The following is a 124,539-nucleotide window of genomic DNA, read 5'->3' on the forward strand; positions in this document are numbered from 1 at the left end:
GTATAGGAGTTAAGGCTAACAGTACCGGAACTGTTGGAATTGCTGCTATTACAGCAGAGCTTACAAGAATTCCCTTAGTAATATTGAGAGCCATATCAATTCGACCCATTAATTTATAACTTCGTCGATATGCAGCACTTGTTCTTTCTATGTAATCAGCCAATTGTTCAACGCTTTCAACAACTGAGATGTGCATTTTTACTGTATATGTAAGGGGGGATAAAAAATAATTGTAGTAATATAGAAATACAATATGGCAGAAGGAGGAGAAGATATACCACTCCAGGATTTCGATGAATCATATTTTAATGATGACGATGTTACTGCTGAAACATCTTTTACCGATGATACTTTTGCAAACCCAGATCCTTCAGTGGATAGCCCACAGTCGGATATTTTAATTAAACAGAGAAGAGAACTTACAAAAAATATGGCTGAAGGACTCTTAAACAAATATAGGATTACTAATCCGTATGCACGAACCGAATTGATTTTAAATGCTGAGATTAAAGGTGGTGATCTGTATTATAAAAAAATCAGAGTTACAACAGATAAAGGAAGTAGATTTTTAGAGAAATCCACATTAAAAAAGAAGGCAGGAGGTTCTGAATTCGTAAATAAAGTATACAATTGGAGTGGAGTCGAATATCACTCTAGCGCAGAGCCCGAAAATGTGAGTCATACATCGCATTCTAAAGATGTGATAGATGATAAAATACCGGCTGAGAATATGACGCCAGAAGACATGGGTGTATACAAAGATGAACTGACAGAGTTACGGCAAGATGCTTCTGGTAATGCAGATAAAATACAAGCTTTTGAAATAAAATCGAACAATGGAACAATCTAAACCCGAATATAGAGCTTTTGTTGATGAATTAAAGATGGCAAATATGCGTCTTGATGAGCTTTACAGTGAAAGAGATAAAATTATGTCAGAGCAGACAGAACTTACACCTGAACTCAGAACAAGACTAGCTAAAATTAATAATCGATTGAAGTACAACATGATATGATCAGTGGGGCACGTGAAAGACTGGCGTCGACTAGGTCTCTTCGTGATGTAATTTCCGATCCAGAATTATCACTGAGACTGAAGCTGACAGAGTTATTTAAACGAAATGGTATAACAATCGCTGCAATACTGACTGCCCTTGGAATGACAATATCAACAATTGCCCTGGCTGTAACTAGAGGAGGAGGAGGAGGAGCGGGAGCAGGGGGAGGAGGAGCAAACGCAGGAGGTTCAGGTCCGCCCAAAGTATATACAAAAGCGAAGAAATTGTAAAGCAATTTGGCGAATGGTTAAAAACATTGGCCGCAAAAAGTGCTGCTGCAATACCAGGTTTAATCGGCTCCCTCGTCAGTTTTCTATTAAAAACAGCAGGATCGGTTGTCGGATTTGTCGGAGAACAGCTATGGATATTTTTAACTGGTTTAACATTAGTCATTATAAATAAAATTATGTATTAATATATGACACCCCTACGGCATCAACATGTTTGGTGAAAAGAATATTGCAAAGTTTCTTTCTAAAAATAAAGACCTGTTTGGTTTCTCTGTCGAATTGGAATGGTGCAAACTCCGGCGGGTAAATCGACATATCCTTCGAGCAAATCCAGGTGTCCGACTCAAAGATGATAATCTTTATCATAACATATTAGCTTTCGTGAAGGAATGTCAAAAGACTAACTTCTTTAAGCGACTAGAATTCATAGCTGTATTCCAGGATACTGAGGATGACCAAGAGGCTCATCATCTCCAAGAATATTGGGTTCTTCGATTGATTCGCGACACAGGCAATCGATTTATCTTTCAGGCAGACGGAAATATTTATGTAAAGATGTGATTTTTCTTCTAAGTTATTATATACACGAAGTGAAACTTCTTTATAACATGTAATTTCTTTTTTTCTTCTACTATATACATTACACGAAAAATGGGGTACGATAGAACATTATCACCGACTTTCACCAACCGAATACCGAATGGAACGAAGTCAGAAAGAACTCATCACGTGATTGCTCATAATCCAAGTGAGGCAGATCCAGGCCAGACACTTATCATACGATGTCCAAGTTAGAAAGCGGAGTACTCTTAGTTCCAGATACTTTCGACCTGGTTTTGATCTCGAAGTAATGGGAGATGAATATAACCGAGTAGTACAAAATGTTGCAAAAAATTTGGTGGAGCGTATGAAACTCACATTTGAGGGTCAGACACTTTTCGATTTGAATAAATATAACCTTATTGAATGTTATCGCGATCTCTTCAAACATAAAAAGGAGAGAACGAACATGACACTGTACGGAATTCAGAACGAAAATCTAAGAAAATTAAGAAGCGGTTCGACCGATGGAGATCAAAACGTCGTGGCGATAAGTTACTTTTCGACACATATAAAACAAAATATGCTATTCGTCTCACTCACCCCCTAATAACAGGTCATGGAGTTGCATATCCAAAAGCGTTAGGGAGTCATATTGAATGGGAAATTACGTTGGCACCCGCCCCCCAATTACTTGTCAGTAATCAGTTTGTTACAACCATTATAAATTAAAAAACATTCAAATGGAATACGAGACAATTTCTGACCTCAATCTCGCGAGGTCAACTGCTGGTTATTACAACGGTGGAAAAAGTTACCTTTACGAGCATATACATTATTTTAGAACAATCCCATTCAAAGAATCGGACACGGTTATCAATGAAAATATAAATGTACCACGACGTAGCATTAGAGGTATCGCTATACTCTTCACTAAAAATCAGAATCAGACAGAACTGAACAGTGAACTTTTCTTTAACCCATCCATTGAATCTGTGTCTGTATCAATCGAAGGCATTGCAAATAAAGTGTACGCTCAGAAGATGATACCAAGACAATTTGGCGAGAGGTGCGACGGTATTTTGCTGAAGATAAAGATTGGTGTGAAATTGATATAGATGAGGCCGATTATTTGAAGAATAAATTCTGTCTGTTTATCGATCTGCGTAGTTTTAAAGATATTGAGTTTCATGGAAATGGTTTAAAAGTAATGAACACAAAGGACGGAATTCAACTTGAGATCCTGAAGAAAGATGCCTCGTGGGGTGGCGATGACGCTCACAATGATAATATATTTGCCCACATTTATGTTATCAGTGATGCCCTGGTCTCTATTGAAAATAGTAGATTAATGTCTTTACAATATTAACCATGACCCGTCGTCCGTCCTATCGGCCATGTTTCTGCCAGCCATTCGCCCGTGTCTGGATTATATAACTGCACACGTTTGATATCATTTGGCGCCATCATGATTTTACTACGCTTTTCACTACGGATTTCTCCAGCCTTTTTCCGTACAAACTGTACAAACTGTGCCGGCTCCGGCTTCTTCCCAGTTTCAAATAGATCTTTATAATCTTCAAAGTTAAATGTTTTCTAACACAAACATCTTTCACCCCTTTATTTTTTTCGTCTCCGAAGTTGGAGTTCGAAAAGCATACACTTTCGAGCGTATGCCGACAAAATCAAGAATAGGTTCACCATTCAACTCATCTTTAAATTTACCTATCACTTTTTTATTAATCTTCGGAAAGTTGGGGCGGGGCCGCTCATCCCACTAGTATCATATATAGACTTCTCACCATTCTTTTCAACATCTTCTCGGACTATATCATTGAAAGTTACGTCCGGATCCGGGATCGGCACACTGTAAACAAAACTGTCAGTATCCATGTAGGCTAATCGTATTCCAGGGAACTGGGCCCGAAAGTAATTGTAATGCGTCTCATACATAAGCAGCTTAGAAAGTTCCAGTACTGCGGCGCCGATGAAAACTGGTTTTACATATTTATGCTCATCCGTTTTCAGTTCCAGTAGGGCACTGTCGCAGGAATCACCATCCTCTTCGGAAGTTATGAAAGTTATATGTTTCATCTTTGGATTATACTTCTGAATCTTTTTACGTCCACTATCCGTGCCGTTCCAGTCCGAAACAAATTTAAAGTCTCTGTACTTTCGAACATCTTCTATTGTCTTACCGAACATTGCATTATTCATCAGCTTATAGAAATTCTTTTCAAAATCTGTCCTCCCCTTTGTCCTCATTTTAGTGTTAAAGTCAATATATTTCGCGAGACATGGAGCTTCATCGAAAGCAAGCACCCGATAAATCTTTTTCAATCTCATTCCCATCCGAAGATAGAATTCCAGCAACTTGTAGTGTAAGACGTATCTCTCTCTATCCATCACACTTGTAATCAGTCGACCGCCCTGCCTCGGAAATTCATAGTGATGCGGCGCTAATGGCAAATCGCTGTGTTCTTCATGTAATTCGGGGGATATTCTAAGTCTACTTCTAGAAAACTTGGTGGAAAGGTGGAACCAGGTCCCCACCCTCCGGAACCAGCTCCGCCGGCGGCCCATTCCTCCCACTCTTCCATCGTCATCCAATGAAGTCCGCCCGTAGGCATTGCCTGACTCATTGCCCAGCCGTAGAGATTGTTTGCATCGAGATATTTTATTTCGGTCACCGGCTTCTCTGGATCGTAATTCGCGCCAGCGTAAGCAGGATGATTTGTCTGTAAATAATGAATATTACACTGGCTGATACCACCTCTAATTCCCCGTTGTACGAAAGTCATCTGCTCAGCATCTTGAATGAGTTTAAATTTATTACCCGTGTAAAGTAACATAGCATCCCATGTCAAGCCAGGCGCTGACATATAGTGGGCTGGATCTAACTTGTACGCTTCTAAACATGTGTCACGGAAATTTTCAAATATATTTGCAAGAAGTAGAACGTCAGTCTCACAATAGAATTCCATATAATCACGAATCGTCTTACATCCAACTTCGTCCCATACTCTTAATGCATGTTCGTAATCAGACTCCGAAATCCCCTCTTCCGTCAATTCGCTATAAAATTCCTCCCTCTCCGGGAGCTCACCTCTCCCAGTCTGTCAACCGAGTCTAAATATTCGTAGGGGAAGAAACCTTTCGCCCTTTGAATGTCCGGGTACGAAAGTGGCGCCGCCGTCCACCCATCCTCCGGCACAGTTTTTGCCAACTTCGCCAATGACCCCATCATCAGCTGAGCACTGTCCATAAACTTTATAGAAAAGAAACGTCTCTTTATCTCCCTCTTCCCTCCGGCAACAACAATTGAGGCGTGAAAAATAAATGTTTTCGAGAGACCCATAATTCCTCCATTGCTCGTCTTAGCTATGATTTTAGGCTCTGGTCCGGAACCCCATCATCTCCTTCGGTAACGATTTCATGTAATCTTTCAAAATAAAAGAACCATCGTATCCCTTGAGGTTGTGAAAGTAGATAGGAATGGTTCTCGACGGCCGGCATCCTTCGCAATAGAAGGTCGCCTCCTCCTTCACTACTCGGTATCCTGCCGGCTCTCCACATGCAATACAGACTGGATCACATCCGTCGCGCCGGTAATTAGAAGGATCCCTCATCGTATTATTTTCCAATAATACGATTTCGAATAATACTCGGCCCGTTCTTTCATATCCTTTAGAAAGTCTGTAACACAGGAGAGACCTGTGAATGTTCTTTTACCATAAACAGTGGGTCGGCCCGGGCCTCGTTCCGAAGGTCCCCCCACCCCGTTCCACCATAACATACGAAAGACAAATTGGAATGTGTCGGCCGGTCCCCTTCTCAATAATTGCCTCAGTATCTGCATAGACGACGTAGGGAGAAGGAACCTTCTTCCGATGTCCTTCAAATTGACACACTTCCTTAGGAAAATCTGGCTGGGCAGTGTCTGTTCCACAGTATACCTGATGTTTTTCTAATTCTTCTGTTGACTTAAAACCTCTTTTACAAACCATACAAATACACTTCCGTCTGCGCTCATTCTTTCGATTAGTACGAGAATTACGAAGGCGATTTTCCGCAGTAATTGGTACGAAGTGAGAACGGCCGCCGTCTTCGCCAACTATCAGTAAGATATTTGCTATTTGATTCCTATCGGCTTCACCTTCGGAATGGGCACTATATAACACAGTTATGTCGGACGGGGGAGCGGGATCATTTTCGTAGATCTGAAATACTTGAAGTTTGATGCCTGGATTTGCTGCTCGAAGCGCTTGAATACAGTCAGATCGGCGGGCGTAGGAAAGGGAATACCTTCCCAACAGTAGTCAGCCATAAATGGGGCGTACGTATTCCATTTTCTCCTTACCTGACCACATTTCTTTTCACGAAACTCGGGGTCGGCCAACTTTAAACTTGCTACGATGGCGTATTGAAAACAGTTCTCGCTGCCGAAGGTAGCACCAGATCGCTAACACAATGCTTATTTTTTAACCATCCGGGAAGTTGAATCCCAGCCCCCGGGCCAGCCCCGAGTAAAACTTCTACTAGAATTACTTCAAAATTAAGTATCTCCTCGAGAACGAGACCAGAACCCTCAACATTTTCAATTGTATCAAGCATACGATCGTAGCGATCTATTAATTGTTGCCCCACATCCGATCCCGATCCTCTTACATCTTTTGTGTATGTATCATTTAATTTAACATACAATGTACGCGGTTGTGTATTACCAGTTTTCGGATCCGATAATTTGACTTCCATTTCGGTATAAACAGAGTACATCTTTCGTTCCGAATGGACCATACCTTCAATATCCACCAGTCTCCCCGATATCCTTGACTCGCTTGACTTCAGGAAATTCTTTTCGTAAAACTGCTCCCTTGAATGCTGTATGTAATCGGCGGGCCATAATAATCTTTATGATATATACTATCCTAAAATTTTTTAAAATGAAAAATAATTATTCTATGATAGGTCATCAAATCCACTATAATATTTTTGGCAGCATTTATTTGTTTATATATCTCGCCTAATCTTTCTAAGTCGACTAGTTCTTCCGCATCTTGAATTTCTGGTTTATTAGGCGCAGCACAAAATATTAATCTCTCAACAGTGAAAGAAAGAGCACGCTTACTTAAGCGCGGTTTAAATGCTAAGAATTCTATCTTACTACCTTTTCGGATATTACGAGGTACAATAGCAGGATTTTCTCGGACTGGTAGTACGGGCTCACTGTTTTAAAACCGCAGTCAATTTCTTGAACCATATCAATACATGTAGCGAAATCGTGAGCCCCTCTCCCTCTCCCTCTTTTAAACTGAAATTTAAAATACGCCACTGGCTGGCTCGCTCCCCGCTTCTGATACACTTTAGATGGATTGTAAAATCGGTAGTATTCTTGGAGTGAGCGGCCAGGCTTGCAGCATAACTTTTAGCAGTGCTTGCATCGAAACTTTCACCTAGGGTACGGAATATTATTAAATCAGTAAACTTTTGAAGACTCGGTTGCCAACGGACACACACCCATCACATGTAGCTGGATCTTTAGAACATATTTAGGTCCGATGTTGAAAACTACTTCTAGCTCACTGTCTACGTATATGAAAGGATCTACATATTCACCAAATACTAATTTGCCTCCATCATCAATTTTGATGTTTTCTCCGGTTTCAAGTATTTTTATTGCATCTGAAATAGAAAGGATTGTCATTGTCTTATCGTATATATCTTAATAAAAAAAAAATTTAAAAAAAATTTCTATGATATAGTATCCCAAAAATGTCATACATATTCATAAATGGACCAACTGGAAGTGGTAAGAGTTACGATGCAGTAAATTTGGATCCGTATCACGTACCAGAATTTGACACTAGTTTTTCCAGCAACATTGCCGACTTTATAATGGGCGTGTCACCCACGTTTCGATTGCCGATTTCAGAACCAGTTTATAGAACATACGCTTAGTTTACAATGTCAGGCTGGGAGGAGGAGGGAGGTTTTCCTCCCTTCAGAACAATACATTTTTGTGACTCTTCCATAATTCAACATCTGACTTTTTCTCGAATCCGGGGCGTTTCCGTGGCACGGAAGAAAAAAAGATTGTTTCTAGAGCATTTGACCATTTACCCAGTTTCATTATCATATTCAAAGATATGCCTTGGGATTATTGCAGGCGGAATGTGTTGACTCGAGCCAGGTCGTACGAAATAGGCGCCTTAGAAGAACTAGAAGAGATTCACAATAAGTTCAAACAGACTTTCTTAGAAATTTGCCACGACTACAGACTTCCATGTTTGGTAATTCGGAACGCTCTTACCCCCTCGTTCTCAAGAATATACTTAATCCAACAATTGATACCGAGACAGTCGGGCCAGTAGAATATCCACGAGCTTTTGACTTTGGAATTGCATGGAGCGGCGGCAGCCAGGGATTTTTATAGACGGTTTCAAGGAGGAGGAACTTGAAAAAGCGTACTTCCCACCTGGTCAAGAACAACTAGAACAACCTCGAGTCTCACTAAAGAACCTACACAAACTTCTTAACGCTTGTGAATCTGTGTGTGCTTATAATGCTTCGTTTGACCTACGAGCACTTGACATTATGAAAAGGGGGGACTTTGAAGTTACTTGTCTATGGCTCATGTCAGTTGTGTACATTATACTTCAACCAGAACTTATAGATAAAGCTGAAAAAGGGGGACTCGAAAGAACGGACTGTGGTAACATGAGAAGTCGTTTTGAAGATCTTGCAAACTTAATATGTTCAGGAACCGAGTTACCACCTCATCCACATACGGCCGAAAAAGATGCAATAAGTGAACATTACTTACGACAGTACATGATAAATACTTGGCCAGGTGGGGTGGAAGTGGGGTGGTAAACTGACACTTTCGGCTTTCAAGAAATTAAGACTTTTTCCATGGTACTTATTGAATAACTTCGTAAATACTTACGTTAGTACTTACGTAGTACTTGACAAGTACCATGGACAGGAACTTACGAAGTACTTACGTAGTACCAGCACAGGAACTTACGAAGTTCTAATAACATTTTCCTCCGGCTCCCAACTATTGAAACTTTCTGGATAACTTTCCATTTTATCAGATAATATTTCTTTCCTCTAATTTTTTTCGTCTTCAAAATTCGTTCTACTCTGTACAGCTCGTTCCGAAAGGGCGCTCTGAAGTTCATCAGAATAGAAAGTGCCGAGTATTTCCTCTCCATTCAGATCTTTTATTTTGTAAACTGGTGGTGTTCCCAAGCCAGCTGCGTACACAACTTTTGAAACCACGAAAATCTCCTCTGTCCAATTTGGTAAATATCCTTTCTTAAAAGTGGTCTTGTATTTTGTAATTCGGACCGTTCTCCCGGCTTGAATTCAGGGTTGGCTCCCCCGGCTGCCAACTCAGGACCGAATAGTGTATAAAATGCCTGCCAATCGTTCTCCTCTGTTACGTCCCTGGGTTTCATTTTGATACTTCCGTGAACGGTGTTATTGTAATTCTCAAGAAGGTGGGGTAGAATAGAAAGCCATTCATGTGTCTGTCTGTATGTAAGTATTTCCACATCATCGTCTTGAGGGTCCGATTAAAACGTTCAACGACGCTAGCTTTTTTGTCACTGTAGGTGTGAAACCAATGAATGCCTGACTCCTGGAGCCACCCCTGCATTTTTCGGTTAGTAAATTCCCGCCCCTCATCTGTCTGAAGTTTGTCGGGCCTTCTCCCGGATTTCTTAATCACGTCTTGTAGCGCCTCTAACGTATCATCAGCCGTTTTTGACTGTATCGGCCTGGCCCATGCATATTTACTGAGCACATCGATTACTGTTAGCATGTATCGAATGTTACGGTTCTCTTTTGCGAACGGGGGAGGGAATTCCACGAGGTCAGCCTTGCCAAAACTCGTCCTATCGATGTTACAAAAACGCGCCGGCCCCTTCGGAATGCGCCACGAGTACGAGGTACCGGTTTATGTAGATTATAAGTTAGCTGAGTTTTTAACCACTCCTGCACCTCTTTCTTAGTAACGTGGAGTCCGCTGGCCCGTGCTGCGTCATACAATTTTTGTACACCTCCAAAACCAGTTTTCGGGTTGTAATATAATTCTCTAAGAGTACCTTCGGCTTCAGCTTCCATAATTGCTATATTATACGAATAATTTTATGTCGTACGGTTGCCGTAAACGAAATACTAGTTTACTGAATGGCCTACTTTTCAATTGCTTGATTAGGCCCACGGCTTCCGTTCTGACACCTCCATTCCATATTCTTTTATAATAGTTTTGTTGTCTATCTTGTTCGGTGTGTAAAATAGTACTAACATCTGTATGTTTTCCCTGAATGGTTTACTAATACTAGTATATTGTTGAGTCAGAACCCAGACAGATAATCCGTCATGTCTTGCGCTGAAACCAAGTTGGACTAAAACGTTACTGCGCTTCTTCATATCTTTGGACGAGGCGCAGTCGTCGAGGATTATTAAAGTGTTCGTGCCGGCCCATTCTTTATGCACGTAGGTTAATGTATCATCCACTGCATCGAGTCCGACTGGAAATATAAACACATTATCATCGGTGAAAATGAATCTTCTATTATACGCTTTATTATTCATGAATGTTGGGCAAATGAATATCACATATTCGAATTTCCTTAAGTACGGACCGGTGAGGAGGTCCAACATAAATTCTGTTTTGCCAGAATATGTCGGTCCAGTTATAATCATGTTGAATGGTGGGGTTACGTATATTGACATTTCCTCTGGATCTATATACTGTAAATTAATGAATCTCTTCTAGTTCTTTTAAGTTACTGGTTCGAGTTAGATGAAACCCAGTCACATCGACAGCATCTGAATGAACTATATAGTTAGTGACTTTATTCCAGTACCTACAATAGTAATGAATATTGCTAAAGATAACAAACCAATTTTACCATATTCGTGAATAGGGTCTGCAGATGCTGCCCGTTCCGGGGAGGGGAGGGGAGGCCCCCGAGTCGTGTCATTGTGAGGTGACTCTCCGGGCTCGTCCTGCCACTTCACAGGATCCCCCCCTCCTCCCCTCCTTCCATCTCATGTACAGCACTTTCTCGAACTTCCGTGTTTATATCACCATTCACCCCGAAGGACATAGATTCTGTTGCGTATTGCAATTCATTATTATAACCCGAGATTGCCGGCCCGAAAGGATGACCATCTCAGACGGTAAGAGAAGTAAATTGGGGAAACGGCCATATCAAGTTTGACACCAGTATTCATTATTGTGTCTTGATATCGCCTATAACTAATTACTTTGTCGGTATTACGAATTTCATCTTCGAGGAGAACGCCGAATTCTTTTCGGACTTGCTCTGCACTGCCAGTATCGCCCACAATGGTACTGCGAATATTTGCTTGTGCGCCGAGTATGCAATATACGTAGGCTTCAAGGCTTTCATTGAGGCGAGCGAGACCGGCCTTTGTTAGTCCCGAGTCTCCTGTCAGAGGAATGAAACTATTGTATTGTCCCTCCGATCCATCATTTCGGAAGAAATAATAGTGTGGTCTATCTTTGTCAGACAATTTATGTTTTTTCTTTCCAAAAATGGTATGTGTATAGAAAACGCCTCCGTCGGCGGAGAGGAAAAAGTCATGACCGTTGTATATCGCTTTTGGCTGTCGAACAGGCCCACGATTAGTGTAATATTCATATCCATAACCAAGACCTTTATTTTGACCTTTTCGATAACGAAAGTCGGACTTCGTTGGACTTATATTTCCAAATTCTGTACATAGAAGTTCATATTGGACGAGATTGTATGGATTGTCGCCCGCTTTGAAGGTGGGGGTATCGTCTGGAAGTGCAACGCCCATTTCGTGAAGGATCCGACGTATTGTAAAATATACATGGAAACGGCAGAATGATCGTATTTGCGGAGGAAATTTCTTATCAAAGAGATGGGCGAATGATATACCACAACCAGTAGTGCTGCACCATACGGCGAAATTCAGTTGCTGGTCCCAGTATTTCATGTGCGGGCTGCCCAGCCAGACATTACTTTCTTTCGCTGATCGATGAGTGATTACGTTATCTTTGAACACATCCCGAGGATGAAAAGTAAATTTATCTGTCGGCGTTACATATATTTCTAAGTCCATGAGAATAGGTTTTATTCCCCCGTCCGGTTTGGAAGGAATATCAGCATGCTGTACTGTCGGTACGCTCGTCTTATTCAATTGAAAAGCAACTGGAATAAGTCTGTACTCATTATTCGTGTTTCTATATACATATAGATTTAAATGGAGGAGAATTTTCCCGGAATCCCTGTCGGAACGTTAGGGGTACTAACATTCCAGACTATGTTAATACTTTATTTCGGATTCAGGTTTAAACGAATTTTTTATTTTTTACTAAGAATAGATAACATACTGCAAACAATGGAGAATTTAATAAAGTCATCGGCAGCGGCAAATATGACAGCGCATTCCGAAGGGGCTTCGGCACCTTCGGCGCCTTCGGACAATAATCAATCCATAATAGAGACAAAACGTGAAAAATACTCTGTGTCATCGCAAGTGGTCAAAGTAATTATTTTTTGGTAAGGAGATTTCAGTTGCTGACGTAGAAAAATGGAAAGATGAAACGGTGGTTAAAGCCTTCAAAATGTACGAAGCGAAATACAGTTCTCTTATAAGTGATACCATCACTCAAAGTTTCATAGATCTAGGAGCCCGTGCAATCAGTCAGGTAGTTCCAATCGATGATCGAGATAACTATGCCACTGATCTTAAAAAGGATTTTATTCTAAACAGTGAAATAAAACGATTATCAGGACGGATAGGGTACACGTGGGGGCCCCTGATTGCTCTAATTTCCACCGGTTTAATTACGGGTAAACATTAAATTTTAAAAAATCGGGTTTAATATAGTACCTGAAATAAATGGATTCAACTTCACGACTCAGCAAACGGCTCCGCCAGGGACGACCTTACCAGGGACGATCCTAACACCAACACCGGCACCTCCGACACAGCGCAACATAGAGAAAATGACGTTACCGACGAAGCATCCAGGAGAGTTGCTGCGGGCAAGAAATTAGCGGAATGGAACAGGCAAAACAGGGAGAAGAAACTAAAAGCAATGGAGGGGAGGGGGGGATAGCGATGCGGTAGCGACTGAAGCAGACCTACCGCCTACAATGAAAGAACAGTGTGATAATAATTCACGCTGGTATAATAATGTTATCTTGTTTTAGGAATTGTGGGAGTTTCATTGACTGCATTAGGGCTATATTGGGGGCGTGCTCGACATACCCCCTGTCCCGTTAATCGATCGAGTCCAGATCGGAAAGATCCTCCCCAAAATAAGAAAGCGGAAAAAACAGAGCCAGTAGCGGCTCCCTCCAGAACAGTTCCGACGGGAGGGGAGGGGGAGGGGGAGGGAGAGGTTTCCAGCTCCTCTACATTGTATGAGATGGATTAACTCCCCATATTTTTTATTTTATTTTTTATTTTATATACTAGTCAGCAATCATGGATATTAAAACAGTTGTAAACACAATGTACGATGGTATTGTAATCGCAGGACTTGCGATGGGATATCTTATGATCTCCAGCAAATTTCTGAAAATAGAGGTTGGCGATCCAAGTCGTCCAAATTTGACTCGATTGGCAAAATTAGGCGGTGCGACTGCTGCCGCGGTAGCAACCAAAGATCTCCTTGAACAGAAAAATATTATTCCTGCAGAACCTTATACTTCGTAATAATAATATTCATCGAACATTTATACTTAGTAATATATACAGCGCACAACAATGATCATTTGGATTGAAAGCAAAACAGGTGAACCTGTTACTGTTAATTTTTACCCTTGTATTGACACGACACAGTTTACGAAGATAAGACTGCTAGAGTGCGGACTATATAATTCATGGCATAACATAACATCGACGAATAATGTAATAAAATATCAAGAAGGTGACCAACCGAAGAAGACTAAATCAATACGTCCAGGTAACTACAATATCGATACGTTAAACAAAGCAATCGGGTTGAAGCAAAAAATTAATTTTGAAAAACATCTGCCGACAACCATGTTTATCTAACTTTGGCTAAAGATATTAAAGTCTATTTCAATGCCACAGGTAGCTTCGCCAACGTCGTCGGCTTTTCAGATAAACCTGAGAACAACCCAGTTATAAAAAGTACTATGAGTCCGAAGAAAGTGGATTTCTTAACAGTCACTAAATATATAGTTCATTCAGATGTAGTCGATGTTACTGGAAATTATGTTTCATTTGGTTCGGGTGCCTCCGGAGGATACATACAGGGGAAAGTATCGAACTGTTTACAAATACTTCCCATCCGGGATACGAGAGAAATAAGTGAAAAGGTTACTTACGATTTTAAAAACGGAGCAATTTCTATGCCATTGAGAAAAGGGGGAGATTACATGAATTCAATTCGTATCTGGATAACGGATCAGGATGGGAACATGATCGATTTCAATAACTGGCCAATTAGCTTTTGTATTGAATTATTGTAGTCCCGAAGCGGGGCCGGTGTAACCCTATCGGAAGATAAACCATCCCACGACTAATCCTCCAGCAATATAGATCATCTCATATTTCTTTTGCTCAGGGCTGGGTTGATAATAATCTGAGAATTGAACTGGACTTGACGTAGAGTTGCTTTGCACCGCTTCTGCTTCTTCCAGGATTTCTGCATCTGTATCTCTTAATTCTGCCGCAGCATGCGCATCCTTTGCTTGATTTTCTCTTTCCCAGTCAGCCTGTAGTAATCTTTTTTCTGACCAGACGTTGCGATCATGTTCAAATTTTTCTAATGCTTTATCATGTCGAACTTTCTCTTCAATAAGAGCCTCACCATTCCCAGAAAGCTTTTGTCCGATAATATTTCCTCCTGTGAATGCCGTTGCATTTAATACAGCACCGAGAACTGTCATTCCTATTGCTGAAGCCATGGTTGTGTATATTACAAGGTATTATTTTAATTTTCACTGTATATAACATAATTATGTCTGATCCAAGTGGCTTCGGTCTAGGTACAATTCGTATGCAAAATCTTGAGCTTGAAGATCTGAGTGATGTTAAAGTTAACAATAATACTAAGATGGCTGCTAATCATAATAGGATTACGTCCTTCGTTATAAAGACCGCGAAAAATATTTCGTTTTAGCCAATGCCGCGGCGCAACCCCACGAACATGCTGTAGAATTTTCCGAACTTAAAGACATTGATGAAACTGTAATTGACGCCACAAAGGCTTCGAATGATCCTACTCCTTTTGCTCTGACGTGGATGGGGATAGTCAGAAATTCATGCCTTATAATGTGCCGCGTAACATCTTAGATATATTGGATAGTGAAATTGCAGGAGGTGTTGCTGAACCACCAGGAACTCCGAATGTGATTTATTTTGATAGCAATGTAAACAAATATAAATTGTTAGATTTTCGTAGTTGGCTTACTCCTACAAATCCATACATTGCACTTCTTGGTATACCAATTCATCTTAAAATTAGTCCTCTTAATACAATAATGAAGGCAGATAATACATTAAGAAGGTGGATAAACGAGGGGAGAATTATTGCTCGTATACAGCTAGCGGAGTTCCAGTTAGATTATTTTGGGACACAACTTTAAAGAAACTGGGTCTTGAAAAGTGTGGGTGATGAGACAGCTGAATTGAATTTACAGACAGTAAATCAACAGATGACTGATAATATGAAAATACTTCAACATGGTACAGTTCTCATTAGATGTGTAAAGTTAGCTACTGGAGATGAATTTGACGATTTGGTTGGATATTATGCTATGAAAACAGATAACAGAACAACTTGTGATATTATCATAAGTATTGATAAAGATCGGGGAGGGGAAATGAGTATTGAATGTTTTGTTGGTGGGAATAGAATAGAGAACGACTTAGGAACTACATTTGTACGTAAAGATAAAAGAGTGAACACTTTAGATATCAGTACCATTCATCTGAAACGACTCATTTTGTTTGAAGTAATGGTCTTTCGTCATATTTTAAGTTCAGAGGAAATTACTAAAATTTTATCTATCGGGTGAACAAGTTCGCACCGATAGGAACTTCGTGTTCAACATCAGCTAGACTCCGCGACCGGCCGGCCGGACTGACAACGGGGCTCCTTTATATAGGCTAGTTTGATGGTGATGACTCACACGGAATTTCCCGTACATGTATAAACATGCTCAGAAGGGAATTTCCCTGCTTAGTTCAGGACAATGCACTGCTGCGCGTGAGTGAGTTCGTATATAGGTCAGGGTTATACTTTAGTTACATGGATGGTTAATTTTTCCTTCGCTTCATGTAGATAAATGAATAAAATGGGGTGTAAAATTCTTACTTCATCCCAGTTGCCCACGTTTACTTTACTACTGTCGGCCATTTTTACCTCCCATTTGCCATACAGATATGGCAGTTGGGAGGTTATATGGTTGAAAAAAGTCTGTATGTGAGATGTCTGTCTGTATGTATGTATGTATGTATGGATGTCTGTCCGTCCAACGCAAAAACTCACGAACCGCTGGACGTATTAACTTGATTTTTTGTGTAGTGATGCCATATATGGTGTAGATGTGCCATTGTTAAAATGAACTTTTTAGTTCTATAGATATGCAAATGAGGTAGAAAAACACCGAAAATGGTCAAAAATCAGTAACTCAAGAACTACTCATCTGATCATTGTCATATTTGGGTTGTAGGTACCTTAGGCCCAACTCATTTAAACATATCGATTTGATGTCAATATTTGATGCTGTCTATTTTTAATGAATTTTTTGCCATTTTAGTAAAAAATAAATCTTTTTCTCTGAAACTAATGGTCGGATCTCTTTAAAATTTCGCGTGCAGGTGCCTTGTGATAACTCAAAATAGAATTCATCAAAATTATGGCAAAATTTGAATATTTGTATTTTTGGGCAATTTTTGCCATTTTTGGTTTCAAAACTCTTCTTTGAAACTGTGTATGCCATTATTTTCTAATTGGGTGTGCAGGTTCCCAGGAGTGACCCGAAGATGACTCTGTGAACTCAAGCTGAAATTTGCAAATTTTTCTGTCAGATGCGTAAAAGTCATTATGAGATGGAGCATTTCATATTGCTGGGGCATAAGATTAATTTGGACTTGCAATGGAATTTTCTTAGTCAACCTGTAAGAATGCAATGTCATGTGTGTACTAGTACTTAGTATCTCTGTAAAATGGGAGGACAGTGTCATTGACACTATTTTTCATGAATTTGATATGAGATACTACTTATTATATATTGTTTGACTTGTTGAACGATACTGAATGAATGGGTGACCGTGCATATATTCGACCCCGGTTTTAAACACGATACATGTAACCATCGTAAAAAGAATTTAATGGTCATGACCGTTAATTCATTTTCGCTATGGTTTCATTTAATTTGCCCAAAACCGAAGTCGAATATAGGCATGGTCACCCATTCATTCAGTATCTTTCAACAAGTCAAACAATATAAGTAGTATCTCGTATCAAACAAAATTCATGAAAAATGGGCCGACTTTGTCCCTTTAACTGCAATATTGTAGCCCTGGTGCAGGGCGGGGTTTCTGTCATGCAGCTCGCGCTATGCTCCAACCTTCTATTTTTTACATCCATGCTCCAACCAGGGGCATAGCTAGCCCTCCGTACCGTGCTGTGTGTACCCGGCGTTATACGGCCTCATAGCGCCGGCAACACACAGCACAATACGCAGGGCTATAGGCTAAGGCATAGCGCGAGCCGCTCGACAGAAGCTGCTTCCTTAGTTGCGCTTCGCTGTATGACCTGGGGTAGTCACAGGAGACATTTAAGTTTTTCAGTTTATTGATTTCTATTTTCACAGATCACCGTTCGAACGCCTGTGTTTACACGGGCCAGAGAGCGTGTCCGAACTACCGGCCGCTATGTATAGAACCACACGTAACCATGAATGAATTGTTACAGATTTTCAGACAGAAAGTTTAATCATTTCTGAGCTAATGTGAATGAAGTGAATCTGAAAACTTTTCAGTGTTGTACATTTTCTTCCCCTTCTCTTTCTTTCTGAGCCAATGTCATTATTGTGAACACGGCTAATAAATAAATAAATATATAAATACCCGTGGGTACGTCCATAATTAGAAACAGCGGCTGCCATTTGTTGAATTACATGCGACTGTGGGGAGTACACCCGTGGAGACTACATGATAATCAGTGCATGGGTGGAGACTATTACTCTCAAACGAAACGGCACGCGACCAGTTTAAAAAAGTAACGTCTCATCACGGTCTCATATTACTTGCACAAGACCTGGCACGCGACCACTTTTTTATAGTGTATGTCCCAAGAGACTGTTACTTATGTACCGGTAGTTCGCAATACTCACTCAACTGTGAATCCAGCCGTCACTTTTTTGGTTAACATATAATGGACCACCGCCGATGAAAGTTTTGCTCAAAAATTCGGCGTATCCATGTTAAGTATGTCTTCGTATGCTAAAAGTGAATGTGCCTCGGGGACAGCATTCTCGGGAGCCAGAGCATAATTTCCGCTCCGCAGTGACCCACGCAAAAATCAAGTACCTCTAAGCTGTTGCCGTAAAGAGGCATGTTCTGTACGACGATGCGGGGACAGATATTCGGACTCTCAAAAATTACACTGCTTTTCTGATATGACACTTGTGGGGGTTCATTTTAATGCTATTGGTGTTAGAAAACTTTTAAGAGTCTTAGTTTATCAATTCAAAGAATAGATTTTTTTACTTTATCAATATAGTTAACGCAGGGACGGCTTCAATTTTTGAATTTCAAATATCGGTAAATTTTGAGTAAGGCCTATTTTCTCCAGTACCATATATTGTACCGTGGCCCCGATTTTTTTTTGGTTTTGAAAAAGAATGGTTGAAAGATTCCCTGGGAAAAGTTTGAGCTAACGTTCACGTGACGTTTGTTGTTTCCTTTGTAAATATGGGCAGGTCATTGTGTCGGTACAGGGGGCCTCTATTGTCTATAATATTTTCTATAATAAACCGAACTAATACTTGTGAATAACGTTACGACCATCTATAAAGCTTTTTTACCGCAGTATTAGAGTTAAAAAGTTGTCTATTCCTTCAGAAAGGTTTACACGGAATAAATAAGCCCCTTTACAGTAGACCAGCGTTCTGTGCCCATGATGCTTTGCAAAACGCGCGGCTTTGAGGGGACCACTTTGAGGGTATTACCGATTCTTTAACACAGGTCTGCTATAGCAAAAATCATTTTCGCGTGTTATCCGACTACTTCTCTCAAAATAGTAAACTAATTAGTCATTTTGTATATGTCAATCTATTTGAAAGCTGTTGAATTTAACAGTTCGCCAATTATTTACAGTTTAATGGAATTCTGGAAGAAATTTGTGTCGTTCTAATTCATTTACACATGCGGATATTGATCACAATAATCGGCTGTTGCTTTCGACAAGGAATTTCACGCAAAAGTATACAAAAATATTACTGCCGTCAAATTGAATGTGGAGGCTGCACTGAACATGCAAAAGATTACGTACAAAAAGTGATGGTACCTTTAATATCTACAGAATCTGACGAAATCAATTGGACAAAATGTTTAGCTTGAAGACCGCCGCTCATCTGATATTTGGCGGTCGGGCGAGTGCTCATGTAAACAAACACGTAAAACTTGATGCGACACAGAGGCAATCATTGGACCGGAGGAGAAAACACCACCAGTCCGACGTTAGTTGAAGGAGACATGTCCTGAGGGTGTCTCGTGTAAGGTTTTCATTACAACCTCACAAAGCTAATTTTGCAAAATCAGGAATGCTTGCTATATTCGCACTGAACACAGATGTAAACAAACGCGAATCCCACAAACATTTTCCACATTTCCGTAAAATTGTTGAGCAGTTGGCAAACATGTTGCATCAAACAACGACAAATACATTGACATATAACATATTACTGCGTAGCTCACATTTCCTCGCAGAATAAGTCTGAAAACACGCGAAAAATGAATACGCTCAAAGTGGTACCCTCAAAGCTGCGAGTTTCGCAAAGCATCATGGGTATAGAACGCTTGTCCGCAAACTTTAAAGGGGCTTATTGCATTAATGCCCATGTAAACAATGAACAACAGTGACCACATTACGTCTCCGATCAGGCCCAGAGGATGTTTTGGGCAACACTTTGGTGCCAGTAATGGCAGTACAGACTTCTTTTTCGTCGTTGCTTGCGAACTAGTCTCGCAAGCCAGACCTCGAACCCTGCATGCGCGAGCGGCGAAGCCGCGAGCTGCGAGTAACCGCAGCGGTTTTTATAATGTTGCTGCTCATTATTTAATGTCATGATTTATTTCCATACTTATTAGTACTTTGTTAGTTTTTCTAATCTGTACAGCTCTTTTATGAATTTCATAGGACCCATGGAAGATTACGGCCCAATTGAGAAACTTTCACTCAATGGTGTCTATAAATAGGTTATCCTTTAATATGAATAAATAAATAAATAAATGAATAAATGTAAACAAGCTACATTTAACAAAACACGCCGCTTTTCATTCAGCGCCAAATTTTGTCTTTCTTTTGGAACCATGGACGTCTCCTTTTATTATTTTTTACGTCCGTGTTTGGAACATGATCGCCCACGGTAAACTCCACTAATATGTGGAGTGCCCATGGATCGGCGTTCCAAAATGTATAGTTAACGCAGATTGCCGTCGGCCCTTGGCAAATTTATTGTCTGAAAATTGACACTAATAAGTGACAAATTGCCGGAAAAAACACACGCCCGCAAACCTTTTCCTCAAGTCATGAAGTTTCTAGTTTCGACTGATCAAGGAGCTGACAGACCGGCTCGCTATTTTAGATGTCTTTGGGCAGAATGACTGATCGGAAAATTCACTTGACCTCAACGTGAGGTCATTGCGGTTACAATCTTTCCACTACGCGAAAACTGATACCCATAAAATGATAGTCGCCACGGCAACCACCACAGAGTACTGGAGGCATGCGCCAAAGTTGAGTCATGACAACACAGCGCGCTAAAAATAGATTACAGCACAGATCCTCCGCACGCACACTCATTCTGTGTGGAGGGACGACGGTGCGGTGCAGCGGTCACGGTGGACCGTGGGGTGATTACAGCCATGCCATGGAGCTTTTTTTCTCCATGTTACAGCTATCTGACGGCACACGTACACAGGAGGGCCACGACACCAGATAAAACAATTTCGCCCGCCAAGGGGTTTCCTTCGCGCAATGACCCTCGACTATGGTACGCCGACCTTGCCTAGTCATGCGGACTGGCAGTAACAGTGCACCTAGCCCTACCAGTTTGGCGAGAGTGTCCGGCTTTGGCTACGCCGCAGCGCAGTTGGTAGGCGGCGTAGCCAAAGGCGGACACTCTAGGGCCGCTCGTAGGGTATAGGGCTACGTACAGTACAGTGCACCCGAAGCTGGAATTTCTAGAAATAAACAATACGGATGGCATTTATTTACTCCACAAATATAGACATGCAGTTTTTGTATGCACTTTTCAACGATTTAAATATACTTCGCATCGGTTTCCAGCTGACCGTGAACATCTCCCTTTGAATTGAGTAGGCCTATATTAAAACCTTTCTCACCTTTTGACATCTTTGCTCGAGTATAATATAGCCGGGACAGTATAAGTAAACAGGCGTACGGCGAATTTAAAAATCCCTGCATTTTATTAAAAAAGTTGTGCAAACGGAAATCATGCGGCAGCTATTGAGACATACAGTGAGCATCGCCCATCAGTGCAGCACAGGGGCTCATAAGTGGCTATATAAGTCAATATTACAGCGTTTTTCTTTCTTTTTCAATGTTAAAAATAAACTAGCTGGAGAGCACAACACTTGTGTAGCTGTCTTTTGTGTAGCTTGTATTGGCATGTATAGTGCGCCCTCAATAGGGAGTGTGATCATATGTAAATGCGACCTTTAGTTCCGTGACCTCTAGCCATGCCTACTTCCCTCTCCATATGGCCGGCCATGCGTACAGACGTAGCTGTGTTTACTGACGTCGCTGTGTTACTGTACTAATTAGTACAGTAAGCATAGCGAGGACAGGAAGTAGGCATGGCTAGAGGTCACGGAACTAAAGGTCGCATTTACATATGATCACACTCCCTATTGAGGGCGCACTATACATGCCAATACAAGCTACACAAAAGACAGCTACACAAGTGTTGTGCTCTTCAGCTAGTTTATTTTTAACATTGAAAAAGAAAGAAAAACGCTGTAATATTGACTTATATAGCCACTTATGAGCCCCTGTGAGTGCAGCGCATGGCTGTGGCCGTTTAGCTCTGCGTGGCAGGGCAGTGTATTAACGGCTATTGGCCTCCCACAGTGGTGAGAGGCCATTAGCCGGTAACACACAGCCCTGCCACGCAGAGCTAGTGGCCGTTCAGCTCTATAGTTACTTATACACGGCGAATTTTAAAACCACTTGTCTGTAATTTAAGGTTCCAAGACAAGAAATTGACCTTTTTAATATCACAATTCTCAGGTGGTTAATAAGGTCAGGACCCCCGTAAATTAAACATTTTCTGAAAGCCCAGATATAGGGGAACATTTTGGTAACCACAGTGTCACCATTGTTTACATAACAATCACGTGACAGGTAATTTACGTAACCTTTCAAAAATTGGTTTTCCCTATGTTTTGTCTCAATACTTCAAAATATCTGTCAGTGACTCAAACTTGCTGGAATACAAGCTGTCACAACGCTCTTCCAAAGTGTGTCTCCGATTTTTTATATCTTGCTTAGTTTTTGTTAAGCACAATTTGAAAGAAATCAACTAGCGTTAAATTCACAGCTCTGTAAGTTTTTCTGGCATAAAAAATGTCTCAAAAGCTACCCGCATGATTTCCGTTGGCACAGTCATATGGAAAATGCATGTTTCAGCATTTAAATTATAGACAAGTGATTTTAAAAGTCGTCGTGCGCCTGTGTGTAAGTAAAAACCTCGGGCACAGCAGTAACTGAGTGTGAGACGAAAGACGGCTTGAAAGGTGACTGAACAGTAACGATTTTGACTTTGTCAAAATTTCCTTTCTCTCCCTTTGGAACTCAATCCTTCCAGACTCCCCGTCTGCATTATTGCAAGTATGAAATCAGACTTAATTCGCCCACTATTCGTTCAGCAACGTCGTCCATTGCCATTGAGTGCCACGAGTAGGTGAATAATCTCTCCATTCCAGTTACCGGTACTGCAGTTTTTATTTTGAATCATTTCAACTCATCATTTTTGATTCGTTTCAAGTAATTTCTCACACGTTTGTACAATATTTTAAATCTACATCATAATTATGAGATAAAGGACCAAAAATATGGTCTCGTATGATCTTATTATTTGCATAATAATAATGTTATTATTGACTCTCGAACTAGAACTCATTTGATATAAGGAAATTGTGTACTGTAGTAAAATGTTAGCTGTATTAAGGTAGTATGCACCTCAAAAGTCAACGCGTTTTGCTCAAATTTTCCTTATAGAATCTTTCAACTATTCTCTGTCAAAATCAAGGATAAAAATTTTGGGCCACCGCGCAAATTTTGGTACTAGAGAAACAAATATCCCACGATTTATGGAGAAAAATAAAGTTTTCGAATTTCGAAAAACTAAGCCAGTGAAAAGTTTTCTTACACCAATACCTTTCTAATGAACCCCCACAAATGGTATATCAGAAAAGAATTGTAAAAGTTTGAGAGTCCAAATATCTGTCCCGAGGCGCGTTGTACCTTAAATAATTAACTAACAACCAATTTGACGTTGATAGTGTCAGTGTAGAAGGGAGTCCATTGCAGACCTGATGAAACGTGTATTTTGTCCCTTTGTTGGCTTCAGGGATAGGTTTTTGGGTGATTTTTGTGAAGCAAAACAAGACAAGTAGTCCTAGGGGGGAGAGAGAGAGAGAGAGAGAGAGAGAGAGAGAGAGAGAGAGAGAGAGAGAGAGAGAGAGAGAGAGAGATTTCTCTCAGAAAATTTCTCAAGGAATTTGATCCGATCCCAAGGTGTTTTGTCTTTTTGCAGTACGTGTAATTGTAATGTGTGATGAAATTCCTTGTCAAGTCACATTCGAATGAAGTATGCCATGTATTGATTTATTCATCAATATTTAGAGGTTATGACGTTCTTAACCATCACTTTCATTAGCAAAGGTTGGGTGCATTTTCAGAAATTGCATCAAACACAAACTTCGTTGGTTTTGCATAGCATAGAATCTCCCTTCCCTTGCTGCTAGGCACTTGCGTGGCCTGGCTCTCTAACTGTTGACAGAAAGACTGTCAAGGCAGTACTGTGACTGAGCATCAAGGTACTGTGCAATGCGACAGCTTAAAGTATATTAAACTTTATTTCTTAGGGTATGTACTACAACTGGTAGACGATATCCGTGGCGGGGTTGACCTTTGACTCGCATAGCGACGCACGCTACCCCGCGCCAACAGATAGCTTCGTGTCCACCACAGCTATACAACTGGGTGAATTTGACATAAATACTGATCACCATTCAGGATTCCAGTGCAGTTAGGTACTTTTGTAAGTACATAATATTGACATAAATACGAACTTTTTACAGACAATATTCATAATCGTACATTTATTTACATCATTTTTACACTATTTAGTAACTAATAATGCCTTATGGCCCTGTGGTTCGCTTGAGGAAAGGCTGAGCATAGTTGGTGCTTCAGTTTATGAGCAGCGCAGCCAGCGGTTGAAATGGGGCAGGGGACCAGAGGCGCATAATATGCGCTTGCGCGCTGTACAAGCAGGATGTAACGCTGTTTCCCAAATCTCTCTCTCATTCTCACCCTGTCTGTTGCTAATCAACAAAGGCAAGGTGCTTTTGGTACCGCCATGGTTCAGCCAACGCTTCAACACTGTAAAATACAGACATATGATGATTCTTGGATGTAAATAGACAAGTTCCTGATGCAGGGCCAACTGAATATCATCAACTTGCATCAGGCAATATTTCGGAAGCTGCAGTGCATGATGCAGAATGCCACTGTTCATCTTTAGGTGAGTAAGCTTGTAACTCAATCAGCGACTTTCTACAGTCTGAGTCGTCTCTTCTTACTTCCATGCTACATTAAAGCTTGACTGTGATGGTGATGCGGACTTTTCGCCACCAAAACTCCGTCGATATGCTTTTATGAGAACCACGGAAGCGCCATTGCAACGTCAAATTACATGTAAGTTCATCAACTTGTACGCGATATGTAAACAATCAAGAAACTATTATAGTCATTCAAAAACGCAGATATTCAAAACATTTATCACCACTGTAAACGTATGTTTGAAGGAGACAAAACCTTATTTTTCTAAATATGTGATTTATAATTATGCTAAAAAGGTTAAACGGCTGTTTAAATGTTATTACATCATTGTTGGTGTATTTTTCTAACCGTAGAGAGCTCAAAAGCGACTTAGATCATAGAGGTTATTATTACCTTCATGATTAGATGGAGCGAAAATGTAGCGTTACTATTACACCTTGCTTAATTTCTCTTTACAAATAGTAAAAAATTACAAACAAAAACTACGAGCCTTAGGGCTTTGAAATTTGGTAAACATGTACCCATTTTGATGCAAATTTCAGTTTGCAAACCGGTTTTATAGGATAACTCTGATACAAATGAGGAAAATAGATATTTTCAACAAATGATCAAAAATTCTACCCTTATAAAATTCTGTGTCCATCACTTTGAATACTAGTAGTTAGTACATTACATAGATATATTCTCAGTGGAATTTGGATTCATATTTGTTCAAATCACAGATGGATAAATGACTGATACTCAAATGAGTAATTATACATGTTAAAAATTCAAACTCATAAACTGACCCAAGGAATTTGAAACTTAGCAGAAATATTCCCGTTTTGATGCCAATTTAAGATAGAATTGAATTGACAACACCACAAAACCTTTGAAATGAAAGCCCGTCAGCCAGTTACAGTTCAGGCCATTATTAATGGATGGGGCAAGTTGGTAATTACCTGCCAATTAGCTGGGCATATACCAATATACCAAGGGAACTTCCTAAGCCAAACTCTGTTTTCGGCAAGATGAGATCTAAACAAATACAGCGGGTAATGAGATTTTATGCTAGCAATGGTGATCTGATACCTGGATGAACCATAATATACTCCACTGTCCGCTTTTAATGTTTCAGTAATTTAGCTGGTCAGAGGGAACTTCGGAAGTGATTTTGTATGTGTGGCTCAGTTCATTGTGTAGTACCCCGGTATGTTGAACACTGTTCTGATTGCCGGCTGGTTTTTTACAGTACAAGTATTCTAAAAAGGTTTTTTGTCAATATGTTACTGGCTGCTATCAAAGGTTTCTTCACCTACTACAAAAAAAATCAGCAATTAGTTGTGCACTTCATGTCAAACTTTTTGATTGTTGCCCTCCAGGATGTTTTGGGCAATGGTATTGAGAGTGAGATGGGCAATGACATGCTGAAGTGCTGTCTGTGGTGCATTTATTCTCTCAGCGATATTTACCATAGTTTCAACTTCATGTAGCTTTGTACGATTATTTTCCTTGTTAAAATATCAACAGCTTTTGTCATCTTGTCTCAAATTTTGATAGAGCTCAAGACAGACTGTAAAGTTGACTTTTTATGAGTTGCTTAGTGCTTTTGAATTAGACTCCTGTCAACCACACAGTAAAAACTGGCTTTTGAAAAATCAATGTACATGGGGTGGTGATCTCAAACTTTTGTACAAAATACCATGTTCTGTAATGATGTTTATTTATTTATTTATTTACTGGCTGGGAACTACGGGCTTTCGCCCAATTACAGTTCCAGCAAAAGAAAAAGAAACTAACAAAGAGCACAACAATGAAACAAAGACAGTAACAACACAGTTAAAAAGACAATCATTGGTAAAAAAATACAGATCTAAAAAGAATAAACATTATTAAATAAAAATCTGCGAAATTGCCCATAGTTACAATTAAAAATATCAAAAGTCTCATTGTTTAAAATACTATTCAAATTTTTCATAGTTCTCTGTAAAAATGCTGAGGAATGAGCAATGACTCTTGATACATTAGGTTTAAAATGTTACTTCATACAGCTTTTTCAAACCTAGTTATGTGTAATATTTATCAAAACGAAGACAAGGCATGATATGATCCAGTCCCCTGTTAACGAACCTACAAGAAAATGGTTCATCCCAGTTATCAGATCACCATTGCTGGCTGTAAAATCTCATTACCCACTGTGTTTGTTTAGATCTCATCTTGGAAATAGGATAGGATAGGAAAACAGAGTTTGGCTTAGAAAGTTCCCTTGGTATATTGGTATATCCCTAGCTAAATTGGTTGGTAATTATTACTTAGTTCACATTGGCAACCCAACTGAAATTTGGGCCAACGCAAAATAATTGTCCTTTTGGGATTAAATTTGGTCTGCGTCCGCACTTATCCACACTTACTTGTACCAGAATTAGGGCCGATGGAAATTTACCTTGCTATGTGACAGCTGAACTGTCAAAGTTCAAAATGGCGCATTTGAATAATGGCACGCTGTTTCAACTATTCATGATTTCCCTGCGTTTTTACGCACAAGACGGGCAAATATAACTACAACTCGCCCTTTTAATCATCGGAGAGACCTTCACTATTTATTGGATGAGCATATAGTATATATAAGACTGCAATGGAGAAATAGCCAGTGCGCGGCATTTTTGACATGCCTCGCTAGTCTATTACGTGCACTGTGGAATCGAATGACATGTTCTCGTTTGCGGAACAAAGGTTGATGGGAAGTTCTGCGTACATGGGATGATACATGTAAAGACTGGATTGAAAACTTTCGATAGGTGTAAACTTTAGTTTCAAACGTCGTTTGTTTTGTGCGAATAGGGTGACTAGTTCAACTTCAATCCATGGCAGAGGCCTGGTCAACTGGGACCAGGGCCGACGCAACGTGTCCACATTGCACCACACACGTGAATTTGCGTCGGCCCTGAACCCCCCTTCTAGCCGGGACCAAACTGCGTCCGCCCTAGGCCGACACAGCATGTCCACATTGTTTTTTTTACGTCGGCCCGGGCCCAGGGACGGTGCTACACCTACGCAAACTGGTCAATCTGAACAGGGTTTACGTTCACTTAAGTTCATTAATTGCCCTAGCCAGATAAGGTTTCTGTGTCTCATTATCTCACTGGGATTGAGAAAAGGAGACAAACTGAAGTTTTTGTGCTTTGTAATTGTATGAATGTCCATAACACTAAGAAAATAGTTCTGGTAGCAAAAATTGACACAAAAAAGTGGAATTTACTGTTACAGAAACGTGTTCAAAGGCATGGCAGTATATTGGGCACTGTGATGGGACCGACTGCATGCAATGAAAGTCACAAGCAAGCTGTGGTTGTCAATTAGCCAAACCCGGAATTCGAATCGACCACGGTACAAACAAAGCCACGTGCGCAAATGCGCATATACGTATGTGTATTTCCATACGCGTTAGTACACATGTGCGCTTGTTTGTACCGGTATCACGTGATTATTTGGGCGTACTGATCAGTAGAACGCATCACGGCTTTTTTATTCCGGAGTAGAACCATTGGTCCGGTCTTTGAATTCAATAAACTTATTTTTCAGGCAAATGAACACTTAAGTTAACTGTCGGTGACAACCAGCCTTTCTGTTTGTACAACATATTGTGTCATATATCATTTTAAAAATCAGGGTCTGAGGAGTCCGAAAATGCTTGACGACATTGTCAAATCCCATGACAAGCTGAGAATTGAAGATTTAGTAAAATTGGTATATTTCTTGAAATATGCATATTTGTAATTGCTAACAGGACACCATCAGCCTGCTTTCCATTAAAAAAAAACTTCTGTTCAATTAATATTGTACCCATTCTACTGTATCCCCAGTTCAAAATATATAAATTGATGATATTTTGCACATTTCTATTAATATTCTGGATATTTGTTGTTAGGACAATGTAAATCTGTCTTTCAGACATCCTATCCTAAAACAAGGCCACGAAATACATTTTCCAGCACACAACATCAGTGTTCATGAGGGAGATGTCATTTTCTTATTTTAGGTTTCTGTTTCCATGGCAACATGCATTGTACCTAAAAGTACTCAGTATTGTATTTTATATATGTTATCCTCGTAAGTTCTCACGCCTTGTTACAACCAATAACGTAGTAACTAACCGATAACGTATCAAACCCGATAACGTAGTAAAAATTTACCGATAACGTAGTAAATCAACCGATAATGTAGTAACGAACCGATAACGTAGTAATTTTTTCTAACCGATAACGTAGTAAAAATTTACCGATAACGTAGTAATTTCTCCTAACCGATAACGTATCAACAAATTTACCGATAACGTATCAATGAACAATAACGGATTAAACCAACTGACAATATAGAGTAGTCAACCAATACCATATCAAAACGACCAATAACGTATCAATTAGTTGATAATATCTGATTAAGCGAATCATGGGGAGCAATAGATCGATCGATTGATAGATAGATAGATAGATAGATAGATAGATAGATAGATAGATAGGTCGATCAATGTATTGATAGATAAATCAATCAATCGATAGATCGACCGATCTATCTATTTATGTTTGATAGATGGTCGATCGATCGATCAATCGATCGATAGATAAATTGATGGGCAGATCGATCGATAGAACGAAGGATCTATCAATTCGATAGAAAGCTATATCAATTAATCGATAGATCGATCGATCAATTCGATTAAATGGTCAATAGATAGGTGAATAGATATACCGGTATCTATTAATCGATTTGTCATCACATTGTCTCTTTCTCAATTTATTTTCCTTCTATTATTTTTTTCCGTTTTGCGTAAATTTTTATAAATATATTTGTTTCTCATCCTAGACATATTGCAAAACTGATGAGGTGACGCGGTTTTTTTCTTCTCATTTCTTTTAAGCTTACACTTCAACCAACAAGAATGCGCAAAAAACATGATAACGGCATAGGAATGCACGCAGAGATAAATGCACAGTAGTGTTGTTTTAGTATTTTTGTATAGCAACAGTTCTGCGGTTTGACTTTTAGTGCAGCAATGCACAGTTTTGTCAGCTTCATATAACACTGACATATGTGTACTGTTTTGAATGGAATGTTAGTGTCAGTTATTTTGTTTACAGTTCTGTGTTATACATATTCCTCATGAGCAGAAAAAAAGGTTGACGTGGCGGGTCTCAATTGACACGCGGGAGGATGAGAAACAAAGTTTTATTTTTCTTGGCCTTAGCGGTTTTTTTTCTATCAGCACTATACTATGTATGACTACTCAATAATTTTGAGATGTCTTCGTTATAAGATGTGAATCCACGTGAATCACAACAGAAAGGATAAAAAGGAAAGAGAAAGCAATACGTTGTCTACAAAATCTGTTGACTCGGCTTGCTTGCAGGAGTAATTTGCAAAATTAATGAATTGTGATTATAAGGAATTCAATTGAGCAATGAGTCCAGATTTACCTGTAATTCAGTCCCAGAATGAGAGTTACATGAGTGTGTACTGGTGCTTTACTGTCTGTTCTGTTTTGTGTCTATGTTTATAACTAATGTATTACGGATTTTTACCCAGTGTTATCAGATTACGGATGGGTATGGTTACGATTATTGTGAAAAGGCTTATTGTCATTTTGATATACTGACGTTGTAAGTAACGAAATTTTACAATCGGTCATATTGAAAACTTTTTCCAAGTCCCCCCAACTTAGAAAGTGTGTCGATAAAGACACTCTCATATGTGTTGTATCTTTAATTCATTCTGCAGGAATACTTATAAATTGGTTAACATTTCCAAAATTGATGAAATTCGATTCGTGATGTTTGAGTAATATCACGAAAACAGTATACTTCAATTTGATACGTTATCGGTAAATTTATTGATACGTTATCGGTTAGGAAAAATTACTACGTTATCGGTAAATTTTTACTACGTTATCGGTTAGGAAAAATTACTACGTTATCGGTTCGTTACTACGTTATCGGTTGATTTACTACGTTATCGGTAAGTTTTTACTACGTTATCGGGTTTGATACGTTATCGGTTAGTTACTACGTTATCGGTTGTAACACGCCTCCTTGACACTGCAAATTTTATATATTTTTTTTTAAAAACAAATTCCAGCACTAACGGACCAAATACTTGTCTGAATCACAGTCAGATTCAAAGCTGCAAAGTGCCAAAAGTGTATGGGGATTTGTGCAAGCTGCTGCAATATCATTTTGCAGTAACTCCGCTTTGCATGAACATGCAGCTGAGCATGTTTGTTGATTTTCAAAACAAGTGCAATCTACATGATACATTTCAGGGGCACATTCGCATATCAAGTCATTTAGAAGTTCTTGAGCTGCTGGAGATTGTGTCGTCATCACTGTAAACAGTTTTCTTGTTACAGATGTCGTGACTGCGCCCCGGACAGCCAATTTGCAATATACCCAGCGATATCATGTGCCACACACACAATTAGCTCATTAATTAGCGAAACATTTGGTCAGATGTGAAGTGTGTTTCTCTTGCTGTTATCAGCACTATCATTTCCTGTGTCAAAAGTTGTGAAATGTAAACACATCTCCTGGTACAAATCATTTTTTTCAGGGGGTGGTTGCTCACGGTAATAACTTCGAAGTGGTAAGAATAACACAAAATTTTACATAAAATACAATACTGCTAATACAGTATTTCTTTTCTACAAATACCGTTTTACGCACACCAACCTGACAAAAATACATATATATACCGGTATTTCATTCTGATATCCATAGACCCTGGAGCGAGAATTTTCTGTTCGGCATCATCCGATAGCCTTCGCGCACTTTATAGATTATTAGAAATCACTAGTTGCAGTAGTTGGAAGCCCGCAAGTCAAGGGCAAATAAAGGAAAACGCTTTCTAACTTACACGCTATCTAAATGTAAACCGAACTAAATTTTATCGAAGTAATCAACAAAATCAATGTTACTTCACATATCGACTACTCAGAACGAAAACTAATTGATCAATTTCTTATTTAGGCATTCCCGTCTACACGAGTACACGCGACAACAACGACCACGTGAACTTCAACTTGTAAATCAATGAACCGGGAATCCACACAGCCTAAAAAATTGCGTGACATCAGCGGGGTTATGTCGGAAACGGCTTCAATTATAGCAGTTTCAGTAAACTGAACTGCAAAGACATCATGTTTACGGAGATACCCTTTGACAAATCGAAAGCACATTTCACAAGTGTTAAACTCGGGGCTGTACGGAGGCTGAAACACTAAAGTAACTTCATGCTCGCCCAACAGTTCCCGTAGGTATGGCTCTGCGATCCGATCATGGTGGAATCCGCAATTATCCATGACAACTGTGTCGCCCGGAGATAAAATCTGATCATCTTGTTCGTCAACGACTTCCAGCGCCTCCTCAAAACAGTGGATCATTTCAAGGCCGTTCGAAGGGCCATCGAGAATATTAAAGTAATCGACGCCCCGTGCACAATGAAGGAGGTTTAGCGTGTAGTTCACGTCTGACGTGTATCGCTGGACTTCAAATGCGGGTTGACCTCTCAGACTGTGTCCATACTGTCTGTTGCCCGATGTCTTTTTGACGCCCGCTTCATCAAAAAATGCACACTGAGGGGATCAAGTTGAGAAATGTCATCGATGTACTGCATTATTTTTCTGATGTTTCTTTCAGTCAACTGTTCAGCCGGATCACTCTGTATTTTCTTGTAGGAATAATTTAAATCTCTGCCGAGGATGTCGTAAATCGTCCTGTGTGCAGGGAGGTTTTCTTCTGTGCAGACATTTTGATTGAGCAGTTCAGATAAAATTTCGGAAACAGTCATTGAAGGCTTACCGAATTTCAAATATTCCACGAAATTCACGACTTCCGGTACGCACTTTGATCGTAGGGCTCCGCGATTCTTCGAAGGATGAACGAATCCAGTCTTAAGAAAGTGAGTTACTATGTCATGCACGGTTGTCTTCGGCATACATAGTTGATGCGCGATCTCTTGAACACTTGTCCCTTTGATCGACAAGTCAATGATCTTCGACCGTTTGTCGATGTCGGTTATTTTTGACATATTTGAAAGTTCCTGGCAATGAGTGACGACCGACCAGTGAAAGTTTTGACTGCACTGAACTTGGCGATGTCTGTGTAAGGGGTAATTTTACGTCACGACTGTGTTTACGTTAAACTGGAAAGGGCACTCAAAATTTCAATTTCGAGGTCTCACTGAGCAGAAACTTAGAAAATGGCGTTAATTAATCACTCACTCTAGGCAACGACAATAAACGAAAATTATAACACTTACGGTACTTTATTTTTAAAATATCACGGTGTCCCATACAACTTTACCTATACAAGACGTCAAAATATGGGATCAAATGTAAGAGGTTTGATGACCATATTCTGGACCGTATCTGTACAGGAAATGGTTTGATCCAGACACGTTTATTTATAGTCTGGATTCATGGGGCGCTTAGTGCGTCGGCATCGTAAACTCATGCCTGCAAAGGTCTACAGCTAAACGCTGAGCGATATCACTGTGTGGCCATCAACATTGCTGGGTATATTGCAAATTGGCTGTCCGGGGCGCAGTCACGGACTCTGTAAATTAGTTGGTAGTAGTATCAAAGGCATAGGTGTGATTGCTTTCTTCATATGATTAGCTGATAATGTACGTGCAGCAAATTACAGGCAAAACTATTATCTCTTGGCGTAAGTTTTCTTGGCGGAACTTTTGCATGTGACTTCTGGCAGTGTAAGGAGTCAAGTGATCTAGTCACTATTTCCATAGAGTAAACCAACAAATTTTGTTCCAGAATTTGTATGTGAATCATTTATATCAAATCTTGTGCCTAATGTTGCTAGCCCTTGGAGTTCATCAGCTTTTCGCTGTAGTATCTTAAAGGCAGAACGCTTGCCATGGCCATAAGAAATAAATCTCCTCTGCTGATATAGATGTTATGTGATGAATGAGTAAAACAACAACATCTGTATCAGATGAGCACATGAGTATACGTCTTGCCCCTCTAGATGCTGCAATGGCATGTAGAACTGTCTGCGTATCTACTTCTTCCTGAGATGATTGACTTTGACTGTACCTTTGGTAATAAAAGTAGTGAAGTTTGGTCCTCCACTTATAATTAGTTTCTGACCAATATTGAGATCTACTCCAGCCGTTTTTATGTAGTCTGCATAGCATTGTGCAAGACTTTCCTTGTTTTCCTGACTAGCAAGAAATGTCTTCCATTTTGTTCGAGCGATTCCAACGAGTATGATATGATGAGCTGGTGCAACACTTGCATTTCTCCTGTCACGTGTTTGGCCTTTGATGCTTTGAGCATCATAGTGGTCAAAGATTATGTGTATTTGTGAATTCTCATCTGAACCTAAAATTCTGCCACTATGTATCCCATAAGTCCTCTCGCCATATCCCTCAAAATAATTCTGTCTACAAGATTGGGACCATATAGTGACTGAATGACAGCATTTCCATCGTAAACTATGGCATCAGCAGCCTCTATGCTTGTCAACCTGTCTCCAGGAACTAGGCTTTCAAGTTTATGCATGAAATCAGACTTCATACAGGACAACATATTTCCATCATCTGAAAACAAACTAAAGGGAGCAGGAGAATTTTCAAATGACATGGCTCTAATGAGTGGCATTTTCTTTCTGGCATTAACAGCAAGTCATCTAAGATACATGACCTCACAATTACATGTAAGAGTGACATTTTTGGCATGAACAGTGACCGTCTTCTTCATTGCTGCCAGTGTTTTGACATTACTGCAAGTCATACAATGATACATGTATAGGCTCTTTGATGGTTTATCACACCCTTCTTGCATGACAAGGCGCTCAGAAACAAATTTCTCAGTCATTGCTTCTCCTTTGTCAAGAGCATTTAATACGCTGTCTTGGATATCTTTAGGTGCTATAACAACGGTAGCAAAGATCAAATGGTCGACAAATGTTCCACCTACCAATTGTTCAATATTTGCCACATCAGTATTCCATCTTTTAATGATCGAATCTTCTATTCTTTACCATTTCTGCATATTTCTTTGTGAAATGTATCAGAGAACTTTGCTGTTATTGGTCTAGCCAAAAACCACCTTGCAAGTGCTGAACCTCTCATTGTTAAACCTATGAAACCTAGCACCCTTTAGTGTTTTTGTTTTCTGTTGTCTCTAAACAATGATTCATCTACTCTCTATCGAAAGAACCATCAGATAACTTTGCCATGAAATGTCCTTCATTAATTGACTCTTGTACACTTTTGAGTATTCTATCCATCATCAGAATAAGTACTACCGGTAACATGTATCTTGTGTAGTTTGTACGGTTTGCACTAAACAACAGTGGTAACAACTGCTTTTTAGCAGTTTGGTAAACATCCTATTCACCATTTCTTGATGCACTTACGTAGAGTTTGAATGGCAGCAATAATCTACACAAAAAGTCGTCCCAAAATTTAAAAGTCGGGGATATATTTCTTCCCTCTTCTGGAAACTCATCCATAAGTTGAAAAACCTTGTCAATTTGAATTATGGGTTCTGCTAAATTTTGAACTACCGGGGGGTATTTCAAAAAGTTGATTAGCTGGCAGGGAATCTTGAAACCCTTTATCCAAGGAAGTCAATAGCTGACAAACGAGTTCTTGCATTGACTGTTTCCTACCATTACACCATGATAAAAAGTTTTTGTAGACCTAGCGCTTAAGGCTTCATCAACAAGTTCGAAGCCATACAAAACACGATCAAAATCTTTACCAGCCAACATTTGATTTAAAACACTTCCAAGAGTAAATACATCAGAGTCACACAATATGTTTTTCAAACCAGCATCCCCATACCGGTAGTTATGTCCAATATCAGCAAAAACAGACATTAATAGGTGCATCCTCCCTTCACTAGGAATGACTCGAAGCTCTCCAGGCTTAGACCAGGCAATCTCTAATGCTATAGTCAATATACCAATATCCAAGAAAGTGGGCGAATACTCGTGACCAACTGCATTAATGTGCTCTTTTGCTCTTAGTGTATATTGTTGTGTAGTCATAAGTTAGTATTGGATTAAAGGAAATTATTGATGAAGGTTCCATTTTCAATGATGACAATTTATCATGATACATAGCCCTTGGTGGAACTGATGAAGTGTCTGTGATATTATTATGAAAAACATTGCATCTAATCATATGGAAAACAGTTTGGGCTAATGTGCAGCTTCTCGGAAGCTGTTATCCAATCGGTTATCTGAATCTTACCTGTTAAAATTGTTCCCAAAGTTGCTGTAAAAAGTGACAATCGACCGATCAGATATATAACCTTGGGGCATGTTGCACAAAAGCAGAATAGCTTCTCTTGAGTATGCATATTTTACATTCAAGCTGTTAAGTTATGGTTTTATCTCGGCTACATCATATCAGGGGGATTAAACCTTGGTTCTGGTCTCTTGGATGGCTTAATATAAATAAGAAGGTTGCCATGGATAAATTGCCAGGTGGCGAGGATTCCATACTAAACAAACAATCCAAGACTTGTACATATTTTCTATGAGTTTCCTACTTCTAAATTCATGATGGAGATGTACTCCTAAAGCAATATGTTTGGGTGATAAGACAGATGTTGAATGGGTAATAATATCACATGCTATGTTAAGGCATATAGGGTCAGGATCAGTAGTAAAGCCATTCATATAACTTTTTTCATCTGTCAGCCATTGGAGGAAAGTCAACAAGAGAGCATCAACAAACTTCCTTTGAGTATCTAAATTCATCTCATTCGATAAATAGTACTCATTATTTAGGCTTTGAATTTTACCTATAGGCTTTCTGAGAATGTCAACTGCCTTGTGAATAACAGTTTCTTCATTGTCCTTAGATCCCTCCACGGATTGGATTATTGTTTCACTAAAATCTTGTGTTGCCGAAATATCAGTGACAACTTGAGACAGCTGTCATGTTTTTAACAGCACATCTCCAGTAGATGATGTTTCTTGAGCAGACAAGATCGGTTAACCCATTTCGGGACATGAAGGCCAAATCGGGACAAGCGCGTTTTAATTGTATTTTCAAAACTATGTGACCTGTATGTAGAACTGTCAATCCCTTTTTCATCAAGCAAATTGCAGTAACGTTTCTCAACATATTCAACAGAAACACCTTGTCATTGAATATGGCTTGCCTGTACTCATCTATCAGTTCAGCCAAGACAAGTTTGTATGAATTTCTCTAGCTAGATTGTAGGCAGCATCAATATTTCTTTTGTTAATTAATGTAAGATGCAAGGCATTGCCTTTTTCTATGATATCTCACTTCAACTGCTACAAGGTCACCATTGCCAACTCCGAGTAATCTTAGCCAGTAATCATTTATGTATCACTGCCTTGTTTTGCTGCTTCAAGTGCAATAGAGTAAATGGACTTGCCAGACTGCTCGGTTAGACTGGACCATTGACCAAGTATTTTTATGTTTATCACTACATGCTTATAAAACATTTCAACTTCCAATGAAAGTCACTATGGCAAGCCTTGGACAGTGTAAAATAGGATGTTTCTTGCCTTCCATCATCATCACTGCCACAACCAACATCAACTACCGCTACATGTATTTTACTGCCATTGCTATCATTACTTGCTACATGTACTTCAATGATGTTCGGTAGTTTGCTAACAGTACATTTAATGAGCAAGGTGCTTGTATAAAAGGAGTGGCAGTTTCTGTGGTATTGTACCATGTATTTTGAAAGCTCCCCTCAGAATGTCTAGCTTGTTTGGCAAAAGTCTTGAGGCAACTGTGTCCTGGCTTGCATAGCATGCTTTGAAAATGGACCCTGATTTACATAAATAGGGCGACACTGCGGGATATTTTGCAATAAATTCCTCGAAACAGAAAATATAATTCTTTACATCTTAATGTTTTGCTCTCTTTGACATGTGATGAAGACTTAACTCTTCCATACTAAATACTTGTATAGCACTCACCACAGGTGCCAAGCAGGTAGCACTGCTATTCTTCAATGATTGGTGGGATAACAGGTCAGACTAAATGGCAATGAATTTAAGTGTGAACTTCCGGATGTGAGTCAACGTATACTTTGTATATCAGTTGGAAAAAATTCTATGCACGGTGATGATATGTTATGACAAATCTATCAAAACATCCACATCAATACACAAAGACCTAAAAATTTGTGTAGATACTGTCATATGGCTATTTCACAATGTTTTGCTACAGGTTTGGTGTGATCTAAGTTTGCTAATCACTAGAGCGAAGTCTTCTTCAAGGAACAAACTAATTTGCAATGAACTGTGGGAGTTCCAAAATATTTACATAATTCTGGAGAGGACACCAGGCACCGTGCTACAACATGACAATAATCACATTTTCAGTGATAATTCAATGAAAATATCATATAAAAAGTAACGTATTATTGAATCTTTGTATTGAAGTGTTTAAACTGTATCCCCTTTAAATTGAAATTGAGAAAGGGGAAATATATTCAAAACCATTGCTTTTGTATGATAAGGAACAATTGTGCTTAAAAACGTTATTCCTGCATATTTCACATCTTTAGAGCTTTGCCTTCAATTTCTGATACATTTTTGCACCTAAAAACACGGATATTTCAATTGTGTTGTCTACACTATTGCCACAATGACATAACGGGGATAATGTTTAAATTAACATGATTTACACTCCTACGGCTGTGTTTGTAACATGATAATTTCCAGAAATAAGAGAGGTTCAAAATATCTTTCTATCGTTTATCAAAACTACATTTTTTTGGTCATAGTGTGTTGGAAATTGCAGTTATACCTTTCTAATTCAGCAGTAAAGCTGATACCAAAATTAGTAGCAGATATGGTTGCCATGGCAACAAGTATGCTGTTAAAACCGATATCCAGCTATAGTATCACATTACAGTAAAGAGGAAATATCATGAAATCAATCGTAAAATATCAAAATTGTCACAAATAATTATCATTTAATAAATCATTGGCACTTTAGATTCGTTTCAAAAGCTGTTTGTTAGCAAATACATTGTTACAAATTTCTCAGCTCGCCATGGGATTTGACAATGTCATCGAGCAGTTTCAGACTCCTGAGATCATAACAGTTAAAATTATATATGACACAAAATGTTGTAGCGCCATGTCAGGTGGCTTGAAATCTAGTGCCCTTTTCACTACGTGTCTGCAGCAGTATATAGAGGATAGTGTTTGCAGCCAGCAGCTTGGATTGTGTAATATAAGCAAGTGATTTATGGCTTGTAGTATGTTATCACAAGTGACACCATTGCAACATTAAACTTACGTGTAAAGACGTGATTATAGGTAAACCCCCGAAAATTTAAAATCCCCTCAAAAATTCCCGTAGAGGTGGACCAGTCCCCCCTTGGTGTAGCATCCTAGATGAAACACTGATGTTCAATCATACAGAAATGAAGAAAACAATTTGATATTTCATCAAAGTTTGTGATCTTTATTGTGATCTTTGTTTGAAAGTTAAATGTGACATGCAATAAAATTACTGTCCATACTCCTAATATATATTACAATGGTGCTTTCAGAATGAAAGGCATCCTGAATATTAACAGGATATCTTTTCAATAAAAGTTTTAAAACAACACTACATCCATTTATTTCATCAGCATGATGTAGGTCAAACAATTACTTATTCGAGTATCACCTCTTTGAAAATTCTGCTGCAATGTTGTACATAGCAAAAGAAGTGAAATTTTGCAGTCACCTGGAGAAGAATTTTTTAAAACTAAATTTTATGAATTCAGATTTACAATTCCATTAAAATACAGCCAAAATATTAAACTACACTACTTCAAAAACCTTTGGATATGGCTCAGCAGTGATTATAAAACTAATAAATAATAAAAACTAATAAAACTATAAAATCATGCTCCACTTAATTCTCAAAAATTGAAATTTCTTTGATATATGTATCAAAGTACAAAAGATCATTCTCAGAGAAATACTGAAATTGTACACTGTTAAGGGAAAGCACTTTGCAATGATGATATCTGATATTTTAAAAGATCATTCTCAGCTGTTTATGAAATTCTCATAATCCTACAAAATAGCAACAGCATATAACCATAGGCAATTCAATTAACATCTTTGTACCGGAATACCTATACCTATATGCATTCAAATTTACACTGTGAAGGCATGCACAACATTGCATTCACAGCTATTTCAATGTATTCTTCAGAATTTTGCTTATTTTCCCACTTATTGCAGACTGTTTAATTTCCTCCATAAATTTGCAGCTGCAAATTTCACGAGATTCAGGGAACACTGCTTCTTGTTGCCACAAAAACATAACTTGGGCAGGGCTGGAAATTACCTTTTTCCTTGGTAGTCCACTTTGGCTACCATTTTCTGAAATTAGTAGCCCAATGACAATGGCTGGTAGCCCATGCATATTTTAGTTGGAGGATATTTTCTCCTTACCCAGACAAGAAAGCTATTTTTCAAGATTGTACCCATGAACTGAATTTTCTAGTCATTTGATGTAAATACTTGCACACCTTAACACAAAGGAAACAGGTACAACGGACAACAATGATACTTAAAATTTTGATGACCTATTGACAACCAGTTTCATTCTCAGAGTGTATGCAAATTTTGATAGTCGTCATGACAACAACCAACACCTCAGCATGTGAGACACATACTGGAGCTGGACTAAAAATAGACCATGGGCTAGGGAGGAGGACTTAAATGTCTGTGTAATTTTGATTGATACATTATGATCAAAATGCAGTCAAAATGCATTTTCATTGGCCATCATTTCCTCTGCCTATCATCTACGTACATCACTTCAGACGTATTATTTAGCTCACCTCAAAGTGACGGACCAAACATGGCATGCCAAGCACTGACTTAATTTCATGTCTCAGGCTTTGGTAGTGGCCGGGCTACCATTTCATGGATTTGGTAGCCCCAGGAAAAGTTTGTAGTCTGTGGACGTTGGACTACCACTCATTTTGAGCCCTGTTGGGTCATATCTTTTGGGAATATATATTTAGCATTTTCTATGGCTTTCAGAATAATTATCAGAACAGGGGTCTTGTGTACGCAGCCAATACAGTAATACATATATTCATGCCTGAATATGAGAGACCATCTGTTGTGGGGTGTTGAATTACAACTGTATTCAAGTAAGCGCAAATGCTTGGCTTCTCTTCCCAACCCCATATTGAACTTCCTGTAGATTTCAGATATGTGCTTTGGTACAACATATCCAATATGCTAGACAGTATTATTGACAATGAGGAAGAGAGAATGTAAATTGAAATACCACCAGCACTTTTGTTTAAGTACAGCGATATCACCCTCACTGAGATGAAACCTTGAACAGAGTCAAGTTATATCATGAAGGAGTATACCAGTGTAAGCATACAAAGCAAAATTGTCCCTTTGTTCTGCGTTAGCATTAGGTGCCCTCTGAGGGTCTTAATCAATAACATGAAGTACCAAAACTTTGCGGGACTTTCCTTGACTGCTTGACTCTGTTTACTCTCATTGTTTTCGGCAAAGTATTTCACAATTTGGCTGTACACTTTACCTGCTCTAACATTACACTTAAGCGCATACAGCAATTTATAGAGATAGGAATTAGTTGGTAGCTTTTCCAGCTAAATTTGCACCATTGTCAACAATATGCTGGTCAGTTTTGGCGACAGCATTCCACAGAAGTCTCTAGGAAAAAAAATGCCATGCATTTTCTTTGAGGTGGAGTTGCTCTACCTTTGCACATGTTATATACTTACCCAGTCTATGAAGTGGGTCACTTTTGAGGGGTCAATGTCCCAGATTTGCATGATATTTTCATCATGTTTGATTTGAAGTTTGCCACGGCTTCAGAATTGTCCACCTACTGGTATTTGCGTATGCCCATGCATTCTGTCCACTTTTTACCAGAACCTGTATCTTCCCCTATAAGGTCTTTGTTGTCTTTGATACCATTGCCAAATGAGCTGAAGTATTCAGCTGCATTTGACAAATCACTGGAAATCACTGCCAAACCTTTCTGATCAAAAGGCAGGAGGGACACCTCAAAACTTACATGTACCTTAAGATCATTTATCATACGGTATACTCTTTTGACTCAATGACCTGTAGCTCTTTTGCTGAGGAGCCACTATACTCTATTAGCACCTGGAAGAAGGAAGTTGTCACAGGGATAGAAATACTTTTTTATTTCTTGTGGCAAAAGTTTGACGCCGGATATAAAATCAGGTGGCAATTATGGAAAATCTGGTGGCAGTTTGTGATCGGTATAATACAACATTTTGTCATTGCCACATACTCACTCTAATTTATAAATTCTTGAAAATATGGTGAGTACACGTCACAAAAAATGAACCCATACTGCAGGCCTCGAAAAAAAATTTTCAAACTTACCAACCGTGGGACACGTGAATTTCATTTTTACTTGCCCGACAGGAAAAATTACTTGCCCTATATTTCTAATAAATGTACCAGTAATTTGTAACAGAAAGCAAGAGTTTGGCCATATGAAGTGAATTCAAAGAGGGAAAAAACAGATTCAAACATGAACTACATTCTTGTTAAAATGAAGGACTATTACCAAATCTGAAATGTCGCAGAAGAAATGTGAGAATACTTTAGTTTTTTCTGTAGATTTGGCCATCTAGAAAACATCTTTGAATTTGGAATTTTTCCACAACCTAATCCAAATTAAAATCTTTGCATAAGAGTAATAAGATTGTGTGATTTACAATGTGCATAGCTGGCTGCTGCTCTTTATTATCAAGCTGAGATCACAAACAACTGCTCTGCTAGTGTTTATCTGCCAATGCATACGCACATGTACATCTGCAACCCTTTTACCTGTTTACATGTGTTTACTCACTGAGCACAGCCGTCTTTCAAAGTTTTATTTTGATAAATGTATTCGTCAAGAGAGCAGATTCAAGTTTCTTTTTCGTTACTCTTCAGTGCAGATTTGTTTTCTGTAAGTGAGAGCCGATCCCTAACAACCAAGGTCACGTAATTTGAAACTGTCCGCATCTCACGCACTACGTAGCTGCAATATGTGGCCTCCTTGGTCGACTGAGCCCGTTTCGACTACGATGTAAACTTGTACTTTTTCATCTGGGTGTTGATTTACGTTGAACAGTAAGCATTGCCAAGATCCATGGCTTCGAATAAGTTTACATCCATTTACCAAGCACAGGGTGCAATTACACTATCGCGTGAAGCCGATCGACTGTCATACGACTCATGCTGCACTTGCACAAAGAGAATGGCAACCAATGTCAAGAGCATACCACTTTACGGCACACATACAAAACAGTGAGTTCACTCCGTGTCGTCGGAGAGAACATGTCGCAAAACTGTATTTTTACGACTTTTTGTGTTTTACAACAGCAAGAACGATATTTTGCGATGTCGGGCGGATTTTCAAGGGTTTTCAGAAAAAACTTTTGAGAGTTGAAGAACTTACAATGATTGTAGGCGTGTACAGACCTAATGAAATACGTTTTCAAGCTTGAATTGTCCAGAGCTTAGTTAATTCTTCCGCTGGTGCATTTGCCCGTCGGACGGGAAGCATATTGATTTTACTTGCCCGAACGCAAAATTCACTAGCCACGGGCGTCGCGCGATAGGAATTTTTGAGCCCTGTACTGGCTAATGAATTGCTAGCTGTGGAAACGCAGCTATCTGTTGGCGGGGTTGCGTGCGTCTTTATGTGGGTCAAAGGTCAACCCCGCCACGGGGTTGACTTTTGACCCACATAAAGACGCACGCAACCCCGCCAACAGATAGCTGCGTTTCCACAGCTAATGAATTGCAAGTATTTATTGTTATTTAATTCATGCAGGCTGCAGTTTGGCTTTGTTTTCAAAATGTCACAACATGCTTTTATCTTGTGCCGTATGACTGCATGCGGCTATCACAGAGGGCAACAACATGTCCAGTGTACAAAAGCTGCTGTCATCGATATGGAGATTAGCCAATCACAAGTTTGGATTCACGCTGTGTTTTCATTCATGCCAAAATGTCGCAATTAGTTTGGGGTTTTTTTGGCAAATGAGTTTTTCCGCCGTCAGAGAACGCGTGTTCCTTCAGACTAGTGTTCCTTCATTCAAGCCGTAGGATCAATGACATGATGACCCAAAATTTAGTGGCAGAAAAATACCACCAGAAAAAAATTTTGGTGGCAGATTGGCAGAGTTTGGTGGCAAATGCCACCATTGCCACCGATTATTTCGATCACTGTTGTCATCAGGACTGGCCAGTCTATCTGTGATCAACATTCGTGAAGCTGATTAGCCAAACTGTTGCTTGTCCATACTTACCAAATGGTGCCCCAGTGGCACCAAGGGCAATTTGAAAACTCCCCTCTGTCTTGCCAAACCAGTTCAAAATATGAAGGTGGTGTTTACTTCGTGTTAAATACAGGTTGGCAACTTTTAAGAGCATCTGCTCTACAGTGTATCCCTTTTCATGCCAACGACCTTTCCTTTATTAATTACAGGTTGAAGGTCACTTATATCAAGATTGTGAATATAACTGACAACTTTATTTAGGGTAGAAATCTTTGTATATTTCCAACCTGCATGAAATTGAAACACTCTGTTAGTGGGTTGTTTTAATTTTAACACTTATAAGTCGGTGTCTTGTCAGTATACTTACCGGTATGTTTTGACAATACCCCATTTTTAGCTCTCATTTGGTATACCAAAGAGAGCTAATCGTATAAGGTGAATCATTTCATTTGCATCTCATTTACATGTTATCTGTGTGTGTGTGTGTATGTATGTATGTATGTATGTATGTATGTATGTATGTATGTATGTTAGTATGTATGTATGTCTGTTAGTCCGTCCAGATCAAAACTCCTGAACCACAGCAGTTACCAGCTTAGTAGTTGGTGTACAGGTGCACCAAAGGGTGGAGATGTGAATTTGTTCAAATGAACATGTCAGTGTCAAAAATGTGCAATGAGGTAAAAAAAAGGGAAAATCCTGCAAACTGCTAAAACTCAGTAACCGTTGGTCAGATTTGGTTGAAACTTTGTATGTAGGTTTCTTTAGGTATTCTAAATTAGGTGTGTACAACTGAGGATGATATTTGCGTGTTTGTATTTTAGGGCAATTTTTTTCAGATTTTAGTAAAAAAAACCTTTTTTTCTGAAATAGCTTGTCCGATTGCTTTGAAAGTTGGTATCCATGTTCCTCGGGATGACCTCAGTCAAGTTTGTAAACATTGTAGTGAATTTCTTGTATTTGTAATTTTTGGGCAATTTTTGCCCATTTTTGGTCAAAAAATATTTTCCTCCAAAAACTACTCATCTGATGCCTTTGGTATTTGGTATGCAGGTTCATAAGGTTGATCAAAATGTGATGTATTCAAATTCTTACGAAATTTGCAATTTTGCATTTTTGGGCAATTTTTTTCATATTTAGTCCCCATGGACGAAGTCCGGCGGGGACTTATAGATTGGGTCCCATGCGTCTGTCCGTCTGTCCGTCCGTCCGTCCGTCCGGAGCCGTTTCTCAGACACTGCTGAACCAATTTTGTTCAAACTTGGCACAAAGGCATAGCACTATGACCTACAGATGCACATCGATTTATTTTGCGATACGATTCAATATGGCCGCAAGGTGGCCATATTTTTGCAATTTTTCATGTCTTTGAACCATAACTCAAACATCCTTGAACCGATTCTGTTCAAACTTGGCACAAAGGCATAACACTATGGCCTACATATTCATGTAGAATTATATTGCGATACAATCCAATATGGGCGTGAGGCGGCCATTTTGTTTGCGATTTTTCATGTCTTTGAATCATAACTCAACATCCTTGAACCGATTCTGTTCAAACTTGGCACAAAGGCATAGCACTATGATCTACAGATGCACATTGATTTATTTTGCGATACAATCCAGTTTGGCCACAAGGTGGCCATATTTTTGCGATTTTTCATGTCTTTGAACCATAACTCAAACATCCTTGAACCGATTCTGTTCAAACTTGGCACAAAGGCATAACACTATGGCCTACATATGCATGTCAAATTATTTTGCAATACAATCCAAAATGGGTGTGAGAAGGCCATTTTGTTTGCGATTTTTCGTGTCTTTCAACCATAATTAGCTCAAACATCCTTGGACTGATTCTGTTCAAACATATGCATGTTGAATTATATTGCAATGCAATCCAATATGGGCATGAGGCGGCCACTTTGTTTGCAAATTTTCATGCTTTTGAAACATAACTCAGACATCCTTGAACAGATTCTGTTCAAACTTGGCACAAATGCATATCACTATGGCCTACATATGCATGTCAAATTATTTTGCAATACGATCCAAAATGGGTGTGAGAAGGCCATTTTGTTTGCGATTTTTCGTGTCTTTCAACCATAATTAGCTCAAACATCCTTGGACTGATTCTGTTCAAACTTGGCATAAAGACATAATACTACCAGGGTATGGCCTACATATGCATGTCACATTATATTGCGATACGATCCAAAATGGGCGTGAGGCGGCCATTTTGTTGCGATTTTTTCATGTCTTTGAACCATAACTCTAATATCCTTGCACCGATTTTGTTCAAACATGGCACAAAGCCAAAGCACTATGGCATACATATGCATGTATCAATTAACCTTGCGATACAAGCCAATATGGCTGCAGAACTGCCATTTTGTTGGAATTTTGCATGTCTTTGAAACTTAATTCAAAGGTCATTGCACCGATTTTGTCCAAACTTGGAACAAAGATCATGCACTATGGCATACATATACATGTCAATGTACTTCTTGACATATATGTTCCAATATGGTTGCCAGATTGTCATTTTCCCCCAATATCGTTGCCAGATGGTCATTTTTGGATTTTTTCATGTCTTTGAGGCTTAATCATATGCAAATATTCCTTATCCAATGTTGTTGAGACTTGGTAAAGTACTATGGCATACATATGCATGTCTACTAATTTTGTGCTATGATCCATATGGTCAAAAGACAGCCATTTGATTTCAATTTTGGTGTGATTTTTTTATGTCTTTGAAACATAAACATAGGTCACTGTCCTTCGATGGACTGATTTTGTTTAAACGTGATATGGCTGCATTCTTGTGCACTTTAATTTGTTTCATTATATGATCCGAAATGGCTGATTACAACAACATACCCGATCCCATACCATTTCTAAAATTCCACCAAACCATGTGTATCCCTTTTCCTGCCAAGTCGGTGAAAATCCGTTTGAAATTCGATGTAGCCAGAATCTAAGCACTAGTGACTGTTATTCTACCAACCCGGTGGAAATCGGGCCCTTTTTGGGTACCCCCTTTCCTGCCAAGTCGACGGCACTACGTTTTGCTATCCCCTGTGCGTTTAGGGGTCATCCGAGGACAGGTTTTCTGACAAGGAACGCCTTTTCTCCTCAAAATGGGTTCGCAGGGAGTCGATAGACAGGGAAAGGTGCAGAAACCTGTCCGCCAGTCCCCCACACCCGAGGGGGGCTGGTTTTTTTTACCGCTTTTTAGCGGACTTGGCAGGATAGCATGGTGACGTTTTCTGGCGGAGTTGGACGTACTTGGCTGCCTGGCACTATAGAGATTGCTGCAGAACTTGACCAACTCGGCAATGCTAATCTAGAAGGCTACCTCTTGCAAACGACTTGGCAGATGGTGCTGATGGTGCGAGACGAAAGTCACTTATTCAGTTGTGCGTGACTGAAAATGAGAACGTAATTTTGACGGGACGGCTCGACTTGTTCCTCCGATGGAACAGATATGAACGACTCGGAAATACCATTACAAACTGGTGTCCGACATACTAAGCTGGGCTTCAGCTCTGCAAGTTCAAGCCAGGCAACGTCCTTCACCGCCTTGGCCGTGCCATTCAATGGACATGGCTTTGGATTTTATATTTATTCCATCGTCCGAAGTATTGGCTCTGGTTTGCAGGCAAACGTATCCTGTTGCCGACGACCTTGGTTGCTACGTACGCTATTTGCGTACCGAGAATTCAGGGTACATGCTACGGGGATACCGCCTGTACTGAGCAGGGACTGCTTTTGTTATGCAAACCAGCTAGCTATACAATGGCTGCCAGGCATGGAGACGTCGATGGCTAGAACAATGGAAGCATATTGCGTTGTACCAGTGCATCGCAAAAGTGAGACTGACAACTTGGGTGTAGTGACTGGTTATCACTGGTTAGCTGCAGCCCAAGCCATGGCGGTACAAACCCGTACCTGACTTAGGACCGCTCGATTAAGTCGGTAATGAACGGTAACACTCGTGAGCCAACTCCCAAACGAGCTGGCGAAACTACGTGGAAACTGTACGTGCCTCAATGGCTCAGCCAAGTCGTTTGTACAACGGCAAAACGTAGTTTTTGTGCTACACTGGCAAGTCGTTGAAGGTACGTATTCAATTGACCCTACCCTGGGGAAAAAGGACAGGTTTGCCGGTGCTGCCGCACCCCCAGCACGACCCCCAGGGTCTTTGACTAACAGACGAGCGAGGTTATGTACGTGCCTAGCAGACGTGCACAATACTGAAGGAGCTTATTTCTGTAAAAGTAAGCATGAAACGGCAATAAAATGACGCACCCCCTGGGGCAAACAAAGCCGCTGACCCCATTTTTTTTCTGCAGTAACCCTTGAGCACCTTCCCCTGTATACGGGCATGTAGAAATTATCGACATCTAACACGTATAAGTACGGCTAAAACTACCCTGAAAATGGGCGGTTTCTGCCAAAATGCCTGGCAGGATAACGTGCAGGAGAGCCAATCTTTTGCAGGCACATATTATGGGGCGGTTTTGTACTGACTTGGCAGGATAACGGACAAGGGCGCTCGGCAGGAAAAGGGTTAAAGTATGTGCCATCATGACACTAGAGGCAGTGAGGGCATCGTTATGTGTGATGTAATCTAAAGTTCCTTCAATGGTCATTACTGGCAGAGATGGGTCAATTATTATGCAAGTCACAGGCCTGATGCACCCATTGCATCAATGTCATTCCACAGCTACCTAGACCACAGCTACCTAGACACAAATGATTGTAACAAAATGGACAAGCGGGGACTGTGTCATCAACGATGACTTGTTGGTCAAAAAATGTATTTCTCAAAAACTGCTCATTTGATATCTTTGATGTTTGGTAAACAGGTTCCTAGGGTCTATCTTAATATGATACATTGAAATCAGGATGAAATCTGCAATTTTGTATTTTTGGGGCAATTTTTGCTATTTTGGTCAAAAAATTTGTTTCACAAAATCTTTTTAATAGCTTTGATATTGAGTGGAAATTTTCCTATGTATGATCTTAATTTAATATGTTTTAATTACATCTTCTTCAATTACATATTTTTGCAGCTATATTTGCCATTTTGGTCTGGCTGACCTGAAGTGGCCTGTCAAGGATTTCCTCCTTCATCAACACGTGTTGCAAAAAGTTATTCTCTACATAACACAAAGGAGCTCTATCAGCTGCCAGGTCGCTTATTTTAAATTTTTAGAGAAACATCTTCAATTTCCTTTTTTTATGAAGCTTCCTAATTTTTTGATGGAAAAAACTTACAGAAATAGTCCACAGTATTGATTCCATAACTTTTTCAGGTTGTGTTGATATGAACAAAATTAATAAATATTTGTGAAAAGATTTTCTGACTTTTGGCGATTTTATACCTACAGGAACTAAGAATACATAATGTGGTGATCTTGTGAGCACTTCATATGGTAAATTGTATTTGGTGTTAGAATGTGGTAAAAGAATTATTAGAAAGCACAGCTGAAGGTGATTTAGCAGGTTTGGTTTCCAACAAATATATTCCAAACTTTTTTCAATGTTTGAACTATCAGGATTATAAATGGCTCTTACACTTCCTGTCATTGTATCTTTTTAAACAAACATTGTTGATACCAAAGGGTGGACCATTTGATATCCTGATGGGGGATCTGGAAGATTTTCAGAAAAAAAATAGATTCCACGCAAATGTCAAAGAAAAACGAATCTGCCAGAAAAGGCTTGACTAAAAAAAAAGGTGGGAGAGTGGAAAAAATACTGTACAGTGGATCAGGTTGAAAATAGTGCTACCTCATCAATCTTCAGGACCCCCCCCCCCCAAAAAAAAGGATATCAACTGGTCCACCCCCATGTCTTTGTGCACACATTTTACAATGCAAGTTGCATTGTTGAAGATTCTAAGTCAGGTCAGGATTGGAAAGGAATAGTCAAGTTCACCACAGTTAAAATTCTTAAGTTGATCTCAGTGCCATCACTCTTGTGACATATTGGTTTTATAAGTTATTCCAAAAGTGGATGCACCAGTTGCACTGGAAGAAAACAATGTTTACTTTCCCCTGTAAGGTTTTTGAGTTAATGTTTGTATGTTTAAATCTCTCTGTGTATCTGGTGTATGACATTGGTTGCATGTTGTTAAGCATTTCAGTCAAGGTTATCTGTTGTTCATGAAAATCAAGAAAAGGTACCGGGTAGCTGCTTGCCTGTACGGTATTTGCCAACACATAACTGTCTTGCTTGTTGATTGTCTTAGACATTATCACATACTAAGTACACTGTAGAAAGAGGACACGAAACTAATCAAATTGATGTATAATATTCACCCTGAGTGCCAATATATATAACTATTACATACAGCTGTTTATTTAAGCAATAACCCACGCCGCAGGAGGGTATACACGAGATTTTGGTACAATGCGCGACATATAGCACGAGCCGATAGGCGAGTGCTATATGGAGCGAATTGTACCAAAATCGAGTGTATACCCGACTGCGAAGGGGGTTATTGCTATTATATTATATCAACTTGTGTGTCTTTGTTGTCTTGTTTGAGTATATTCGTCACTTTAGCCCCAAATGCAGAAAATGGACGTGTTCGAGATCGATCGTTGGAAATTCTGCGCCCGAGACCGAGCATTTTTATGTTGAGATTACGTACACGCTCACAGTATCGTACGATAAATACGAATACGTTCATCAACATTGCATTTTATTCGCATGCAACGCGAAGACTACATTAAAATACCTGCTGCAGACATAGAAAACAGGTCAAGAATTCAAATCAAAAGAAAAAGTAACAATTTTTTCGTAAATTTACATATGAACAATAGTCCTGGGTTTTTTTTGCATACTAAAAATAGATTTGTCTCATTCTGTACCGCTTACGCGTATACGGTATACGTCGACCGTCGCGACATTCAGAGGTGGTACGTACAGTGAAGTTACACTAACAGGATGTATTTTTGATGGATAATTCGGACGTACCAGAAAACATGCAGTTTTGAAATAATCCAGACGTACGAGGACTGCAATTGTGATGAACAGTTGTACAGTGTGTGTTGCCCGATGCAGCGAGAGCTGTACGCTGATATTGTTCGCAGCATTTGATGTCAAATTTTGTCGGAGTCGCCAGGAGTCGTCCCATTGTTATTTTGAACTTCTTGGTCTACATCATTAGGACATCCTGGTTTGTTGCAGCCCAAACTTTGGTAAAGAATATCTGATATACCGTTACTGTGAGGAAGTGTCAATTTATTAGTGTGTGAACGAATACTAGCTTCATTTTAAAGAGCGGTAGGATATATCACGTCTCGATTCCCGCAATATCAAGAAAAGTGCACGGTGCGCTGTCGCCTCAATGCAATAAAATGAATAATTTGTCTACATCACACTCAAATGTGCCACTTCAGAATTGTATTTTATCATCGATCCCAACTTATTTTCACCAAGAGGTGAGTTTTACAGACCCACACTTTATCTGTGTATCAAAATTCGGTATTCTTTCGCTAGGGTCTATGGTTTACCGTAGATGGGTACGTTCAAATGCAGCGAGTGGGAAATTTTCGAAAATGCTGGTTTAGGGGCCCGTTTTAGCACTGCTATCAGTGCTAAAACAGTAATTTAGCATCGGTGGAATGAGCTCTCGTCCAATCAGAATGGCGCATGGTAGCATGATATACCGTATATTTATCACTATCCATGGGCCAAAGCACACTAAGAAGCCAATGTCATCACAGCCAGTCTGTGTATGTCAGTCTGTCTGTATGTCTACCGGTATACATTCACCAGTCTTTCTGTAGACCAAGTTTGTGGAGCTCATAACTGAATAATTTCCATATTAAATGTGGCCAGCTTCGAAATGTTTAGATGGTTATCTATAATCCAATGGAATCTTGTAGGCGTTGATAAAAGAATGAGAAGAAAAACATGATTTTTCATAATCCGCAATTTATATTGATAAGAGAATGATTACTTTATTATTTGGTATGTATGATAGGAAGAACAATGCATGTGATAGTTTGATTGAGAAGCATAAAATTCATATATATGTATTTTTGAAGTTTTTACCAACTTTTTGTCAAAAGTCTTGTTTTCTAGAGTCACATATCAGATACCAGGCATCAAATTTGGATTTTAACTTCTAAGGATCATTTGATTACCATGTATCAAAATATTGATGAAATTTGTATAAGTAAATGTGAGCGAATTGGAAGACAGAAGTTTGCAGTGTAGCTGACAAACTGTTTTACAAAAAATTAGCATGGAGCTATCTATATGTTGTGTTTAAAAGAAGTTTTTGGGTACCATGTTTTGCATGTTTTATTTTTTTTAAATGCCAAATATGATATTCTTGAAGTTGTCCCTGGTCGAATTGCAAAAGATTGCTGCACATTTTACCTGTGTATTTGTGGTCTATACATGTACATGCTCAACTGTAAATTAGTATTTGTTCAAATGAAGTCAGGGTTACTAAAGTGCTACTGAGCAACAAAAGTGAAAAGTTGGTGAATAAACATTGGTCAGATTATCTCGGCAAGGCAGTAACTTACCATATTGTACAAAAAGTGTTGCATGGAAGATGCTATGAGTGAATCTAAAAGAAGTTATGGTGTACAGATCTTGTATACAACCAGTCTTTTGGATTGGAAACGGTAGCCGACTGGTTTTGTGTGAGGCCTAGCAGCTAGGTGATGTTGCCGTGAGTGTGTGGGGGTTCGAATCCCGTATGGGTTATAGTAAAAAATTTATTTCTTTTCAAGATGCAGGACAATATATAAGTGTCATCTGTATAGTCAGTAAACTTTGCTGCTTAATCCAACAAGGTCAGGTTATTAATAACCAACTCTTACAACTGTGGATGTAAATATGACAATTTTATGTGAGAAAATGTTCCAACTTTGATTTCAAAGGATTTTGTTTTTTTTCGTTGTCATATTGTATATTTATGGAATTGCTTGTCTGTGTAAGTAATGGCTTCTACACAAATCACTGGTTTGATGCTTTGAAAGTCCGTTAGAATAGCTTTAACCCTTTGCACCCTGACCCCCTGGTACTCTATGACGTCGGACATTCATGTCCGATCCGGCTTCAAAGGGTTAAAACAGATGTACATACATGTATCTTATGCTTCTGGCTTCTTGCTACATGTTTGTGTTTGGAAATTTCCCTATTTGTCTATGTCTCTGCAATGTTTGTTTAACTTGGTGGCAGTTTGGGGCATACCATTATCATTTAGGTGTGGCAGCTTCATTAACAGTGTAAGGTGAGGAATGCCCATTATTACATCTTACCTTTAATAGTCTTCGATTTTGCAACTGTAGACGGTAGAGAGACCAAATATTGTCTACATTTTATGCATTTTATATCATAAAGGACACGTTTAGTTTGGTATGGTTGATTTTATCACATATTGACGTACTAGGTTGCATGGTATTGTGTAAGTGTATGTAATCAACAGTTGCAAGTTTCCAACCATTCCATACTTCAATGGATGGTGTATCAAAATTTGTTCAAATGCACTTGACTATCAATGTCACAAGCTAAGGTGCATAGAAGCATGTTAAATATCGTGTAAACAGGAGGACACAGAGGGCACTTCGAGAGGGAGGTTTCCAGTTGCATGCCCTCCGAGAAATCATCGAATTTTGGCTAAAGCCTTTGAAATTCTTCCTGCATTTTGGTCTGAGTTTAATTGCAAGTATTGCGTGAGTAAGTTACGCCACCCTACAAAATCATCTAGGTATTTGTGTTCAGCAATGGAGATGACAAATTGGTTGCTTTCAGCAACCCGTGGCGGCAGTGAATACAAGCCATACTGGATCCGCAATGAGTACTGTGACAGCTGTTGTCAGATTCCTAGTCCTTCTGTTGCTTGTCATGTGTGGTGATGTTGAGTCAAATCCGGGCCCACAGAACTCTAACCCTTAAGCAAACCAAACTAACTGACACTGGTATTGTGTGTGGTGGTCACTTATGTCCTGTAATTTGACTATCATTGCCATGTATTACTAGAAGAATTAAGTAAGAAATGATGATCAACAGTGGGTCATGGGCCAAGTCGTCGCGGGGCCGGTACGTTGTGCAGCTGGTTGTGGGACCGGATTCTCTATTATATCCATGTACGTCAACGAGGTGACCTTCTCCCTTATCGAAGCAACAGCACCTCCCATGTCCTGCTCTGGCTTGCCGATCATTGTCTTGAGTGTAATTTTTAGCTCCGCTGTCAGCGACGCGGAGCTTATCAAATAGGTGGATTATCCGTTGTCGTCCGGCGTTGGCGTCCGTCGTCTGTCGTCGTCCGTCAACACCTTCTCCTCTGAAACCACAAGTCCAATTGCTTTAAAATTTTATATGCAGCTCACTTGGGGTGACCTCACTTCAGTTTGTTCAAATCATGGTGAAATTTGCATATTTGTATTTTTGGGCATTTTTTGGTGTTTTTGGTAAAAAAATCTTCTTCTCTGAAACCGCTCGTCCGATTGCTTTGAAATTTGATATGCAGTTTGCTTATGGTGACTTAAATCAGATTTGTACAAATGGTGGTGAAATTTGCATATTTGTATTTTTAAGGCAATTTTTGTCATTTTTGGAAAAAAAATCTTTAAAAATCTTCTTCTTCAAAACTACAGATCAGATAGCTTTTATATTTGGTACATATGTCCCTAGGGATGATCTATTTCAGATTTGTTCAAATTGTGCAGAAATATGCAAATTTGCATTTTTAAGGCAATTTTTGCCATTTTTGGTCAAAAAATGTATTTCTCAAAAAGTACTGGTCTGATAGTTTTGAAATTTGGTATACAGGTTTCTATAGATGAACTAAGTAATATATATTGAATTTCTGATGAAATCTGTATTTTGTATTTTTGGGGCAATTTTTGCCATTTTTGGTCAAAAATTGTGTATTTCCAAAACTACTCATCTGATAGCTTTGAAATTTGGTATAGAGGTTTATACAGATGAACTAAATGATATTTACGGAAATAATGATGAAATTTGCAATTTTGTAATTTTGGGGCAATTTTTGCCATTTTTGGTCAAAAAATGTGTATTTCCAAAACTACTTATCTGATAGCTTTGAAATTTGGTATACAGGTTTCCATAGATGAACTAAATGATATTTATTGAAATAATGATGACATCTGCAATTTTGAATTTTTGGGGCAATTTTTCCCATTTTTGGTCAAAAAATGCGTTTCTCAAAAAGTGCTGGTCTAACAGCTTTGAAATTTGGTATACAGGTTTCTATATATGAACTAAGTGTGATATTTTGAAATTATGATGAAATCTGCAATTTTTATTTTTGGGGGCAATTGTTGCCATTTTTGGTCAGAATTTTTTATTCTCAAAAAACTACTCATCAGATAGCTTTGGTTGACATGTTCTTAGGGATGATCGGATGTGATATATTCAAAGTATGATGAAATCTTCAATTTTGTATTTTTGCAGCTTATTTTAGCCACTTTTTTCTGGCCACTGCATTGAGCTATCAAAGATTTCCACCTTCCTCATCAACATGTGTCAAAAATAGTTATTCTGTACATAAACACAGCGGAGCTATATCGGCCGCTAGGTCGCTTGTTGTGTTTAGGCATTGTGCTTGTTGCTGGTCTACATACCGGGGGTATACATATATACAATGTTGATCATTTTAGTGATGTATTTTTACTGTGCTGTACATAGCATTGTGTACAACCAGCGTGACCGCGCGCGATCAAACCCATTTGTTCACTGTGACTGCGTGCAGTAAACTCAGTGACATAATGTGCAGAGTGTCTCAATGTTCGTAGCCTTACATGAGTTTATAGATAGAAATACACCACTGAAGTTCGTTTATGATGTTAGTATTTTACTATTGCATGATGTTGAGTCTTACAAAGGCGTTAACAAAGTGAGGGACCGCTCCCATATCACTCTTATTGAAGTTAAGAAGACTTATGTTAGCAAACATTTATGTTTATCAACAAAAAAATTGCGCACGCGCAGCGCAACGACTACTGCCCTTTAAGCAATAAAGGACACCCAGCATTGGTATACCATGAGATTTTGACCAGTTCACGACATACCTGGTATATGCAGGAGCTATAGCGAGTGCATATATGAAGTGGACTGATCAAAGTGGACTGGTCAAAATATCGCCAATATACCACGGTTCGTTTCACGTCTTGACCAATCAGATCGCTGTATTTGCACTATCAGTTTACTGGTATGATATAATAAGTGTTATAATTGAATTCTGTGTGCTTGGCAATAGGCTGTTGTAGTGAATTGTTAGGTCTAAACTGCCTTTGAAATTTTGTCAAGCTTCTTGGAAATTTGAACCAGTGCTTCAGTTTATGAAGAAAGCAAAAACTTTTATTGTAAAATTTTGTTGGAAATTCATGTTTAATTACCACTGAGCAGTATTCTCCTGAGGATGTTTTGTACAGTGGCAACCTAATATACATAAAATTTGCATATAATTTAAATATAATTTGCACATACCGGTACTTAATTGAATTCATTTGTTTCAGTATCACATTAATCCTGCAATACCGGTAGTTATTTACAGGATGCTCAACGGAAAGTAGACGATGAGATTAAATGCTACCTTACTCAATTACTAATTTACATCAGACACTTTATTTCTAAAACTACACTAGTACCTCACAATATTGCTTGCGAGCGGCAAGTTCTCAAAGACAAGAATAACAAATACCAGGCCTAAATGATTCCTTAACATAACAGTCGCTTGCCTGCTTCTCTGCCGACATGAGTGCCTTATCTCTTTCCCTGGTTTATTACCGTAATCTTATACCACGATACTAATTACACAGCGACAAAAAGACAACTGTAGTCATGGTAGTTCTTGCTGAAGAAGTAAAGAGTATTTCTCGCGGGGAATCTAGCTCTGCCATAGCGGTGACGGTCTGTGACATTAGCAGTGACACGTGTTTTGTCAATTTGGTACAACTTTTTGATGATAAAAATCTTTACTAAGAGGCCTTTAGGTTACCAAAAATAAATACCATCGACGCGATTGTCGATGGCACCTAAACCTTGTAAGAGTGAATAGTATTTTTTATTTAGGAGGGCGATCTCAAATATATTCGTGAATGCATCTTCCAAAAGTGGAGTATATATACGAAAGTGAAAGCAACAAATTTGTTCGAACTGGGTATTGTCAGTACTCCCTAACTAGCTTATATACAGTGCAGCTTACGCAGTACAAATTAGTCACATGTAAAAACAACTTGCGTGCATGCCTGGCTAGCCTTTCAAAAGTTTATTTTCTAGCTACGTATGTTGCAAAATTGGTTTTGATCATTTTGAGTGAAACAGCTTCTGAACCCTTGACTTGAATGCTAGGCGCTGTCTGATCTTTGACCCAATCGGATCAGCATAATTTATTAGATCTTTTTCGTCAGACACATTAGCAGAGCGTATTGTGATTTTGCAACAAAGTGTTTAGATTGATACTTTTAATAGTTTGACGTTCAGAGGTCGTGAACTTGTTTACAGTGTGTCCACTGTTACAGTATAGTAGTCATTTTGAAAAAAAAATCAATTTGTTTGAACTCGTGACGACTGCTCAGTACTCAACATCGCGTCCGCGTCGGCCGGTCTACCCCGGCGATGACGTTCATTTCAGCAAGAACTACAGTTGTCTTTTTGTCGCTGTGTAATTAGTATCGTGGTATAAGATTACGGCAATAAACCAGTGGAAAGAGATAAGGCACTCATGTCGGCAGAGAAGCAGGCAAGCGACTGTTATGTTAAGGAATCATTTAGGTCTGGTATTTGTTATTCTTGTCTGTGAGAACTTGCCGCTCGCAAGCATATTGTGAGGTACTAGTGTAGTTTTAGAAATAAAGTGTCTGATGTAAATTGGTAATTGAGTAAGGTATCATTTAATCTCATCGTCTACTTTCCGTTGAGCATCCCTATTTATATGTACTCTCACACACCACTACTTCACTGAAACACAAAATATGACGTTGAATTAAAGATTTATTTCCATTCAAATCAAATATCTGTGACATAAAAGTTACATGTGCAATATCATGAAATAAAACAGAGCAGAATAACACTTCTGCTGATGTGCAGCTTGAATAAGCTCTTTCTCTGATTGGTCCATTTTCACTATTCACAGCCACTTAGGGAGTCTATTTGTATTGTTTTCATTATATTGGTAAGATTGAGCTACCCAATTGGGTCAGATCTTATTCAGTGCTGCACATTAGCCCTAACACTTCAATCAATATGCAACCTTCTGTTCTTTGCCCATGTGTCTGATGAAGCTCTGAAATCAAACTTATCAACTGGTGGACGTCCAATACTGATGGCTAAGAGACATCTTAGGATATTCTCAGACATCTTAGGATTTTCTCAGACATCTTTAAGATCTTCTGAGACAGCCTATTTGGAAGAGTGATCTTGATCCTTTATTCAGCTGAATTCCTCATTCACAATCAGCAAGGGGGAAATTTACTACTGTAAAATATGTCTTAGTAGCTAGCATTATCTTTGAGTGAATTTAGTTACAAGTCAATGCCAATTTGCTATTTTCAGATGTGGTTTAAGTTACACTATTCCCAGTATCTATACTGCTTATTGCAATTAAATCCAAAAATGCATACAAAGCATGCAGCTAGTTCTGAATGTTTTTCAGTATTTCAAAAACCTTTGCACACAGCTGAGCCAGAAAATAAAACAAGTGAATATCTCAGTCTTGTTTTCTAATGTACTTGATATCTCTGCTAGTTCTGCAGGATACTTAAACACTGATAGAGTAAGAGCTAAGCAGCAAGGTGATAAAGTCCTGGTGTCAAATCATTGTATTTGGTCACCACTGTCTCAAGCATATCCTTGTAGGTGTATTCTGTCTATTTTCTCATCATAGCAATCTTCAGTAGCGTATTCACTCTTCGTAGTCTCATCATTTCTGCAAAAGCAACATTGATTTTGTCAAAAAGGTATTCTCCAATAACATACACTGGTTTCAACTTTAAAATTGGTATTCTGCCCCGGGGGTGGGGGGGTGGGGTGGGGGTGGGGGTGTACTTGTTCAGAGAAGTGGTAGGGGTGTGCGGCCACAGGTATAAAACCCATGGCCCATTTTAAACCTAAAATCTCATTATTTTAGGGCCCCATTTTAGACCTTTATGACCTTTAACCCAGGTCAAAAGTCATACTCATAGTGTCAAAATTTTTAAAACAGAAAAAGCAACTATTTGCCCCAGCAAAGCCTACCACTGTACCCTGTTTAGGGCTATTACCGGTAGTTGCTGGTCCAGCCATGATTCCAAAAAACATCAGGAAATACTGAAAAATTTTGGTGAAAGAAAATGTCTTTCACCCGCACTAAATTTTGGTCCAGCTTCTACAAATTATTAGTTATCAGCAGTTACAGTCTGACTGGTGTTTTTTTTTGAAATACCGATTAACAACAAACCTCCCTGTTTGTCTGTAAAGCAATACTACTAGTGCTTCATGTGGCCATATGGTCGACCTGTCTGTCATGATCAATACTAGAAGCAGTAGAGCCACTTTGTTTGGGTAATTTCTATTGGCAATAATCTTCCATAAAGAGATTTCTGACCAATCAGTGAAAATGTTTTAAAACAAAGTCAAGAATTACTTCGGCTTAAGCCACAGGGTCTCTTTAATGGTTCCCCTGCTGCAGAAAAAGATATCTATGCTAGAGTGCAGCTCAGAACCCTGCTAGCGAGATGGGAACAGACGGTTGAAATTTGTTCTTGTGTGACACTCAAGAATCAACCCCATTTTAGACCTTGGTTTACAGTGGAATTGATACCCCCATTTTAGACCAAGTTGCTGAAATACCCACCCCATTTGGCGGCACGTATACATATTGGCAAGTAATGGAAGTGAACAGAGAATAGAGAATAATTGTTCTAGACAATGCAATCAAGAATAAGTCCATTCATAATTGATGCTAAATTGGCATGCTTACCTGTGTCCTGAAGTAACCCTTGACCTATTCTGTTGCTGTTATATTGCTCATCTGCCAGTGTATGTATCTAAGTTCTGCATGTGCTGTCCTTGTGTCCTCTGCAGCTGCCATAATAAGCTATTATAATGGTGCTGGTTATGACTCTGACTAGAAGAGTGACATCAACACCCTTTTCCTGTAAAATAAAAAAATAGTGTTATTGTAAGAAATGTATTATTATTGGTGTCCGTGGGGACTTATAGGTTTGGTCATGTCCATGCGTGCGTCCATGCATCCGTCAGTCTGTCCCTCCGTTCACGCAGATATCTCAGAGATGCCTGGAGTGATTTCATTCAAACTTGGTACAAGGATTACTTCATGTGTCATACATATGCACGTCGATTTGTTTTGTGATACGATCCAATATGGACGCTGTGCGGCCGTTTTATGATTTTTTCATGTAAGGAGCCATAACTCAGACACATCTCAACCAACTTTATTCAAAGTAGGTACAAGGACATTGACCTATAACATACATATGCACGTCAATTTGTTTCACGATATGATCCAATATGGCCACATGGCATCCATTTCGTTACAATTTTTTCATGTCCATAGCGATAACTCAGACATGTTTCATCAGATTTAATTCAAAATTGGTACAAGGACATTGACCTACCGTATGTCATAAATATGCATGTCAATTGGTTTCACAATCCGATGCAATATGGCTGGCTTGTGGCCATTTCGTTATGATTTTGTCATGTCCCGAGCCATAATTTGGATATGTAGCAACTGATTTTTTTCAAAGTTGGTACAAGGACATTGACCTATCATGTCATAAATATGCATGTCTATTGGTTTCACAGTCAAATGAAATATAATGGCTGCCTGGTGGCCATTTTGTTACGATTTTTTCATGCACAGACATATTTCCATCAGTATCATTCAAAGTTGGTACAAAGATGTTGACCTATGTCATACATATGCACATCAATTTGTTAAATGGCATGTAGCAGTTTCATGTCATTTATTGAATTTTCGTAATTAGATTGAAATGTCAAGAAATACTGCATCAAATTTCATGAAACTTGGTACAGATGTTAAGCTCACATTGCTTTAACAGTGAAAAAGACATTTATCAGTGTCAAGTTAATTTGTAATTGCATATGTAATGAACTTTCCTAATTAGAGTGATTATCCACAAATACAGCGTTAAATTTGATGAAACTTGGTACAAATTTTGATCTCATACTGTTGTAAATACAAATCAATGACACTTAGTGGTATCATAAATTAATTGCTAGTTTGCATTAACATAATGGATTTTTGTTTTTAGGGTGAATGTCCAAAGTAGTCTCAAACTTTATGAAATATGGTACCGGTGATAATCTGTCAGTGTTAGGATAGGATGCAAAAATGTTTGGTAGCATCCTGTCGATTAAGTACTAATTGATTCAGTTTAATGACCTTTTGTAGTTAGAATGGCAACTTACATTGGTTTTATGTTTTCACCACCATGGAACTCATTTTTGGCCATTAAGCCCCATCTGTATCACAGTATTTTTAATCACAGACCTATTTAATGAAAAGGACTCTTTCCTCTCAGAGGACTTGTAATTAAAGTACCCATTAACAAGTGGGGACTGTGTCATTGTCAATGACTTGTTTAAAAGAAGTAATGATAGGAACCAAAAATAATGTCAATGTATCATTTCTACTGTTAAATCAGTTTACCGGTATTTGTTTATATAAGCACTAAATCACACCCAGCGACGGTATACCACGAGATTTTGACCAGTTCATGACATATATGCGCGAGCGATAGTGAGTGCATACAGTTGTACTGTATATGAAGTGAACTGGTCAAAATCTAGTGGTAGTCGCTGGGTGTGATTTACCATATTGCTTTTATATCATAACAGTATATTGAAATTCTGGCATGGAATGTCAAAAGCAGGTTTTTGCTAAAGCTGAGAGCTTGTGCGTATGCCAGCCGTGGTATATCGCCAATATACCACTGTTCTTTTTGCGTCTCGACCAATCAGATTACTGTATTTGTGCCATAAGCATAGTGATATGATACAAGACCACAGTAAGCAGTGCCGCCAATGTGTTAATGCTTGGGAGAACACTGCTGAGTATATTTGATGAGATTGCTTGTAATATCAAGGTACATGTAGTATTTATGAGACATATGTATGGATTCATTAAGCTGTTGGCCAACTTCTTACTTTGTTCGAATTGACTGTTTCCAACCCAGTGTCGATCATGCCAGTGTGTTGACATACAGTATGGATTTTTTTCATCAGCAGAACTCAGTGTGCAGCATGCAGACTTAGACTGGAGGTACATATTGACTGCAATGGATAACAAATGATTTGCACAGTTTGACTCTGACTGCAAACTACTGTTGGTAAGTACACATTTTTTATAAAAAAAAGTCAGTATTGTGAGTGTTTTAGATGTAGAACAGCACTGAATTGTATTGACATTGAACCAACCAAAAGGGTGAGTCGTAATATAGAACTTCAACAAGATTGGTCACTATCACTTTATAATAACATGAATTTCAGGTCAGATTTTTTAAACCTATTTTACACTTTGTTTTGAAATGAATAATTTGAGTGAAATGTTAATGAAGATAGAATGTGCCTGGAGGTCAGATATTTGAACTCTCAAATTTTTATGTTTCTTCTCTGATCTACAACTTGTTCAATGTAAAGCTCTTGGAGTAAGGAAAATTTTCCCAGTCATAGTTTTTCTAAAATCAAAAATTTTATTTGAAGATAGAAGCATTTCACTGTCACCTTAGAAACAGCTCATTGAGCAAAAAGGTGTAGCTGCAGTTCAGCTGTAATCCAAAGATTTGAAGCTGGTAGACAAGCTAGGTTGACATATTAGTGATAGCTCTGACCACACACAATGCTATAAACTATATGTACATATAATCTGCAAATATTAAAGCCAGAATCTCAATAGCAGGTTTGACTGTATTATCACACTTCAATGTACTAAAAAGAAAATTAATTCCATGACAAATAATCAAAACAGATGGCATGTACTCAGTCAACATATAACCACCACAAGTACAATCAACATCTGACTGCTAGCTATTTTGATTTTCTACGCATGAAAAGAAAAAGAAATTACCAGATAAAATAGTTTGAAATATTATGATTTCTTCTCATTCTGTGGTGAAAAATTAAATATCACAGCTGCAAGTGTCAACGTCTGGTTGTTGAGGGGCTTTAAAGTCAAGATGGTTTTCTGATTTAGCAGGCAGAATTGTTTAAGTCAACCAACAACAAGCTTTGCATGGATTCTCAACTTTGCTATACTTTTTGTTTTTGTCACCTGTGCTGAGTTTAAGGGTTTAACTTTCCCTGCATTTACTGCATGAGTGAATGGAGGAATAGTCAGAGTAGCTTTTCTCTCAGTTAGTTGTTTTTTGATTGTAAAGCCACGGTCTGCCATGATGATATCATCACCCTCTTCCACTAGATCAAAAAATCCACTGTACTCTGTGATATAGCAATCTGAAATAATGCCACCTCATAAACTTGACATAAATATGAAACCACCTGAAGGACTTACTGCTACCAGAAATTTGTAAGAATTGTGGGATTGTACAGGTAGTTGCTCCAAGTACATGCTTGAGCTGCAGGGTTTGTAGGTTTCTTTATAACTATGAACAATCTATTATGGCTCTTGTTTTAGGGTATTTTTTCTCAAAATACTACAGGCACATACATGTACTTGTTCACTTGTCAACACGATCCTAATGATGGTAGGGATTTTGATTTCCAAATATCAGTAATTGTTAGGTAAATTAGTTTTTGTTGTACCAAATTTTGCTCAGTGACCCCTGGGTTTTATTCATGATTTTGTAAGAGACTGGTTTAAAGTTTCATTTTGGAAAGTCTGTGCAAAAGTTTAAGTCTTTCACTGTCAATGTTGGTACTACCTTTAAAGACCCAATATCTGCAACTTTTCACAATATATATTTCATGAGTGTTATCAGCTCCAATGTGCTGAAGGCTTGAAGCATATCACCATGTGTATGTGTACGTGAAGATGTATTCTACCAAGAGATGTAGATTTGTTTAAACATGGCAGTGGGGAATAATGTGAATAACCCCTATGGACATTAATTTCATCTCAACTTGTTAGAGTTTGAATTATCAAAATTGAACTCTGCTCTTCCAAACACACACCGTGTTTCCTCAGGGTAGGTAAAAAACATTCTGAAAAGTAAGAATGGTGTGCAGAATATTTCGCAACTTTCAAAATATATTCTCACCCAAGAGACATGGTGGTTCACTCAATCAGTAAGTTTGTCTTTTAAACATACAGGTAATAAGCTATCCCAGTGTACTCAACATTTTACTGTCTTCCCTTACCGAAAATTATTTCTACTGCAAATTTGCCGTAAGTTTGCCGCAAATATGCAGCAAGCATATAGCTTGCAGGAAGGAGTTGCAGAAGTTTGCAGCTAGCTGTGACCCTCCTGCAAACCCTTAAATCAGTTTTGCAGCAAATTTGCGGTAAACGACTAAGTTGCTGCAAATTTGCGGCAAACAAGTATATTGCTGCAAATATGCAGCAACACATGATTGACATATTGCCCACTATTTCATTTCCAGGGAGTACACGCTACACACTGTGTACAGTTGCACTTCGTGACCAGTCATATGTAAGCAACACAAAATTGATCTTTCATTTATATTTTATGTTCATTTATTTCATATTAACAGACAATCCACTTTTTAAATTATAATAACTGGTAATGCTAGATAATGGACAGCTTCAGTTAAAAGCTGGTGAAAGCATTGCATGGATATAAGAGTGCATCTATAGTATATACTGTAGTGACATAATGTAATAAAAGTAACCTTTGACAATCCGGTTGGGTAAATTATGGTTGGATCGAAAACTGAATTTTTAGGGAAACAAATTTTTAAAACAGGGACTTGTCTGTCTTGCAAGTTACACCCTGTAATGTATTTTCTGCGAATGATACCAAAATGCAATCAGTTTGGAACGAAATGTGCATCTGATGATGGTCTGTAAGGACACGTCGTAGACTTTTGTTACTGCAAATCTGTACCTAATGTTTGGTTTAGGCAAGGACCCGCTACTACCTCCAAGCAGAGTAGTGGCTGTGCTCCAAGCTATATCCCATCAATATAGTATACGGTACGTACGATGCACTGCAGCTTACAGTCTGTGTCCCATCGATGCCGCCAACAAAATCTCGCCTTCTGATAACATAGGTCGAGGTAAAAGGCTTGTGTCCATGTTTTCAGCGTTAGAGTTATATTGTCGAGCACAAATTTGAGGTTAAGGATTACACTCCATCCCGAGTCGCTGTACGAAAATTCAATGCGCTAATTCGCCAATGTCCAACACGTCCTGTGTATCAGCTGCGAGCAGCCGACATGTTTACACTCTCCGGTCACGGTTCATCGAGGTCAGTTCGCGCATTGATATTGATTTTTCGTGCTGAAAGAATTTTTACTCTCTTTTTAGTCTTTCTATGATAAAAATAACCATTGTCATTAAACTAGTAAATTAGATGCTATATTAAGTATGAAATATAACGGATTGGTGCAGATGTAGAGTCATTTCCAGCGTTTAAAAACGGGACTACATTATCAATCGCGTAATGATTTATAGATCGCACTTCCGTTTATCGTCATGAGGCTTGATCGGCGCGAAGTTAGATTTTAGTACCATCGGCCAGTGTCGGCTGCGTAGTTGTGATCAGGGAGTTATCTAGTGGACGATTTCGTGATCTTTCTATGGAATCGCCAGCCAAATGATATCACATAGTTGCAAAAACTTGTATACAGTACCAGGGACAGGTGGAGTTCTAAATTTGTGAACGCGGGCGGCAGTAAAGATGCCGACTATATTTTCTGAGTACGGTATTTACACACAGCACGGAGAGACCTGCAACCGGGAATCGTCCAGCGTCTGCGAGCCGTTCACAATGTAAGTCAATGTACCGTTCGTCTGTACATCGCTATTATGTTCTGTAATCGTTGTATTGCAATGTTTACCTAAAGATAAATTTTCGTTGAGTACTGATTCATACTGAATTCACTTTCGTTTCACAACAGTTACTTACACTTACAGTAAGTGCTGAGATTTTTGCAGATTGTCGCCATCGTGTATGTAAAATTGTAAACAACATAGCATACGGCGAGTTGTCCGCTGTCGGACATTTTAATTAATTTCGATCATGAATATAATGCATTTTCTGCTTCAATTTTTCAACTTGATTATATCTCATTTTCAAATAATTATCGATATCTTTCATGAAATTTACAATGTTTGGTCAAACTGTAAAGACTTACACTCTTCCCTGAACGATTTATATTTTTCAGAATCCATTGCTGGTACACGTACACTAAAGGGGACAAGAAATTCAGAAAACAGAAAGCCAAATCGCAGCCTTTGACAGTAATGTAAATGTTACATGAAACTTCTCAAGTCAAAAGAAAATCTTGACATGATCATGACACTTATTTGGCATGAAATGAACATGGCATATAAAATAAATTGTACCAAAATTGAATTTAACCTTTTTTTCTCTGTCATCTTTTTATTTATTTGCGCTGACCATTGTTTCTAGTGAAACTGGTATTTCAGAGCTTAGTTGGATCACCGTCCCTCCACCCATGGGGTGGGTGGAGGGACGGTGGTTGGATAAAACTCATCTTGTGCTGTCCACAGTCTGCTGTAAGATTTGTCAGATTTTCATTCTCAACCATGTCACTGACATTGGCCATGTCTACACAAGTGATTCTACAACTTCTGTGTACATATCTGAACTGAACTTATATTTTTGGAGAAGATAAAATTTTGAAACTTGTGGTACAATACAAGAAATTTTGCTGTCACTTAATTGTGTTACTTCTTTGGTTTTCAGTATCTCTTGTTTATTATGATGTATTTAGTTTTCTTACTATAACTGAAATTGGTAAAAGTTTATTCCAGAGCAGACTGTTGTGGAATTATACCTTTTGAAGGAAATTTTGTATTGTGTAATTTGCAGCAACTGTGCAGTAACATGCAAAATAATTTGCTGTATTATTTTCAGTAATATTCAAATTAATTTGCCGCAAGTTTGCTGCAAGAATTGTGCTGCAAATTTGCTGCAAAGAGTTTGCAGCAACATTGCGGCAGGGGGTTTGCTGCATATTTGCAGCAAGTTCGCAAGAAACCTAATTTGCATCTGAAAAATGAACCACCCGCATATTTGCGGCAAATAGTTTGCTGCAAATTTACTGCAAAGCTTGCGGCAAATTTGCAGTAACAGTTTGCGGGAGGCCTAAAATTTCGGTAAGGGTTTTTATGAACAGTAATCATAATCGATATACTGCTAAGTTAATTATAGCAAATAACTACACAAATTATTGGAACTTTTTAAGTCTGAACTATTTTCTTAATCCAAAACTACACGTACAAAGAACTTCTTGCACAAAGCAAAAATGACCAAAATGTCCATTTACTTCTGAATTTAAAGTATACCTTTATACAACTACAAGAGAGATATCAAGAAATGACATCAGACTACCGTTATAGTACATCCAATATTGCCAGTGATATACATTCTCTTTCTAAAAACGAATGAAACCAATTTTGATGTCCTTGTTCCCTCACATAAGGGAGCTGTCATTACTTACCATTGGGGGAAGGGGGGGGGGGTGGGGGTGGGGGTCACTCAAAAAATTGAAACCACAAGCAGGTTGCTCAAAATGTTGAGAGAAAGAAGGGGGTTACTCAATTTTTGTGAAAAATAAATTGAAACACCTTTGAGATTGCTCCATTGCACACATGAATTTCTCAAAATATCCTCCCCTTGGGGTGTTCTAACAGTTTTACTAGTAAAAAACAAATTGAAAGCACCTCTTAGATTGCACCAGACTACATCATTGCACACATCAATTTCTCAAATTTTTCACAGGACCTAGTACGCCAAGACTGAAATGTTGTGAATTTATCCTTCATATCACCGAAACATATATTTCAGTTCAATAAGTTCAATAACCATTTTGACATTTAACCATACCGTATTCAGTCGTTTTATTAGAAGTTGGCAGCTGGAGAAATTTGATGGCTGGTGAGGTTGCAAACAAATTTATATTAAATAGATTAAAAAAATACTGACTGACTTATGGTCCTCTAATATCCTTTACAGAAATGTAAGATTTTGCAAATTACACAAAAAGGTCACAAATTTTCCATTCCTGCATATTTTTTGGTCTTCAGTTACTGGCAAATTGAGAACTAGTTTTTTAGCTACTATAGACTATAGTCTATAGAAGCTATTGGGATGGGTATCCGTCCGGCGTCCATCGTCAGTCTGTATGTCTGTATGTATGTATGTATACGTATGTATGTATGTATGTATGTATGTATAGATTGAAACCATGGCCGGGTGGTGGCCGTTGCCTGGCTTGATCTGCATCAACGTTTTATTATGACGTGTACAGTGTGGGCGATGTTCCTCCAGTTATCAAGCCCAGGCTTCACTACATCCTGTTATCAGCTCTTCTCAGTCTACTGCAGCTGCCCCCGACTTGGGACGGGCGGCGGTGGGTTGAGCGCTTTGGTCCCGGGAACCCTCCCTCTCCAGCTGCAGATACTGTCTTGGCATTCAAAAAGGTGTTTAAATTACCATCTACAGGTTGACTTCATATATTTGTTTTGAAGCTAGGAACTGTTGGTGAAGTGTAGCGAACACCAACGTGCCAGATTAATGCCCCTACTTGTTATCTACAGTCTCTTGGAATGGAGACCACAGAGACGGTCCTGCAGGTGGAACCCCTGAAGAAAGTGCAAGTACCATTCAGGGTAACTAATCGACACAGGAACCTAGACTTCAGATTAGTTTACAGTTGGTATCTCCTCATCAAATTCTTCGACAGGAGGCATATATGGCCTTGCAACCAGTTCCAACTACCAAACGTTTTGTTGCTTCTTGCTAGCCATAACGTGTAGGTGGCTCGTAGTGCTGCTCTTGATATGCTGTCTAGTGCTTTCCTTATCTCCTTATTTGTTAGGCCGAGGAATTTGAAACAGGCTCTCAGGGTCTCATTGGTGAATCCTCTGGAACCCACTTCAACAGGAAAGTATTTTAGCTCCCAACCTGCTTCTCGTCCTTCACTGATAAGGTCTTCGTATTTGCACTTCTTTCTCTGGTTGGCTTGGGCCATATTCTCTTCAGCTGGTACTGTCAGCTCGATGACCACAGCTATCTTCTCATTTGGAGAGTATATAGTGATGTCTGGTCTTCTTGATGTGGTCACTATTTCAGGAGGGAATATGACTGGGATCTTGTCTTCATCCCACACCACTTTCCAGTCTTCAGCATTTTGGATTTTGTTTTGGGTCTTGTCGCCCAACCAGGCTACATTTTTGTAATTTTTGCCCTCTTCTGTCTTGAAAACTATACCAGTGCGAATTTTCCCATCTTCCACAGTCTTCACGTTTCTTGCTCGAAGGATGGCTGGTATGAGATGGTGTACAATTTCTCGGAGTACCATGTCGTGTCTCCAGTTGTACCTTCCAGATCTAAGGGAGTACTGGCAGCAATTGAAGATATGCATCATAGTACAGTTGTTGTAGCCACAGAGCACACATTGTCCAAGAGCTTGTTTGTTCCAGACCTTCAGATTGGCCGGTGTGGGTAGTGTGTCTTGGATTGTGTTCAAGTAGAACTTCAGCATTTCTGGCGACCAAGAGTAGAGGAGCTTATTCCATCTAATATCCATCTGCATTGCTGTTTCCCAGCTTAGCCATCTACCTTGTTGTGCCATGTTGTACAAGGATACCAACATCTGTTCTTCAGATACTTCCTTCACCAGGCTGGATAGAGCATTTCTGTGCTCTTTCTTAGACATCTGGTCTATACGTTTGCCAGTCCTAGTGAAGCCAATGCCCTGTCTAGTGTGTTGTCCTTTGCAGATTTCATTGAGAATCAGATGCCTCTCCCTTTCCTGGAGTTCCTTGACACCATTCCATTGCTTCTTTCTTTCTTGTCTAGATGTCATGTGACCAAACTGTGTTTCAGGATCAACAGCATATTTCACAATGTGGCACTTCACAACCTGCATACATTTCAGGTGAGTGGTGAGTGCCTTCAATTGTAGGCCTTTGTTCTCTCTCTTTCTGTACAGGATTGATGAATTTGCACCTCTTGGTAGTCCTGCCCAGCTCTTGAGGTAACGTGTTGCCACTGCTTGAAGGTCCTTAGCAAAAGAAATAGGGAAGCAGTATATGATGAACTCCCACGAAATTCTACTAACTATGTGGTTTTCATAGATCCATAGCTTCCCTATGCTATTGACTTGGTCTCTGTTTGTTTTCTGCAAGAGATTTTCCAACTTTGTTTCAACTTTGGCTCTGACTTCTTTATCACTGAGATCTTTGTATATCTCTTGGCCCAGTATGTCCGTTTGTGAGACGTCCGTCCACACAAATATCTTGAGAACTGCAGTACTTACTGATTTGATATTTGTTGTGTAGATGAAAAATATGATTTTGAGAAACTATTTTTAGCTCCCATAGCCATATATATATATGGCAATGGAAGCTATTCTTATAGGCTAGGAAAATGTCTGTATGTATGTATGTCTGTATGTCTGTATGTCTGTATGTCTGTATGTCTGTCCGTCAACATCAAAAACTCCAAAACCGCTGCACATTTCATCTTGATATTTGGTGTGTACATGGATGATGGGCTGTAGATGAGATTTTGTTCAAATGAAGTTGTCATTGCCAAAAATATGCAAATTAGTGCCAAAAAAGGCATTTTGGTAAAAAATCTCCTTCTTCATAACTGCTAGTCAGACAGCTTTGATATTTGGTATACAGGTCCCTAGGGATAACCCAACTTGGATTTGTTCAAATTGTGATGAAATATGCAAATCTGTATTTTTAAGGAATTTTTTTGTCATTTTTGGTCAAAAATTTATTTCATCAAAACCGCTTGTCTGACAGCTTTGATATTTGGTATACAGGTCCCTAGGGATAGCCCAACTTGGATTTGTTCAAATTGTGATGAAATAAGCAAATCTGTATTTTTAAGGAATTTTTTGTCATTTTTGGTCAAAAATTTATTTCATCAAAACCGCTCGTCTGACAGCTTTGATATTTAGTATACAGGTCCCTAGGGATAGCCCAACTTGGATTTGTTCAAATTGTAATGAAATAAGCCAATCTGTATTTTTAAGGAATTTTTTTGTCATTTTTGGTCAAAAATTTATTTCATCAAAACCGCTCGTCTGACAGCTTTGATATTTGGTATACAGGTTCCTACAGATAAACTAAATATGATATACAGAATATATGATGAAATCTGCAATTTTGTATTTTTGGTGCAATTTTTGCCATTTTTGTTAACCCCCCCCCCCCCCCCCCCCAATTACCATATAGCCACATGTTTATAATTGCACAGAGACTAAAAATAAATGTGTAATGTGTCATTCTGCATGCAGATGTTCAACACAACCTCTTATCAGCAGGTTGTAAAGCCATATACCTAGGGCAATTTTTAAAATTTGATTCATTTTTAAATGCATCAGTGGACTTTTTTGATTTCTCAGTCTGAGCCGACTTGAGTTTATCCAACTCTTGCCAGGTCAATGGCACCAGCTGAAAAGCACACAAAATGACAATCATGAGAGAGTATGAAAATTGTGTATTCTTAGCTACATTTAACCAAATTGTGAAAACATGAGCACAGTGACCTACCGAAATTTTTTTTTCAAAAGTACAAGACATATACAACTTAGATGCCACTTATAAATGTCTTACAAAATTGACAATACTGGATGGTTAAAAAATATTCCATGAAATTAATGTTATATTAATGATATAGTTGTCTATTAATTTAGAGTTTGGTAGAGCGCCATTTCCTTTCAATTCAAGAGTCCAATGTAAACTTTTGGCCAATGCAATATCTGAAGTGTACCATTTAGAATCAGGGTGGACATTGGTGCCCAGTGTTTTAGTGGTGCATGTTTGTCAAGAATCTCTGTTAGTCTATAGCAATGGACTGCTGTTTCCAAATCTGTTATTGGTTCATTAAAGTGCAAAGATGATGTAATGTCTCGTTGAAAGTCTTTGACGGAGACTGCTTTAATGCGCCGGTATGTAGTTGTCGTTTGGATTATTGATGGTTTGGGTAAAGCCAAGTTCACACGAATAGGAAAGTGATCAGAAATGTAGAGATTGTCAACAGTAAATAATTGAATGAGTGAACGTGTATTAGGAAAAACAAGGTTCATTTACGCACTGCTTTAGGTTGAATGAGTCAGTCAAGTTTTGAAATCTGCGGGTGATCAAATTAGATGACTCTTTTGTCCAGCTGAAGTTGAAATCACCCATTATCACAGGATACCCATTATAGGGAGATGACTCTAGCAGAGCGCCAAACTCATCTAAGAACTGAGAAACAGTGAATTTATTCTTAGTGTTTGGCGGAGGACGATAAGCAACAATGACATTAAGTGTAGTACCACAATAGCGAAGTCTTATTTCAACAGCCTCAAAAGATGTAACATTTAAAACTGGTATCCAATTGGCAATAGCGATATTTGATTTATATATGAAAGCGATCCTGCCACCTGTTGATCTTTCACGTGGAAAATGGCTGTATGAGTAGCCAGCTGGAGTGGCTTCACTGATGATATGCTCATCGCCAGTAGATTTTAACCAGGATTCAGTTATTGCAATTGCATCAATATTGTGTTCAGAGATGTACTGTAGTCTAAGATGATTGAGGCTTTATCACAGAGAGACTGGGCATTCCAACAACAAAGTTGAAAATAAGGATTGCAAGGCGTTCTGAAGCAGGGTCAGATTTGATAATATTTTGTCTGTATCCTTGGGGCAGATGTTTTCAATTTACGTTTACCAGCTCTTACCCCTCTATGGGTGGGAGGCCTTGATTGAATTCCTAGTGATGTAATAGTATGCCATGTTGTAGGAGAACAATTGAGTCCTTCAGTACAGGTGTTCTTCTTCAGATTGCAATGAGTAACTGGCTTCTGTTGTATGTTACAATTCTGTTGTAATTTTTCATTTGGATATGACTGATGAGAGTCAGTAACAAGATGAAAGTGATGTCTTTCATTTCAAGTTGAGGTGTCAAATATACCAGGTGTTTCACTAGGCATAGTCTTTAATATTGCTGTATTTTGTAAATTTTACAAATACACATCTTGATACTTAAGTTTTCCAAGGGGGGTTTGTCATCAAAATTTCTGTGTTAGAGAGGGGGGTTTACTCAAATTCATCATTGTTGACAGGGGGGTTACTTGCAATTTCGGAGATGAAATTTCTCCGACACAACCCCCCCCCCCCCCACACACACACACACACACACCAGGGCCATATATAATGATGACTCCCTAATGTCATGCTGAGGTCAACCTGTCTGTGTGTACATGTAGGGTGGCCAGTATGTGCCAATGAGATCTCTAATATCTTGGACACTTTTGGCAGAATCAAGTGAAATGTCCATGAACAAAACTCTAATTTCAATGGACTTTAATTTTGGCAGGACAAACCTTCCTGATTTTGTCAGACACAACTCTTTAATCAATATTTTGGCAGTGAAGTACAGATGTCACTAATTAAGATGCTAAATACCATTTTTACAGTCCAGGACTGGTACTATTGACCTTCAGTAATGTCAGTGTCACAAGTGCCACCATTAGGCTCTGCCAAGTAGTGTATTTTGTTCACAATAGATGTCCCCTTTATTACATTTCTGTCAGCAGCTGAGGAAAGCTTGATGGAGTATTGTTTGTACAGAGTGTATTGGTATGATGAAATTATGTTGTTTGTGGCAAAATACCAGAACTCTGATATGCTGATTGCTACCGTTGAATTTGAGGCGATGATCTCCATAGTCTGATATCAGTGTTGTTAAAGTCTCTACCGTTCAACTGTTTGATGGCCCTGGTTGTATAGGAAGGTACTGAACAATCTGGCATTCTATTCACTTACATGTCTTATAATTTGTGGTTCAAGGAATGTACATGTAGAAAGAATTGGAGCCAGAAGATAGTGACATTACAGAGAACACATTGACTTCAACAGAGGAAGTACTTGTGCCTCAGTCATAAAGATAGGTATACTGTATGACAAGCTGAAGCCATATGTTTTCACTGTGCATGGATGTGTTGGTGGATGTAGCAGGAAGATTTTATGGCTGTATGTCATTGCCTGACACTGTGTTGCTGCATACATGTATGTGTGAAAGAAACCTGCAGAAAACATTGCTTCCATGACTTGCCTGATTGTCAACTCATTTTGGTAGAGACGTCTAGAATGTATCAAAAGTAGTGGGAACTAAGTGATAATCAGTGATTTCAGTGAGCTGGCTTGCAATTTTATGTATTATTGCCTGAATACATGGGTTTATGTGCACAAGAGGAGGTGACAATTTGCCCGACGCCAGGAGGGCAAATTTTCTCCTGCAGCGAGGGCACATTAAACCATGTATTCAGGCAATAATATTGTTTTACATGCCTCTTCACAGTTATGCTATATGACATTTAGTGACATGCAGGGCATTTTCAAACAGTTTTACCATTATCCACCAGCATCAAACAGATATTAACGAAAGTCAAAATAGCAGTGCGCGCATGGATATTTACATTTTGCATTAAGCGTCTACTTTGACATCGAAATTGTCAAAGGGCTTCACTGGACTTGGTAACCATGGAAACCGGTCAGTACATTGTTCACCGGCCCGCTAACTCCCCCAATGTTCCTATTCAAATCAATGCACTGATTTGCACTCACATCGAGGCATGTAATAAAATACCGTCAATGATGCTGTACCTTCTCTAATGTGTGGCCAGGTCAGGTAATTGGTTGTTGGCATGGAGTTGTTGGTAAATAGTTGATGATGTAGGGGCATGAGGTGGGATATGGACCCAAAGAACCCAAAAGATGATTAAATATATCAATCAAAAAAATTCTAAGCTACAGTATAAACTGCCTAAAGATAGTTCAATGTGGAAAAAAGTTAAATAATTCAGAAATAAGAATTAACAGTCCAAAATAGTAATGACGCACTTCCCTACTGACCTGAGTGCATGTGAAATACACAACCTGGCATCTATAAATTAAATGTACCGGTATACCAAGTGATCATTTTAAGTCACTTTTAACTGTTTTAAATGGATTTTCCAAAGAGTCCTGTGGAAATGATGAAAAACGCTTATCTGGTATTGTGTTTGTAAAACCTCATGGCTGATAATTGTCATAGTATTGAAAAAAAATTGAAAGTGAAGAAATTACTGTTTTTGATAGGCATATTTACCTTGAAATACATGACCATGTAAAGAATATATGCTAAAAGTGTTTCAGAGTAAATTTCTTTTCAAAAAATAATTTAATCTGTGACCAAAGGATTTTATTCTTTGAGTTTACAAATTCAAACATTGCAATTTGTTCAATCATCTTGTGCAGTGCAAAATTAATAAAATGACTGAAAAATAAAAAAAATTGGCAGAATTACAGTCTTTGTGATGTAAAATTATGGGTTGACATCACGATAATTGTTAATCTGTTTGAAGTACTACTATACTATAATTTAAATTAAAAAGGAAAAGTTCATGCAGAAACGGTAACATATATTGTCGGCAATGTAGTGTTAATTTTGACTTTACATCAAAATATGCCTTTGCTGGATACCAAATATATAGGGCGAAATATTAAAATCAGCCATGTTCAGCAAAATCCACACAACAGCATTGATCCTTTTCTAATTTGGTTTGATTTGCTTATGTTATCCTTGTATGACAGTCAGTACAATATGGAACTTGAACACAACACAGTGAATAAGTATGCTGTAAATGAAATGGTGTGGCTGCATCCACATGCAACAATGGGAGTGTCTTTGTCTCTCACCCCTCATTTCCAACCTCTCCCATCCCTGAAAAAATCGTTTGGTCTTATATTTATAATGTTAATAATTTCTGTATTTGTTAAAATGTGCGCATCTCAAAAACTTTTGATCATAAACATTTTCATTTTTTATAGCTGACCAGTCAGTTAACCTGTTTATTTTGAATATTTGCGCATTTTTCCTCAGTTTTTGACATTTTCAGAATACCTTCTTATTCAATTTGTCATTTTCTAAAAGTTAAAATGCTCCTTTGTGTGGTCAAGCTTTCCACAAGCATCAAATGAGGTACTTCATATAGGAAGGTCTGCCTCTAGAGGGCGGGCATCATGAACAGTGTTTGTTAGTTACTATATTTCCTCCACATAAATTTCTGATTGTACTGTAAACATTGAACATTATGGAAGACCGGTCACGACATGCGACATGCGACCTGCGACTTCAAAACTGCGACCTGCGTCCCGCGAGTTTGAAACATGCGACCTGTGACTTCGGCATTTAGACCTACGTGTAACCTGCGACTTCACAACAGCGACCTGCGTGTTTGTCAAACTGCGACCTGCGACTTCACAACTGCGACATGCGACAACAACACGTAACGTTTCATGGTGTTTTCCTCAGTATTAGATTGGAGGCGTCTTGCGTGAACTTTAATCCTTTGAGCGCCAAAGTCTATTTTTGTCCCCTTTATATAATAAACCCCTGTCAATTTTTCTCCAATTTTTGCAAAAAATGGGAAAAACCTGTAGCCAATGAAATGTGATGTCGATTTGGTCCAAAATTATCAAAAATTACAGAAAAATCATACAATTGGTAAAATTTTGCACTAAAATTTTGGTGGGAGAAAATTACAGCGCTCAAAGGGTAAAACGTGGAAAGGAGATTTAACGTTCAACATCGATCAATTAATAAGCCATTGCTTCGCTTTGGTAAATCGTTCACCAAGTCTGGCAAAACTCAATTCATGTACACACCAGTTCACTCATTTTCATCTGGAGAGATAATTTTATGACGGAAATGTTGACAGTCCGTGTTAATGCATGGAAAATAATATGCTACGTGATAGGCATTTATATGTTTATAGTATAATTTCAAATTATTTTAGATATTCTTCGTCTGCCTTACCTCGCTTCTTTCCTTATGTTATCGACAAACTTTTTGATTTTTAGAAATCTCTGGTATTTATCCTCATTTCACTGTGGTATAACCATCTAGCTGTCTGTTTAATTCATCAGTTGTCCCCCCTGTATCATAACTGCGTCAGTGTCATTGCAAACATTAGAATTTTCAGTTATTGTCGTTCATTTTCTAACATTTCCAGTTTTGTTCCAATTCTCTAGTGATTGATCATCGGATGTTGCCATCTTTTCGTCTAATTTCATTTTTACTTTTCGTCAAAAAATCGAATTGATCCAACTTTTGTTCGAGAAATAAAATATTCTTACTGGTTAACTTCGACTACATTTGTCTACACAAATAACATATGCAAAGTAAAGCAGTTAAAATAATACTGATATTGACAGAAGTGCAAACATATTTGCTAACCATGAATAGCCAGAGACCGACTCAAGTTCTTTATAGATAACGCGAGTTAAAACTGTAAAACAGGACATAATTAAACCCTCCTACAATCCTATTTTCAGTCTTTAGCCTAATATGTACATACTATAATATGTACATATTATTTTTGTGTGTATATAATATTTTAGATCATGTAGGCAGAAAGTTCCAGAAACTATTAAACACTGATGTAGACGTTTAAAACCCTATTGCTATTGCATTATTTCAGATCGGTTTGCCTTTCGTAAGAAGGAAAATAAATTTGTGCTCTTCGTTTGTGGAATTCTCTACCGTCACAGCTTCATGCACTTCTATCGCTGGTTGAATTCTTTCGCTGGCCGATTTTTGCGTAGGCCAGCGGTGCGAAATAATGCTCTGGTCGCGAGAATGCGGTAAACCGGCTGTTTTAATATAGTGCAATGGTGTCCCTCGTGTTTTTCAGGCTCGTGTTCAGAGCAATGGTGCGAACAAATCAAGACTGATATCGCAGTTTGACAAACACGCAGGACGCTGGTCGCTGTTGTGAAGTCGCAGGTTAGGCCTACACCTTGGTCTAAATGCCGAAGTCGCAGGTCGTATGTTTCAAACTCGCAGGACGCAGGTCGCAGTTTTGAAGTCGCAGGTCGCATGTCGCATGTCGTGACCGGTCTTCCATAGAACATGGCCGACGTCCGATTTTCCTGTCTAAAACTTTCACTCATTTTCGTTCATATGACTCTGAAACTCCAGGAAACGATTGGGAAGAAAGAATTATCTTGAAATATTGAGATACTCGCCGATATTTTGCAAAATTAAATGAGAAAAAATGCAAGGAAAATGCCGACTGGCTAACATCTGCAGATTATGCAACAGGCCCATATCACGTGAGGCCATGAGGGGATATCCACGCAACTCAGTACCAAACACTAGCGCACACGTACACAGAGTGAGCAAACACAAAGTGAGTACCCCTAACGTCAGCTCAGTAGTCTGTAATAGATTGTAGTCAACTAAGAAACCTTGGAGAAAGGCTTAACACTGGCTATGCCGCTAAGTCCCATTTGATTTTTGTCACAGCTCAAAATCGTCTCCTACACCTCAACCTGAACCATGAACACCCCCACCAGTTTATGATATGACCCATCACAATGGCATGACGTCAACGGATCTTGACAGACGGAAGTATTGACAGACGGAAGTAGTTGACACCAGCATACTGGTTTTCAACTCTAATACCTTCTCTGTCTATAAATAGACACGAGAAGGTAAAAATGAATTATGATTGCAAACATCAAATATTCTGGCAATGAGTACATATATCTGTCTATCCAGTATTTTTTCCCTGATGTGGCGTGATTGTTCTAATCTCCCCTATATAATCAAAATTCCCCTTAAATTGTCACAAACAGAGCAACATGTCCCCCTCTTCAATGAGGTTTGAGATAATGATTACACAGAGTATGTGTAGTAGCATTCCATTTCATGATTGCTGTCTATAATGTAACATCCTACTGGTACAGTTGATACAATCCACTATATGTAGCCACAGTAAAGTCATACAAGCTTCCTATCAGCAATACGATGTGATAAAGCTGAAAGATTATCAATGAGACTTTGCCTCCAGATTACAAAACTGTGTTTGACATGAAATGAAGTGTGAATGATTTGTGCAGGCTTCTTATTCATTCAACATTTACTGGATGGAAAAAAGAAAGAAACAGGATTGTCTTTTATTTAATTGTGATCAATACTATAACCTTGATTTGCTGATACTTTGAAATCTTGATGTGCATAACTTCAATTTGCATAAATTATTACAGTCCCCTCAATCAAAAACCAATCCCCCTAAATTTTCAAGCCAGGGGTGATATTCCCCCCCCCTTGTGAGAGAAACCTGGAGAAAAGTGTCTACCTATCTATCTATCTATCTATCTATCTATCTATCTAACTATCTAGCTGGCTAGCTAGTTAGCAAACTTGTTTAACTCCAAATGTCCAGTGAAGTTGCATAAGTATAGCATAAATCTCTACATTAATCATAACATATGATGGTATTGAAGGATATGTAAATGTACATGTAAGCAGTGCTGTGTCCATTGATTGCTAATACCGGTATATACATTATTAGTGCAAGTCACTAATCTGCATATTACTTGATGGCTGTGTACAGGTGCACATGTACACTGCTGATTGGTGTGTATGTAAAATTGCTGCACATGCATGACTCAGCGTCATAGTTGAAACCTTGCTGCCACTGTTCACATGTTGTTGGCATTTTCGCTGACCAACTTTCTTGTTGTCTTTCTGTTTTAGTGCAGTTCGCCATCCCTGAGACTATTCAAATCCTAGGTAAGACCTCCCTTTGTTATTTTCAGGTAAAATGAGTGAATTAAGCAATTCCTTCAAGTCTGCAATAATTTTATCCATATCTAGTTGTGTAGGAGGCCTTGCTAATGTGCTTTGACCATAGGGCTGTTGTAAAGGTTTTGCCTCTTTAACCTTGCTTGGTTCACTTTGTAAATTTCATCTCAGTGTGAACAGAATGCAGAGTTGTATTCGTTCACTGTATTGGTTTTCGTTTTTGTGTCAATTTTCCCTGTATGTTTCCCTGCACTTAGAAGCATGTGCTTGCTGTAGGTTCTACGTCTACACTGCATTTGTTGCGTAATGGCGTGTACCGGTATTCTGTGGTTCAGTTATTGTACTTTTAATTCAGACTACACACAAACTTGTCCAAAATGTAAATAGGAGCCCATTCTGTGTTGAGTTTTGTTCTCATGTGTACATTTAATGAAGTTTTGCTATTGCGGATAGATATCAAGAAATACATTCAGCAAGCTCTTGTCAATAAAATTAATGCTTGTTTGCATAATAATAAAACTTTTATCATTTTTGACATGCCTGCAAAATTACTGTACAAATGTTAATGAAAGTTGCAATAACTTTCACTCACACAGATCTGCCAATTTTGACAGAAAATTTGCAGTGTCATTTATATTAACTAGGAACTCTCACATTGTGTGTGTATATGTATATACCGGTATCTCAAATATTTTGCCCAATGTGGCATATAAAAGTTTTGACAAGTTTTGACAATTCCACAGCGACATTCAAGTGAAATGTTTGTCACAAGCAGTACTGTATCAAATTTAGTCCCACTTTTACCAATGTAAGTGGTTATTTTCATCTCACTTAATTAATAATATACATCTCCATGCAAATCACGTTAAACTTTTGAAGTTGCTGCTTTTAATAAAGAAAATATAAAACCATGCATTTTCAACAACAATAATAAAAATCTGATGTCACCTTACAAAGTTTGGCTTTAGAATAACACACGGTTCAATAGATTACCCACAATTCTGTTTGATAAATACAAATGAAGTTTGCCCTCTCAGAGCTGGAATTATGAATTCTCTCAAGTATTTAATTAAATCTGGTAAAAAAATCGCAATAGAAATTCGGCTGCAGGTACAAATACCATAGTTCATGGGAAGCAAGTCATGCCAAACTGATGGAGGAGTAAATTTCGGGAGTAAATTTCAGAGTAAATTTGATAAAATACTAGACTGAGTGTTTGTAGGTGCTAAATAATGACACACTTTTCAAGGCAAATTTATCAGCAGTGTAGATGGTCTCATATCACCTGATAAACATGAGAAAATTTCCTTTGTCACATCCTTTGATTATCAAACAAATGTCCTTACTTCTCTTGAAAATTGTATGACTTTCAACAATATCTGTTGACAAAATCACAAAATCGTGCTCTTCTTTGTTGGAAAGGAATTGATATTCTCGTCAGTTAAAGTCGGAAATGAGAAAGAGAGACATGATCATCAAAAAAATGCGGTGAAAATTTTGAAATGTGGACCAAAACCTTGACTTGTGTGCAATAAGTGATCTCAGTGTGTCCAAAACAAGGAAAATTGTAACATTAATTGTGCTGCATAGTTTACCAATATTTGAAACTCCAAAGGCCCTCTTCACCCCATTAGGGGAAGGCTCCATTAACTTTGATGGTACCTGAAACCCGAGTTGCTGCCTGCCAACTCGGGTGACAAACAGAAGACTTTTAATCCCCAAGGTGTTAATTTTCCATTGTTGCGATTATCTTATCGAGTTGGTGCTATGATAGGAACGTCAGGGCTGTAACGACTCACTCAATACCACGGGCACAAACATATGCTTGCACATGGACCTATGTCGATAGGAAAAAGTGAACTGCCCTTTTTTCAATGCAAGTAATCTAGTTTATTCTTTAACTTAGGCTCTAAACTAAGTTTTAGAAATATGGTGTAACAAAATATCGTTCTTCGTTCATTTTTATTCAAGTTTCCTATTTTCGGACGCTTCACTTCAGTAACGCGCATTGATCATATATGCAAATGTGATCAGAACAGCATGCAAGGTTCTTTCCACGTGGCGAGATTTTTCTTGCACTTGCAAACAACGTAACGAGTGAGTGAGGACTCCAAGAGCTGCGCGTATCCTGTGACATTACATCTCCTATAGAGCAAATTGAAGTCAATGAATTGCTAGCCGGATCCGTCTGTAAACAGTATGGCCACTCGTACATATTATAAGAAAGGAGAAATAGTAGAGGCAGTTAACGAGGCCGGTCGGCGGACGGCACAATTTTCAGTGATTTAATTAACGGTATTAATTTCACAATAAAACGAATTCGCGAGCTTACCATTGATTTTTGGTGATGTTGAATATAATTGAAAAAGAGAGCTAATTGCAGTGTTCATGTTTGATAAAATTCCAAATTGACGACACCCAACGTCAACCTGTACGACAACCGTATGTGTACAACACACCTGCAGTCGATTAGTCGATTGTGACACAGTAAGCTTACCTATAATGCAATATCGGTCGACCCACAGTCCCTCTATCCATGCATTTCTGCAGTTGTCTTTCCTATTCTGCTCAATTAACAGACATGATTTCACAGAATATTACACAGAAAACATATTTTATCATATTTGGAGGCACTGAATACTAGTATTGCAAGAGAAAGCGACGACAAATTTTCCGGTTTGATTCCAGCCGTTGCGTGTGCTACGTCAACACACTCGCAGCGATCAACCCCAGAAATTATTGCACACTATCATCATTTACGATGGGAGAAGGATCACGAAAAACAAACACCGGTTTCAGGATATGATGATTTCTGTCTTCGTGTCGTAGATAGACGCAGAGAGCACTTAATAGAGCCAAAAACAGCGAAAATTCGAGAAAAGCGTACACACAATCGGGGACTGTGGCATGCAGGACAAACCCAAGCTACGCATTATCACGTGACTGCCCCTCGTATCGCGGTTTGGCTGTGCGGTCCAGGTGATTGACACCTTTTATAATAGGCGTTTCCAGACCGGTGGATAGAGGGACTGTGGTGGACCTGAAATTTGACACTGTGATCGACGTAGCGTTTCAAAAGTACGAAAAATGAGACCATGCAAGTAATTGTTTGTTTATTTAGATTTGATCTAAAACCTCCGGCAACCAACAGACAAAGTCCTACTCTTACGCAGAAAATCAACGTTTTCAAGCGTAGACTCCCGCGTAGACTTTCCCTTCCGCTTAAACCACGGCCCCTCCACAAAACGCGATATAGATCTATGATCGACTATGGATGGATTGACGTGGCGTTTCAAACGTATGAAATATGAGACTCAGTAACTTTTGGTTGCTTTACATTTGAGCAAAAACCTACCCATCAGACAAGGCCCAACTCTTACGCAGAAAACAAAAGCTCTGAAGCGTCGACTTTCTCTTTCGCGTTTGAGACTTTCTTCTCTTTCGCGTTTGAGAGAAACAAACGTTGGCTTTATTCGGAAATGGCCGGCTATTGGTGGGCGTAACGTCAGTCCAATGGTAAGCTGCACCCGATGTGAACGTCGGAATAATTCGGGCTGTAGTCGGGAAAGCAAGGATGACCTCGAGAGCGATTCCCAGTACAGTACATGTTCGCAGATCGCGGTACTACAGCCTACAGGCTGATACTAGATAGCAACAAGTTCACCGCGTAAATTGCTAGATTAGGCCTACATATAGCCACATAGGCACTTCTGAAATGTTATCTCCGGCTTGCAAGACAACAAATATCGAAATGTTATTATCAAAACCAGAATTTCGGGGCTAGAGAGCGAAACATTGCTAAAAAGTAGTCGGCCAAAATACGGAAGTAGCCGGTCAATTTGGCCGGCATCCGGCTAAAAATGAACACGCGGATTCAAACAGAGAGGCTTGTTTCGATGGAAAAAGTAGCCTTTGGCTTTTGACCAGAAAAATAAGTGAGTGTTCATTGATAATTCAAAGACTGGATCCGTTGACACCAAAGTTTGCTCGTGACTTTCATTGCATTGCATGCACCTTTCTGCAATGTGAGTCTGAACTGAAATTGAAAGAGTACGTTTTAGTAAAAGTCCTGTTTTGTTGTGCTGATTTTCGCTACCGAATTTTTTTATAGGGGTATCCAACATTCATACAAAAATAGCTTTTCGAATGCAAAATCAGCGTACGTTAATTAACTGCTAGTATTGTTTAAACAGCATTTTATTTGAAAGGGATTCTATAGTACCATCGTTTTTGTAAACTCTTCATGCAATTTTATGAACTAAATGATGACCTCAAAGTAACAGCAAGTGCTGGACGGCACTGTTAACGCTGGTCGGAAATCATGAGTGCCGGACGGGGTGGGGGGGCAGCATCAAGTCAGGCACCGACTGGCATTGGCCATGCTAAAAGTAGTTCCGGCAGTGCTAATGTTTTGTTTACACTAAAAGATAATCTGTTCGCATATGTTGACATAGAGAAATCCTCTGATAACCAACTCGGGTTACTCGGGTACGTCCAAGTTAATGGAGCGTTCCCCTCATGCCAAGTTCAGTAAGTGACTTGATTTAACACCAAAGTTCAGCTGCAGTAAGGATTTCAAATTCTGTCATCCCAAAATTTTACCCCACGACTGCACACACATTCTATACTCCCAATATCCAGCATACGGATTTGGTTGTCCATGGATCCAGGTCATGTAGGGCAAGGTCAGACAGTATAGCGCCCTCTTTAGTGTAAAAATGCATTGAAATTTGAGTTCAAAAGGTAAAAAGCATTTCAAGTGTGAATATGCTTAAAATCAACACGCATTTATTTAATGTTCCAATTTTGCTGGTATCATAGTTTTACTAATTACAACAGATTGCCAGTATGATACTTGTCTGGATTTTCATTTCAGTCAGACAAAATTCTCGTCAACAATGCTTGAAATCCAAGCTTAGAATATTGCATAGCATGTAAATCAAGTGATAGGGACAAGAAAGAGAAGGAAAGCACAAATACCCAATGTATTTACATGTTTTAGATTGTGTAAAAAGTACAAATTAGCACATGGATTTGAAAGGTAAAGTCATCAGCATGGTTTTGTAGGGTGGATTAGAAACCATGGACAGAATGTTTAGAAAATGACATATCATCCCCTTCAGTTATATGGCAGAACAGAGCAATACCGGTCTGTTTTCACAAACATAAATAAACTCAAAATGAATTTCCAGGCTAATCTACAGTTTGGTGTATGCATGGTTTCTTTGCTGTACAGTTGACAAAAGTGAGAGAATTATCTAATACTTTACTGCAACCAAAACAGCTTTGTAATATTTGATGAGTGCAGTCTGCAAAATTTAACAGTAATCTACATGAATGACTTTTCATATCTTGGTACACTTCAACAATCATCCAACCAAATTAATGTGAGTTTGCAGTTACTCACTTCTTTATGATCTGACTTTGATGAAAGTCCTAGTGGGCAAATCCATGGCTCACAGATCACTTAGTTCATTTGCATACTTAATTACTTCCTTTATAATGAGTCGTCCTACATTTTTGAAAGGAGATTTTGGTACGTAAGAGTGCCATTGTTTAAATTTTTTCAAAAATTTTTATGAAATACGAAGGTTTGTATATTAAAAATTTGTCTTGAAGTTTAGATGCATTCCTTGTGAAATGCAGTGCTGCTAACCAGATTTGAATTTTGTTCTCTGCTCTGGAGTAATTTTAACTTGACAAAAAAAATGAAGTCAGTGAAGGTGCAAACTGCCAACAAGACACCCATTTGTACAGGGGTGACTTTATTCAGATGTGTTCAAATTGGGGGTAGGGAGGAATGGAGGTGATAACTTTTTTGCTGACCAAATTTTGTTTTCTGATAGCATTTCATAATGCCAAGTAGCTATGCTAAGCTAACACTAGAGGGCACAATTTTTCGACCTTTGAGTCAAAGCTACAATCTGTATCAGGTGTCAGTTACACATTGGCTCTTCAAAAGACTGCATCGTTCGACTCTGCTCTTTCGGGACTGTGGAGTTTTCGTTTTAAATTTTCTGAACTAGGCCACTTTATCAGTGAACCGACAAAGTTTAGGTAGTTTTTCCTATTTTGTAATCTTTGAATATTGCCAGCCCCTCAAGCTATGGGAGTTCAGAAGGGAAAATACCTGATAATAGACTATTTTCCCACTGACAATGTGTGCCTATTTTGGCCACTATGGTCATCAGGTCAAACATGGCAGTGTTATATTCCTCCTTGATTTGTATATCCAAATGATGGCAATGAAATTCTAATGTGTCTAATTACCTGTCAAATACATCGTGAAGGTTTCAGAAACGAATTTTGCAGGTAAATGGGCACGAACTACAGTTTGCCGAGATATTTCAACAGACCTCCATGATAGAACAAAAGATCATCAATTGCACTTGGCCTCTAACAATGATTTAATCCACATATGGGGAAAGTCAAGGTTGGGGGTAAAATATTTGCATATAACATTTCATATATTTGCATATAACAGTTAGATGGGCATGGATTGAAGATGGTGAATGCAATCAAATGACTTTAACATTGTATGGTTTTTAGCTACTATAGACTATAGTCTATAGAAGCTATTGGGATGGGTATCCGTCCGGCGTCCGTCGTCAGTCTGTATGTATGTATGTATGTATGTATGTATGTCCGTTTGTGAGGCGTCCGTCCACTCAAATATCTTGAGAACCACAGTACTTACTGATTTGATATTTGTTGTGTAGATGAAAAATATGATTTTGAGAAACTGTTTTTTTTTACTTTTTTTATATTGTTGAAAATAGGCAAATTAATGCCAAAAAAGGCGTTTTTGGTAAAAAATCTTCTTCTTCATAACCGCTGGTCAGACAGCTTTGTTATTTGGTAGACAGGTCCCTAGGGATAACCCAACTTAGATTTGTTAAAATTGTGATGAAATACGCAAATGTGTATTTTTAAGGAATTTTTTTGCCATTTTTGGTCAAAATTTGACTTACATTGTATGTAATTCTTGTACTGTATAAACCCTATCAATTCACCCAGAAAAAAATAATTAATATGATTTTAAATAATTGAATTAATTAGGAAATCATCAAAGCCAAAATAATTTTAGTGTAGAATTATCAGAAAGTTCAACTTTTTTTGACAGTTCATAGTGAAATGCTTACCATCTTGGAGGACTAAACACTTAAAGGCAACTTTCCTGAATCCCAACTTTGACACATTCTGAACCGTCATTTATTGTGCCCTGTATGTTATCTAATAGTTTATCATGATAGGGTGGTCAAATAAATAGAGAAAGAGAAAGTTCTAATTTCCATTTATGGTTGACTTGGTAAGGATAAAATAAGATTACTTTTTGAGGAAAAAAATAGAGTGGTCAATTAAAAGAGTGGTCGAAGTGATAGGGTTTTTATGGTAAAGCTGGGCTGTAAGATTCCTCATGTGCTATTTATAGCAGTCATGCAATCTGTGTAAACAGTGCAATGAAAGTGTTACATGATTCTTTATAATGCTTTTGATGACCTTGAACTTCTTAAGTTTCAAACATTTGTCTCTTTAGTGTGCTTTCTCTGAGTACGTACAGTCTCAACTTATTCAACAGAACTTACTTACAATGTTAATTTGAAAGTTAAAATGTGCTTGGTTAATAGGATGAAAATACTTACAAAGATAAGCAGCTTAAGATTCTTTATAACATGACAGATATGCTGTTTTTTCATGACGTAAATCTTGATTTAAGCAAGTCTTGTTTACTGTAATTAGAATGTAATTAACTCTCGTTTATTAGCTACTATAGACTAATATAGTCTATAGAAGCTATTGGGATGGGTATCCGTCCAGCGTCCACCATCAGTCTGTATGTATGTCTGTCTGTATGTATGTATGTATGTCCATTTGTGAGGCGTCCGTCCACTCAAATATCTTGAGAATTGCAGTACTTACTGATTTGATATTTGTTGTGTGGATAAAATATATGATTTTGAGAAACTAGTTTTATTAATTTTTTGATATAGTTGAAAATATGCAAATTAGCGCAAAAAAGCCGTTTTTGGTAAAAAATGTTCTTCTTCATAACCACTGGTCAGACAGCTTTGTTATTTCGTATACAGGTCCCTAGGGATAACCCTACTTAGATTTGTTAAAATTGTGATGAAATATGCAAATCTGTATTTTTACGGAATTTTTTTCCCATTTTTGGTCAGGCCATCCTGAAATGAGCTATCAAAGATATCCACCTTCTTTATCAATACATGTGTCACATAACACAGCAGAGCTCTGTCGACTGTTGAGTCGCTTGTTTTTTCAAAACCGCTGGTCAGACAGCTTTAATAAAATAATCGCAATCATACCAATCCATAATCCAATAACACTAGGTCAAAATTTGTAAGACAATAGTTGTAAACATAGACACAAAACAGCACAGAACAGACAGTAAATAGACGGTAAAAACAAAGTCAAATTCATGAAAGAAAGATATATGGACCTCTGGCCAAAAGACCAAGAAGTGATGTCAGGTGTTTCGAAAATAGTAAGCGCATCCTGCCCCACATGTGGCACCCGCCATATATCAATCTGTAAGTCAGATAGGTAGTGGTCACTAACTAAGGCCCAATGTCACCGATGCCATCAGTGATCATTTGTCGAAGAGAGATATTGTATTTATCTACCAGCTTGCGATACCTGCCAAAAAAGCGTTTGAATGTAGAGACAAGTCTTGCTCTGGTGTAACCTTGATTTAACAGTTTGAAAGAGAGATGGCCATGTCTCTCTACAAAATCACCATATGAACTGCATGCTCTTGCATATCGTATAAGCTGGGAAATGTATACCCCAGGTGAGAGTGGAATATTACTGATGAGGTGTGGAAAATTAATTATACTAAAGTTGAAATCATCTCTCTTGTCATATAGCCTAGTAGAAAGGTGACCATTGGAGTCAAATTCAAGTAAAATGTCCAGATATGAAGCAGAAGAGGCCGTTTCTGTAGTTTCTTTAATCTCCAATTCTGGAGGATAAATCATAGCGAGATATTTACTGAATTCAGAGTTATTCAATGAAATAACATCGTCTATGTATCTAAATGTTAGGTTGAAAGTACGAGCTACAGAGACCTTTTTCTGCTTGATAAGGTTCTGGATAAATTCTGCCTCATATGAGAACAGAAATAAGTCGGCAAGTAAGGGAGCACAGTTAGTGCCCATGGGAATTCCTATACACTGTTGGAAAATGTGTCCTCCAAATTCAACAAATATGTTGTCAATGAGGAAATCAAGCATACTGATAATGTCTTTTCTCGGTATAAAACACTTTAGCATTAGTTGTATTTTTAACAAAATATGTAGAATTATACCCTAATACCACATATTTGTAACGGCGTGAACCGTTTTTGTAGAAAAATGCTTGGTTGATGATGTTTTTCAAGCGTTCTTTCAATTTATCATGTGGTATTGTGGTATACAATGTGGAAAAATCGAAAGTTTTAATAGATGTTATTTTTGAAACAGATCTTGATTTCAAATTTTCCAAGAGTTCCTTCGAATTTTTTAATATCCACATTTGATTTATACCACTCCGAGAAAAGACAACATCACAGTATGATTGAAGTCCCCGTTTAACAGTACAAAGAACAGAAGTCAGTATCTTCGATAACTCTGTTGTTGAACATTTTGAAGATCCTGCGATAAACCTAGCTTTGTAAGGTGTTTTGTGGAGCTTTGGTATCCAGTATATTTGATTTACAAGTCCCTAGGATGACTTTAGTGAGATAATTTCATACATTCAGGAAGTACTTATTTTGTATCCATGTCTATAGTATCTTCAGGGACTTTGGCCCTATGTTTTAGTAAACCATTGCACATTAAAGAGGAGAACAAGAAGAACATTCAACAGTAGTTCATTAAATATCACTGTGAACTTTTCTTACATTTGTGCCTTGTGCTGAGTTGTCATTTTTCAGGTATTGTTTTAAAATGTGAATTTTGGACACCATCTACGGATGTGACCCATGTATGTCCATGAATGCACTTGGGAAAGTTTTAGTATTTCTGTGTTAGTCAGCCTACAAAATGCATATGCAATGAGCTGACATGACCAAAACTAATTTGGATAACAATAGCTTAGCATAGCTACACAAAGGGTATTTAGTATTCTTTGTTGGAAAGGTATTGATCTTCCCGTCAGTTAAAGTCGGAAATGAGAAAGACATGATATATATCTAATTATACTTTGGAGCATTGGGCAGTGTCAAGTTAATAAATAGCTCATTTGCATACTTTATGAAGGTTTGTAATTAGTCATATAACTCCGATATATCTGTCGTGATGAACGAGAGCCACAGAAAGCTTTAGTAATTTGCAAAAAATGTCATCTCGTCAGTTTTAAACGTCATCGTTGACAAGCACTACGGTTGTTTATGCGGGCTCCCGTAAAATAATGGTATGGTCAGACGATTTGAATCGCTGGTGATCACATGCAGTGAACACGTGCTCTGAAATGTGGCTGTTTGACAAAGTTATCTATCTGTTTGGGATCAGACGGTCCGTCATGACGGGACGAAAAAATGAAGGCGGCGTTCGACGTCGACTGCATTGGCCATGAATGATGCCGTCTGCAAAGTAATGCAGTACCGAAAAACCGTCATTAATATTCAACTTTTTTCGCTACTCGGAAGTTGAAAGGATGGCTAGTACGGGATCGAAATAAAATACTCGAGAAACAACGTCGACTTTCAAAGTCTGAAGGAGCCTAGCCCTGCGTACCGTGCTGTGTGTTTCGGGCGTTACACGGCCCGTGTAACGCCCGAAACACACAGCACGGTACGCAGGGCTAGAAGGAGCCATGCTCTGCCCGATGGCTATCCCTTGGTGGAGCGTAACGGTGCGAAGGCCCGCGCTGTTTTTGGAGTTTGGTGATGAATGCCGCAAATAACAACGTTGCAGACGGCTTGCTGAAGCAAACAATATTCGTTCGTATAGCCATGACATGCATGTTGATGATGCCGATCATTGACCAATGTAATTTTGTCTTTCATAGTCAGGATGCAAACCTTTCGATAATACAACCAATGATACAGTCGACCATCGCAGAATTACGGACAGTGTTAGATGTAAAGGAATCATGAATGCAACCTTTCGATAATACAACCAATGATACAGTCGACCATCGCAGAATTACGGACAGTGTTAGATGTAAAGGAATCATGAACGCGAGTTCAGAGAAGAAATCGAAGCCAACCACACGACCTGACATATTCTAATGAGAGCTGCGTCATCCGCTTTGCCTGTGCAAACTCGCGTCGACGCTTCATCGCGCCGAACATTTGATACAGCGAATGGAGGAGCGATTTCCTGCCAACTGTACTACATGTACTAATATCCTATTGTGTCTTGACAAAGTCATAAATGCAAGTAAATACCCAGAGATTGACAATGAACTCTGTGACTACGGTATCGAGGCACTTGAAACTTCATCGATCATCTTGGATCAGACTACGTAAACCGTGAGCACTCACGGCAACGCGTTTAGAAACGACTTCAGACAAGCGAAGTTTACGCTGAGAACTCGGAGTCATGTCGTTTGCTAATTCAAGAATATGCGGAAAGGTTTCCTGCAGTTCGACAATTGACATGTATTGCAGTAGTAATTCCTGTATCCTTGGTTGCATGCGAAAAGGGCTTCAGCTGCTAAAACAGGAGCCCGTAGTAGATTTTCCGACGGCAATGTAGATAATTTGATGTTGCTCTCAATGGAAGGGCCGTGTGTTGCCGTTTTCCCGTAACGGCAGAGCAAGGGAGATATTTGCCTCGAGGGCTCGCAGAAACCCAAGGAATTCTTAGATGTTGAATGTTATTGACATGATACTCAGAATTCAACATTAACACAATTATCAGTAGTTTACAGCTACTAAACATTCCAAACAATGTAAACAGCGGGGACTGTGTCATCTTTCGATGACTTGTTGATCAGTGAGATGCATTATTTCCATATGTGTCTTTTTGTATTACAGTAGAAACCAAGAGGGTTTACTACATTAAAGAATATTGTGATTGTCCTTAAAATTACACCATGTATCTGAGAAAAATTAGTGTTCCTGGCATTTTGAGATATATTGCATAGATCTTATCCTATGATTCACATTTTTTTGTAAATACCAGCCTTTGCAGAAGTAGGAAGCTGATTGCAATTGAAAGATTGTCATGCCCTTTCAGAGTAGGTTTTCATAACAAAGATGCAAATGAGTTGCTGACCGCTGACCAGGCAGTGAATGATTACTTGATAGTTGGTAATAAATACTGCAGAGAGCTTATTTGTTTTGCATTTTCTTTTGCAAAGAAAAATTTCATCTTTGCATCTGGCACAGTGAAACCACTTGTTAAGGAGAGTCATGCGTTTATTAAAATTTCAAAACAGATCATTTTCTCTTGATTGCTCAATTCAACACAACTGATTATCAATCCTCTACTTATGATACCACAGAGGGCGCTGCCCCTAACTGTGCCATGCCTCAACCACGGTCCCTCCACAAAACCTAAGCCCTTTTGAGTTGCATAGTTGACCCCCATTCACAGAAAACTGCCATTGCGTGTGGATTAGGTGTGACATTAGTGCATGTTTGACGTTGACTCTATGTAATTGGAATTCTTTGTTCTCCTTTAAAAGTTATTCAGTTGTGCAATTTCTTCATATACGGTAATTCAATAACAAACTTGCCCCTTTTTAAGTGCATTGCTTGCTACACTTTTTAACAAGTCATTTGATTTTCATTTCATTTTGAACCAAAGATTAAAATATGAGCTGGGTTCACCATTTAGTATGACAAGCAATGCTACGTTTGGTGAAAGAGAAGTGTTAATGTATGCAGATTTATGCAGCTAGTCCTATTTCACTCAAGTTGTCATTATTTCACAAAATATGAACTCCACTCTGGCCTGGTCAAATTTTATGAAATTTTCACACTATGTACAATATAAAAAATGAAAATTTTGCTTGGCAATAAAGTTCGTACATTTTGAATAAGAGTCATTTCAATTTTAATTATCGTGATTTCAATGTGATTTCACCCCTGCCATTTAAGAATGAGAGATAATGAAAAACAAAATTGATGGGTACTTTTCCGACATGTATACTACTATAGTTTCAAATGAGAATTAAATTTTATAAAGCAGTATGGAGTTTGACTTAATTTTGTTCATTGATAACAAAATTTAAGTTGTGTACCCCGTATCCCCTTCATCCTTCATGTTAACTATTGCTACCATACTTAAACTCTACCTTCTGCTTTTTAAAAATATAGAGCAAAGAGTTTTCATTTCATCTTTGAAGTTTGATAAGAAATATTGCTTCTTAAAAAAGTTCAAGTGCAATGTGAGAGTTGTAGTTTCAGGTACTGAAGTGAAATTTTTATTCTTATTTCCCAAGTATACTTATATTCTACGTAGAAAAAATGTGGCATGTTGGTTGACAAGAGATAATGAAAGTGCTTGATGCTGTATTGATATCTGTTTGACACTTGTAACAAAAAAAAGCCTAGTGAAGTTAAAATATAAACAGGTAAACGCCTAAAATTTTGATTCATTGTTTATATTAGTTTATGATATAATACTAGGGTTCTTTAAGAACAGCACAGAGTTCATTTATAAATTTTATTTTTTCACAACAGGAGGAATATTTGCTGCAATATTACAACTGACACTGGACACAAATGGACATCTGTAGACTACAGTTGGAGCCTGTCTGTAGCAGTCACTTCATTTTGGTTTTACTGACACAGTCAATGTACAGTGTTTGATATCAGAAAGCACAGTGATAGATCACTGAAAATAAACACTTTTTAACAGAATCAGTCGACTGTATAAAAACTTGTAGGCTCAGGATATTACTTTCAAGAGAAGTTAAAAATAAAGTATGAAATCATTGAGTAGAGGCATTTTCTGAGGTGACTAAAAGCCACAGACACTTGACAATATTTTGAAATTTATGTTCTCGGATACTTTTAAACGACAGTTCAACATTAATTTCCCTTAACTGAAGATATGCTTTATCATAATGAAGAATGCAAATGTTCAAATTCAGGTAGAATGCTCTTAGTACCCTGGGGACAGATATTTGGACTAACTTTTTCCATTCTTTTCTGATCTACCACTTGTAAAAGCTTACTTTGAAGCTCTGAGTAAGAACTTTCACAATCTTAGTTTTTTGAAAATCAAAATTTTTCTCCATGGAGTTAATACAGGGATGGCGGCCATTATGAATTTCAAATATCGGTAAATCTTGGGTAATTTTTCTCTAGCACCAAAATTTGGACAGCAACCCCTAATTTCTATTTTTGATTTTCAAAGTGTATGGTTGAATTATTTTTTAGGAAAAACTGAGCAAAAATTTAAGTCTTTTACTTTGAGGTGCATACTATCTTAAACTGCATATTGGCAAGTGTTGGTAGTATTCTTGCTTTTTATGAGTATTCTATGTAAGCATACAGAGTTTGCTTTTACTACCATTGAACACTGTAATGAATAAAAGACTGTCTTCAGATCATTTTATATTAGAAATATCCTGAATTTTGCTTCACTAAAAGCAAGGTATTTACATATTGTAAACATTTAACAGTTGTGCCAATTCTTTTGTGCCTTCATGACAGATTTTACTTTGTTTATTGTGTGGGGCCAATCGCCTGAAATAAAATTCTTTTCAGTCAGTACAGATGAAAATGCAAAATTGCTTGTCTAACAGAATTTGTTGCATGAATTTTAACTTTCAGTTTTCCATCTCAAAAATAAGAATGGCCAGTTTAATTAAACTGGCCATTCTTATTTTTGAGATGGAAAACTGAAACAGGAAAAATTGTGTACATTATATTTGCACTCTGTTTCAACTGCAGCTTGACCAGTATATTCATTTTCTGTTCATCTCTTGTCAAATGTCTTCATGGTTTACAAACCTGTAATGTATAAACAAATAATCATTAAAATGCAACTTTATAAAAACACTTGAGTAAGTGATGGTGGTTGTTATGTCGATGTGAGAGAGGTCATGCAGAAGTGGTTGTAAAATGTCAATGATGCAAGACCATATCATGTCAGTGATGTTGGAATGAGAAAGGACATTACAAATATTTGATTCTTTTAAATTATTGCTGTTGTTTAATGACTTCAAGTGCATTTGTTTCCAAAATTTCTGTTTTGCAGAAAATGTCAAGAAAATGACAAACCAAGTGAAACTATTCATATTTTGTGTAAGACTGCAGCAATTTGGCTGGGTTTACTATTCTACATATTACATTACCATTTGTTTGACAAGGTGACAGTCACTAAATCAAATCTTAGCAATTATACATGTCCTATCTTTTCCCTCACATTAATTCAAGCATAAAACTTGTCACTCTTGGCAAGTCTTCAAAGTGTATGATTCTATCAGAGTGGTATAACAGCTCAGAAATAAACTTAAAAAGATCTCTCACCCAAAGTAGTCTTGGCCTAGTGTATGATGTAAAGTGATTGAAACCGAAAACTGCACAATATGTGAAAGCCAGTGGATGGCACCAGTAATTTTGATTTGTAAAGGACCCCCCCCCCCCCAATTTTAGAGTCTCACAGAAGTATTTTGTCCAAAAAACAAACGCATAAAAAGATTTTGATTGGCGACACCTTAGAAAGCGTGTCAGGAAATTTTCTAATGTGGTATTTCTACATGCTGTAACAATTCACAACTATGTCAATGCTATTCTAAGATGTAGTCGGTGACCGTTAATAGAAAATACTTGAAGTACAGTATGATTTATTCATTGTTGGCCTGTCACAGAGTCTCACAACAAATCATTCACAGAGACCATGTCAGATAAGTTTTATGTGACTCAGGCCCATGCAGACTTATATGTACAGCTTACAACTCAAAGCCAGTCAATATTTGCATACTGTTCCATTTAAAGTCGGTCTTTCATGCAGTGAAGATGTACAAGGAAGGAGCCCCACACATTGTCTATCAGGACAAGCAGATGCCGATCACTGAGTCTTGAAACTTAACACATGAATTTAGTTTCATGTCTCTGCTAGAGAATGCTGTAAATTGTACATTTCAAAATATTCTGCACTAGACGAGGGTTACTGTCATCCGTATAACTGTGTTTTATTATTGTTCCTAAAAATTTGTCAGAAATGAACAAGACAAACACAGCTTGTTGTAAATAAAAGATTTAAGGGAGCCATTATTATTTATGGCCTGAGTGGTCAGTGATATGACATTATAAACTCGGAAATTTCAAGTAGGCCCCATCTCCGTTAACATGATGAATTTAAATAACCCCAAACAAAGAAATTTTGACTGACCCCCCCCCATCCCCCACCCTCAATGGAAAAGTTAATTATTAATATTACATGTATTTATATAATTTATGGATACAGTGAAAAAGAAACCTTTCAAATCCTAGGTTATCCTGCTTGCTTATCGTCAGTTGCCTCATGACGGTTGAAAAAGCGAAAATCAACAAAATGAAATTCAAAGTCAAACAGATATTGCTATAAAAACTCTCTAAATAGCCAGGATCCAACCATATGGATGGGTATGGTTAAAAAATCAAAATGCTTATTGAACTGGCCAGGGTGAATTCACAACACTTCACAATATTCACAAATTTTCAGTGTTTACTCTGCTTTCTTCCGTTTTGAGCATGTAAAACTGTAAAAATGAACAATCTCTCCCTCATAGCTTTCAAATTTTTGATAGACCCCCCACCCCAATTCCTCCATCCCCCAGGTCATAAATAATAACAGCTCCCTAAGAACAGTAAATACAACCACAAATTATATGAATGATAAAAAACGGATTGATCAAAGATAATAAAAAATAAAAGTCGAAAATTACAAATAATCATGTAGAAAAGTAAGTTTCCAACTGACATTAAAAACACTAGATTTTAACTGCTGTAATATTCAATGGCAAATCATTCCATAGTGCAGACCTTGAAAGCACTGTTTTTACTACATTTTCTCAGAAGCAATGTTTCTCTGGATAAAAAATGAAGTGACCCTAGCAGTTTCATGTGATTTGTACTGGCCTGATTTAATGAGAGAAAGCACCTCTTTATAATATGTTGAAAAGTAAATAAAAATCCACGAACAATATTTTTCAAAGTTTATTTTTGTCTCTTTGTTCAGTATTTGGACATCATGATACATTGAATCAACAGCGTTATTTATCTGAGTCCCCCTTGCAATCCTCTAATCTATCCACAATGTTTTCAAGAACTGCCTTAATTCCCCCTTCCTGAGGTGTTTATAAATGCATTATATTAGATTTTTCCACTGGTACAGAAAAATTAAAGATTGAAAAGCCATGTGAAAAAAGAAGGGGTTCATTTTGTGAAACATTACACAAAAATTTTGTGTATACCAGGCTTTATAGGTTTCTCAATGAAAGTAGCTAACCTATATCAACAATACTACATTACTTCAGTCTCTTCATTTACAATCTGAAGGAAAGTGAAAAATTCAGAGATAATGGAGTGGAGAATAAAGGACTCATTATGCCATGTAGGGTTATACCACACTGCTGCTATGCAATAATAGACGCAGAAAGAACATTCACATTTTTTGCAGACATAAAAAAGTGGCTGACCGCCTTGCAAAAAAAAATAGGCCCCATTCCAACTTTTGAAAACAGGGTGACCTCTGGGCAAAGTTCAAAAAAAAAAAAAAAAAAAAAAAAAAAAAAAAAAAAAAAAAAATATATATATATATATATTATATATATATATATATTATATATATATATATATATATATATATATAATGCATTTCTGCAGAGCGGTAATACTGAGAATCAAGGAACTTGTAGTTGTCACTCTACAGGCAGTTTCATGTGCTAAGCAATCATCAGGATTGAGGATCTGGCAGGAATAGGGCTGTTTTTATTGTAGCAGGTGGGTATGCATATGCAAATGAACGATTGCAGCCAATGTCAGGTCTGTTCCTCTATTCTCATTATATATATATATATATATATATATATATATATATACACACACAAAATGTATACAATGTGCCCTCCCGGTTATCACCATAATGGCTTTATGGCAACCTCTGAACTTGGGCACAGAGAGTACGGATATATATATATATATATATATATATATATTTATGTAGCCAGATATCCAGAACTTGTGCATAAATTGATTTTGATCACGATTGGTAAAGAGAGAAGTAACACCATGTAAAAACTTCTTGGTAAATACTTTTACCAGCCATCATGAACCTACGCTTTGCCCACTGCAAGTCTGTTTTTCATTATTTGTGGATAAAGATTAAGGTAGTACATGCCTAAAAATGAAAGAAACTTTTGCTCAAAATTTCATCAATGAAACCTTTAACCATATTCTTACCAAATCCAGAATAAAATCAGGAGTCACCATGAAAAATTCAGGACTAGAGACACAAATTACCTATTATTACTAATATTTGAAATTCAAATGGCTGCCATCCCTGTTTCTCAATTTAGGAAAATAAAAATGTATGATTTTCGAAAAATTTTACTCCTAGAGTTTTAAAATGAGCTCCATACAGGTGGTAGGTCAGAATTATAAAAAGTCGGTTCAGAATATCTGTCCCTGTGTATCAAATAGACATAGGTCTAATAATCAATTTCATCCAAGGTAAATAAATTGCCAAGACATAAATTTTGGTCTAGACTGAAATTCCCCTTTGGTCTATACACATGCAGGCTATTTCAAAAAGCTTAACACTTGGCATTGCAATGTATCTTTAACCCTTTGACAATCATGGTGGAACTCTACAGAGGAAAATGGGTTTTTAAACGTACAGAGAGTACAAGACACTGTGGTTGATATTACAGAACTAAAATAAGTTGTATTGTCATAATTACAACCACTCTCCCTTAAAAGACAACCAAGTTTAGCTGTGTTTTCATGATAATTTAGGTATGAATGTTTATTTTCAGTTACAATGCATTTATATTTCAGTTCTCTGAAACTATGCTTTGTCCTTGATCTTCCAAGGTATTGAATACAACTTTTGGGTTTTCCCTGTTAACTTTTAATGACCAGTTCAGAAACTTTATGAAGCAAATATCAATAGCAAAGTTAATTCGCACCTTTACAAAACAATGGACAAGAGCAAAGGAAAAGGGCTTTCTTTCTTAGTTCAAATTACAACTCCTGAGAAGCCCCAGAAAGCTGTTTTTATAAGTTGTGGCCAAATCTGATATTCACAGTATCTGAGAAGACCTTCGCTCTTAATATTCAAACCATTGAAGCACAGTTAATAATGACAAAAACTGCATTTGGTTAACTATCATTTTAATCATGGAAAAACACCCTTGAAAACGTGTGACAGGAAGAAACTAGTTGCCTCAGTGAGAATAAAAAATATCTTGTCAATTTTCTCTTTCAAGAATATGTCACTGTATCAGTGCATTGTGAAATATTAGCATATGTCGCTCTCTCATAGAGTTCTCATGGAGTAAAGGATCAGGTTTTTGTCATGTTTTGTACAAAAAAAACTGCATATTTCATGATGATTAATACGCTTTGCAAAACAGACTTTAAATTTGCAAACATCAAGATATCTTACACCCAAAGAGCAAATCAAAAACTGCAACTGAAAGATGAAATTTTTGGCCTGTACGATGCATTTTATCCAAGTATGAGCACTTGTCTCAATCCATTAACATACTAGCTCCCCTGAGCATTTTAAAATACATGGTGCCCCCCCCCCAAAAAAAACACCAAAGTAAAAATGTCCCCCCCCCCCCCAAATCACCAGAGTAAAAAAAAACAACAGGGTGACCAGCCGCATAGATCATGGATGTAAAAATAGATCAACCGTCCACCATGGCTGAACAAAGTGACCATATGTAACTATCAAACGGACATCGTTGCGGTGACGATATCACTGCATTTGGAGATCCTAGCACAGGCGCTCCATAGCTGGTTAGTCTGCTAAGGAGATCGATTTTCGGATCGATCTATTGATCCCGTAGTCGATATGCCCGCCACTGCAAGTGAGTATTTAGGTTGCAGTGGCGGGCATATCGACTACGGGATCAATAGATCGATCCGAAAATCGATCTACTTAGCAGACTACCCAGCTATGGAGCGCCTGTGATCCTAGCTGCAAAGACTGGCAACTGCCTAGGTTTACACACAGTCCCCTTGGAATGTGCGCCACTGGCGGCGATTTTGAGCGTTGGAGTTTCGTGTGAGCTGTTGTTGCATAGCAACAACACTCGCTGACATTAAGGTAGCTTTCCACCTTTGCGACGACCTATTTTCAAACGTGAATTTTGCCATCAAGATGTGTACTTTTACCCAAGTATTATATATCACCTGAAAGCTATTTCTATGAATTTTTTGTGTTATCAAGAAAATTAGTGTGCGATGATTTTTTTTGAAGATCTTAGTGAAAGTGTAAAGAACATGGGTGATCTCACGTAAAAAAGTTTAAGTCTGAGCGGAGAGGGGCTATTGTTTAGGTGTTAATGGGCAATTGGTCTTCAGAATACTGGCTACAAAACCGTGTCTCAGATTTCTGAAAAAGGCCTTAGTTTTTTCACATCGCTGAGTCAAAGTTTATCCACCGATTAGTCTTACAACGCCGCCTAATTAAGCAGCAATAGCTCGACTTTAAAAATCTTCATAAAGAAACTGAGACACGGTTTTGGAGACAACCTACTTGACAAACGTCTGTGAAAATCTGGTGAACTTCCGTTCACGCGTTCTCGAGTTAAACTATTTTGAACGTGCTGCAATGTGACAAAATGCCGAACTGAGAAAAAGGCGATTTAGTAAATTGGTTCGGTTTTTTCCTTTTGAATGGCAATAAACAATGTACTCAACCGATTAAACACTAAAACCAGATAGTGAAATCAAAGTGTTCAACTTCAACAGTATATTCACTCATTGAAATCAGTGTCAACGGTCGAAATGAGGCTAAAAAGGGTGAATTTTGGGAGCGTTGTACTCTTTTTAGAGCGCAATCTACACAGTAGCTGATGAGTAAATAAACTTGGGGAGTGCCAGGGAAGGGATTATGCATAATCTGTTGACTGATTAGTTGTAAGGTTTAAATAGAGTATTAACTGTTCGACCTAACTGTCGGAACTGCTACGGCATCCCGATGCCGTCTACACGAGCGCTTGGACTAATTACCTCCATGACAAGCGTACACTACAGTGTTACTGTATGGCAGCATTCGATTCGACCTCAAAAACGACTCACGGCTGCGGAATGAGAGCGAGCCCGATGAGTGATATAGGGAAAACAATATTGGCTGACAACAAAAATATGTTTGTATGTGAATGTACATTTGCGGTGTCTGTGATCATGGAGATAAAAAAGAACAGCTCCATGCTGTGATTCATTACAGTTAGAGTAACCGAGGATTCAGTGAACAGCCAATTTTTAGATCTTCACGCGCCTTGAAAACCGATATACACTAATCAAACTACGAGCATTTCTGAGACAATAGTTCGTCCTCACTCTGTACAGCATTTCTGTGGGTGAAGACCGTTTCTGGAGTCATTTATGCTTAAATGAACCAATCGCCTGTCGGCAGCATAAAAGTCAAAGGAAAGAAGTTGAGAAAACATGAACATAGAGAAAAGTACGTCATTTCATCGAGCGCAAGTTGCATGCGATAGACCGCTCGTCAAGCGTCATACGTCACAGCATGGAGGTAGTAGTCTTCCTACCTCCATGGTCACAGATAGATAACTCTCTGCTGTTGTTCGTATCCAACATGAGTACCATCGATTCCAGGCGAATATGATATCAGACCCGTCTTCATTACATGTAAATCTCAGGATTAGGATGGTGTTTTACACTGTATTCAAGTAGTTAGCCCGTAAGCGTCTCATTCAATGGTTTTCCAATGATGACATGTTGATGAAAACTCAGGGCGATTACGTTATTACGTTGTGACGCTCAAATTATATTGAAATTTGTCTTCGGTCTTGCAGCATTTTGGCTACTGCCATGATAACTGATAACAATGCTGTCGTGTCCATCCCATAAAATCATTTGATTCACATTCGTCCGGTGTACGATGAACATTTTTTAGTCGACGTATGTTTTTACTTTGTCAAGGTCGGTTTCTCATTTAGTGGTAGGGTGGTTGCATTGTACGATTATTGGGTAATTGCGCGGTCCGGAAACAAAATGGGACAAGGAAAAACGGGACCGCGGGATTGAAACGACTTCGATCAGTTCACTGCAGCTATTGTTTTGTGGCGTGTGATTTCTGCATCGCTACGTATTTTGCCTTGGGAAAATTTGCTGTCGCTCTCTTGAAGCCCATGCAATTTGTTTCCAACTTGTATTTTCTAATCACGAGTAGTTCCAGTGCTTCTGATATTTCATTTTTATTCATAAATTGTTCAACTCACTTAGTATTCTCATCGAACGGACAATGTCGGGTTTCTAGACCTTTTGGCGCAAAGTCGTTTCGGCCGCACAATTTCCGAGCCCAAGACGTTTAGGCAACGCGACCAAAGACGTTTCGGCACTACCTGGTTGGGGGAACTCATGCCAAATGTTACAAATCAAAACAGTGAGAAGTATAATGTAAGCATTCACATGCTTGAAAGTTTGTGAGAACATGGTGAAAAATCGTGAGAGTTTCATATCATTTTCAATAGCAATAGCCGCCGACACTGTCAAAGTTTGGAAAGCGGCGCCTAAATGGCACTGTAAAAGTCACACTGGTCAGAACGCAAAGGTCACGCTTATGAATATGACTGGTCTGTCAGTTACTAATAAGTTTGAAGGGAAAAAAATAAATCGTAACGGGGGTGTCGAAATGTCTTCGGGCCAAAAGAAGCCGAAACTTCGGCCGAAAGAGGCCGAATGTTGCTTGAATGTTGAAGATGTGAAGGGTGTCTGTTGTGGTTTTCAAGTGTTCCCGCTGTCACTGAGGCCGCCAGTGGAACGTACCATTTATGTATACGGGACAGCCTCTTCAAAGATGTTTAACATTACGAAACTTATCCACCACTCCTGGTGCTTTTACAAAAGCACAAAAATGTCCCAGATAAAACATTTAGTGTGTGGGCCATTTGTGTAATCTGAAATTGTACCGTCAACAATGTCATAAATCTGACCTTGTCCGATTGTGTCGATAAATTGTGATCTTTTGGGAGCGGCCACCCCTATGAGAAAAATGGTAAGACCCACCTTTCGACGCCTAATTGCCAGGTACACACTATGGTCTTGACCCACACAGTGAACGGTAGGTGTTAATGGGATTTTCACAGTGGTTTTGTCTAAGTGCATGTGAATACTGTGACGCTGCTTGCTTAGCGTAATCCCTTGTCAATCAAGACTTAACGGTAGTCTCAAACGCCAAAATGTACACCTGTGCCTCTCGTACATTTTTATTCCAAAATTTCACCCAAAACAGGAACTTCACAACCAAGATATTCTACACACAAGGAAGATCAATATTATAGGAATACTTTTAAGGGATAAAAGAAAAATCGTGTTTTTGACTCAAAATACCAAAACAAAGGCGGAAAGCTACCTTAACTACCAACACGAAGGAAACTATCGATATCGCACAGCCCTAGGCCACAGCAGGCATCACCGTAGTTAATAGTGCCTTTAGTGCAGTTGACACCCGGCGGTGGCAGTCCCCGGGTTGGTGGGTACCCATGCTTGTTACCCAAGTTTGAAAAGTACCCCCTTTCCTAGAATATTTCTGAGAAAAACACCCCCTATTTGTGGCAAATCTGGGAGAAATTAGCTGTAAAAAACATACCCTTATTTTCGAAATCCAGGAGGTTAGTATGTTGACTTCCAGGGTTGACCCTGGAGGTTGACTTTGTATACATGTACATACATCACAAATGTTTGTCCTCACCTGATTTTAGTCACATTCATACACAATCATCTTCCTTATAGAGTTCTCTGCTGGCTCCTGTGTGACAATACACCTCCCCTCACCTGTTTTTCATTTTCTTTGTGAGTGAGACTAGACCAGATTTAGTGTCCTAGGGAGATTATGAAAGGACTACCCCTAATCTCTGAGGTTACTCTGAAAAAGTACCCCTTTTTCTCGATTTCACGGACCTAGAATCTCCGAGATGACTGAAGAAAAACACCCCCTTTTCCGTGAATTTGGTAACGCGCATGGGTACCCACCAACCCGGGGACTGCCACCACCGGGAGTTGACACTTTTACTACACTACATGTAAGAGCGCTATCAACTACGGTGGTGCATGAGCCTAAGCTACAATTGTTGAAGTTACATCACGGTCCCTCGACAAAACCCGTGGTTACATCACAGGGTGTTGTCTAAATGTCCGTCCCCAGGGGTGGATAGGTGTTTCGTTGTATCGCTAATAAAGATATATTCTACCAGCCTTTGGCGTTTCGGTCTTAACTTAGCACTGCCCTTGATAATCTTGTGTAAACGTTTTATCAACATGCTGCGTCTACTATCTGATGAGTTTGAGTGCCTAATTAGCCAAAGTAATCAAGGGTAAATTACTAATCTGTGGACGCTCTCACTAGATTATCACCGGATTAAATTTGACAAAGTCAATAACGAACGCACCAGCAAGGGTGGTCTTCGTTATACCTTGCTGGTGCGTTCGTTATTGACTTTGTCAAATTTAATCCGGTGATAATCTGGTGAGAGCGTCCACAAATTAGTAATTTACCCTTGATTACTTTGGCTAATTAGGCACTCAAACTCATCAGATAATAGATACAGCATGTTGATAAAACGTATACGCAAGATTGTCAAGGGCAGTGCTAAGTTTAAGACCAAAACACCAAAGGTTGGTAGAATATATCTTTGTTAGCAATACAACGAAACACCTATACCCACCCCTGGGGACGGACATTTAGACAACACCCTGTGGTTACATCGATGGTAGATGCGCGCAAGCGTCAGTACGTACGTTTGTACGCGTGCGTGTGTGTACACACGTGTGCAACGTGTGTGGCCTATCTTGCGTATCATGTGAACGCAACGTGTGTGGCCTATCTGACACACAAGCTTGTGGAGTAGTTGAGTATACATGGTATAGCTGTAGAGTATCTGTGTATACACTTGCCAAGCACCTGTGATGTGGCACATCATGTGAACGCGTGTGCATGAAGAGACACGGCACAGTTATTTCATATAATAAAAGAATATCTAGTGCCAAAGTTGAGAAATCTGGCAAAAAAACCCCAAGCAAACCCGATATATAGGGTGACCGGACGATTTTTAAACATGAAATCTTTTGCCAAAATCTTGATGGCACCTGTTGAAAGTGTTGGTACAAAGTCCAAATCTGAAAAAATAATTTGGCTAATTGGCATGATCACAATTTGGCAGCCTCTGGAAAATCAAAGTTTCCAAATTCTTTCCCTGAGAATATTGTAATGAGGAATAATGAGACAGTGTGACCAAAAATCGGACCCAATGTGGTTAAAATGGCTCAAAGATGACTAACTGTACAATAAACAACGAATATGGCGCCGAACCATGGCGACACGGCTCTTCTCTCTAATGTTTTCGTTAGTTTTATTGTATTTAATTCGTCATCTGGCTGGGTTACAGACCTATTCAAGGGAAGAACTGCTTCTCCTTCGGTCTACCTGTGTAGATACTTATTCGGATCTACATTTTACACAAACTTTCATTGGAAATCTGGCAGCAGATTCTAGCCAGGACAGCAATGGACATTCCAACGCAAGTCAGCATGGTCACCGACAGGTGGTAAGCGAGGGGGCATATAGGCAAGACTGCGTAGACGTAATTGTAAAACACCGCTTCCTAGCATTATATGTTGGCTAATGTTCGGTCTCTGAGGTATAAAGTCGACGAACTTTTTGGTCTCATGTGTACCATGCAGGATTTTCGATACTGTAATGCGTACTTCGTAACTGAGACATGGCTTGATTCAAGTATACCCGACACTGCTATGAAACCACCTGGATTTGCACTATTTCGTGCTGACCGAGTATGTGAAGATGTAAGGAAGGAGCGAGGTGGGGGTGTTTGTTTTCTGATAAATGAAGCTTGGTGCACAGATTCTAAGGTTTTATCCCATACTTGCACGCCCGAACTTGAAACTCTCACTATACACTGTCGTCCATTCTATCTGCCAAGAGAGTTTGGCTCAATCATCCTTACAGTGACTTATGTACCTCCTGAAGTTAACGCCACAGAAGCAATGTACCAGCTTGGTGACATTATATCTAAACATGAGACTGCACATCCACGGGCAATTTCTATTGTTGCCGGAGATTTTAACCATTCAACACTACGTAAAACTATGCATAAATTATATCAGCACGTATCGTGTTATACCCGTAAAGACCGAATACTAGACCAATGTTACACTACAATAAAAGGATCGAGCGTACCATTCACTAAAACGTGCCCCACTAGGCGACTCAGATCACAACATGATCCACCTTATCCCCACTTACAAAACTGAGCTAAAAAAGGGGAACAGCCAGTCAAACGATCCGTCTCCCAACGGACTTCATCAGCTATCGATAATCTCCGCGATTGCTTTGATTGTACAGATTGGGACGTTTTCCTCGAAAATACAACATCAATAGATGAGTGTACTGATACCATCTTGAGTTATATCAAATTCTGTGAAGGTTTATGTGTTCCTATTAAAGAGGTTACCGTGCACCCAAACCAGAAGCCTTGGTTCAACAGTCTTTTGCGGAGTAAACTGAAAGCTAAGCAGGAAGCGTTTCATCACGGAAATCGTAGTGATTTTGTCAAGGCTAAATACGATGTGAAGAAGTGCATAAAGTCAGCCAAGCGTCTGTATCAAAACAAATTGGAAAGTGACATTTCATCAACGAACTCAAGAGAACTTTGGAAGGGTATTCAAAAATCGCTGATTACAACTTTAAATCAAAACCAAGAATCCCAGATGACCCATCGCTTCCTGACGATCTGAACGCGTTTTACAGTCGCTTCGATCGCGAAACTGAAACACCAACGGTGCCTACTGACTCTGAAAGGACATTATATATTTCATGCGATGATACAAAACGTGAGTTTTTGAAGTTAAATATGCGTAAGGCCCCAGGGCCGGACAATGTATCACCAAGGCTGCTTAGAATGTGTGCCCTACAATTATGTGATATTTTTACTGAAATTTTCAATTGGTCACTTCGTACCTGTCACGTTCCAGTCATTTTCAAAACATAAATAATAATCCCAGTACCAAAACGCACACCAGTCATTAGCATGAATGATTATCGCCCGGTTGCTCTAACCTCCATAGTAATGAAGTGTTTCAAAAAGCTCGTTGCAAGATTCGTGAAATCTTTTATTCCAGATAGATTCGATCCATATCAGTTTGCTTATATATTAGTCAAAACGTTCGGTTGAAGATGCCGTTTCACTTGCTTTAGAATATATCTTACCACATCTCGATAAGAAAAGGCCAACGTATGCTCGCATGTTATTCATCGACTTCATAGCTCAGCGTTCGACACTATCTTGCCATTCACCACAAGGCTGTGCCCTGTCCCCATTGCTTTATTCCGATTGTATATCGTGGTTTGACGACTGCCCTACTATTAAATTTGCAGATGATATGTAACTGTTACTGGGCTGATTGACGAAAATGAGATCAATTATCCCAGCCAGGTTGATGAGTTGGTGATGTGGTGTGCCGCTAATAACTTAGAATTAAATGTAAGCAAGACAAAAGAGGTCATTATTGATTTTAGAAGGAATAAGACTCCTGACACCATTGTCTATCAATGGTACAGATGTCGAGATAGTTGACACCTTTAAATTCCTCAGCATCCGCATCTCCAGTGATTTAACCTGGCACGCGCACGTCGAGCACTGTGTTCAGAAAGCTCAACGACGATTGTTCTTTTTACGTAGGCTGGCGGGCTTCGGTCTTAGCAGGGATCTGCTGATACAATTTTATCGGGCAGTTGTCGAGAGTGTGTTGACAGTCTCCATTGTTGTCTGGTACAGGAGTTCAACTGTTGCGGATCGTCGCCTATTAAACAGAGTGATACATTCTGCCGAGCGCATCATTGGTGTAAATTTGCCTCAATTAGATGACCTTTACAGATCTAGGATGCAAAAGAAAACAAATTCTATACTTCCCATCCTGCCTTTGGTCAGTTTTTGCTTTTGCAATCAGGGAAACAATACCGCTCTATTGCAGCAAAATCAGAACGTCATAGGAAAAGTTTTTACCCTTCAGCAGTCCGTCAACTTCATGAATGGGATGGACCCTTTAGCCAGATGTTCGTAACTTTTTATATTGAGTGTTGTATCTTATCGTTGTTTGTTGATCTTGTTTTTATATTGTAAATTTTTTAATTGTAATCTTCATGGTTTAGAGCACGAGCCAATGAGATTTCTGGTGTATTTTTATTTTTAAACATACATTAGCGAATAAACTATGATACTGATACTGAAATGAGTCCGGTGAAAGGTGCATTTAGGCCTATAGTTTCCAAATTATTTCTGTGAGAATATTGTATAGGTTGGTAAGTCCAGTGAAAGAAAATGGAAGATTGTCCTAACGCTGTCACGTTTCAAGTATCATGGATACAAGCCATTGTTTCTGGTCAGAGACAGGTGCGCATGGGTGAAAAGCACGTTATTCAAGTACTGCACTATTGCGAACCTTACTTCCTGCTTTGCGAAAACCGTGGGCGCTAATTTACGCTGCATAGCTAAGCCTTTTTAGAGCACAGAACAGGTAGCAAAATGTCTAAGGCACAATTTGCCCGCATGATATGACCATTCCTTCCCTTCTTGGAAAACGATGCCAAAAGTCATAGAGGTTTCAAAGTATAAATTTCGTCAGCAGTTTCTCGGAAGAAAAAAGACGTTTTTTGGAAATGTTTGCACTCATCTTGACATCCTAGTCTTCACAACATTCACTGTGAAATGCAACTGTTTCCATTGACGCGATCTCTCATAGCGGCCGTTCGCGTACGAGTAGACGACTTCCAAGACGGCGTCCCCTCTGACTTTTTTATAAAGTGTGTTCGTAAACTTCAAGATTTTGTCGCCATTACCTTGTTCACAGACATAAATGTGCACAACTGTTGCATAATTAAGGTGAATTTGTACAACTTATCACTAACTGAGCCCCACTTTAACGTTTAAGCCTTCGATTTCGAGCATTCACTCTCAGAAAACTCGTGTCGGCCCAATTGTAGGGAATAGGACGGCCTCTCGTCCGGTCACCCTACTTATGTATCTTGGCGGTGTCTACAATTTTGCCGAAATTCATTACAAGGATGATGGAAAATTGGTCGACTTAATAAAGCGTTTAAACATTTTCACTATACCAGAAGGCGATAGTGCCTAGAAAAACTATAATAAACGGTAACGATTTTTACGTGCAATAGCGCGCATTTGGAACACTGCCAGCCTTACCAATCGCTTGCGCGTTGAATCCTGCGGTATCGCCTTGAAATATTGAACTCTAATAGCTCTCATACATTATCATCATCAAAATAATCATTTTCCATAAAATTTCTAAATGTCAGCGCATCTGACAATCACTCAATTGAATCGCATCAAATCCTACCTTTCAAAGAGTTCATGGTTAGCGTAAGTCAGTAGCAGTTCATCGTTAGATAATGGTAATTGATTGTGGCGAATCATGGCGTGCGCAGAGTCTCCCATTGGTTGGCTGAAACACAATCTTGTTGGCGCATCATTACCGAACAGCCAATCAAGTAAAGATAGTTCTGTAGTGCCAGACTCTTGAGTTGATGTTTTCTCAAGAAAAATCGCTGAAGGATGGAGCTAGGCATAAAATAAACTTCGAATGCGTCTTGAGGGCAGATGTTCAGAATGACATTCTTACGATACTTTTCGTATCTACCTCTCGCGTCTTCGCAATTTGAAGCTCTTCGAGTAAAATGTTCGTAGTCGTAATTTGTTTTAATATTTAAAATGCTATTGTAAACATCGGGATGGCGGCATTTATACTTTGAAAATTTAAGGCCATTCGTTTCTCTGGTTAAAAATTGAACCCAACTAACTTTCCATTTTGAAACAGAGTGGTCTTAAGTTTCCCTGGAAAATTTTAGCAAAGTTCAAGTCTTTCAATGTAGAGGCGCATAGTCTCTTTGTTCTGATATTGGGACCGTTATCTGATTGTGTTTATTTGCTGTTAAAACTGGATATATCCATTCAACTGTACAGCGCAATAATGCTTTTCGTCGGCTACATAAGTCAAATAACTGACTGTGAGAGTCGGAGGCATATAGTATGTACATGTGCGTCTGTCGAAAGTCGACATAGTGGAGCGTGGGGTACGGTTGGTCGCATGTTGAATGACAAGCACGTTGAACCGACACCACAATGACCATAGCGGTTAGAGCAGAGTCAGAATAAATATCTCCTCTTCGACCAAACCATTTTAAAGTGTGGACTTGTCTCTCTTACCTGTAGAATTACATCCGTCAGCACTTTCTTCAATATTGACACCATTTTCTTTCTTGCTTGCTGGTCTCATACTGAAAGTCCACGAGGGCAAGAATTTGACACGGCGACCTTCATCATACACGCATGAGAAGAAGACACGTGGCAAGTGTGCACTGAACTGATGTACAATATACTCAGGCCCTAATTAGCATTTAAAGGATGCCGAGTCACCCATTGATTAGTCAATCACCAATGACCAATCATGGGCGTCTAGAGTTTTTGCCGTCCTCCTTTCTTATGCATGTAACGTTACTTTAAAACATTTAATGTGATATCTTTAATATTCAAATTATCGAATTGCATGGCATCCTTAAGAATACAAGATTTCTATTCTGATCCCTGAAATTCTCATTTCTATCCCAAACGCCAAATTAACTTGATAAAGGATACACAAAAGTAATTCTGTTCCAAGGCCGGGCACAGGTTTTGAGGCGAGTTATCCCGTACTATGTACAAAAAGATCCAACTTGAAAGTACTTTATCTTGACGCTGGATCATATTAACTTTATTGAAATTAATCTATTATTGTTTTAGGATTATTAACAAACAAAAGCTACAGGGCCTTAAGCTGGCAACGGTAATATTGAGGCAATTTAGCATTAAAATACTCCACGTTGATAGAGATGTTCGCGTTTATGCTGTTACTACCTGAGAGAGAGAGAGAGAGAGAGAGAGAGAGAGAGAGAGAGTGTGTGTGTGTGTGTGTGTGTGTGTGTGTGTGTGTGTTTTATTGATATTCAGGGACGTCAAAGAAGAAAAGATGTCGACACAAAACGCTCTACAGTATCGAGTGTTCTGTATTAGTTGTCAATTCTCAACTGGCGTACAATACATGCCATCATAATATTAGATGACATATTTTAAAGTCTTGCAGCGTGATGTTCTGCTCGAATTTTGGATTGTGAAGAGATAAACATTGTCGGAGCGTATCAAACTCCTATCCTGATAAGCTGCTGAAGATTGTCGCTGCAAGCTATAGAGTGAGGGGCCGTTGATAATGAAAACACGCGCACGGTAAACGAAACTAAGTGCGTTTGTCCTCAACCCCCTCCCCTAAACGAAAGTTTGAGTGTGCGAAAATTCAACCAAGCCCCATTCTTTATCTGCATCCAACAATAACATCGCCATGAAATCACGCATACGTGACCGACCCACCTCCCATACCCCCTCTAAAATCAATGTCTGTTCAGTGTCAACTCAAAAATGACGCAACCAATAGAATAGAATGAAATGAAACATTGTATCCAAAATGATTGTTACGTTATTTTGTGCACTGATTCACATGTACGTCAAAAAATGCTGGTGTAGCGCCCATGCCATACAATGTACTTGCCCAGTACACGCCAAACAATGTAGGGTGATATTTTGCCACACAGAAAAAAAACTTGTATCGAGATGTTGCAATAGGAAAACTTGTAGTGCGATTCATTGTTGTGCACGGTAAATCAAAATACATCCAAACCCCCTCCCCTAAACACAGAAGTTGCGTTTGTCGTGCGGATGTTTAAATTATCAACGGCCCCTTATTAAAAAGTAGCCTCACTTTGACGAACATATCGCCTTGGCAACACGGTTGTTTGAAGCTCTGCGCGTACGGCCTCCCATCAAAGGCCGTACCACGGGTGCGTGGAGTTGCCATGTAGTATATACCACTATTATACTTAGGGAGAAGGGGGTCCCTTCTCTACACGGCAACTCCACGCACGTGTGGGCCGTACAAAGCCGGGAACACACGACATATACCAAAGGCGGCCCAGACACTATTAATAAGCTTATTATTGGGTTTTTCTCACTGTTTTCTCTATCAGTTCCTCTCCTTTTCTTTATCACAGTCCCTCTATGGATATGGGGACTGTGTCTTCATGCTCTGGCTGATCGGAGTAAATAAAATAAACGGTTATATAACCTAACCTATCGTCTGGACTCTTTATTCATTTTACACCCCATTACAATATGCCATTTTTGAGGTGAGATAGAGGGCTTTTTTATAATACTCATTGACCGTGATGATAAAGAAAGAAACACTCTTCTTGATTTTTTAGAACCGCACTGATACCTATTAGTATTATCCTTGAGAGCAGGGATTGCACTCAGAGTAAAAGTGACGCTGTTTCTACAGTATTACATATATAATACGTTCACTTTAGGGATGAACCATTAGATCTTGGGAGGGGGTGGTCAAAAACAGAAAAAAAAATTTCAGAGCAGAAAGTTACGAAAAAAAACCTTCAAACTAGTTTGCAAAATAAAAAAATAAATAAATAAGAAGACAAGTGCGTAAAAAAAAATCTGCAAAAGTCTTTAAAATCTTGAATATTTTTTAGATTTTACCGACAGTAAGCAACTTTCTGTATTTTTAGTAGATCCTCCAGGGACATTTTTAATTTTAATTTATACATTTAGAGTGACTGTATCCCTTATACTGGAAGTTGTGATTATCTTATCTTTTCAGGACTTTTGTATTCTGATCACTTGAAAATTATAAAATTATAGAGCCTGTTTTCTACTTCTTTCCTGCGTACAAACCAAGCAGGTACACTAGTTAAACATTGAAACTATGGCATGGTTGTCAAGACAGAAAGGTATATTTGCCTTTTAAGATCAAGGTAAACAGATGCAGGCCACATCAGGTTCATTTTTTTCACAGCATTTTATTGCAATGATGAATGCAAGAATGGGTGAACAAGTAGAAACACGTCGATAATGATAAAACAACATATCAAGTCATTATGTATTATTATCGCTTTTAAAAAGGCATTTTCAATTCTTTTTTCTCAAAAAACAGCCTCAAAAAACAACAGCAACACATTTTTTAACATTCAACAATACACTACGTAGAATGCCATCTATCCAACAAATCCCAACACAAAAACACACAAAAGGGTTGAACTTTGAAAGTTTCTCGATAGCAAATACTGAATAAATCTGCATGAATAATCGTTTTGTGTGTGGCAAATGCTGAATGACAATTATCTGAAGAATTTTTCCACCACAAAAAAGAGCATGATTTAAACAAATCTTAAGGGACTTATGTAGCAAATTTCAAAGAAATTGGACAAGCTCTTTCAAAGAATACAGATTTTTTGACCATAAATGGCATAAATTGCCCTAAAAAGACAAATATTGAAATTTCACCACATCTATACACATCCAATCAATTTGGACATGCTGCTACAGAGAAATAGGTGTTTTGATCAAAAAAGGGCAACAACTGCTCTAAAAACACAAATATGCAAATTTCACTATATTTTGCAAAAAGCTTCTCAGCTTGTCAAAATCGATTGTAAATCATGAGATATGCATGATGTTTGGTGGGGTGAATGTAGGCATTTCACCACGCAGTAGAAAGGGAAGCCAGGAAACCAAAATAGTCACTTTTCAAGAGCAAGAAGATCGCTTTCGGAGGAAGATGTGTAATCTGGAAAAAATACTCCACAAGTGCCACCAAATAACACTATTTTAATCTCTATTTTTCAAAAGCTCCAACGACCTCCCCCCACCCCGTGACCACTTATGTGGTTGCCCTCCTTATCCTCAAACAGCAACGAACTAAAAACAAATTGTAAATCTGAAAATTTACTCTGAAAAAAAAAATTTGCACAGCTAATCTCAATAGGAAAAAAAAATTTTAGAAATTTAAAATAATAAAAAGAAATTCACAATTTCATTGTGACCACCCCCTCCCAAGATCTAATGGTTCATCCCTTAGCAGCAGCGTCAATAAATTTTGGAAAGCTTTATAGCCATGCCAGATATCATTATCATATTATTAAGACATTACAGCCTGGACAGAATTTATAGGGGAGCGGGTTGATGAGCTATTGAAAAACTGGGTGCATGGAAAATGAAGATCCTCCTAAAAACTTGTACATAAGAAGGTGATAGCATCTAAAGAATATCATATCCCTAAATTTAAACACAAAAACTCATGACCCCTCTGTCTGCATTTAAAATGTCGGTACATATATAATAATTATAATTACTTTCTGATGATTGTTAATTATGATAAACTATAATTGAATATCCAAATTGTATAGTACTAGGAAATATCAATATAAAGCATAAATTTGAATTTCATAAAGGTAAATTTTGGAAATTAAGGTCACAATTTCGAACTAGAATCATTGCATAAAAATAGTGGAGCTCTCTAAATCCTTGCCCAATTTTTAAAACACTCCTAAATCACTTGCATGAAAAATCGTCACCTGTAATTTTGTTCAGGTCATTACAACCCTGAAAAGTGTTCTCGGTTAAACTATTTTAATACTTTCTATGGTCCACAACCACCCTTCTTGTATTTTCTGGCAATCCTGTTGATTAAAAATGTTTTTCAAAGTATTTGTATGCCGATTCATTGTTGCACAAAAAAGATTTAAAACTCTCAGGAAAGTTAGAATATGAGAGGGCTGTGGAACCACAGCTTGTGTTATACCGGTACAATGCATTATAGAAGTGTTTGTGGTGGTAAATTCTCTTACACTAACTTTTCATCACAGAAAGGGAAGTGAACAAGGTGAAGTGTCAATATTGAGATCAGTAATCTCCTGAAACATTTGAAAAAGTTGCACAACAAGCATTTTCTGTCATGGTAGATGATGAATACCTTGCTAAGGTAAACATTGCGGGCCATATCTGAACTTGTTGTCACGGCAACACATTCTGAATTCAGTGAAATAAGTACATTTCTTTGAGGAGCTGTTAGCCATTATTCAGCAAAGTTGGGACTGGTACTGGTTTATCAAAAGACCAACAACACTTTTTGCCCAGTTTCATACAAAGAGATGTGATGTATCTTTTATTTTAAATGTTGCTGAAAAGGTATTGGATACTGAAAGCCAGCCTGTACAAATACAAGTGTATTGTCAGGTATTCTTTAGATGACTGTTGGATTACATAGTTGGCAAGTAGAGACCAAATTGATAAACAGAAAGGTAGAGGACCTCAGTACAATGCAAATTTTAGTTTATCCAGACTACATAATACACTATCTTAAAAAGAAATCTGGAATTCAGAAATTATATTAAAATTGTCAAAATTCACCAACAAATATACACAGGGTTTGATCGAGGGATGTGGGGTATGGTTGGCAATGAGTTATAAACTGCAATCTCCATCACACTTTTTTTCACTGTACTGCGGCTAATTGAATGTAAATTCCAGCAGATGACTTTGTTCATCATTCGTATTGAATGATAACCTACTTGAGGATGTTATGTGTGACTCCCTAACTACGTATCAAATGGAAAGGCACTTGAGGGACGATGTGTTGGGGCTAGGCAGGCTTGTTTACTTTGGAAAATATCGTAAAATGTTTTTTTCAAAATGCATGGCCATGCAGTTGCAAAACTTTGCAAAAATATGGAAGAGGCAAGGTGAAGTTGAATACAGTGTATCTGTCAAAAGTCACTATGTGGTTGTCTCAATGACATCATGTATGAATGAACTATCCCAGAATTCAACTGTGATATAACTAGGATGTTATTCATACAGTATAATCAATTATAATCTATAGTACTGGTGTTAAATTCTAAACTATTCACACAATTCTCACTCGGTTGGGATGTCTTGATGATTTATTGAGCATGTAGCAGAGCATTTCTCTCTCTCTCTCTCTCTCTCTCTCTCTCTCTCTCTCTCTCACACACACACACACACACACACACACATACACACACACACACACATATGCACATAAATATCAATCAATCCATCAAGCAGCAAAGTTAGCGTAGCGCCAAAATCCAAAAACACTGTCTAGCTCTTTGTGGCTCAATAGCAAAACCATACTGTTTGCTCTGGAGAACATTTGCATTTTCAGTTCTCTTTTGAAAGTTTCCAAGTTTTGGGATTCCCTGACGTCTGTAACCTCCACAAATGTAATAATCTCCACAAATGTAATATCAACCAAAATTGTAATAAAATCAACCACAAATGTAATAAAACAGTCATCCATTAATGTAACAACCCGCAACCACAAATGTAATAAACAAATTAACCATAAATGTAATAAAACTCAACCATAAATGTAATAAACTTGAACTTGCATATGTGATCATTTGTTTATCAATGCCCTGAGTAAATAATAACTTTAATAAGACTAGTGTAATGTTATTGCATACTTTCCTGAAACTAGGTTTCCTCTCCGAAACACAGAATAGAATACTTTGAGAACGCTATCAGAAAACGGCGAGGTACTGATCAAACCGTTAGATAATGGAAGTGGAACAGTAGTGCTGGACACTGATAATTACATAATAAGGAAGCGTCAAAATAACTCGTCAACTAGTGATACCACACAAAGTTTATGACAGATGACTCAGAACAAATAACAGAGAAATATAAAACCTTATAACAGAAACTTACGACACAAAACATGTTGACGAGAACATATATTTCAATCTAGTAAAAAACAATACGAACACTACCTTGAACACAGTAGAACAAAATTAGACATCCTGGCATCCCTAGTGAAGGAACAAACTTCAAGTGGGACAATATAGGAATACAGACAATCTATCGATTATTCCACACAATTTATCCACTTAAGACAAATTTGAGAAGATTGATTACGAAAGTACGGCAATTTTCGAAAAAACGGCGTTAAAGGATCGTAGTGTTATACCGTACAGTCTTCCCCACTCTGGAGTAGAGACTGCACTGACGTTCAGATTACAGCTGTGTCTAGCCATGGCCAGTCAGTTCTGTACACAAAACAGGGAAACGTAAAATACACTTTCAAATATGCAAAACACTCTAAACGCAAACAATTAAGATATGAATAATGTGTAGAGTTGCTTTCCTTATTACATAGATCAATATTTAAGGGCCAATTCCTCAATTGCAACGACAAGATAGATTTATTACATTTATGGTTGACAAGTATTACATTTATGGGTAATTTTTTTAGTACATTTATGGTTACCATTTATTACATTTGTGGTTGGTGTTTTTATTACATTTATGGTTGATTTTTGTTACATTTATGGGCGATATTACATTTATGGGTGCATTTTATTACAATTGTGGTTGATATTACATTTGTGGAGATTATAACATTTGTGGAGGTTACAACGTCAAGTGGTAGTGCATTGCATTGTTCAGGTACAGCGTTTGAAAATGCACAGCCACCATGAGTGATGGTTTTGGTAGGTTGTAGAAATTAAGTTTTTGGTTTTGGAAAACAAGTTTTTGGTGGATGAACCGAGTGTACGGGTTGGAATGTAGGGCTGGAGTAGATCACTGATGTACACAGGAGGAGTCTGGTTGTGAATAGCCTTGAAAGTTAACAGCAAAATTTTGTAGTCAATCCTGAGACAAACTGGTAACCTAATGGAGATGGGTGAGAACTGGGTTGATCAGTGCGAATTTAATTTCCTGGTGTGTCATTATTCTCGTTGGAGCATTTCCAAGTGTGAGTCCCACCACATTTTGAGGCTTTTTCGTTGTACTTGAGTCGTATATTCTAGTTCTGGTTGTCAATGAAATTGGTATTAATAAAACAAACATTTACACACAAACTGAAGCTTATTTGAGCGGTTTTTAGATGGTTGTATTATGTTATTTCGACGAAAATACTGGAAAGTTGCACGTCCTTGTAAAAGGCCTATTGTGTCATCTGGTAGTCCATCCAGAAGTGAATTACAACAGTCAATTTTGGCTTTCAAAGTTGCATGTAGCATGGTGAGGTAGCATGGTATACCGGTAGATCCAAACACACATAAACATAGACTCTGAGATACATACTAGTTTATCTCAGTTAAATATGACACAGAACACACTGAATCAACCAGCAAGCAATGTATACAATAGTCTAGGAATTAGAAAAAGGAGATCTTCACTACTTTAACATATTTATTAAAGCCAGTTCACACAGAGAACATGCTATAATTGACAGTCTGAGTGATACATCACAGAGTTTTGTTTTATATAACTTACAATAAATATTTGTATTCCTGCAAATTGGTGTCATAATAAGTTCAAAAGTTGAGTAAAGCTGCAATAAATTGAATCTCTCATTTGATACTAATTGAATGTCAACAGATGTTGAGGCACCGTACGACATTCTTAATATAGTGCATTACTTTTTATGTATTTTGACTTGAAACGCAGTTCTCTATACAATAAATTGTAGAATATTACCAGTGATAACTTTCTATCTTTGTCTATACAGAAACAGTCTTTTAGAAACCCACATTACCCCCTGACAGACTGAGCCAATCCTCAATTTCTGGGCACAAAAATACACAATCTTTTTGTTTTCTAATAGCTAGTGATACTTATATTTAAGGAATGTCTTTTTAGATGTGTATGATCTATTACATTGTGTTCTTCACCACACCTGTTACCCTGTTTTAGGTACAGGGCTAGTGGCAACAGCTCTCAGTCTGTTCATTGTGTGTCTAACATCAAATACAGTCTGATTTTCATACGAGCCTTCCTTGTATCTATGGTGCCTAAAGTGTTGTTTATATAGTCTCCTCATTAAAAACTGTTGTCAATACAAATGGCATAGCAAAACCAAGGAGGTATTTTACATTTTCTACAATTGACTTCACAGTAAACTTACAGTAAGAGTCTGGTGAAATAACATCATATTATTACAATCAATCTGACAGAACTGACCTGGTCATGTATTTATAGATAAACGCTACTCATCAAAACTTCTGAGAAACTCCCCTAAGAAATATATAGTTCAATCTGACAATATTCATATTAGTATATGAATGCAAGTTTTTGTATCTTTTTCCAATGCCTTCATATCAATTCCTTTTGTTGACACCATCAAATTTTTTCATGTGCCTAACCAGCTGCTGTAATGTTTCTTGAATTTGATTGCCATAGAACATCTGAAAGGCATTTGCTACAGTTGTACTCATAACTGTCCAGCACAGCTTAGACTGTCAGCTGTCAAGAGACATGTGATCTGCTAAGCTTAGTGCAAACAGAATACAAAGTGTTTTCATAGTCATCTCTGTGCAAGTAAGAATTATTTGTCCAACTAATATCATATCCACCTTTCCATAAATGTCTAGACATCTGATGGGAATAAGAATTTACAAAACCTACACAAGTGATTTTTGGCAAGGTGAGGGACATCAGAAAATGAAACATAATTTTCTACATTCATTGGCATAAATGTTCTCAGTGCAATAAACTATTCCGTATATCAGACAGCTGTGCCGAATGTAAATTTTCTGATTGGTGATGCAGCATAACTTGTTATGAATAACACCTTTAGAAAAGCATTACCCTCTCAATAATTTCAAAATCTTGTGAAAGTATTTACCTAGTATAAAAATTATTTGTAATGCCAACAGTACATGTAGCAAATCCTGCAAATGGATGTTTCAAATAATTTCCTCCCACAAACCATAATCAGAAGTACAAATTTTGTCAATGCTGAGCTTGATTTTAAACACCACTCTCTTCACTTAACACCTGTGGAAGATTCACTAACTAAAGTTGCAGTATTTAACTATGAATCCTTTCAGTTAACATGTATGATGATTGTACACAAGATCATCCTTCACCATCACCTTATTCTGTAGTATTTACCATCATAATTATTCCAAGGTTTATGATTAAAATACATATTCTTTCTGAGCATCCTCACCAAGCAATTTAAACAAATCAACTTGGAAACCTGTAGCACTATTCATTAAGTAGGAATAATTCTAGAGTAGGGTTCATACACTTCCAAGTAAATCAAAATTCCAGGACTTTCCAGGAGTTTTTTTGCCATTTTCCAGGAGTGTTTGCACAATAAAGCTTGCAATTTTAAAAAGGATCATACACTAATTGTTACAAATGCTTTCATTGTCCGCAAAACTTCAGCCCGTCAGATATCATTTTGCTGACAAAAGCAGTCAATGACGAGTTGACAGGTTTGGATGGTGACGACTTCTTGAATGACATCGCTGACGACAGAGTTGCGAGTGTGGTGTCGGGAAAGATAAACTCAGGGAAGGCTTAGAATTAGTTGATGACTTTACATTTAAAGAAGATCAGGGAAAGAAATCATTAATTTTTGATCTACTTGCTCCTATTTTTTCCTACCAGAGCTCGAAGTTTTGCTCCTTTAGCATGGCTTTTCATAGCCCTGCGTACGATGCTGTGTGTTCTCGGCATTATGTGGCCTCCCACAACAGCCCTGCTGAGGTCCATAGACATGCAGTCCCAATTTGGACCGTACACGAAAACTACTTATCCAACTACTTTCGGCCGAAATTGACTCGATTCCAATCTATGCCTACAGCCCTAGACCAGTATCCGGTCGGTACCATTACCCGGATGCTTCACAGAAAAGGGTTCCTTACTTTTTCTCGCAATACCTAAACGATATTTAAAAATCACAGTGTTTGATGGGTACACTCATTGGTATTCAGTTGAAGTTTCAGCGCCATATGGGTAGAACTCGAGCGGAAAAGTCTGAAGTCAAGAGGTGGGTACAATCGTTCATTACCTTCGTACTGTGCATTTTACGGTAGCTAAGCGAGAGCCGCACTTTCAAAATCGCCCTGTCATCACTTTTTTTGACTTTTTCCACCAAAATTGCTGTTTTAGTAATTGTTTTTTCATCATGAACAGGTTCATATATCAGATTTCAAAATTGGCACAAACTTTTACGCGCCTTTTGCGTACTCGGGGAAGGATGCTGTAGACCAGTAAGCCAGTCTGCTAGACTTGTCATAGATATTGCGTGAACTGTTGGCTTGTAAGTCCTGACTTCCTGGGTTTTTTTGGTAATGAAATTCATTATATTTGAAATTTACCGGGGCATCAGAAATTGCGTACTTTTTCTAATTATTAAATATCTTGGCTTTATTATGTGCAACCTGATGTCTCAAAACAATAAATCGATAGTAGCTTGAGTAAGTTATTATTAAATAATTAAATGAATATGAATTGTAACGTAAAGATCATGATCAACTTTCCTGTAAACAGGTAAAAGGTCAAAACGATAGAATTTTTTGAAAATTTCTCATGTTTTCCACTTTGAGTTAAAAAATAGGAAAATATTTTTCCCTGGATCTATCTATGTACATCCTATTTCTGAAGTTTGTGTGACAGGATACACATTTTTTTAGGCCTTATAGTTAAAGGGACATAAGCTGTAACTTGTGGCAAGTTTTCAGTCTTCTGCTTCTGTATATCAACAACAGTGTCTGACCCTAATCCGTTTGTAATGCTGAAATTTCGAGCATTCTTTTTGTCAACACAGCTTCTATGTGTGAAATGATTGTTGTTTATTGTTTACAAATTAATTCTAGACTTGAATACAATTTTCAAAAATAACAATGGAGATTGTACTCATATAGGTTGTGTTGATATGCTAAAACGTGGCATTAAATTACATTTTAGGTATTCAATGCAGGAAGTGTAGGGAAACCACAAAACAAATTTTTTGAAAAAATAGCCAAAAGATCAAGCTTATGGAGCTTTAAGCTGATAAAGTGGAATGGATGCTCTCTTTAATAAACCATCCAAAAGTTGATGACACAGTCCCCACTTGTTAATGGGTACTTTGATTACAGGTCCTCAGAGAGGATAGAGTCCTCTTCATTAATTAGGTCTGTAATAAAAATACTTTGATACAGATGGCGCTCATTGGCCAAGAATGAGTTCCATGGTGATGAAAACATAAAACCAATGTAGGCCACCATCCTAAAGTTCAGAAAATGAGTCAACTACAAATTAATCGACAGGATGTTGCAAAACATTTTTGCATACAATTCTAACAATTGACAGATTATCACTGGTACCATATTTCATGAAGTTTGATGCAGTATTTACAACACTATGAGATCAACATCTGTATCAAGTTTCATCACATTTGACGTTGTATTAATTTGTGGCTATATCACCCTAATTAGGAAAGTTCATTACTTATGCAATTACAAATTAATTAAATGACACTGATAAATGTCTTTTTCAATGTTAAAGCGATGTGAGCTTAACATCAGTTAACATCTGTATAAAGTTTCATGAATTTGATGCAGCACGTATTTCTGGACATATCAGCCTACTTATGAAATTTCAATACTTGACATGTTACTGCTACATGACGTGAAACAAATTGACGAACATATGTATGAATAGGTCAATGTCCTTGTACCAACTTTGAATGATACTGGTGGAAATATGTCTGAGTTATGGCTCTGTACTTTGAAAATTGTAACAAAATCACCGCCATGCAGCGATATTTGATCTTACTGTTTAAAAAATCAACATGTATATGTATGACGTAAGTCAATGTACATGTACCAACTTTGAATAAGATCAGTTGAGACTTGCCAGAGTTATGGCTCTCGACATGAAACAACCATAACAAAATTGCTACCATGTGGCCATATTGGACCATCTCGTGAAACAATTGACATACATATGAATAAATAAGTCAATTTCCTTGTACCAACTTTGTATAAATTCGCTTGATACATGTCTGAGTTATGGTTCCGGACATGAAAAAATCGGAAAAAAAATGGCCACATGGCGCCCATATTGGATTGTATCATAAAACAAATCAATGTGCATATGTATGACATAGTCAATGTCCTTATACAATGAATAAAATCGGTGAATAAAATTAGTTGAGACATGCCCAAGTTTTGGCTAAGGACACAAAAAATTGTAACAAAATGGCTGCCATGCAGCCATATTGGATCATATCATGAAACAAATTGACATACATATGTATGACATAGGTTAATGTCCTTGTACCAACTTTGAATAAAATCGGTTGAGATATGCCTGAGAGTATCATGGCTCTGTACATGAAAAAATCTTAACAAAATGGCCGCAATGCAGCCATATTGGATCGTATCACATAACAAATCGACGTACATATGTATGACATAGGTCAATGTCCTTGTACCAACGTTGAATAAAATTGGTTGAAACATGTCTGAGTTTTGGCTCTGTATATGAAAAAATTGTAATAAAATGGCCGCCTGGCGGCCATATTTGATCGTATCACAAAACAAATCGATGTGCATATCTATGACATTGGTCAATGTCCTTGTACCAACTTTGAATAAAATCGGTAGAAACATGTCTGACTCTGAGTTATTGCTCTGTACATGAAAAAATCATAATAAAATGGCCGCCTGACGGCCATATTGGATCGTATCACAAAACAAATCGACATGCATATCTATGACATCGGTCAATGTCCTTGTACCAACTTTGAATAAAATCGGTTGAAACATGTCTGATTTATGGCTCTGTACATGAAAAAATCGTAATAAAATGGCCGCCTGGTGGCCATATTGGATCGTATCATAAAACAAATTGACGTGCATATCTATGACATTGGTCAATGTCCTTGTACCAACTTTGAATAAAATCGGTTGAAACATGTCTGATTTATGGCTCTGTACATGAAAAAATCGTAATAAATGGCCGCCTGGCGGCCATATTGGATCGTATCACAAAACAAATCGACGTGCATCTGTATGACATATGAAGTAATCCTTGTACCAAGTTTGAATGAAATGGCTTCTTGCATCTCTGAGATATCTGTGTGAACGGACGGACGGACGCACACACGCACGCACGCACGCACGCACGGACGCACGCACGGACATGACCAAACCTATAAGTCCCCCCGGACGGTGTCCGTGGGGACTAATAAACCATCCAAAATATTATGATAATTCCAACACGTTATTTACAGTACACAAGTACACGATCAGGATATTAAAAACAAACAAGTATAAATATTATACTATGGTGCAGCGTACTATGGGGTTATTTATTAGCATAGACAATTTTTTCCTGTATGGTTTCTATTTATTTAGTGAAGTCATGGAGAGAGAGAAGGTGCTTGCTGGAGCTGTGACAGATGTTGTAGACAACAAAATGTCACTGAGGAAAGCAGCTGCAAAGTGACAGAGTTACTGGAAAAGTTAACATTGAAAGACATGAAGGGCCAGCACCAATACTAACCACTGCAGAAGAAAAAAAAAACTAGCAGAGTGGATTATCCATATGGGCCAGAGAGGATTTGGTGTCAGTAAGAGCAAGTTATTCCAGACCGTGAAGGCTATCTTAGACAAGGTCAGAGGGTTGACAACTTTAAACCCAAACAAATTGTTTCACTCAATTACATCATTACAGA

General features: G+C 38.4%; 2 long non-coding RNA genes across 5 annotated transcripts; one reads left to right on the forward strand and one right to left on the reverse strand.

Moving 5' to 3' along the window:
- The first annotated feature begins 24,624 nt into the window (after positions 1-24,624).
- Positions 24,625-94,959, forward strand: LOC139132776 (uncharacterized). 4 transcript variants are annotated; one of them, XR_011552432.1, is made up of 4 exons: positions 24,625-24,882; positions 62,473-62,576; positions 79,950-79,985; positions 93,634-94,959. It is a non-coding gene; the product is annotated as an uncharacterized lncRNA (long non-coding RNA). The 4 variants fall into 4 exon arrangements; XR_011552434.1 differs by having other exon boundaries at positions 62,476-62,576; XR_011552431.1 differs by lacking the exon at positions 79,950-79,985.
- On the reverse strand, positions 58,233-65,601 carry LOC139132777 (uncharacterized). Its single transcript, XR_011552435.1, has 3 exons — positions 65,368-65,601; positions 60,182-60,356; positions 58,233-59,149 (listed from the first exon to the last, which is right to left on the reverse strand). It is a non-coding gene; the product is annotated as an uncharacterized lncRNA (long non-coding RNA).
- Positions 94,960-124,539: the final 29,580 nt, after the last annotated feature.

The sequence above is a fragment of the Ptychodera flava genome, chromosome 5, assembly GCF_041260155.1.
Source record: "Ptychodera flava strain L36383 chromosome 5, AS_Pfla_20210202, whole genome shotgun sequence".
Taxonomy (NCBI): Eukaryota; Metazoa; Hemichordata; class Enteropneusta; family Ptychoderidae; genus Ptychodera; species Ptychodera flava.